General features: G+C 35.9%; 1 protein-coding gene across 4 annotated transcripts; it reads left to right on the forward strand.

Annotated features, from left to right (window-relative positions):
- Positions 1 to 18,768: 18,768 nt before the first annotated feature.
- On the forward strand, positions 18,769 to 89,423 carry ABCA5 (ATP binding cassette subfamily A member 5). Of its 4 annotated transcripts, none has more exons than XM_032870750.1 (39): positions 18,769 to 18,869; positions 31,299 to 31,417; positions 32,462 to 32,666; positions 34,563 to 34,724; positions 35,692 to 35,780; positions 37,546 to 37,775; positions 39,431 to 39,572; positions 40,515 to 40,703; positions 42,162 to 42,309; positions 44,656 to 44,824; positions 45,942 to 46,000; positions 52,269 to 52,379; positions 53,593 to 53,768; positions 54,309 to 54,428; positions 55,528 to 55,666; positions 56,680 to 56,770; positions 56,955 to 57,094; positions 58,014 to 58,133; positions 61,983 to 62,184; positions 64,403 to 64,572; positions 66,866 to 66,993; positions 67,414 to 67,551; positions 68,847 to 68,960; positions 71,647 to 71,817; positions 72,771 to 72,884; positions 73,264 to 73,398; positions 74,943 to 75,017; positions 75,518 to 75,609; positions 77,656 to 77,782; positions 78,076 to 78,193; positions 78,289 to 78,380; positions 82,771 to 82,946; positions 83,318 to 83,393; positions 83,516 to 83,610; positions 84,520 to 84,639; positions 85,959 to 86,108; positions 86,518 to 86,597; positions 87,699 to 87,754; positions 88,452 to 89,423. In XM_032870750.1, exons 2-39 carry the CDS (start codon positions 31,316 to 31,318, stop codon positions 88,557 to 88,559), a joined length of 4,929 nt encoding a protein of 1,642 aa, XP_032726641.1. In that variant the 5' UTR covers positions 18,769 to 18,869; positions 31,299 to 31,315; the 3' UTR covers positions 88,560 to 89,423. The 4 variants fall into 4 exon arrangements, with proteins under 4 accessions (XP_032726641.1, XP_032726644.1, XP_032726642.1 ...); XM_032870751.1 differs by lacking the exon at positions 18,769 to 18,869 and adding an exon at positions 29,296 to 29,402 and having other exon boundaries at positions 31,301 to 31,417; XM_032870752.1 differs by lacking the exons at positions 18,769 to 18,869; positions 31,299 to 31,417; positions 32,462 to 32,666 and adding an exon at positions 33,649 to 33,670.
- The last annotated feature ends 13,312 nt before the right edge of the window (positions 89,424 to 102,735 follow it).

A 102,735-nucleotide genomic window follows, 5' to 3' on the forward strand; every position in this document is an offset into this window, starting at 1 on the left:
TGTTATCATGTCTGAATGACCCTGGGCCAAGTCATCATCACCCTAATTAATTACTGTAACAAATAATATTAGAATGGAGGATACTGATTTTTTTTTAAATCAAGAAACATTAAATAACAACTTCATAAGAATTTTGATTATCTGTATTCACCCTGAGTATAAATCATTATGGTCAGCAAAGGCCTTAACAAATCTCCGGGGATTTTTTAAATAGCATCTGATTTCTGAAATATTTATATTGATAACAGTTTACTTATATATATTTAACTTAGGCCAGACTCTATATACTTTCTTACTTGACAGATATTCCAGTGTGACTCTTTCTACTGTAACACATCAAACAAATTTAACCTAATTATTTCTAACATCTCTCTTTTTATAAAGTAAAAGAACAAACCTCTGTGCTTTTCCAAAAGCCCTCTACAAAAATCTCTCAGATAGTTTTAATATACAAAAATTTTTTTAAAAATGTTTTTATATGTAATATCTAGTTGTAGGAAAGGAATTAAAAATGTCATTAAAGGAAATGTGGAGACTTGATTAAGATAAGATAATGGGAGCCTGTGAAACTGTTTAACCAAATTGACAATGTAACATTTAATAATCATCACAGAAACAAAGATGGCCATCTCTGAACGAGGAAGCGGACCCTCACGAAGCCAAATCTGCCAGCACTTTGATCTTGGACTTCATCCTCAAGTCTCCAGAACTGTGAGAAATACATGTCTGGGTTTTTATTTAAAAATAAATATATGAAAAAATAAGCACGGAAAATAGCATTATTTTAAAGACCCTCTTAGTTCTTTCAAAGGTGGGAATCTTTGTTTTTCTTTTTCCTGAATAATCAAGGATATAATAATGTTAAGATAAAGCAAAGAAAATCATTCTGATATGACACAGACTCTTTGCTCTGTAGGCAGATTACACATAAGGGAAACAATAAACTTTGATATTATGGGTAAAGCCACTGATCAGTAAGGCCAGGAAGCAAGACCATCAGAATTGAGAAATTTTTGTTATAAATTTTAATATTTTATAGCTTTTATTGAGACTCGAGTAATATAAATCAAAGCAAATAAATTCGTTTTCAAAGTTTTGCGTTTAATTATGCTCTTTCATATTCTGGAACAAACCAAAATTTTAGGAGAGTGGTTCTCTCAGGGTCTCTGTGATGTAAAAATCATACTAATGTAATAATAATACTAGGATGACATTAATGTTAATATACAATGTGTTCACCATTGCTGTCTTCAAATCAACAAAATAACTTTTCAATTTTTCAATCTTCAATACTTTACGTATGGATAATCCTAACCCACATAAAACTCTTTGGGAACCTCAGTAGGTCCTAAAAGTGTAACATAGCCCAGAGATGAAAAACCCTAAAGCTTGTTGTTCTAGAACAAAACTACTCTTCTTGAAAAAAGGACTATTACTCCTGGCAGAGTCTCCAACCCTTGGAAGTAAGTTTTTTTTTTTTTCTTTTAAAGATTTTATTATTTATTTGAAAGAAAGAGAGACTACAAGTAGGCAGAGAGGCAGGCAGAGAGAGAGAAGCAGTCTTGGGGCTTGATCCCAGAACCCTGAGATCATGACCTAAGCCAAAGGCAGAGGCGTAGACCACTGAGCCACCCAGGCACCCTTAGCCCTTGGCTATAACTTTTAAAGAAGTGTCTGCTTTCTGCTTCACAGAGGAAGGCAGGGGATGGACAATGAGAACTGTATCATACAAAAGGCTTTTCTCACAGACTAGCAACCCTGTTGAACACACGTGCCAGAACTCAGCAACCCACGTTGTTATGGACCCAACGGCTGTGTCCCCTTCAATTTGTATATCAAAATCCTAACCTCCAGCGCGGTGACATTTGGAGGCGAGGCTGTCTGGAGGTGATTAGTCTGTGAAGGTGAAGCTCTAATGAATGGGATTAGCACCTTATAAAAGAGACAGTTACAGAGCTCTCCCACTCCAAAAGCCAGGTGAGAAACGGAGAAAATGGCCAGGATGCGGGCTCTCACCAGATACCAAATCTGCTGGTGCCTTGATCTCAGACTTCTCAAAAACTGTCAGAAATGGATGGGATCCTCACATTTTTATCTACGGTATTTGGTATTTTTATTATGGCAGCCTGAATAGTCCAAAACACAAATACATCTCGTACATGTTCCTAAAGTGACAAAAAAAAAAAAAAAATACATTGATCAGTATGACCTCAAACTATGGCCTTGCTGTGGAATAAAAAGTAAAATAAAATAAAATAAAATAAAATAAAATAAAATAAAATAAAATAAAAGCAAAAGTATGTAAAACCCATTAATCAACTCAGTTTAGTATTTGTCCAAGACTGGGTGGGAAATGTGAACTAGAAGAGGATGGTAAGACTGAAGAATTAAAGTTAGCTTTGAGGTTCCTCATGGGTGGGAATGTTGTAAAGAGAGATGAAGATCACAAAGTGTAGGCACAAATTCCCAGCAGGTGATGATTTCTGCTTGAAAGGTCAAACAATCAGAGGAAGGTGGGCAGCCAGCATCTGGCCACATGTTACTATATTTGGAAGACGTGTCCCCCTTTATCAGAGGAGGCCACGTTCCAACACCCCCTAGCAGAGGCCCAAAACAGTGGATAGGACAGAACCCTGTAACATACTATGTTGTAGGCTCTACATACCTACCTAGGATAAAGCTTAATTTATAATTTAGGCACAGTAAGATATTAACAATACAATTTAATTACAAAATAGAACCATTATTACACTATACGGTATTAAAAGTTATGTGAATGTGGCCACTCTCTCAAAATATCTTTTGGTTCTGTACTTACTCTTCTTGTGGTGATGTGAAATGAGAAAATACCAACACTGTGATGATGTGAAGTGAGCTGAATGACACAGGTATGAGGACCTAGTGAGGCTACTATTGACCTGAGAGTGTGTCAAAGTGAGGGCTGTCAGCTTCTGGACCATGGTTGACCATGGTTGACCATGGGTAACTGAAACCACAGATAGGGTGACATTATTTGGGCTGGGTCTTGAAGTTAAGAGATTTGTTGGGTACCTGGGTGGCTCAATCAGTTGAGTACCTGCCTCTTGGTTTCGGCTCAGGTCATGATCTCAAGGTACTGGAATTGAGCCCCATGTCAGGCTCTGTGTTCAGTGGGGAGTCTGCTTGAGGATTCTCTCTCTCTCTCTCTCAAATAAATAAATCTTGTTTTTTTTTTTCCTTAAAGGTAGCAGATTTGTGATTTGTTTTTTTTGAGGTGATACTAAGGCCATGCAAATAGACGAAATGGCAAAGAGAAGTTTAAGAATAACAGATTTTTTTTTTCAGAATGTAATTGTTATTCTGTGTGTAGGTATAACTTCATTCACTTCTGAAATAGTGTTGCTTATAACTGTTTCTGAAAGTGTAAAAGCTAAGGGGCTCGGTTGGTTGAGAGCCTGACTCTTAATTTCAGCTCAGGTCATGATCTCTGGGTCATGAGATGGAGCCCTGCATTGGGCTCCATGCTGGTTGTTTGCGACACTTTCTCCCTCTCCCTCTGTCCCTCCTGCCCATCCCCTGCTTGCACTCATGTGCTTTCTCTCTCTTAAAAAAAAAGTTCAAAAGCCAAAAGAGGTGATCACCATGGCATGTTCAGGCTTGAGGTTACTGACACAATTTAAAAAAACAAAAACAAATAAAAAAAAACCCCAAAACACATTTTAATGAATACTTAAACCAGGCTCTGACAATTTCGCCAGTTTTTACCTTCCTTCTCTCTACATGGAGCTTCTTTTGCATTGGTTCCCCTACAGTTTGTGACTTACTTCATTTTTTAGCTCATTTATTTCTTGTTGCACCTGCCTTGGGTTTCTAACACTGTTCTGATTTACCTGGATGCCACCCTGGAAAGCAAATGGGATTCTGCTTTTGTAACTTAGTTCATGGTTTTACTCAGGCGATGATATGCACACCTTGCCTGTGTGTGTTTTCCTAGCCTAAAATAGTAAATAATATGATGAATATTTTTAAGCATTCATTTAGGGCCACATTCTGGTTACCTCTCCCCACTCCAAACCCCTACCTCGATACCACACAAAAGGATGGGTTCCTGGAAACTGAATTATTAGGTCAAAGGTTATACACATTGCTATGGACAGAGTTTTGTTCCCCCTAAAATTCATAAATTGAAGCTCTTACCTCCAGCATCCTGGTATCTGGGGATAAGGCTTTTAGGAGGTAATTAAAGTTAAATGTCATCCTAACAGTGGGGTCTAATCCTATAGGACTATGGCCTTTTAAGCAAAGGAGGTGAGAGCAGTCTCTCTCTCATTATCTCTCTGTGGCCCCCTCCACCACGTGAACACACAGAGAGATGACAGTGCTCTACAAGCCAGGAAGAGAGTTCTCCCCAGAAATTCAGCCATGCCAACACCTTGGCCTTGGACTGCCAGGCTCCAGACCTGTGAGAAATAAATTTCCATTCTTTAAGTCCCCCAATCTGTGGTATTTTGTTAAGGCAGCCTGAGCAAGTATAAACATTTTAGAAGTTATTGATACATATTGATAAATTACTTTTTAGAAAGGTATTACCAAATTACCCCTTATGACTCTATATCCTCAACAGTACATTCAAATTTTTTAATGCCTAACTTTATTCTTTTAATATAAATAGATAGCCTTTCAAAGTGTTTAGAAGCTCATTCTTTTAAAGGGCTACTTCATCCAAATAGACTGAGTTTCCACGGCATTGCCTCATGGATATTTTGAAGTTCTCAGTGTTAGCAATATTTCACAGAGATAAAAACGTCCACTTGGGAATCCCAAAACAAAGCAAACAAACGCATAAGAAAGAAACTTAAAATTTTCCATCATTTTATCATCTCCATTTTTATATTTATTGAAAGGAAATCTACGAACTAAGAACTTGAGATGGTCTCAAGGCCATGTATTAATAGAATTGACAAAGACCTATCATATAGACTCTCTTCATTTTAAAGCCCACACCTATTTTGCAAAAAAAAAAAGCCATTTTTGTAAGAAAAGAATAATACAGAAAGATTGCTTTAGATAGAAACATAAAAAAATACTTCTTTAGTAACTTTTTATTATGCCTTGAAATAAAGTGCTTACTAGCAGAACACCCTCTTTTCCCCATTTTGTACCCTTAACTGTTCTGTTTCACATTCCATACTTTTCTCTCCTTCAGCTTCCAATAGAAATCAGTGACTTAAGAGGTAGAATGGAATTAAGAACTAAATTCCACTTTCTGATCTACTTTCCTGCTGTGAACATTGTGCCATGCTGTCCACAGAATGCAAATATTTATAGCACAAAATCATGTACTATTAAATAGTAGCAGAAGTTTGCCCATGACAGCCACTGGTGATTATCTTGAGGATAAATTCATGATGCCGTGACTTTATGTCTGACTCTGACTCACTTTTCCATTCTTAACTCCATTCTTAACTCACCTGTTCCATTCAGGATTACTTTACAGCACATAGCGCACTCTTCTCCTAACTTTGTCCTTAGTTGGCACCAAGTGAGTGGAGATGAAAATATCTTTCACGTCAGTCTGTCTTGCCTCATAACATTCTCAAGCTGTTTTCCCCATTTTAGCATTTCAAGGACAGTTCTGCCCTCCTGAGTCCTCTTGAGGTTGAATGGATTTCCACGGAAGAGGGGCCTGCAGAGTTGATAATTGAAGAAAGCAAAGAGAAAATGAAATTATCCTATCCTGACCAAGTGGGCAAACGAGGGCAATCCAATGTCAAATCAAGGATGTTTCCCAAGTCCGTCTTCGCGGACTTCTGTTTGATGGGAAACCTGGCCAGAAAGGCCCTCAACCCAGAAAGGTTTTCTTATGGGCTTTCAGTTTGCATCTTAGTGTTATTTTTATAGCATCTGTATTGGTTTTCATCTACCATAAATAGAAAAAACAGAAACAAAAACAAAACCAAACCAAAAAAACCACGGAGTTGAGGAACTGGAAAGATAATTTGAGCAGAGTGATGAGTAGGTACCGTATGGAATAAAAATGCCAGTGTTTCATATAGAAAAATGTTCTATTTCAGAAAAGAAAAGAAAAAAAACTTCTGGCTCTAAAAAAAAAAGTCATTTCAGCGATTCTTGTTTTGTTCAATGTAGAAGTGCATAGAGCAATTCTAATTTTTTAAATGACTAATGCTCTTTAAGTTGAACAGAAAAGATGTAATTTAGTGTGTATAATTTACTTGAAATGAAATTAGGTTCAAATTTAATTCTTCCTCTGTGCTCATTGTAGTGTGGAAAATGCCAGATTTTTAATAATCTTTCAGAAAAAAATGCTATTTCCTTATATTAGGATCTAAAACGATTGGAAAATAATATTCATGTGGCTTCAGTGGAGACATTAAGAAAGGGGTTGTGTCTAAGTCAAAGAACATTTTGTGCAGTCAAAAATCCACATATAAATTTTGACTTCCCCAAAATTTAACTAATAACCTACTGTTGACCTAAAGCCTTACCAGTAACATGAACAGTCAGCACATAGTTTGTATGTTGTATGTGTTACACACTGTATTCTTACATGAAATAAGCTAGAGAAGTAAATAATAAGGTTAGAGAAAAGAAAACACGTTTACGGTACTGTGCTGTTTTTGAAAAACAGCATATACGCGGACCTGCACCATTCAAACCCATATTGTTCAACTGAGTATGCTGAGGAGAATATTTTGTTCTTAGGTAACAGACACCATAGTGTTTAGGCGGAAAGGGCTATAGTGTATGCTACTTATTCCCAGATGGTTCAGACAATAAAAACAATCTGTGTGTCCACAAAGTTTTAAGGGGAAAGGGTGTTAATGCAAGAATTCTGTGTTCTGCTAAAGTGTGATTCATGCATCAAGGTAACAATATTGGAGGGGCGCCTGGCTGGCTCAGTCATTAAGTGTCTGCCTTCGGCTCAGGTCATGATCCCAGGGTGCTGGGATCGAGCCCCACATCGGGCTCCCTGCTCAGCAGAAAGCCTCCTTCTCCCTCTCCCACTCCCCCTGCTTGTGTTCCCTCTCTCTCTCTCTTTGTCAAATAAATAAATAAAATCTTAAAAAAAAAAAAAAAACTAAACTAAAAAACCGAAGCAACCAAATTGGAGTATAAACATCCAACTTGCTAAGAGACTAGATCTTAATTATTCCCACCACAAAAAATAAATGACAATTATGTGAAGAGATACAGGTGCTCGGGAATGATTTCAGTGTATTGAAATCAACGCGCTGGACACCTTAGCCTTATACAATGTTCTCTGTCAAGTGTACTTCAGTTTTTTAAGAAAGTTCCTCAGATGAACCTGATGCCCAGCTAGATTTAGGATCTGCTGACATCATACTCTGTCTTACAGTTGTATACATGGCTTTCTCCTTCACTGCTGTTCAAGTTTCTTAAGGACAGGAACTCTGTTTTTCAGTATTGCTTTCTCTTGCAGAGTGCCTTGCACATTCACAGTAAGAAATCAGTGGCTGGGGGCGCCTGGGTGGCTCAGTGGGTTAAAGCCTCTGCCTTTGGCTCAGGTCATGATCCCAGGGTCCTGGGATTGGGCCCTGCATCAGGCTCTCTGCTAGGTGGGGAGCCTGCTTCCCCCTCCCTCTCTCAGTAGCCGTTTGTAGAATTCAGTTGCATAATGGCTGAAAGTTCTTACCAATTAAAGGCATATCATTATACCTTTTTTTCTTTATAGTAGCAATAGCTATATTATGTATTTATGTATATAATATATATAAAACTTTATGATTTTAATGCAATTGTAGATATTATAAATATTCTTATTTGAGTTAGTAGCATACACATTCAGTTTTGTCTTTGTAAAATGATCAAGTGTTAAGAGCACTAATTGGAAAAAAAAAAAAAAACCCTAAAAGATAATATAATCAAGTTGTTGAAAGCTCTGGGAATTGGTAGTGATTTTTAAAGCTTAGAAAACCTGGATCACGGAAGGCAAATATATGCCTCACATTCTTTCTTCTTATTGCCAGTGCCTCTTAGGAGACATTGCTATAGATGAGGGTATCGCTTCCTTCACTTCACTTTCACTTCAGTGAGGCGTGGCTTTAGAATTCTTCTTTTCTTTTCTTTTCCTAAAAAAAAAAAATTTAAGTAATCTTTACGCCCTTTGTGGGACTTGAACTCATGACACCCAAATCAAGTGCAGCATGCACTTTCCAACTGAGCCGGCCAGATGCCCCTAGAACACTCCTTAACCCGCATTTCACACAGCCACTAACAAATTATGTGGAGAAGCATGTGAATAAAAAAAACTGGCCATCCATTCTTAAAATAAAGAAAAAGGTAATCAAGTTTGGTTTTTTTAATGTAACTTCTTGAGTTCTTTCGGTACTTTTCTCCCTCCACTTGAGTGATTTTTTTCGTCCTCTTTCTCCCCCTTCTTTGCTTACGAGTTATATGTTCATCTCCACTTTTTCGTTGGTGTGTCAGCGGGAAATTACCTTGATGCAACGATGGCCTCCAAGTCCCACTACCAAAGGGCTGACCAGAAAGACTGACAGAACAAATTAAGATGCTGAAATCACATTATTTGTTGACTCCATTTAAAGCATCTGGCAAGAGGCAAAGGGAAGGAGATGCAGGAGATTAATAGTGTTGAGAAGGACCAAATTACCTGAATCTGGTGTTATGAAATAGTCATGTGTCCTACCTCCCATTTTTCCACAACGGCTTTCCCTATTAACGTTGTGGCTACGAGGACCAGAGTTGAGAGTGAGGTAAGAAGACTCGGCAATCAAAGGTACCTGGAGCCAACTTATGTTTTCTCTACCAGCCCCAAGGACTGATATGCCTGGCTACCATTGTTACTCAGCACTGATGACTTGCTGAGCTCCTATGGATTTGATCTACCTGGCTTGAGCAGAGGACACATGGGGCCAAAGGGGCATCCTTACGAATATCTGGTGTTTCACGGGTCTCATGAATATTTAGTGCTTATGAGGCAACATTGGTAATAACTGTAGCCTCCTCTCAAAAGCCTTCCAGAATTTAGAAACACAAAATATTTCAACCCAACTTCTTTCATGGGACACTGTTTACATTTTGGTGGTTAGAATGTATTATTATTATTATAGTCAATACTTATTTCCTTTCCCCCAAACTTTGAGATGTTTTCTTTATTCAGTCTTTCTTCCTGCTGTTGTTTTGTCCTTTTGGATTCATGCTTCATCCTTTTGGATTCAACTTTTTGTCTCACTGAAATACATCTGTTAGTAACCCAGGTCTGTAAATGGTAAACTCTATTGATTTTTTTTTTTTTTTCTGAAACTGTCTTTTTTCATCCCCACTTTGAATGATAGTTTAGCTGAGAATAAAATTTCCAGCATTTTAAAATTTTTATTTCAATCTTATTTTACAATGAGTTGCTGGATTTTTTTTTTTTTTTTTTGGCATTCTAGACACTTTGTAGATGTTCTTTCTTTGTTTCTTTATTTTTTTTTTTTCCTGTTACAGTTTTCCTCTTGTTTTTAGTGTTCTTCAATTTTAAATAGAAGCTTTTGGATACAGTATTAACTTTTTCTTTTTAAAGAAGCTATTTTTTTCTTTTCTTTCTTTTTTTTTTTTAAAGATTTTATTTACTTACTTGACACAGGGAGAGAAAGAGAGAGAGAGCACAAGCAGGGGGAACGTGGCAGGCAGAGGAAGAAGGAGGAGTAGGCTTCCCACTGAGCAGGGAGACTGACATGGGACTCCATCCCAGGATCCTGGGATCATGATCTGAGCTGAAGGCACACATTTAACCCACTGAGCCACCCAGGTACCCCCAGTATTGACTTCTTGAAAATTTATGCAGTTGAGGACTCACTGTATTATTCCATGGGTCATGCCTTTCTTTCTTTCTGAGAAATTCTTTGCCATTTTCTCTTTGAATAGTGCCTCTTCTCCATGATCTCTTTGCTCTCTTTTTGGGACGTCTATTAGATGTGCATTGGATCTTCTTATTGTTTCTCTACCTCTTTCTCTTTCTTTTTTAAAAGATTATTTATTTTAGAGAGAGGGAGTGAGTGCACAAGCAGGAGGGACAGAGGGAGAAGGAGAGAGAACCTCCAACTGGCTCCTCAGTGAGTGTAGAGCCCGAGGTGGGGCCCAATCTTAGGAAGAGATTGGAACCACAAGATCACGATCTGAGCTGAAACCAAGAGTTGGACATTCAAACAATTGAGCCACCCAGGCATCCCTATTCTCTGTATCTCTTAACTTCACTTTCATAGTCACCATTTTGTTTTAATCCTCTGTGCTGTGCTATGGGTAATTTTCTAAGGTTTATTTCTAGTTGAATAATCATCTCTTCTGCGGTTTCTGTTAAACCCATCTGTTGAGTGTTTTATTCTCAATAGAATACAAGCTCTTTGGTAGTAGGGAATCTGTATATCTTGGTCACCATTTTATCTCCAGCACCTCAAAGAATGACTTGTCGATAAATAGTTGTTGAAAGAACTAATGATTCAATGAAGTCCACCTTTTTCAAATATTTCTTTGTTCAAATATTTCTATTTTTTAATCTCGTTCTTTCACTTTATTTTTATTTTACATTCTTTCTTTTACATTTTTAATCATTTTATTCTTTGGTAGTCATGTTAAAGTTGCTTTATTAACAAGTTAAATGGGCACAGATTTTTTTTTTTTTTTCCCAATTTGGTATATCTGCTGATTCTCTCTTGTGGTGGATCATTCCCTTGTGTATAAGGACATTGTGTACACAATTTACTGAGAACTTATCTTCAGTGAAGGTAGTTTATTCTGTGGGATTCTTCTGTGCCCTGAGTTGTGCAAGTGTCCTTACTACACATTTTTATACTTGTTTCTCTAGTGCGTTGGCAGTTTCTCTGTTTCTAAGCTTGGGCTTCTGTTTTCAAATGTAAAACTGGATTTCCATAGACGAGGACTTTCCATTTTCATGGGAACTGTGTCCCCCTCACCTCTATCCAACCTAGGCTACTGGGCAGAAGTTAAGCTTCTTGGCACTTTCCTTAGGCTTTGAAAAATGAGAAGCTTTAGGGTCCTAACTTATGCAGGACTTTTAGTTCCAGCCTCATTAAGTGACTCTAGGGCCTCACCTCTTGGCCCTGCAAGAAATTAAACCTTAACTCTTGGCTCTGATTACTATGACTTTGAATTTCTTCTTCATTTCTGGTATCTGAAGTTTTGAGTACTCTCAATTTTGAACTCAGCTTTATAGTTTAAAATAGGTATATTCTATCCATTATTTCTATAAATTTAGAGGAGGTGAGTTGCATACCATGGCTGTGATTTCTACTTGGAAAGATGATTTAGTTCCCCCCATCTTGCTAATGAATTTCATCCAAATTATCCTAGAGACTATCACTAAGAGTCATCATCTCTCTTTTTTTTTTTTTTAAAGATTTTTATTTATTTGACAGAGATCATAAGTAGGCAGAGAGGCAGGCAGAGAGAGAGAGGAGGAAACAGCCTCCCTGCCGAGCAGAGAGCCTGATGTGGGGCTTGATCCCAGGACCCTGGGATCATGACCTGAGCCAGAGGCAGAGGCTTTAACCCACGGAGCTGCCGAGGTGCTCCCATCATCTCATTTTTGATTCATAGAGTTTTTGGTAGCAATCTTATAGAGATTCAAATCAACTCAATAAATAATATTGTGCTAAATGCTTCAGGACATATAAAGATGACTAAGGTGGTTTCTGTGCTCAAAACGCAAACATTATATAGCAGGGAGATTATGAAATGTTCATAAATAATCGTGAGACAGGAAGTCTTTAAGTGCTACAGAGATGCGTACAGCTTTAGAACCAGGCATGCTATATTTATTATTAAACAAAATACAAAGCTTGTTTATACAAGGGAAAGAGAACTGAAAGGTATTTTCTAGTGGTAGTAACAGAAAAAATGTCATGGTAGAGGTGGTAGTTGAAAGGTGTCTTGAAGAACGAGTGGGATTTCTAAAGGGAATAATAATGGAGGCAGAAGTATTTGACCAGTGAGAGTGGCTCTTTCAAACAGAGGGAAATTCAGAAGCTTGGATTAGGAGATGGGGCAGTAGAGAGCATGTAATAGGGAACAGGTAGTCTAATTTGACAGGTTAGGATGCTGGAATGATAGTATTATTAGAAAGTAAAAATTTTAAAAAATAAAAATTTTAAAAAGAAAAATATTTTTAAAAAGTAAGTAAAAATAAAAGAAATGGAAATAAAGCATGAGTAGGTGTGGGGATGGAGGTACAGGTAATTAAATTTTAAATTTATCCAAAAGGAAAGAAAGATGTTGAGTTTATTTTGTTGAGGATACATGTAAGAACCAGGATCACTTAAAAATTTAGTTTGGGTAATTTCTTCTTCCCCACGTCCCAATCTTCTAATTGGTTAGTTTCTCTAGTTCCCAGGAAAAGAGGGAAACTGAATCAGCATATTTGTCTCTCAGGCATACGTGCGCCATCTAGCGTGCACAGCGAGTAATCACAGGGAATCACAATTCCTCTCTATAGAAATGTTTATTTTTCACTTGTTATTTATAGTATGATTAGCTAATTAAAGGGGGCCAAGTCTGACTGGATAAGGAAATAAAGTGGCCTAAAACAGTATTGCTTGATCATTGGATTAAGAGAATATGGAATCAGATACAAATGGATTAGTCACCAAAGCCTTACTCGGTATGAAACGTGAACATTTCCTATCTGAGACTTAACATCAAATTGTATTTTGGGATGAACCTTAAAGCAGGATCTATCCGAGTTTGTAGAGAGAGCTGAGAATAAGAAAGTCAGTAAGTGAGGAAGGACCTGAGCGACTGCAGGTTACAGTACTCTCCCAAAGTTTTCTGTCCTTCTCCTTTGCCTAACTCTATTCAGCCTTCAGACCCTAATATGACTTCTGTGAACCATGTTCCTTCACCTTTCAGGTGTGTATTAGGTGAATCGCTTACCTCCTCCTACTGACAACTATACCCATCATGCTACTGACCACACTGTTATGTCACTCCCATTTTTTTTTTAAAGATTTTATTTATTTATTTGACAGACAGAGATCACAAGTAGGCAGAGAGGCAGAGAGAGAGAGGGAGGAGGAAACAGGCTCCCCGCTGAGCAGGGAGCCCGATGCGATGCGGGGTTCGATCCCAGGACTCTGGGATCATGACCTGAGCCTAAGGCAGACACTTAACGACTGAGCCATCCAGGCACCCCAAATAACAGTAAAGTTTAAATGAAAAAAACATTTTTGAGGAATATTACTAGTAGGAAAAAGCTTTTTTTTTTTCATTGTATACCGATTCCCTCCATGATGTCCATTTATTTGTAATCTCTGGCATTTTATAACTTTCAAAATATTTTTCTCTGCCTTGGTGGGGGAAACATAGTAGTCTATAGCTCACATTGTCCTTGTAGAGATTAAATAAAAGACTACATGTGAGGCATATACAGCAGCGTGGAGCACTTATTACGTGCTTAATAATTGGCTTTTATGATTTCACTCACTTCCTCTCAAAAACTCCCTGAAGCAACCCAGAGACTCAAAGATGGTAGATATGTTCTATCCTCCTTTATAAGTTGGAAAACTAGTGATCATACGGGCTAATGATGCATCTATGATGATGGAGTCACATGAGTTATTAAGTTTATGAATCCACAATATCTAAGTAATAATTCATTGTCCTTTCTTTGGCATTATGTTGCTCACTTAGACGGAGAGAAGGAAAGAAAGGACATTTGGATGCTAAATAATAAAAAGACTATAAGGCAGAGAATGAAAGCGAGTTGTAAGAGGTTTATTATTTTTCTAATGCTGCTCTAAGAAATAACCACAGCCTTAGTGACTTCAACACCACAAATTTATTATCTGATTGTTCTGTGGCTTAGAACACAGGATTAGCTCTGCAATAAAAATCAAGGGGTTGGAAGGGTTGCATTTCTTTCTGGAGGTTCTCAGGAGAGTGTGCCTCACTTTTTCCAGCTCCTAGAGGCCACTTGCATTCTTTCATCCAGCTTCAAAGCCAGTGGTAGGTTGAGTCCTTACTCTCTCTCATGCTGACCTATTCCTCTGTTTCCTTCTACTTTTAAAGACCCTTGTGATTACACAGGGTCCCCCTGGATAATCCAGGATGATCTCCCTATTTTAAGGTCAGCTGATTAACAAACCTAATCTTCTTTTTCCCTGTAAAGTAACATATTCTCAGTTTCCAGGGATCGGGATGTGGATATCTTGGGGCAGATTAAAGGCCATATTCTGCCTATCCCAAAGGGATAGGGAATCCTAAGGCGAATACTGGGAAAGGGATCCCCCAAGGATGAAAGGAAGGGGCAAGTGCTTTGTGGGCACAGTGTTTTCAAATGGAAATGTTAGAGGCATCGCTGCAAGCTATCGGACATATATTATTAACTCACATTGATTTTGGCAGACAAGGAAACTTCTTGATGATTTTCACAGGGCTAAACCAGAATCTTGTTTTGTACTTCCTTTGTGCTTTTATTTTTCTATTTAAACCGATGTAGGGACTTTCATATATTCCTGTTAAATTTTATCTTTATATTTCAGCGCAGGGTTCAAGTGTTTTTTTTTTTCCCCAAAGATTTTATTTATTTATTTGACAGAGAGAGATCACAAGTGGGCAGAGAGGCAGGCAGAGAGAGAGGGGGGAAGCAGGTTCCCTGCTGAGCAGAGAGCCCGATGCGGGGCTCGATCCCAGGACCCTGAGATCATAACCTGAGCCGAAGGCAGAAGCTTTAACCCACTGAGCCACCCAGGTGCCCCAGGGTTCAAGTTGTTAATCTAATTTTGTTTCCTGGTCCTGTCTTCAGAACAGAACTTTGGCTTTTATTATTATTATCCAACTTATTTTATTAAATTATATAAAAATTTATTAAATTTAATAAAATAATAATTTTATTAAATTATCCAACTTACTTCGAGTTTATCTAATTATAATTATAATTGATTATAATTATATTATAATTATGTTGATTATAATCAAGCCATTATTTAGGAGTCTCATCCACAAGTATCATGGAAGACTGGATTAAATGCTTTGTTGAAATTAATTTCTATCATGACTATACAATTCCCATTTTAACTCAAAGATCAATTAAAAAAAAGAAGTATAGGATGACTTCTCTTTAGGTAGTCTGGCTCTCAGTAACCAGCAAACCCTCTTCTAAATGTTCGCAAATCTATGAATTCTGGAATGTTACTTTTTTGTTCTAAAGCTTTTAGTGTCTGTTTTTAAGCCAGTTTTTTGAAAGCAGGTGATTTGTCATCTTTTTTTTTTTTTTCATTTTTTACAGTTTCTCTGAACTTCCCAGTCACAGGTCTTAGGTTATCCGTGAATAGCTGTGGGATGTAATTTGTGCCTGGAAACATGAACTTATTTGAAACAGATAGGTGTGATCGCTATCCCCTCACCTCTCTCGAGTTTCACTTCTTTCTCTACTTAGTTTCACCTTTACCACCTTCAAGTCCATTTTCCTTACAGAAGAAAAAATTCACAGATCGAGTCAGCTCTCCAGTTTAGCCTCTACGTTATTCTCTTCTGTAAACTGATAATTCTGTGTTTATGAAAATCTAGGCAGATATAATTATTTCTTTGAGCCCTCTATTATACTCCATGCTACTTTAAACCCATCTTTCCACCTTTTCTTCTCAAAGGTACCAGGTAACTCCAGCCCTCAATGTTTTCTTCATGGCCCTTTATAGTTTATATAACATCGTTTAATGGTGGAAAAAGTATCACCTTCCATTTGAGGCTCTTTAATTATTTATTTTGTTGTCTCTCAGAATAACTGTTGATTTCTTTGCCTTTTTTTAATTTACCTGCAAAGCTGGGGTTCTTTCTAAGCAAGAATGCCAGGTACTGAATATATATTGTAGGTTAGTTGAGTTTCTTAAATATCAAATTTGGATAGATATTCTTCACATATTAATCTCTTTGACTGATTTTCTTGCAATAAAAGCCAAACAAAACTACCTTTAGAAGTGGTTCTCATCTCCAACCTTCTACCGATTACTAATTAATCATGTCTTTAAGCTATTTAATAACAATCTCAGCTACATTTGAGATGGCAGTTTGGAATTCTATTGCTAAAGAGGCAAGACTCTCTTTCTGCTTTGCCAGTCAAGGCTGTGTTTCTTTATTTGTCTGGCCTTATTCTAGAAAAAGATTCTAATTTGAAACTTCTAAATTATACCTAATTTAAACCCTGAATTTAGAAACCACATCCCTTCTCTTGGCACTATTTTTTAGCTTGGAGAATTGGTAAATGTTTAAAAACAAGAAATTATAAAGAGTGCTTAATAGTACTAATTTAAAAATGTTATATATAATTTTCAGTACATTGATAATCATGCAGAATAAGCTACTGATGTAACATCAGGAAAAGGGTAGCAAGTTTAATTCTTTTCTACATTAAATACTGTCAAAATTCTGGTTCACCATTTATTTCGTTCAGCTAGGCAGCTTGTTAAATCTCAGTCTATGACTTCTATGATCTATGTATTCCCATGTGATTTATTTGTCTAAAAATCTATTAATGAGATATGGGGATTTGGGTTGCCGTCATGACAACCACGCAGTACAGCTTGTTTGCAATTTCCTAGATACAGAAGCTCAGAAAGGAATATCCTCCCTGCAGATGCTTATTTAGTACTGGGACCTGGTAACTATGGAAATTTAGTTTGAGATTATGTAGCTAAATTGTTTACAAGGTACACGAAAACAGATAAAAGAGAGAGTAAAATATGTTATGGTCAATATATTTTTTGGTGGCAGTTTTATTATGTAAAGGTCTTGGTGTTCTCTCTCTATAATTCCCCAAACCATATTATCATCCTAATTTTGTGATCCATTGTATAAGAAGAATTTAATATCTTCCCTTTCTTTTATTAGGTAGATTTTGTTGAGTGACTAGTTCTATTTTGTGGGGATAATAATGACAATAATATTCACATCCTGTTGCACACGTGCTTTTTTCATCCCTAGGTACCTCACACTATGATGTGTAAGACCTGGAAATCCGGATTGATGTAAGAAAAAAATCTTAATCCCAGACCACTTATAATTTAAAGAGACAGTACATATGTAAAATGATGGTGAACGAGACAGGAGCATGTGTGCTGTTGAGAGGACAGTGGGATCATTTTGCCTGAGGTGAGAAGAGTTTCAGAGAACTGGGTTTTGGTCTTGAAACAAGAGTAGAAACACCAGCAGGCAGAATGGATGACAGAGAACCTTATAAAAACAAGAAGCTCAGGAAATAAATTCCCCCTATAGCTCCATAAAAGAGGAGAACTCTGAAGTTAGAGCAGATTGAGACTACTAGTGAGAAGTATAATTGCTGAGTTGATATGAATATGTGTTTCAGTAACCCATTTTTACCAAGTTGATTTATGTTTGACCTCCATCGACATACTTGCCCACAAATCCTAGGCCATCAGGAATTCACTCCTCTGAATTTGTAGCTAATGTGTCTTACATATTTCAAAAGCGAAAAAAAAAATACATGGTTGAATAGTTTTTATTACCTGCCTTCTTCAGTTTCCTGCATCGTTTCTAGGACATTCTATTTCCCCTCCTGCACTCCCACTGCCAGATTTTTAAGCATCATGGATTCTGCCAACCCTCTTTAAATTTCTCATTTAATCCATGTTGGGTAGGAGAAACAACGCGATTCCTTGTATTTTTGGGGGGATAGGATTTGGCAGTGACATTTGGAGAGATTTGGTTTAAATTTGAGAAATTTGGTGTATACAGGATTAACAATTTTCTAAAGAGGTTTTAAATAGTTAAATCCCCCCAAGTAAAGAACTGTGCGAGAAATGTGACCATACAGAAGTCTGGAGAGGAAAGTCTGTAACGCTGGGCGTTGAGCTTTTCTTTCCTTTACAGTAACTTTTGACAACCATCTGGGTCACTTTGGGCAATAAAACTCAAAACATCGGTTTATATTTCTAGCAAAAATAAGTGCGGTTTAGAATCTCCCACAGATGCCTGTGCATCAGGCCATTTGGAAAATTCAGGATTCGCCCCATTCCCAGACTCTCCTGAGGACACTTAGAAACTAAAAGCATCCTCAGTGTCCAGATGTCTCAGGTCTGATGGGGGAACGAGGCAGAAGGTAGGAGACAATGAGGACACTGCAACCCAGACACTGCAGCTGGGAGGACAAGGGGCAGCGAAGTGAATCGAAATGCAGTCCTGGGAGAGGGCCCCTCAAAAGCCGGGAAACATATAAGAAAGGGATCCTAAAACTAGATGCCACCGGGGAGGCAGATGGAAGGGCTGCAGGTCAAGGTCAAACGCTAGGAGGCGGCAGCGTCTGGAGTCAAACGCAAGCGGCTGGCTTCAGGCCGGTTGTTTTGCCTGTGCCTCGAGGGAGAGCGTGCCGAGGTCTCCGCGGACCAAACAGAACCCAAGCTCCACGGCTGGCGCCAGAGACACTCCAGCTCTGCGGCTGGGCGCGCGCGCGCGCATGCCCCGACCTCAGCGCGCCTGGTTCGCCCCGCTCGCCCCGCTCGCCCCGCTCGCCCCGCCCCCTCGGAGCCCCGCCCCCAGGTGCGCAGGCCTCGCACGCGCGTCAGCCTCACAGCCCGCGACGGGACGCGCGGGGCCAAGCGCCGGGAGCGCGCGTGTCCGCAGATCCCGGTCCTTCGGGAACCCCGCCCCCAGGTGCGTTCGGCAGGAGGCCGAGCGAGGCTTCCCGCGCTGCGCGCTCCCCCGGCAGGCGCGCTGCCGACCCTGCGGCTCTGGGGCGCACGGGGCCGAGCGGCAGGGGCGCGCGCGCGGGGCCGCTCTCTCTCCTCACACACACTCCCATTTCCGAGCTCCGTCACCCGCGCGGAGTGTCTCCCCAGGCGGAGCTTGTCCCTGCCTGACCGCGCTGCGGCTCGGCCCTGCAGTGAGGCGGGCTTGGAGGGCCGCGGCGCCGGCGGCTCGCCCCGGGAGGACGCCGCCTCTTCGGAAGTGAGAGAGGTGAGGCAAGGGAGAGGGGTGGCGCTGAGGGGGTCGAGGGGCGGGGTGCAGCGGGCCTCGGTGGCGGCCCAGCCCGCGAGCTGAGGGGGTCGGGAGGAGCCCCCAGGTGGGAGGAAGCGCGGTTTGCGGGGGTCGCGGTGGCCGCTGCCCGGGTGTCGCGCGCGGGTGCGGGGGCCGCCGCGGGCGCGACGGGGTCGGTTTCCTCGCGACGAGAGGGGCGACGAGAGAGGCGACGAGAGAGAGAAAATGTTGTGCGAGTCCGTTTCCCTCCAAGCGCCTGAGGCGCCGAGCGCCGGTCACTCCCGGGGACTCTCGCGCCGCTGCTCGCCCTGGGTGTTAGGAGGAGAGTTTGGGTGAGAGGAGAACGCGCAGGTCTGCTGACAGGACTTGGGGGGAAATGCCCTGATTCCTGAGACGCAGGGCAGGGCTCGGGCACCGAAAGATTTGCGCGTCCCCAAAAGCTGGGTCGGCGGGAGGCATCCATGTATGGGGTTGAGGCGCTCGCGGCTCGGAGCGGGGGTTGGGGTTGGGGTTTCTCCTGTGCTCCTGGGGCTGACCTGCGCCTTTTTGGACAAATAAGTCAGAAGGACTATAGATGATCGTGTGCTTTCTGTCGAGGACGTTCTGAGGGAACAGAAGGGCGGGGGGTGGAGAGATGTGTTGGGCTCCCAACCGTGAGGCAGGCTCCGTGTTAATCTCGTTGCATCCCGACAGCATCCCATGGAGCTTGGGCTCAGGTGGAAAAATGGGTCCCAAAGAGGTTAAGTCACTTAGGGAGGTCTCCGCGAGCCAGAAAGGTGGAGCGAAGATTCTAACCCAGGGATGCGGGGTTAGATCCAAATTCTGGTGCTTTCTGTACCCACCATGTTTTGTGTCTGCCCAAGAGACGTGATGGGTATCTCCGGGGAAGACTCCGCGCAAGAGAACGCTGTTAGGGCAGTTAAGGCTTTTGGGATGTTCGAGGAGAAATCAAACTAACGAGGCAATCAGCTTTGACTGTGTGCTGTTCGAGTCCGTTTCCCTCTAAACAGGGTTTGGTCTAAGAAATCTTGCAGTCCGGGTCGAAGCAAATTTATGAGTATTATCCATAATTTATTTGAGTGTCTTTCGTATTCCAGATACTATGTGGGGAGAGTACCAAGATGAATAGGGTTTTTATAATCTCTGCCCTTGGGTTGAGAGGATGATCCTGTAAAATAACTTTGCAATATTCTTATAAATAATCATAAATTATAAATAATCATAAATAATTAAGATACATAATCATGAATTACAAATAAATCCTAATCTTTACCAGCATGCAAATTAATTGGATTAAAATAGTCATGAGCTCAAACTTTTAGGAACCTATTATATGTAAGAAGGGGCGGGAGGGACCTCTGGGTGGCTCAGTCCTTTAGGGTCTGCCTTCCGCTCAGGTCATGATCCCAGGGTGCTGGAATCCAGCCCCTGGTCAGGCTCCCCGCTCAGTGGGGAGATTGCTTCTCCCTCTCCCTCTCCCTCTCCCTGCTATTCTGCCTGCTTGTGCTCTCTCTGTCAAATAAAGAAATACATCTTAAATAATTAAATACATCTTTTAAAAAAAAAGGATGGGAAAGCTGGTTATGTGGGCACCATTGCATTGTTGTTTTCTGGTTCAACAAAAAAATAGTCATAAAATTAAATCATGTTGTCAGTATTTTGTTTTATTATTACATTACCTTCAGTAAATCTTAAAACATGAGAAAAGAGTATTTATGACACCCCCCCCCCCCCGTTAAGTTAAATTTTATGGTGCTTTTATTAGTTGAGAAACCCGTGATGTAATTTGGCAGGAATTTCTTTCATCTGCCTGATATATTCTTAACCTCTTCTTCCAAAATATAAACCTTAACTACCAGATTCTGTTGAAGCTTTTATGGTTCAGATTTTTAACAAAAACAGTTATCATGTTAGCCAGAAACGGAATATTGTTTAAATATTTATTTATTTATTTGACAGACAGAGATCAAAGTAGGCAGAGAGGCAGGCAGGGAGAGAGAGGAGGAAGCAGGCTCTCTGTGGAGCAGAGAGCCCTATGTGGGGCTCTATCCCAGGACCTGAGATCATGACCTGAGCCAAAGACAGAGGCTTAACCCACTGAGTCACCCAGGCGCCCCTTGTTTAAATATTTAGCGTTACCATGGGCATAGTGGTAGGTGGAAGGATAGCGGGACATTCGGAAGTATCTTCTGATTGCTTCAGTTTTTTCAGTGAAATAGGAATCAAGTTTTAATCGGAGTGTGATAGAAGTAGAAGTAAGTGGAGGTCTGGGGTTTGGGAGAATGAATGGACTAGTGAAATACATGATTGCTGGGCAATTAAACAATTATTCTTAGGTATGAAAAACAAAGTAGAGGAAAAAGAGAGTGCTATATATGGGTGCACATGGTAAAGGTGTCTAATCTAATTTTGCATACTGGGTGTTTCACCATCCATCTCCAGGGCCTGTCTTTTCAGTGTCATCTAGAGCAATACACCTGCACCCTTGGCCCTAGTTCACTTTGTCCATGCTTCGGCCATGCCGCAGGAATCCCTGTTCCTTATATAAGTCAAGCCCTTTTGGGATTATAGCTTTCCCCTTCTTTTCTCTTTGCCTGAAATTTCCATTCCATTCTTTCCCCAATTGGACTTACTACATTATATTAAATTTTATCTATCTGCAAAGTCATCGACAGTGTCTGTTTTTTCCCATTATGTCTGATGCATAAATTTCTTAGTAAGTGTTAAATGAGTGTGCCATTTTTCTTCTTTCTCTCTCCTTCAGTCTGTAAGAGTGGTCAGCAAACTTTCTGTAAAGAGCCAGATAGTAAATATCTTAGGTTTTGTGGACTATATGATCTCTGTATCAATTAACTCTGCCATTGTAGCACAAAAGCAATCATAAACAATGCAGAAACGAGTGAGGATGGCTGTGTTAGGATAACACATGTGAAAAACACTCTTAGTTCATGGGCTGTACAAAATAGAATTTAGCTCCTACCTCCTTCATTGTAGTTGGCGGACCTATAAGGTTGATCTATAAGGACTCTTAACAAGCCCTGATAAAGGAATTTGCAGTAAGAAGTTATTGGTTATAAGATTACCATTGGTGGTGGAGAAGCAAAAATAAAGCAGTCTTTTTGGTCAAGAATCTCATGGTCAGGTTCAAGATTAAGACATGTAAACAAATAATGATGAGGACACAGTATGGTAATGGCAGTTAGTTTATTTATTGGATATGGAAGTGGAAGACAGTAGTGATAATCATTTTTGCTTGGACTAGGAGTAACCTCTGACAGTTATCTGTTGGGGATGGGGAACATTTTCAGCAAAGAGCCTTTCCAAAAATCTTTGAAGCTTGCTAAAAAGGTGACTGATCACATCTTCAGGAAAACTCAATTTCTTTATTTTACAGGATATAATCTTGATTCATTTCTCTCAGAAGTAAAACTAATACATTCTAATAATTCATAACAATTTTTTCTAATAGTTCTGCATGTTTTTTATTGCTTTGAGAAAGGTAGAATATATTTCACAGCAGGTGTAATGTAGTAACCAATATTTCTTTAATAAATGAATAAATGAATATTTAATATTGAATACTGGATTATATTACATCTAGTCTTAAGTCATTTATCAATACATTAGAAAAGGAAGATGAGCTTTAGTGGGCTTTGAATTTTCTTGCAATTTATAGATTTGGTGCGAATCGTTTTATCTAGGAAAGTTAAATATTTGATTGAAACTTTAGTGATACTAGGTGTTTCAAACTTACCTAATTATTTAAAAGCTCTACAACAAACTTAATGCATTCCCCAGGTATGCTGTGGAGAAATGGAAAGTAACTTAAAATGTTTAGAATCATTGTGTACTCTTATTTCTGTGTGTCGGTCATTGCTTTTAGCATTGTTTTAAGAATTGGTTAGACAGTTTTAAGGATGCTGGTCTGGTACAACTTTGTGCTAGAACTATGTCAGGTATTATAAGTTTTCTAAAAAGTATGATTTGTTAAAAATGAGACATTAGAAGTTTTATTGTATTTCAGTTGTTAGCCTATGCTTTCAAGGATTCTCTTCCAGTATATGCTGCAAAAGAGAAGGTCTTAGGTGTTGTCTCCTCAGAAAGCTCCTTTTGGTGTTGTGTAGTCCTCTCTACCGTTCACAGCTCTGCCGTGGTTTTCATGAACTCCATCACTACTGAATGAACTCCTGAATGTGAGAACTTGTTCCCACTTACAAAGTCAAATGTGGGGCTGGCTAAGCATCTTTTCTTGCCTTTTCCTTTTGTTCTTTTGAATGCCTTTACAAAGCCATAAAGTTTGAGATAATTAAAGAGAATTAAAGTGCAAAAGACGACATTTAGAGCCCTGTGCTAAATATGGCTTTTCTTATGGTTTAGGGGAAAGGCACCTGGCAACTTAAACTCTTCACAGATGTCCCCTCGCTGGCCACACCTCATTTCTAACTTTGCAGCCTTGTTTCAGTTCCGTCTGTCAGAAGCACCACTTTCATGTCACCTCTGTTGATGGATCTCCTCCACCTTTCTTTCAGGAAAACTCATTCACCCACCCATAGGAGTTGGTCTCATCTCAGCTATCATCTCTTTATCTTTGATTCATTATAGAAAACACTGCCTTCCCACATCTTTCCTCCACTCTAATTTCCCATTGCAAACCCTGCAGAAGAGTGTGAGGGATGAGGGTGAGAAGGGACTTTTGTGATTACCCTACCAGTATGAGTCGCAGATACCCTTCTTTTATTTTTCTGTCTTCTTCCCAAGGGGCAAACATTCTCAGAGCCAATATGGTCTGGATACTGGAAGAGGAAGCAAAATATTTTCCCAAACACCCATAATTTGCAGGGAACCTTTTACAGTAGAGTCAGTGCTTCACATTATTGTGCAGAGCAGACGTTGCCTGTTTATCCCCATGGCCCCTTTCTTTCGGGCCTGCTTAGGCACTGTGGGTCGTGAGGGTGAGGACATGCAGGTCCATTGTTGTGTCTGTTTACAAAAACCTGACTATAGCTTTAAAATTACTGTTTAGGTAGACATTAAACTAAAAAGTTTGTGAAGATTCGATGTTAAGAATGTTTCAGTTTTTTTTTTAAACAGCCAAACCAGATGTTACATGACAAGCAGCCAATTGGATTTTCTTCTTAAAACATCATTAAGATGTTTTACTAATTTGAATAGATAGAAGTTCAAGGTTATTGAAATTTAACATTTTCACATGATTAGACTAGAGCTTGTGAGTAGAAGAAACATTACTTTGTAGAAGAAACATTACTTTGTTTAGGCCACTGTCATGAGCACACTATGAAGGCGTACATACTAAGTTGTGTCTTTCCACAATGTCAGCTTTATTCAGTCATAAAATGAGGTTAACATTATTATAAAGCAGTTACAGGATTCCAAACTCAATGACATTTTATCATGTGATTAACTTGGCTTCTTACTCAGCACACAAAGCAGAAACATAGGACAAGTCACACAGCAAACAGGATAACACAGAGATTAGGAAGTTAATGAACCAAACATGAAGTCAGTAGGTAGGCTCACAGTTGAGATAAGGCATCGGTGGTCCTGGTCAGCTCTCAGCACTTACTGCCTACCATGTTTGAGCAGTGAAGAATCTCAGTTCCTGTCAGAGATAGTTGGACAGAGCCTTTGGTGGCAGCTTTAAGTGGTCATAGAGGAGTCAAGTCTGAAGAGTCTGACGATTTGCTGCAAAAATCCTCCCTTCTTAAAGGGATTTAATCAGTCTAGGGCCCTGCAGACCTCCTCTGCTTCTGGTACATTACCCTTAATTGATTGTGTCTTGTTTGACACAGGCCCGGCATGACATAGGTGACTCCATCTTGCTCTCTACAGTCAATCATACAGATCCATCTTTATAATTTTATAACAGATTTCATAATCATTTTTGGCTCTTTGCATGTTTACCATCCATTCTGGAAGATTTCCTTACTCAAGGTTCTTTCTAACTCACTGATTTGCTTCAGATGGAGAGTGCGATGCAGGGCTTGATCCTAGGACCCTGAAATCATGACCTGAGCCAAAGACAGAGGCTTTGACCCACTGAGCCACCCAGGTGCCCCTTCAACATGTATTTCAACTTGCCATGGACCAGACATCATTTTCATGTTTTTAATACATGTATTTATTCTTTTAGTCATTCTAATAAGTCAATGAAGTGGATACTATTATTATTTCACTTACAAATGAGAAGACTTAAACACAGAAAAGTTAAATAACTTGCCCAAAGTCTCAAGGCTAGTAAGTGGCAGAGGCTGGGTTCATATTTTTATTGGTTTGCCTCCAGAGGTCACACTCTTATGCTGCATTATTAATTGTTGGGATTGTAGACTTTGTTGTCTCCTCTTGTTGGTATTGTTTTTATGTAAATGCTTACTGATTCCAGTTTATTTCAGCATGTCTGAAGATTCTGCTTAGATTTACTGTGGCCTGTTGTTTTTTCATTGTGTGTGTGCTGGGGCAGAGGAGAATAGTAGCAGCCTGCTGAAAGTTAGCAGCCACCTAAGTAAGGCCTTCACTGCCTCTCAATTTAAATAGAAAAATAGACTCTTCCAAAGGGAAATAGATGAAGAGGTAAGATTGGGATTTTTACCTGATAAGTTAACCTCTTCTTAAAAAGGTATTATTTTAATTCAAAATAGAAATCTTTTTAAAGTGTTGAAGTCAAATGTAGATGGAGTATTTCCTTTCTGTAAATATTAAAACAGCAGTTAGCGCCGTTTATGTTTGCGTTGATTTTTAATCTTTTTTGGTGGAGAGGGAGGACAGATGATAAATGAATCAACTCAGCCTCATATTGATGAGATTATCTAGGCAATAAGTAGGAAGTATTCCCTGAGAGACCTGAGTACAACGAAATGCAGGACGATTTGACTAAGGAAAAGGACAAGGACCCAAAAATCTACCTGAAGGAATAGAGAGATCAGGAGCAGAAGGGAAACAGCATGAAAGCACATTTTGCTTATAGGGATTTTGTGCTTTGGAGGAAAGGACATAAAACCGAGAGTTGGACAGATACCAAATTACTGTGTGTTCTCTTCTATAGAAACATTACCCTGTTAATATTATTTTAAAGTAACTTGAAGAACTCTACATCATTCAGTGGTTCTCAACTTTTTATCTGCCCTTAGGCACTCCCAGTAGTATCAGTGGAATTCTTTACTTAATAGGGAGGGGAGGTAGACAGGTTTTTAACATTCCCCTTACCATGCTCACTTTGAAAATCACTCTTGACATTATGAATATTCCAACTATGGAGTTAAGGACTTTATAACATTATAAATTTATAACATTATACTGTTATATTAGTTAAGTGGCTTTGGTTGTGAGGAACGGAACCTGATGCTTTTTTTTTTTTTTTTAAAGATTTTATTTATTTAATTGACAGACAGAGGTCACAAGTAGGCAGAGAGGCAGGCAGAGAGAGAGGAAGGGAAGCAGGCTCCATCCCAGGATCCTGGGATCATGACCTGAGCTGAAGGCAGAGGTTTTAACCCACTGAGCCACCCAGGCGCCCCCAGAATCTGATTCTTGCTAGCTTATGTGAAAATAAAATATATTGGGTAGATAATAGGGCATTTCACATACCGTAAGAAAGAAAAACCAAGTTTTGGCACAGGAGGTATCATACTTTAATAGAAAACATAGTACCAAGAGTGCATGAACTTTCTTTTCTTTTTTTCCCCTTTTAAGTAAGCTCTGTGCCTAACATGGGGCTCATCCCGCTGAGCAACCAGGCGCCCCTGAATTTTCTTTCTTATATGTTTCCATTAATGTAACTGTGTTTACATGACTCTCAGTCTCCGGATCTTAGTTAAAAATTCCATACTTCCAGGAGAAAATTGATTACAGATCAGGGGTAGCCGTAGAGGTGGTAGTGGTGGGGATGGCCATGGTTTGTGTGTCTCTTGGCATGGTGGGAAGGTAGAGGGGGATATGTTTTTGGAGTAGTGTTGGGGTCCAGAGCTGATGGCCAAGAAAGAATTCTTGAGATCTCTTCAATGCAAAAGGTGGTTCTGTTAAGGCATGGGGACAGGACCTGTGGGGGGGACCTGCAGCCCTGGGATCATAAGGGACAACTGATTATATACTTTGGGGTTGAGGGAAGTAAAGACAGAGGGAAGTTTCAAAAGGATTTTCCGGTGCTAAAGAAGATTCTCAGGATAGTGGAGGCGTGGCTTGTTAATCTGAGGTAGTTTTTCCCTCTAGCAAGGCATTGATGTTAAGATAGTTGGGAGCTTTCTGGAGGAACATTATGCTCTGCTTGCCTCAAGTTGTTTGTCAGTGGGCTGCAGGTTATAAGGGCATTTAATTTTGTCTACATTTCCTTCTGCCTTTTTTTCCCCACATAGAGGGTAGAAGTAAGTTTTGCTGTAAAAAGCCCTGATTAGTGGTGGGGTAGGTCCAAGTGTTCACAAACTTCAGACAAGCCTGTTAAAGACAAAACCCTGAGTTCAGGGAGAAGTTCTCAAGGAAGAAAAATATTTGTGAGTCCATCAGCAACTTTATGAGTAGCCTGTTTTCTAAAAATGAAGACTTACTTAAGCATGCAGCATTCACTTTGAATGAATAATTCATTGGTGCTCACTAAATCAATGTGTTTTGGCAGATAATGAGAATGTTCTTGCTGTACTGGTTAATGTTTCTGTTTGTGTTGTAGTAAATCATCCTTGAATGAGTGTATTTTTTCTTTTTTTGTTTGTTTCTTCTTTTTGGCCTAGAGATGATTATCAGTTCTTTACAGAATCTAATATAACATTGAGAGTGTTGGAAGAATTTATTTTTAACGTATCTTCCATTCTTGACTGCTTTACTAGTTCTGTTTTTAATTTACTTATTTAATATTTTTTACATTATGTCTAATTGTACAATTTTTTAAGACTTTTTATTTATTTTTAAGTAATGTCTACACTGAGGGTAGGGCTTAGACTACCAACCTTGAGATCAAAAGTTGCATGTTTTTCTGACTGAGCCAGCCAGGCACCGCTGTAATTTTTTTAGTATGTGAGTAACACATATTAATAGGAAAATTGAGAAAATGGAAAAAAAGCACAAAGAAAGTAAAAGTTGTCTATAATTCCATTGTTTAAAAAATCTCTCTTTGTGCACATAAAGAGGATACTTACTTAATCAAAACTTAATTTATATTTACCTTTTTGAGTAAGATGAACTGTCTCTAAAAAGTTGCCTGCTTTTTTTATCTAGGTGGAGATGGTCAGCCAACTTGGAATGGATTGTTCTTGTTTTAGAGGGAAATCACACCAGTGGCCCCCATCAAATAGGTTTTAGATACAATAAGGCAACAATTAACGTTCTAGAAGATGGCCTAACAGGACTTTTTTGTTGTGGCTTTCAAGCTGCCCTCTCAGTACCCTTTGTGTGTAGAAATTTTAGGTTATTGGAGTAAGCAAATGAGACCACAGAGATTGCGGTTGAGACTCTGGCCACTTCTCTTGAGTTCAGCTTTAATATAACCTCTTTGAAAAATTGAGATAGCTCCAACAGAGGTCCACTTGCAGAAGGAGCTCCAAGGACCTTCAAAGGGTACAGTTAGTCTGGAAGAGGGATACTGGATCTGTGACAGTGATTTAGGTCATACTATTTTTCTTTTTGCTTTTAAAGATTTTATTTATTTGAGGGAGAGCATGAGCTGGGGAAGGGGCAGAGGGACAAGCACACTGTGCATTGAGCAAGGAGCCAACCTTGGGGCTCAGTCCTAGGACCCTGAGGTCATGACTGGAGCTGAAGTCAGACACTTAACTGGCTGAGCCACTCAGGTACCCTTTAGTCATACTGTTTAAAAAAAAAAAAAAATAAGGCGAAATTTGTTCCCATCACTTCAAAGTAAAACCCCTTACTCAGTAAGCAGTTTCTCTTTATTCTCTCCCCAGCCTCTGGCAACCACTAATCTCCATTTGATTTCATTTCTATGGCTTTATACATTCTAGAAATTCCAAATAAACGGAATCATATAATACTTGATCTTTGTGTCTGGCTTCTTTCACTTAGCATAATGTTTTGGAGGTTCATCCTTGTTGTAGCATATGTCAGTATTTAATTCCTTTTTATGACTGGATATTTAATTGTGTGTATATATCACAATTTGTTTATCCATTCATCTGTTTATGGACATTTGGGCTGTTTCTATCTTTGGCAAATATGAATAGGGCTGTTATGAACCATTGTGAACATGCACTTGTTTGATTCCCTGTTTTCCGTATTTTGAGGTTCTTTTGGGTTTATATCTAGAAATGGAGTAGTGGGGAGATATGGTAATTCTATGTTTAACTTTCTGGGGAGCTGACAAACTATTTTCCTCAGCAGTTGAACCAGCACTCCACCAGCAGTGTAAGAGTTTCCAGTTTAACCACTGAGTTTCTTATGAGAAATCTGCTCTCCTTCAAGTCATTATTCCACTGTAGGTAATGCATGGTTCTGTGACTGCTTTCAAGATTTTTTACTGTCTTTAATTTTTAATGGTTTGATTATGGTGTGTATGGATATGGATTTCCTTTGATTTATACTCTTTGGGATTCACTTCTTGGATCTTGTAGATTTTTATTTCTTGCCCAAAATATTTTTCATCATTAACACTCTTCTCTCCTTTCTGGAACTCTGATAATTTGAATGTCAGACCTTTGTTAATGTCCATGGTTCTCTAAGGCACTGTTAATTTTTTGAAAAACCCATCTTCTTTCTGTGGTTCAGACTGGATGGATAGCACCTTTTAGTCTGTGAAGTTCACTGACTTTTTCTATTATCTCTGTTCTACAGTTGAGCCCATCCCATGGGTTTTAGTTTTTTGTCATTGTGTTTTCCTGTTCAAAAGTTCCTTTTTTTTTTTTTTTAAAGATTTCTTTCTTTACTTGAGTGAGTGAGAGAGAGAGAGAGAGAATGAGCAGGCAGAGCAGCAGAGGGAAAAGGAGAAGCAGACTCCCTGCTGAGCAGGGAGCCCTGTGTAGGGCTAGCTAGATCCCCGGACCCTGGGATCATGACGTGAGCTAAAGGCAGATGCTTAACTGACTGAGGTGCCCAAGAACCCCTGTTCTAAAGTTTCTCTTTCGTGCTACTTTATGTCTTATTTCTTTGCTGAGGTTTTTTAATTTTTCATTGTTTTCAAGAATGCTTGCTGTTGTTTGCTGGAACACTTTTTAAATATCTACTTTAAAGTTTTTGTTTGAATATTCCAAAATTTGTCATCTTGGCATTGGCATCTGCTGATTTTTCTTTTCTTAATAGAGTTGCTATTTTCCACCCACTACTTCTGCTGAGTTGTTTTGGATTGTATGAGACTGGGTTTTGTTTTGATTGTATGGAAAGTATTGATACTTAATTCTAGCATGCTGTCAACCTGGTTAGGTTCAGGTCACAGGTTTCATCTGCATTCTTTGAGTTGTGTTTCTAATTTTGGTTTACTTCTCAAAAGCCCTTGTAGTGCCATTTGGATCTGTCCTATGTATGCCACCTTATAATCAGTCTGGATCTGGGCAGTAGGCTGTCTTTTAGTTCAGTTCCTCAGGTCTTTGGTACACAGGATAGGATTAAATCCATGTGTGCCTGGCTTTGGGGTTAGTTAGTCTAGGAGTTAATAAACATCTTTATTATGTTGCTTTCCTAAGCTCTTCTTTTTATTTGCACTCCCTACTACTTTCGAATTCCCTATGGCTTTTCATTTCCATCATACAGCCAGAATGCTAGAGTTTATTTGCCCCATTGAGCTACGCACTCATGCAACTGCATCCACCACATCCAGAGCCCAGGGGCAGGAGAAGAACACCTTGGGATTTGGCCGCACCCTATTTGAGGTATAGCTCCGCTTACTGGTGAGGAAGGTTTCCTTGCTTCAGAGTTGGGGCTGCATTAAACTTTGATTACTGCAGTCTGACACTGCTATCATGTGATTGCTTGGAGAAAAGGGCATAAGAGAATGTAGGAAAGAAAGAAAGCTGGGTAGTTTTGCATTCTCTGTGAACAAACTTTCCTTTCTGAGTTCTCAAGCCAGAACTAGAGAGCTTTCGGGCCTTGGTTTCTCTGCCCCAGTGCCTACTTCCAGTGCATTTAGTTTGGGGATATGAAAAAAGAAAAAGTGGTGAGCTCACTGTTGTGGGGATTTTGAATTCTAGTTCCCTCTTGTTTCACATGCTGCTGTTTAGTTTTCAGGGTCTTCAAATTGATGTTGCATGGTTTCTGTCCAGATAGGAGAGACAGGTCGGAGTATGCTTAATTCCATCTAACCTGAGACTGAAAAAGCTATGTTTTGCTATTAAATCACATGCGCTTAATGTGTGGTTCCAGTTTTTTTCATCTACTCTTTTAACAGACTGATTCAGAAAACATGGCTACTGCAATTAGGGAGGTGGGAGTTTGGAGACAGACCAGAACACTCCTACTGAAGAATTACCTAATCAAATGCAGGACTAAAAAAAGTAGTGTTCAGGTAAATTAAATAACTTTCTTATGCCTTATTGCCATTTTTGTACTGACATATTTCATCTTTAAGAGGATTTATTTTTCTGGGTACATTTTTATTATATTTTGATATCATTAGGTCTCTCTAATATGCTTAAGAAATAAAACTTGTGTCAGCACAGTGAAGTACCTACATTACCTAAAGCTTTCTGAATGTTAAAAATTTTAATAATGATTTCTAAATTTAGTTAATTTCTGATATCAGTGCTTAAGTTTGAACTTTAGACATGCATTTCCCAGGTTTCATGGAATTAAAAAATAATTCCACAGGAAACTTTGGAACTTTTCCACAGTTTATTCCCAGTGACTTCCCATCATTTGAACTCTGGATTGAATTACCCAAGATTACTAAAATTATGTCATGTATTTGTTTTCAACAATTTATATTACTTTAAAAGAATAAAAGAAAGTAATAACTCTGGCTAACCAGTTAATAATTCTAAAGGCTGAAAATATATTGTTCCTTTTCTGCCACCAGTAAAACAGTTAAACAGGTGAAACAGTAAATAGTTCATCCCTATTAAAACTGATTATTCATCTTAACAGAATATAGTTTTAATAGTAGACATTTAGGTATAATTAAAGCATGAGTTTTAAATTAGATTTGAATAAAGATATTTTTATGGTGAGCCCTACTAGGGCTGTTTGGTAAGTTAATTTAAATAATGTTATATGTAAGTAAAAATATTATTATATTTTACATTTAGTAATCTGAGAACTTTAAATATTAGTGTCTATGTCATTTTAATTTATTATGTGACTTGAATTTTAAAGTATTACAGTGAAACTGAATATAAAGGAAAAATTGTCTAATATTGCTGTTGGGCTAGGTGAGATGCTCAATGTAATATTTCTTTAAGGATAGAATTGCTTTTACTTTTTGTGCTTAAGAAAGAATACCCAGATTCCTCCTGTTTTGTCCTTGGTATTGCATTGTTTGCATAGATATCTTGATGATATTTGCTGCCAGTGGTATATTTTGTAACCATCTTGTTTGTCTCCTTTATTATAGGAAATTATTTTTCCATTATTTTTTTTATTTTGGTTAATATTAATTAGTATGATGCATCCAAATAAGAAATATGAAGAAGTGCCTGACATAGAACTTAACCCTATGGACAAATCTATTCTGTCTAACCTAATTCTGGGATATACTCCAGTGACTAATATTACAAGAAACATCATGCAAAAAGTTTCTACTGACCACCTTCCTGAGGGTATTGTGAACTTATATATGGATTCTATCTGTAACAGTATTTTTCTGCTTGCTTTACTGAGTAAATTACACTCCTAACACTTAAAGATATGTCCCCTCACCAAAATGTAGTTTAATAAAAATTATTAAATCATTCAATCCTGCTGAAGCACGTTTTATAGGTCTTAATATTTTATATTTCTCAGACCATTTATAAAATAAGCATATTTATACAGGATAAAAGATTTGAAGGCATATTTTCTTTTGATTCTGACCCATATAATAAGCTGGAGGTATAAAGATTACAAAGCAGTAATCATTTCAGACTGTCATGCTTATTTATGGAGGTATATGGTGTAAACAGAAGTGGTGCTTACCTTTGGAGACGATGACTGTGGCTAAGTTCCTAAGTCTATTTCTCTCAGTTTGTACTTCTCACAAGAGATAGATTGGAAAACAGTGTAAATGATGTGATACTAATGAGCCTAAAGTTGGCTGTGAGAGAATCCAAGACAAGAACTAGAGGAAGTGACAGTTTATACTATGATGATGAATTTAATGAAATACTAAATTGTTGAAAATAACAGATTAACATGTCTTATATAATCAGATAGTTATAATTAACTTCTAGTATGTATCGTCATAGTTCTGGATAATGCATCACTGAATAGACAATGCTTATACAATCAGGAGCCAGATAACTTTCTCCTATTGGTTTCTTCTTGACTTATTACTATTTAATATCTTATTGGTATGTTTGTTGGTTTACCTGAGCATAAGTAGCATGGATAGCCATAAGCATTTAGAATGCCAACTCAAAAAACTGATCAGAAATGTTGAGAACAAAATTATTTGATAGTTCTGACTTAGAGGAAAGCATATACACCAGAGAAACCCAAGTCAGTGTGTATTAACTTAGATGCTAAAATAATAGAAATATATATAGATACTTTTAAAAAGTTCTGTCTTTTTAACAACAGAACTGTGTGAAAGTGGTACACGCATCCATATATGGCAACATGACTGGTAAGATGTTGAACTAACACCCTCTTTAGTCAGATCAATCTGTGTTCACCTTCAAGGTCCAGAAAATCATGATGATTAACACTGAGGTAATACTTTATAATTTACAGAGCATTTTTATGTTTGTAATTGCATTCGTTCTTAACAACCAGTGTAATCAGCTAGGTATTAAGGATGAGGATGCTGGAGTTCGGAGAATTCATTTGCTTATCTCTGCTCACACAGTTAGTAAGTAACATAGTTAAGCACATAATCCTGTGTTCTTCCATTTCACCACATGTCCTGATGCTTCTGTAGTGAACACTAGTTGCTTGTAAATAAAACTCTAAGAAAATATTTAAAAATTGGGATTATTTGATGTGAAAGGAATCTCAGTAGAGATTATTTTCTCCATACATCTTCTAGGAAAGGAACAAGCAATAATGGGGTTGAAATGGCAATTTTTTATTCAAAGGAGAGTTGTGTCTTAGTTACCAGAGTACATATTTGGTTTCTGAGAAGGATAATGGAATTTTCTTCTTCAGAAGAAATATTTGAAAATAAAATATCCATTCACTTACCAAGGAGTTATCTGTATGGTTTACTTTGAAATAGATAAGTGAACTGCATATACTGCATAAAAAGTATATGCTGGACTTCATCATATTAATAACTTTTATGTGTTACACAGACATAAAATTTATGTACTCAGATGACAGCTGAGAAATAGTGTCTGAACTTGTACTGTTATTATCATGTATATTTTTAGAATGGCTCTATTTTCTTGAAAGTTAGAGAATAAAACAGAAGTGCTTATAAAATACTATATTCACCAAATATTATGCTAAATTTGGCCTGTTGTATGATAGTAAACTTTTAATTTGTGAGTTAACTTTATTGTTATAATATCTTACAGTCATAATTACTGAAGAATATGCAAATGAAAAAGAATTGTTAGTATCCAGTCTTTCTAAACCCAACAACTTTGTGGGTGTGGTTTTCAAAGACTTCATGTCCTATGAACTTCGTTTTTTTCCTGATATGATCCCAGTGTCTTCTATTTATATGGATTCAAGAGGTAAATAGCCCTAAACGATCTTGTAAGTCAAGTAAATGCATGTCTTTCTGGTTTTAGTTCATATGCAAAATTTGATGGGGTCCAACATTGGCATTTTCAACTGTACTTTCTTGTTCAGAGAAGAAAATAGTCAAGTGTAGCATAAATATATATGTATAAACAAATATCTGTCTACATCTACATGTATTATGAAATATAATTTATATAACATCCATTTTAATGTTAATACATTTATATATATCATCATTTATATAATACATACATAGTGTAGTATATAGTATATATAATACATATAATACATTTAAATATATCTTCATTACAGTAACAGCAAAATTTTATCTTGAATTATATGACTTTCTGAATCAGCATTTTTTTCTCCATGTAATTGTTTTTCACATGTGGTGTGCTACATATCTTCAAAATTTCAAGGTCTTGGACCAATGAACTTTATTAGTTTTATGTTTATATCATGGAAAACAACCTTCAGTGCTTAAACCTCCATGGAAAACAACCTTCAGTGCTTAAACCTCTAAAGAGATACTATCAACCACAAACATTTATTGAACAATGTTGAAGTCCCTTATGCTGAGTGTTGAATTTGTGACTTGATTCCAAAAGGCACTTAGAAAAAAATTTTTTTTCCTGTCCTCTTAACCTGGACTTGTCCTGGCATCTGGATGTGCTTTGAATCTGATTAAGTCATTGTAGAATGACTTACCTTGAAACAGAAAAGTGACTTATTTTAAATAACCATGGTTACAGTTGATTTCTTTCTACGTAACCCTTTTATTTCAAAACTTTCAAATAAATAATAAAGAATGTGCTATTCTCTGCCTTCAAAGGACAGCTCCTTATTTTCTTTGGTCCTATGGAGATTAATTAATTATATTGCTTTAGCAACCCTCCATATAAAAGAAAGCACTTGAATGTTGTACAGATATTTCTGTCTCACATTTTGTCCCCATAGCTGGCTGTTCAACATCGTGTGAGGCTGCTCAGTACTGGACCTCAGGGTTCACAGTTTTACAAGCATCCATAGATGCAGCCATTATACAGGTAACTATGATGAAGGAAGTAAAATAAAGCCAAGCCATATATATATATTTTAAAGATTTTATTTATTTGAGAGAGAAAGCCAAACCATATTTTGACAGTTATGCCCTAAGTCTTTATAGTTAGGAATTTGTCTACTGTCATATGGACAGAATACATATTACAGCTTCTTTAAGAAAAAAAGGTAAGGAAGAAGTCATGTTTTCTGATTAAATATTTTCAGACCCCCACTTTTATTTGATGGTTTCTAAGCACGTGAACTTAGCATTCCATATATCTGTATTGTTGTATCTGTGTTGACCATAGGTAATACTTATGAAAGATGTATATTTGCAGACTTTTCCCTTGAATAAAAACAAATTAAAGAAAGTGAGTATTTTTATTATGTTAATCATAGTAGTAGACTTCATTTTTTTATGTAATAAAAATTTATCACTTATTTGCCAAGCATCATTTCTTTTTCTTTTTGTTTTTAAATATTTTCTTTTTTTTTTTTTAAGATTTTATTTATTTATTCATGAAAGACAGAGAGAGGCTGTAGCAGAGGGAGAAGCACGCTCCCTGTGGAGCAGGGAGCCTGATGTGGGGCCTGATTTCAGGACACTGGGATCATGACCTAAGCTGAAGGCAGACACTTAACTGACTAAGGCGCCCAGGCGCCTGCCAAGCATTGCTTCTAAGTGATATACTAATATGAATCCATTTAATCTGTAGCAACCATATGAGATTTGTGCCATTGCTCTCTCCATTTTAAAAATGAAACTGAAGCACAGGGAGATTAAGTGACTTTCCAAAATTCAGTTAATTAGTGGCAAAGCTAATTCAAACTCTGGCTTTTTGCCTCCCAACTTTGTGTTTGAATACTGTACTGCCACCAGGACTAGGATTGTGTATAGCTGTTACAATTATAATCTAAAGACATTTAGACATTATCGAGTGTCTCACATTTTAGTATAAAAGAACAGGAGACCTTGAATAGGACACCTATCTCTGTTAGTTGTTAGACTGCTATATAGTAAACGGACTACAATCATAATACTTCATTTGACAGGGTTGTTGTAAGAACCAACTGATAGGTATAGGATTGTCTTATAAACTCTTACAAGATGGTATAATGTATTAATATTACCCAAATTCAATAATATAGAAGTTTAAGGTAAAGACAGTGAAATATAGGATCTATCGCATAAAAGTAGTATAACACTTTTATACTACTTTTTTGTGTTTTGGCCAAAGACCTTAGCCATTCACAGCCTAGACCACACTGGATGGATAAGCAGAGCACATATTATTTTAGACAAGGTAGAAGTATCATATGGCATAAAATTTTATAATTCTGTCTATACATGCTGTGTATATAGATCTTAAAACAATAGAACATATAATTTAACAAATTTTTTTAAAGACAGTCTTTCATGGTACTATAATCATTCCTTAATTCTCAATTTTATAAATGTGTATTTTTGTTAAGATGTATATAATTGTCTGGTTAAGAAGATAATTGTTAAATTTTATTTTCTTTGACAAGTTATTTCATCAAAATTTATAGACTTAACTACAGACTTTATGGTATACTTCCAGAATGGATAAAATCAATAATGTATGCTATATCATGATATTGTAGTCAGTTACTTTATTTCAGGTGTGGTTTTTGAGAATTGTATTTGTAATAGGTTTGTACCAAATTTGGGAGTGTAATTGTCACATTTTATTGGGGGCCACTACCTGCATTAAATTCACTGATTATATTTTTATTTTCCAATTCTAGCTGAAGACCAATGTTTCCTTTTGGAAGGAACTGGAGTCAACTAGAGCTGTCATTATGGGAGAAACTTCTGTGGTTGAGATAGATACCTTTCCCCGAGGAGTAATTTTAATATACCTAGTTATAGCATTTTCACCTTTTGGATACTTTTTGGCAATTCATATCGTAGCAGAAAAAGAGAAAAAGTTAAAGGAGTTTTTAAAGATAATGGGACTTCATGACACTGCCTTTTGGTATGTTATTACAAGTTTATTGTTTAGTGTGATTAATAATTAATTGTAAAGATCGTCACGTTGTAATTTTGTTTTACTCTCAAGTTGAGGTGCTGATTGTAGATTGTAGATCGTCAGATTGTAATTTTTTTTTTTCACTCAAGTTGAGGTGCTGATCCTTTTTACTTGCAATGATTGCCTTTGTCTTGGAATATGAGACTAAAGCAATAATAAGTTTTAACAATGTATTGGCTTCTTCTTTTTTTTTAAACCATAAGGGAAATGGGATTTGAAAAACTGATGTTGATATAACTTTAAATTTTATTTCACATTTTGTCTTAATTGATGAGGTGTGTTCTTTGTATTTCAGTATCTAGAACATGAAGGATTTTGGAAAGTTAGAAATTAATTGTGTTATAGTCTTCCCCCAATATCATAGCATATGCATTTATTAAAAATTTAATTAAAATGATTGAAGTTTGCATATGTGGTATGTGGGATTTTGCCCCTGGGAAAAAAGTTATTTGCATGAATTAAGATGAAAATATACAAGATATTTTATAGAGAAGCAAATTTGAAAAGTGTTTTCGCAAGTGAACTTTTATGGGTCAGCAATTTTATGTAATGATGATGTTATAGAGGCATGACTTTTTATAAATAATTCTGAGTGAATTTTCCTTACTTTTCCCACTGTGTAGTAGGAAAATTTATTTTGACCTCACTTTGGGGTAAAGTTAATACTGTGCATGTGAGTTGCTATTATAGTCCATTTTATAAAATTTTATTCCATTTAGCCCAATGCAGCAATTAATTATAACACTTTAATAATATCACTTTACATAATGGGGTCATTGTGTATAGTGTATTTTCTTTGCATTTTTTTTCCCTGTTATTTGAGTAGTGATTGGTTTTTAAGATGCATTAAATTATTAAAGTGATTTGTGAGGAAGCGGTAGTAGAAAGCATTTAGGCAAATCAATTTCTTAGTGCCTCCGTTTTGCCTCTGTAAAATGATGGGAAGTCAGTTTTGGTAATGTAGGTATCTTTTAGTCCTATATCATTGCTTTTATGGTAGCACACATAGATTATGATCTGCTTACATTAAAAAAACAAACCCAAATACTGTAGCAGTTCCATTGAACTCTGATTTGGGAAGAAATTTTGAGTAAATATAGCGAGTCCATTGATGATCTTTATCTTACACTGTATAAATGTAGTAAGTATGTTGTTTATTAGTGATTGTGTTGATTAGTTGATTAGTGTTCTTTTAAAGTACCAAACGCTGTCAGAAGTTTAATTATATCCCAGGGCATAAGAAAATTGTCATTAGACTCTTCTGTATTTTAAGAAAATCAGAAATGTTGTACATTATTGAACTTTTGAGAATATTAGATTTAAATTAGTCATAAATTGCTATTAATTTGTGAAGTTTTTTTGACTCAAAAGATAATCACTATTCTACCTCTATATCAGGTTGTACTTTTATCTTTAACTTAACTAATGTATTTTTAATTAGTTGTAAGAGCATAAATTTTTAGTAAATGAACATACATAGGAGAGAATAAACAATTTTAAGAATAAAATTGCTAAAATGAAGCTGAAGTTTTGTTTGAAATGGTTTTTAATTGTTAAAGCCTATGCATGTAACCATAAATATGTTTATATTCTCATTATAGGCTTTCCTGGGTTCTTCTGTATACAAGTTTGATTTTTCTTATGTCCCTTCTTATGGCAGTCATTGCAACAGCTTCTTCGTTATTCCCTCAAAGTAGCTGTGTTGTGATATTTCTACTTTTTTTCCTGTATGGGTTATCGTCTGTGAGTATTTTAACTTGAAATGGGAATAAAGAACTGTCAAAGTAGTTGATTAATATAGCGAATTATTATTCTTTGGTTAACTTATATTTGATTTGTTACTAGGTTACTGATAAATGAATTGTGTATAGCATCATTTTACCTCCAGATTTTTAGGAAAGGTACAAAATAGTCTCAAATTTAACTTGTTTTCATATAATGTATTTCACATACAAATTTCTGAGTCTTTTACTGTCTTCATATAATCAAATTATGTGTATAGTTAAGATTGTCTAGTACTAGAGTTTTTTCAGACCCTTTATTTTCATGAAATCCTGACTATTTCAAGTTAATTTATGTTATAGGGTGATGATTTATAAAGGTATGCCTTTGTAAATATAGCTCTTTGGCAGTGTTGATATTCATTTGGTATATTGGCTGAATGCAGCTGTTGTTTCCAGTAGTTCCAGTTTCCATTTTGATTGGCTTATGTGCCTATGCCGTACTGGTTAGATTTTTTGATGATCAACCTTGCTTTTTAACATGATGATTTACAGACAACTCAGACTTCTATATACAGTTAACTGATTTTGCTTCTTATTAACACATTGAGTTTAAAAGATAGGTTCTCTGTTTAAAAGCTGGTTGGTTTATTGTTTTGGTCACATATATATATATATCTAACTGCAGAAACATGTGACAGTTTATGGTTTCTGTCGTGTAGAAGTAACCATGTTTGCCTTATGTAGGTAAATTGTAGTTTTTAACGTCTGTCATCTTGTTTTGTTATGTATTTATCATGATTTACACGAAAATAAAATATTTTACCATAGATAGCATTTAGAAAGTATTTCAGTGAATGTATTTTCCAATGAAAATAACTTGTTCTTTTACAAGCAAAATTAATTTTATTTTCATACCTATGTATATGAACAATGCATTAATCTTAATATTTATATTTTACAGATATTTTTTGCTTTAATGCTGACACCTCTTTTTAAAAAATCAAAACACGTGGGAATAGTTGAATTTTTAGTCACCGTGGCTTTCGGATTTGTTGGCCTTTTGATAGTCTTCATGGAAAGTTTTCCCAAATCATTAGTGTGGCTTTTCAGCCCTTTCTGTCAGTGTACTTTTTTGATTGGTATCGCACAGGTACGTAATATAGTCATCTTGCTTTCAATAAATATTTTTTTCTTCCAATTCCATGCAGCCTGTTATACTACAGTGCATACTACCCTGGATTTGCGAAGAAATTATTTTAAAATGTCCACATGAGAAAGTAATCCTATTTGAAACTAGAGTACATTTTACTGGATTTTATTTACATTTTCTTCATTTCTAAGTTTTTCATTTACATGATCTGTTTATAAGTTTTCTACTCCATGTGTTAGTGTGTCTCAATAATCTATTTCACTGCAATAATTCAGTTTGTTAGATGTCATTGTTTTAAGCATTAGGTAATCTGGATTGCTCTGTGGCCTGGTTCCATTGCTCCTTTTGTGAATTTATCTCAGATGTGTGCCTGGCAGAAAATTGTGTGTAAGCAAAACAAATTTTCATGACTGTATTAATGAAATAAGTAGACCTGGTGGATTTTACTGTGTTAGGGTTCATGGGATTGTCATTCACCTAAATAATATTTATATTCATTTATTTTTAAAGTATTTATTTGATTTTTATTAGTCTTTACAGGGGCAGTCAGGTTCTAAGGGAAAAATTCTTATGAGAAATTGCTTTATATAATAAAACAAATTTGTTTAATGTATAAAGAGAAAATATAATTACTAATATAAAAGATGATTCATGTTGACTAGATAGAATATTCTGATTTGTGAGATCTAAGATAGATTGTTTATGAGCATTGCATTAAATGAGTTTTAATTACATTGGACCTAAGAACTGTTGTTTATACATTTTAAGAGTCCATTGAGTTCTCCTTCAACTTAGAGAGGTAGAATTAGAGATTCATATGTTTTGTTCATTGTGGAATGGACTTTTGATGTTTATTTAACCCATCTTCCATTTCACGGAGGAGGAGACTAAGATCCAGAGTGGTGTGATTAAAGTTTATTCACTTAATGGCAGATCTAGGACCTAAATGAGGCCTCAGCCTCTAGTATATTTCTTTCTGCTCTCGTATTTATCTACTATGAACAATGTAATAGTTGTGTTAATCAAATCAGAATATCTTCCTATTTTCAGCATTGAAAGGATGCTGATCATGATTTTATCCTCTAATACTTAATTTGCTTGACTGCAACATGGACCATTTGTTTGCATCAGTTAGTGTTAATTGGATATTTTATTGTTATTTCATTTGATAGTCATTGCATCAGAATTAAAAGCCCCAAGAGTGGATGTATACTCCTTTTAACAAGTTTTAGAAACATAACATTAAAAAGGATTGAAATAGATTGTTGTGATAAATTTATATTTTAGTGAAGTTTCTGTTGTTTTCCTTGTAAATTCATACTAATTTGGTAGATTGTTTAGTCTGTTAAAAGGCCCAGTTTGGTTACCACCAATCTGAATATAATGAGTAACTCTGGTGTTAGCTTTCAGTTATTTTTATCATTTCTATATAATAAAGTTTGTGTTTCTGTTTTTCAGGTCATGCACTTAGAAGATTTTAATGAAGGTGCTTTATTTTCTAATTTGGCTGAAGGCCCATATCCTCTAATTATTACTATTGTCATTCTAGCACTTAATAGTGTATTCTATGTCCTCTTGGCTATCTATCTTGATCAAGTCATTCCAGGTATGCAGGTAGTTATTAGATTTTGCTTTAAAGATTTTTAGTTTTTTTGCTCACATAGCATCAATTTAATTTAAATTTTTTTTCTAGCCAGAGTACCCCATCATATTTGTTGTCCAGGCTTTTAACTTAATTTTAAATAAATATATTTTGTACCTGTGTCTTAACTACTAGTGAACATAAGGAGATTCTGTTGAGGAGTTTGCTTTTTTTTTTTTTTTTAAAGATTTTATTTATTTATTTGACAGACAGAGATCACAAGTAGGCAGAGGAGCAGGCTGAGAGAGAGGAGGAAGCAGGCTCCCCGCTGAGCAGAGAGCCCGATGCGGGGCTCGATCCCAGAACCCTGGAATCATGACCCGAGCCGAAGGCAGAGGCTTTAACCCACTGAGCCACCCAGGAGCCCCGAGGAGTTTGCTTTTGAAAACATTAAGTCCTTAACTGAATTTATCTCTGTCCTTCCCTGTGTCAGTCTTCCTTGGCTAAAGTATTTGACTCTTTTACCCTCTAAGGTACAAAACTGTGAAGTAATCTTGTAACTTCATAGTTTTCACCTTATGTAGTTCATTTAATTCTCCTTATCTATCTTGTATCTCTAGCCAACTCCTATAGATTCAAAATATTATTAAAACATCTAACACTCCCTTGACTTTCCCCTTTGAGTTCCTCATTATACTTTTGTCTGTGTTCTAGACCTGCACTTACATGATAACCACTAGACACGAGTGGCTTTTAAAATTAAAATGAATTAAATTAACAGTCTATTTCCTCCATAGCACAAGTCACCTTCCGACTGCTCAGTAGCTGTTACCATATTGTACAGATAGAGGACAGTTCCATCCCAGCAGAAGGATAGGCTGGGCAGCACTAGTCTACAGCATTGTAATATCTCTTATCTCATTACCTGCCTTCAGTCTGTCTAAAACTTCACCATTCCCTTTAATCAAGTTAATCATCTGCTCCTAAATCACCTCTCTGGGCATATCCTAGTGAATTAAATAGAAACTCCTTATGTATTAATGTTCTTCACAATACTTTTATATATTTAATCCCTTTTTACTCTCTCCCTCCTTACTGTTTTCTATACTCATCCTATTTACCTATTTAAACACAGCTCCAGTATATCAGTTAGATTGTTTTTAGTTAGAAAACCATTTTGGTTGACTTAAACAAGAAGGAAATTGGCTGTTTCACTTAAAAGGAAGTCCAGAGAGATAGGATAGACTCCGAGTTGGTTGTCTTGCTCAACTGTGTCAGCAGGGACCCTCTCTCTCCATGCTTTGGCCACCTGTATCTGAGTCTGGCACATTTGCTCTCTTCATGGGTGCCGTGGAATGCTTCTTTGTTCATGTCCAGGGGAAGAGGGAGAGTGAATCTTTCCCCTACCTACCTAAAACCTTTGCTTTTGTCTAATTGGTTACATGCCTATGGTTGGAGCAGTAACAGTCACCAGAGCGTGCCACATGCTGATTAGATCAGTTAGGATCTTCTCTGTAGTTGGGATCAGATCAGGTGTGGTCATCTACAGGAGGAGTGGATATTTTAAAAAATGAGAAGTATCAGTTTTTGTGAGGAAAGAGGTGAAAATGGGTATATACTGTGTGAACAATCATTACTGTCTACCGTGTCTAAGTCTTCTGTGCCTCTCCTGTTGCTACATTAGTCTCCTGATTTTAAAAAGGCTTCTCCATGATGGAGCACCTGGGTGGCTTAGTTGGTTAAGTGGCTGCTTCAGCTCAGGTCATGATCCCTGGATCCTGGGATCGAGCCCTGCATCGGGCTCCCTGCTCAGTGGGGAGCCTGCTTCTCCCTCTCCCTCTGCGTGTGGCTCTGCCTACTTATGCTCTCTATCTCTCTGTCAAATAAATAAATAGAATCTTTAAAAAAAAAAAAAAAGGTCTTCTCCATGAACTACATCCACTTTTCTAAGTATTAAATATTAGCTGTTTTCATTGACTCTCTAAGATGAGACACATTTAAGCCTTCAGGATATGTTCACTATCTAGTTATAAACTTTTCCTCTTTTGAGCTCTTATTAGTACCATGCATGACATGCTTCATGTTCTGCATTGTGTTCTAGCAACTTGTTATAGTGTACCCATAAAGACACAAGTTCCTTTAGAATAGAAAATGCATTTCATGCATCTTTATATTCTCATGCACTGTAAGTACCTCAAACTGTTTATGGACTAGAATTATTTGTCAGTAAAACATTTCTCACACAATGATGATTTAATATTTTATATGTAAACTTTAGATCTAGGTCTTATGTTTCACATACCGCTTTTATGATTTAAAACATGGTTTTTAGAAATAATTTGTTATGATAAAGTTTTTTTTATTTTTCAGGGGAATTTGGCTTACGGAGATCATCTTTTTATTTTCTAAAGCCATCATATTGGTCAAAGAGCAAAAGAAATTATAAGGAGTTATCAGAAGGCAATGTTAATGGGAATATTAGTTTTAGTGAAATTGTTGAGCCTGTTTCTTCAGAATTTATGGGAAAAGAAGCCATAAGGTATCATTTAATCATTGGCAATTTAGGTATAAGAAGTATTGATGAAAAAAAAAAAAGAAGTATTGATGGAAACTGCTACATTTAAATCCTGTTTTTTAAAAAAAAGTATGTAAGTATTATATCTTAAGAGAGTTGGTACAGATCTCATGATTTTTAAAACACAGTATTAATGTGGGCTACTTCTCTTTTAAGTTCTTATTTTCTTTGTAATCATTTAGAGTAATGTGCTAGGTTTGAGATTTTATGTTTCAATGGAAATTTTTAAAAGTAATGAAACCTAGTATTTCACAATTAAGCTGTTTTCAGATTTGCTCCATTATGTAGATTTAAACAGAATAAATATTAACTTTATAATTTTATTCAGGCTACATTGTATATTGTCCTTTGTTAATTTCATAGATCTTTGGGTATTACAAGGTAATTATGAACCAAAGAAATTTCTATGAACCAAAGAAATTCACTACTGTACCTTGCTAGATGAATCAAAACCAAATTTAGAAAATAACAGGAAGAAGAAAGAGAAAAGAAATAAAAAGAAAAATGGAAGAAACTGTTTTTCAAATTTGAGAAAGATAAAAGCAAGGAAGAACCAAATACTTAGGATATAAAAGTGGGCTAATGGTCTGCTTTCTCAAGGGCAGATTTTGAACTGGTTAACGAAACAATTCATTCTTTAAAAAGTGATTTAAGACGTTTAAAGTAGAGTGAGAGAACCACTTCACATTACAGATAATTTGACATGTGTGCTGTTGTGAAATATAGCATTTGGTTTTTAATCTCCCTTAACTGATGTAACAAGTAGTTGATAAATTATAAATAGGAAAGTATCAAAAATGAAAAGAAATCTATAAATTCCTTCAGCGAAGTGCTTTATTTTTAGAAGTTGGCTTGTTAAGAAAAATGAATGAATAACACTTAGAATGGAGAGGAGTATATACTTCTGTGGTTTCTTTAAAGTGATTTTATAATTATTGTCAGCTCTCTTAGGTTTATTGTTTTAGTAGAAAGGTACTTTATTATAATTCCTATTAAATACGACAGCTTTGATAAAAATACTATGTATGGAAACACACATCCTTATGCTTTAAATACTTAAGTAGAAAATGGTGTTTTTCAGAATCAGTGGTATTCAGAAGACATACAGAAAGAAAGGTGAAAATGTGGAGGCTTTGAGAAGTAAGTAGCTTTTCTTTATTCAGTCCATAATTGTAAAGTACAAATCGGAAAATAATTTGCATAGTTTTTTTTAGTTTGTGGGAAATTTAAACTTCTTTACCACAATTTTCTCTTTCTTTTAGGGCTACTTTCATTTATTTATGATTAATATTCATAATAAAATTAACAGCATCAAAGTGGTAAAAGGAAAAAGTACTGTCTATTAAAGATGAAAAATATTCACCTGTTGGGATGCCTGAGTGGCTCAGTTGGTTAAGCATCTGCCTTCAACTCAGGTTGTAATCCTAGTGTCCTAGGATCCAGTCCCACATCAGGCTCCCTGCTCGGCAGGCAGCCTACTTTCCACTCTCCCTCTTCCAGTCTCTTTGCTTGTGTTCGCTCGCTCTCTCTCTCATGACTAAAATCTTAAAAAAAATAAAAAAATAAAAACCACACAGAAAAAAGAAAGAACAGTGTTCAACTATCTGAACAAGTATATGTCCTTTTTTGTTTTATTATTATGCATGTACATATGTGTTATTTTTTTTTCCCTTTTGACCTAGCACAGGGTTTCTCAGTGTCAGTACAGTACTACTTAAATTTTGAGTCTGAAAATTACTTGCTGTGGAAACTATCCTGAGATTTGTAGAATGTTTAAAAATGTGTCAGGATTCTTCAGAAGGAATAGAACTTATACACACACAGACACAGGAACATATACATACAGAGAGCAGGTGACCTGGAGGGATAGGGGAAGGAGGGAATGAAGAAGTTATTTTTACGAAATTGGTTCACGTGATTGTGGGACCCTGCAGGTCGGAAATCTGTAGGGCAGAATGGCAGCTTGGAAACTGAGGCAAGAGCTGAAGTTGCAGTCTTGAGTCCAAAATTCATAGGATAGGCTGTCAGGCTGGAGACTTAGGAAGTCTATGCTGCACTCTTGAGGAAGAATTCTGTCTTTTTAGGGAAACCTGTTTTTGCTCTGTAGGCCTTCAGCTGAGAAAATATGGCTCACCAGTATTATGGAGACATCCAAATTGGAAAGGAAGCAAGGAAACTATTTGTAGTTGGTATGAGTGTCCATTTAAGAAATCTGAGTAGATCTACAAAAAAGTCAGTGGAACTAAAAAAAGTGAATTTAGCAAGGGTGACAAGATATAAGATAAATATGGAAAAATCAATTATATTTCTATATACTATTAAAAAAATTAAAAATAGTATATATCTTAATATCAGAAAATGTATCTGTAGTTAAATCTGACAAAGATGTAACAGATTTGTACCCTAAAAAAACATTGCTGAAAGAAATTTAATATGTAAATAAGTGGAGAGAGATACCGTGTTCACGGGTGAGAAGACTCAATGTTAGATGCAACTTTACTCAAATTTAAGTACAGTCAGACATAATTAAAAATCCTATTAGACTCTTTCTTGTATATTTTGACAAACTGACTCTAAAATTTACATGAAAATGCAAATGAGCTTGAATACTCAAAACCTCTTTGAAAAAGAACAAAGTTGGAGAACTCGTATTACCTTGTTTCAAGACTTCATATAAATGTTCCAGTTATCAAGGCAGTGTAATTTTGGTATAAAATGACAGAAAAATAGATCAGTGAAATAGAGAGCACAGAAACAGGCCCATATAGCTGATTTTCAGCAGAGGTACAAAGAGAACTTCCTAGAGAAAAGATGGACTTGTAACCAAATTGCTGTTGAAATAGTTAGGTAAAGTGAGCATTGGTCTGTGCTGGGCACCATGTACAAAAACTAACAAAAAACGGTCATACACCTAACTGTAAAGGAGCACTGGGTGTGGTACAAAAACAATGAATACTGTTATGCTGAAAATAAATTAAAAAAAATGATTAAAAAAAAAAACCTGAAACAATAAAACTGAAAAAGAGCAAACATTGGAGAAATGCTTTAGAACCTTGAGTTCGACGAAAATTTCTCAGATACGGCATCAGAAGTATAAACTGTAAAATAACCAATTGATAAACTGAACTATAAAAAGTAAAGAGAGTTTTGTTCTTTGTAAGACCCTGGTAAGGGAATGAAAAGACAAAATACAGACCTGGGAGAAATAGTTGTAAATCATGTATCTGATCAAAGACTTCGATCCAGAATATATAAAGATTTCTCAAAACTCGGTAATAAGGAAACAACCCAATTAATGGGTAGAATATTTGAATAGGCTCTTTGCCAAAGAAGACATAAGAATAGAAAATAAGCACATGAAAAGATGTCCAACATTATTACTTATTAGGGAAATTCAAATGAAAACTGTTAAGATACCACTACATATTTAGTACAATGATTAAAATTACTATTTTCTATATGTTATGCTATGCTTACTGCAAGTGTAGCTACCATCTGTCCCCACACAGCACTGTAGAATGATTAAAATTGAATCATACCAAGTGTTGGTGCAGATGTGCATCTAGAACTCATGCACTGCTGGAGGGAACGTGAGATGGCACAGCTATTTTGGAAAATAGTTTGACAGCTTTTGAAAAAGTTAGATATACACCTATAATGTGATCTCGCCATTTTACTTTTAGGTATTTGCCCAGGAACATAACTTTATAGAAAGACTTAGGAATATTTACCATACCTTATTTATTAGACAAAAACTGAGAACAACCTAAATGCCTATCAGTAGGTGAATACACAAACCAACAGTGGTATACCCTTACAAGGGAATGCTATTCAGCAAAAAAAAAGGAATGAAATCTTAATACATGCTGTAACATGGATGAATCTCAAAATAAAAATAATAATGTTACATGAAAAAAGAAGCCAGAAATAAAATAGAAATAGTGTATAATTAAATTTGTATAAAATTATAGAAGAGGCAGAACTAGTCTTTAGTGAAAAAAAGCAGATCAGTGATTATCTGGAGATGGGTGGAGGTGGGTAGAACAGGCAAAAGGGAGAGACATTTAAAGTATCACTTTTTGTGGAGATAGATATGTTCATTATCTTGATAGTGGTAATGCTTTTATGGTTATATACACATGTCAAATTTAGAAGATTTAGAGGATTGTTTGATATAGGTACAGTTTATTACTTGTCAACCATATCTCAGTAGTGTTATTTTAAAAATTAAATCAAGTGACTCTGAGTTGTAAGATTGAGCCCCGCTTTGGGCTCTGCTCTGGGTGTGGAGCCTGCTTTAGATGGTCTCCCTCTGCCCACCACCCTCTCCTAAAAAAAAAAAAAAAAAATGAAATCAATTGATTATAAATGTGTGGTTTAACTTCTGAACTCTTTTGTTCCCCAGTCTATTTATCTATGCTTGGTTCTGTTTTAACTATTGTAGCTTTATAGTTAGTCTTGATAACTTTAAATATTATATTTTGGGCACTTTGCATTCTCATGTAAAGAATTACATGGAAATACATTAGAATCAGTTTATAAGTTTTCAGCATGTGTCTGTTTTGGTGAGTTATTTTCAGGGGATTTGTTCATTTCATTTAAATTGACAAATTGATTGTTACAGGCTGTTCATAATAATCTCTTATCTTTTTAATGTGTGTAGAGTCTATAATGATGTTCCCTCTTCATTTAGTAATTTGTGATTATTTCATTTGCTTTACAGTGGGTTTGTCAATTTTATTAATCTTTCAAGGAATCAACTTTTGACTTTTTTAAGTTTTTCTTTTTTTTAAGATTTTAGTTATTATTTATTTGAGAGAGTGAGAGAGAGCGAGTGAGAGAAAGAACATGAATGGTGGCTAGAGGGGGAGAGGGAGAGAATCCACACAGACTCTGTACTAAGCACAGAGCCCATCATGGGGCTTGATATCACATCCCTGAGCCAAAACCAGGAGTCAGACAATTAAATGACTGAGCTACCAAGGTGCACCTGATTTTGTTAGTTTTCTGTATCATATATTTGCTTTGTAGTTTACTGAGTTGTGTCATTGTCTTTGTTATTTCTCTATTACTACTTTCTTTGGGTTTAATTTATTCTACTTCTCCTAGCTTCTTGTTATGGAATCCGTTACCTATTTCTGCTCTAATCCTAATGCTCAGTGGCTGAAGGCAACCATTATTTTACTATGGCTAAGTAATCTCCAGTTCTTCATTCAGTTCATGGATTATCTGAGATTGGATGGTGATCTGGGCACATAATTGGCTAATAGGCTGGTTGGTCTAGTGGACTGTAGGTGACATAGTTTGCTTTGCCTTTTTTTTATGGTCTCTCATCCTTCTAGTTGAACTGGAAGCAATTGAGTGTTTTTTTATTGTGTCATTTCTCATTTTCCCTCTGTGGTCTTCTTAGTTATACATGCCTTTTTTTAGAAATTACTCTTGATATTCTGATATATATTCTTATAAATTAGTGCTTTACTTATTTATAGTATTTGTAGAATAGTAAAGCAAGAATAGGAAGTCCAGACCTTACTTTTATCCTTACTTATCCCTATTATCCCTATTCCAACTTATATGCTGTTGTTTTCATGTATTTTAATTCTATGTACATTTTAAACCAGAGATAATGTTATTATTAGCATTGTTTTTAAAAGACTGTTCCATTTATATTTACCTGTATATTTAGCACATCATTTATCTTTGTTACTTCCTGCATTTCTGATCTTCTATCTAGGATAATTTTCTGTGTGTATGAAAAAGATGTTTTTGCGTTTTCCTTTAATGCAGGTCTGCTGATGATACATTTTCACAGTTTTTGTTTGCAAATATCTTTCTTTCACCTTTAGTTTTGAAGGCTGTTTCTCTAAATGCATAATTTTAGTTTGACGGTTATTCTTTTTCAGCAGTTTAAGATGTAATCTCTTGTCTTCTTATTTCCGCTGTTGGGCTGCAGAGACAGCTGTTAGTTTTATTATTTCTTTGTTGTTGGTATATATGTTTACCCTGGCTGTTTTTAAAGATCTTTTTTTTTTTAGTTTTCAAGAGTTTTACTACCGCTTGCCTTGATGGTGTTTATTTGTTTTACATTTATTCCACTTTGGGTTTATAAATGCTTCTTGTCTCTCTGGCTTGATGTCTTTCTTCTGTTTAAAAATATTCTCAGCCATTTCTTTAATTCAGTATTGCTTCTGTCCTGTTTTCTCTTTTCTCTCCCTTTAGGTTTATTATTACAGGTTTATGACTTTTCATTTTATTCCAGTTGCCTTTTATTCTCTTTTCTGAATTTTTTATTGTTTTGTCTCTCTCTGTGTGTTAATCTAGGTATTTTCTTGTGACATTTCTTGTCATTTACTAATTTTCTGTAGTTCCGCCTAACCTGATTAAATGCGTATGGAAATATTTTTCACTTACTCTTTCCAGTTTTTGTCTTGTCACTTGGTTCTTTTATATAGTTTTTAGTTCTTTGCCAACATTCTCTTGAGAGCATGATAGCATGGTTGTTTTAGAATCTTATGGTGTCAATATTTAAATCTCCTCTGGGTCTGTTTCTGTCACTGCTTTTTCTGTTGGGTTTTGATCTTGCTATTTCCTATCTTGTTGTTTTTGACTGAGTGCTGTGTATCACATATGAGAATTCTAGAGATTATTTGATGCTCTGGATGATGTGATCTTCTTCCAGAGAGGATTTATTTTTGCTTCTGGCCTGAAGCTCTAGGGATAACTCAGAATCCCAAGTCATCATCAAAGCAGGGTCTACAAAAAAAACAAAAACGAAAACAAAAATAGCAGGATCTACAGTGATTTAAAGCTGGGATTTCAGATCCTGCTCTTTTATCCTTTAATCTTTGACACATCCATCTAGTGATATTTCTTCATTTTATTTATTTCATTTCTTTAGAGGAGAGAGTGAGAAGTGGGTGAGGGGCAGAGGAAGAGAGAGAAAATCTCAAGCAGGCTCCCCACAGAGTATAGAGCGGGATGTGGGGCTCTGTCTTACAACCCTAAGATCATGACCTGAGCCAAAATCAAGTCAGATGCTCAACCAACCGAACCACCCAGGTTCCCCATGTTTCTTTTATTTAAATTGAATTTCTCAAGCACTTACTCAGCTATTCCCATTCTGTTGGTTAGTTTCTAGGTTTTTGCAATGTTTAACCTTGTTAATACCCTTGGGAACAAATTTTTGTTTGTCCCTTATTTAATTATCTTAGAAAGTCTCAAGAGTGGGTTTATAGAAACCCTCCCCAATGTTTTGTGTATTCAAGTATATGCTGTTAAATATGCTAATAACTTTAAATCTATCACTAAACTTACTGATTACTTCAAGATTATTCAAGTATTTTGTATTATTTTGTGTAGCTCAGTAGAAATAAAAATCACATTTGAGTCTTCTTATTTTCTGAATTAGATTTGTCATTTGACATATATGAGGGTCAGATTACTGCATTACTTGGCCACAGTGGAACAGGAAAGAGTACATTGATGAATATTCTTTGTGGACTATGCCCGCCTTCTGATGGTGAGAGTTTTCCGACTTAAAAAATCTCTTGCTTCGGTTTATTAGTGTTATTAACCAAGGTACCACAAAATAATTATTTATCCTTGACTTATATAAATATATGTCATTTATTATTTATCCTTGATTTATCTAAACATGTGCTGATCTTTTTCAATGAATTGAGACCAACCTTAGTGTCTGTAAATGTGTTTTATTATTTTTTTATTTTACACATTTTTCAGTAGAAAATAACAATGATTTAAATGTTTAATAAAGTAAAAGGATCTGATTTTGATACCTATTTTATCAGATATTTGTGTGTATTTTTCATTTTCAAAGAAGGATAAGTCACTGATTAATTGGAAATTAAATGAGACCTATAGATATTTTAGATTGTAGGTATAGATTTCTAAATATGCAGCAACAGTTCAAAAGGAAAGAATGATAAATATCAACACCATCTCCTAAAATAGAATTATAAGAACAATACTGTAACATATAATTGTTGTATGTGATTGCCCCATAGGTGAGAATTTAATATGGCAACTCTGTATTTCCACAGTAACCTAATAGAGTGGCAGTACAGTAAATACTGTACTTTAAGAAAGGCTGAATTTCTGTGTATTGAAACTGCATTTCTTAAAATGTAGTTTAACTTCTGTAATTAGTTTTGTTTTGTTGCTTATCCCTAATTGTGTCACTTTAGTGATGGTAGTAATAGCTTACATTTAATACGAATTTTTGATTTTGTTATAATTCTCCATATATTATCATATTGGTTTAATAGTTCTTAAATTTAAGTAGGATATATTGGTATTTAGGTTATAGAAGAGAAAAGCTGGAATTCAGATTGATTTTCTCAGGACCACACACTTGTTAGGGGAAACTTCTTAGTTTCTTTCCTCTTTCCACTATTGAATAATGCCTGGAAATGAAGGCAAATTGCTACTGGAATATAAGTGTAAATAATGTACCAGTACAAAATTATGTTTAGTGTTAAGCTCTGATTCCTTGTTCTTTTCACTGTGTGATATCACCTGAAAATGAAGGAAAATGAGGTTGGAAATAAGGTGGAAGCAGATCACCAATCATATGGAAATGAGGGTTTGTTGTAGCTCATACCTTATATATTTACTACTTACAAGTAACTAAATTATTAGTGTATAATAAGGCATATATACTTTGTAATACTTAATATAGTTAGTATAAATTTAAATATATATCTTGCTTTTAGGATTTGCATCTATATATGGACACAGAGTCTCAGAAATAGATGAGATGTTCGAAGCAAGAAAAATGATTGGCATTTGTCCACAGTTAGATATACATTTTGATGTTTTGACAGTAGAAGAAAACTTATCCATTTTGGCTTCAATCAAAGGAATACCAGCCAATAATGTAATACAAGAGGTATGTCATTCATATAGAAATATTTCTTTGTTCCTTATGAATTACTAATTTTTTGTAATAACTGTTGTAAAAAATGCATGAAAATCTAAATAAAAACCTGTTCTGAGCCAATAAACAGAAATTTATTATAAAGAATTGGATGGAATTTGAAGTAAATATTTTAGCACATATAAAATTGTCCTTGTTTCATCTGGAGGATTCTAGCTTCTCAATTTAGGTTTTTCTTTTCTTCCAAACTTTCCTTGCCTTTCACATCTGCCTCCTTTCCTCCACCACCATCCCCCCGCCCACCCACCACCATATAGAGCTTTCGAACTGATCCCTTCACCACTACCTAGGAAGTCACAAAAGTAAAACAGACCTATCAATCAGGAATCTTTTTATCTATTATTTCAAAATTATATATGAGTACATGTCAAAATTAAAATCTATACTAAAAGAACATTTTTAGTTGATATTAAAATCAGGACACTTAAAAATTAATATTGATAATTATGTAAATTATATAATTTAAAAAATAACATTGTTCTCACTTTATAGGTGCAGAAGGTTTTACTGGATTTAGACATGCAGGCTATCAAAGATAATCAAGCTAAAAAGTTAAGTGGTGGTCAAAAAAGAAAACTATCTTTAGGAATTGCTATTCTTGGGAATCCAAAGGTAAATAAATATTAATGTATTATACACAAATATAATATGTATTTATGTACAACAATACATTATGTAAAGTTTCAGTATACATAAAATGCTATACATTATTATGGGTGTGATTTATAGTAATAAGGTTTGAAACGTGACTTACAAAGATAAAACATAATTATGATAGTGGTTACTTCTAGAAAGGGTAATGGAAGGATGGATTTTAGTTATATTTGCAATGTTTTATTTCTTTAAAAAGAGATCTGCAGAAAATATGGCCTAAAAAAATGGCATTTGTTCATTTCACTGGTGTGGTGGCTTTAACGTATTGTTCTAATTCTCTCTTTAGTTTTCTGTATGTTTGTAATAGTTCAGAATAAAATTTAAAAACAGACAAAACCAAAGGAATAGTTCAGTTTTTCACTGTTCTGCTGATTTTATTTTGTATGTGCCTGTTCTGTGCTCTTCTCTGTCCTGTGTAAACAGAACCGTCTGTTACAGTGCTTTGCATTGGGCTGGGAAGCTGCAGCCTGAGCCCTCTTGGTGCCTGCCATCCTGCTACATTTCTCCTTGCTGCTATAGCTTGGGATGACTCTGGGTTCTGGCTTTATGTTTTTTTGTTTTGCTTTTAAAGATTTTATTTATTTATTTTTGACAGAGAGAGACAGCGAAAGAGGGAATACAAGCGGGGAGGTGGGAGAGGGAGAAGCAGGCTCCCCACGGAGCCCGATGCGGGGGCTCTATCCCAGGACCCTGGGATCATGACCTGAGCCGAAGGCAGACACTTAATGACTGAGCCACACAGATGCCCCTGGCTTTATGTTAATTTATCTTTCTCTCAACCCCCATCAGTGTTTTATTTTTTATTTTATGTATCTGATTATTATTGCATTTATGTCTTGTGTGTATTAGTCTTTTAAAATTGAAACAAGGAAAATATTCACTTGCCAAACAGTTTAAAAAATTTATGTTAGCTCATATAAGAATAAAAAGCCCAGATTTAGTATACTTCTTGTTAGAAATAACAATTAGAAATGGGAAAGTTTCCCAGTGTCCAGAAATTTTATGTATTTTATATTTTTTGAGGATTCTCTGCCGTTCCCTACTCTTTTTCATGTAGATATTATTGCTGGATGAACCAACAGCTGGAATGGACCCCTGTTCTCGTCATATTGTTTGGAATCTTCTGAAATATGGAAAATCTAATCGGGTAACAGTATTTAGTACTCATTTCATGGATGAAGCTGATATTCTTGCTGGTGAGATTTTAACTTTATTTTTGAAAGATAAGGTCATGGGGCCAAATAGGAGATGGACATAGCCATACTAAATCCTGAGGAATAAAGAAACTGTGATTTTCACAGCTGCGTGTTTTAAACTTTTTAAAAATCACCTATTTTTGTGTTTGGGAGTCCTACCTATCTCAGATTCAGTAATTTGCTAGGAGAAGTAATAGGACTCGGCATTTAGTTGTACTTACAGGTTCTTACCACAAGACTGAAAGGATGCAAAGCAAAATCAGCAAAATGAAAAAGGCGTATAGGACATGGAGGAAACCAGACACAAACTTCCAAAAATCTGCTCCCAATAGAGTCACACAGAATATGCTTAATTTCTCTAGCAAGGAGTTGTTAACAACATATGTGAAATGTTGTCTAGGAAAGCTCATTAGAGACTCTGTGCCCAAGGTTTTTACTGGGTGCTGGTCATAGAGGCACCTCCTGACTACCATGTATGAAAACTCCACCTTCCAGAAGGAAGCAAATGTTCAGTACAATCTACATTGTAGATTCATTTTTTCAGTAGTACCTTTGTTTTCTTTGTTTTTTATTTTTATGTATTTTGAAAACCCAACAAACTGACTTTTTTTTTGGTTTCTTTTTGTTGTTTTTACATTTGATTATAAAGGAAATTGTGAACATGCTTGTAATAGCGAGCCTTTTAGGAAGAGTCTGAGATATTCGGAACAGTGTTAAGGAAGTAGACTCCAGAGTTGGACCTGTGTGGGTACAATGTCTGGGTTTATCACTTAATAGCTATGTGAAATGTGGCCAAATGATGTTTTCTTATTGCCTCAGTGTTCTCATTTAAAAACCAGGAAGTGATAATCTGGTTTCTTTCTAATAAAGTTTTGAGTATTTAATGATATTTAATGATGATATTGGTGTCTTACATGGTAATTCACAAAATACAAATGCCAACTGACTTAAAAACTTTGAAATGCAGATGCTGTTACTAACCTAAAAATTGAAATGTAAATTTCTGTTTGCAGATAGGAAAGCTGTCATATCACAAGGAATGTTGAAATGTGTTGGTTCTTCAATTTTTCTCAAAAGTAAATGGGGGATTGGCTACCGCCTAAGGTATCGTTGATTTTTGATTGACTTTATTCTTTATAGTATTCTTGATCTACTGATACTATATTTCAGATTTGCTATAATGTACTTTGGCCAATTTTTATGGCACTAACTTTACTTCCAGCATTTAGAATTTACTTTTGGTTGTTCATTAATTATTTAAAAAACAATGACTTTTGGTTTTCTCTAGCATGTACATAGACCGATACTGTGCCACTGAATCTCTTTCTTCCCTGGTTAAACAACATATACCTGAAGCTACCTTATTACAACAGAATGACCAACAACTTGTATATAGTTTGCCTTTTAAGGACATGGACAAATTTGCAGGTATTACTTTCAGTTTCCTTGCATTAGGAATAGGTTTTCTTGATTTACTTTGTTGTATATTTTTGTGTAATATTTACATGTTCCCGGGTGGCTTTACTTTACTCTTACATTTCTACTTTACTTTACTTTTGAAAACTACAAGCTAATGTGTTCCCCACCCCCCATTTTTTACAAACCCTATGCAGGAAACTAATAAGTAAAGGTATTTGCTTTGTTGTCAAGAAAGATTGCTCCATTTGCTCAGAAGCCTTCTGGGAATATGTATACACACACAAACACACACACCACACACACACACACACACACACACACACACACACACAGAGTTGTTTGTATATGTTCTCAAGTTCTTTTCTCGTTTCATGATTCCATAATGAAGGACATAATAATATGGTAAACCCTTGAATTACTTTAATTCTGGCATTATTTTTCTGCTTTGTAACGAGGAACTCATACTTAGTCTCCTTATCTATTCAGGGAATCTCTCAATAACTGAAAGGATATTATTGATGCAGATATGTTGTGTGGAATTCCCATAACACTTATCTCATTTAGATAGAGATTTTCTATTTAATTTAATTGATTTTTTTTCCTAGGGGAAAAAAGAATCCTTCATTAACTAGAGTGACCTACATAAGCCAACCTTAATGTACCCTGCCTATCATTCTGTCTGTAAAAATACTTCTGAGGTTTAATTTATAATATGATAAATATCTATTAGATATATCTCTATAAGCAAACATTCCTTAGGGTCCTTAGCAATTTTTAGGAATGTTAATGGGGTTCTGAGATCAAAATGTTTGAGAACTAGTGTGGTAGCAGAGTAAATTTAGTCCTATCCTATTTTAGAAGAGTATTTTAGAGAAATTCATGACGATATGCTTAACAACACAACAGTCTTTCATTTTTTTTCTTTTAGGTTTATTTTCTGCTCTAGACACTCATTCAAATTTGGGTGTAATTTCTTACGGTGTTTCAATGACGACTTTGGAAGATGTGTTCTTAAAGCTGGAAGTTGAAGCAGAAATTGACCAAGCAGGTAAAAACGAAACTAACAAGAAATCTTGGGCAATTAACCAGAGAGATGGTAAGCGAGATGAATAATTACATAAACATGTGAAATGTGTTTTTAGAGGAAGAAACAGTAGATGGAAACAGGTAAATAAGTAGTTGAGATATTTACTGACAGCGGTAGGAGTTATGAAGGAGATAATGGGGCGCTCTTGGGAGGCAGGTAACTTAGATTGCATCTTTAGGGAGGACTGTGTTGAGATGATAAACGAAGACTTGGATGGCAAGAAAAATCTAAATATGGGAGGATTTTGTTTCAAAGCTTTTCAGATAAAGGGAAGTGCTACTGCAAACTTTTTTTTTTTTTGAAGATTTTATTTATTTATTTGACAGAGAGAAAGAGTGTGCACAAGGGGGAGCAGCAGGCAGAGGGAAAGGGAGAAGCAGGCTCCCCACTGAGTAGGAAGCCCGATGTGAGCCCTGATCCCAGCACCCCGGGATCATGATCTGAGCCAAAGCCAGATGCTTAACTAACTGAACCACCTGGGTGCTCCTGCAAACTGTCAATTAAGGAATGAGTTGGATGTGTTTGATGACAGAGAACAGACCACTGTGGATTGAGTTTAAAGAGCCAAAGAGAGATTAGAGGGAGGGCCAGGGGCCAGATCATGTCTAGTCTTTGAATATCTGGAAAAGAATTTGGTTTGTTTTCTTAGTGCAGTGTGAAGCTATTGAGATATCTAAGCAAAAGAGTAACACGATCTGATTTGCATGTTTAAAAAATGCATTCTGGGGCGCCTGGGTGGCTCAGTTTGTTAAACGTCTGCCTCTTATTGCAGCTCAGGTCATGATCTCAGGGTCATGAGATTGAGCCCCTTGTCTGGCTCTGCACTGGATGTAGAGGCTGCTTAAGATTCTCTTTCTCCCTTTTCCTTTGCCTCTCCCCCCTCCTTAAAAAATTAATTAATTAATAATAAATTAAAAATGCATTCTGATTGTTAAATGATGAGAAGATTGTAAAGGAAGTGGAAGCAGGAGGACCATTAGGAAACTATTACACTTAATCTTGGCTTGAGCTAGGGTGGTTGTGAAAATAGGAAAACAGAGTACGGTTATATCCCTGGTACTGGTGATGACTTGCTGGTGGATTGTCAGTTGTTGGGGAAAGTGAGGACTCAAGAATAATTCCTAAGGGGGCGCCTGGGTGGCTCAGTCATTAAGCGTCTGCCTTCGGCTCAGTTCATGATCCTAGGGTCCTGGGATTAAGCCTGCATTGGGCTCCCTGCTGAGTGGGAAGCCTGCTTCTCTCCCACTCCCCCTGCTTGTGTTCCCTCTCTAGCTATCTCTTTCTCTCTCTCTCTGTCAAAAATAAATAAATAAAATCTTAAAAAAAAAATTCCTAAGCTTTTTGCTTGAGAACTGGAAATGGCATTTCCTGAGAGTAGGGGAGGAGCAAGTCTGTGGAAAGGAGGAATCCTGGCACAAATTTTGGGTATATTGTTTGAGATGCTTATTGGACCTCTAAGTGGAGGTGTACAGTGTGGGCAGTTGGATTAACACATTTGGAGCTGAGTGAAGATGTTAGGGTTGACGATTTAAGTTCTGAAATTACTCACAGATAGGTGGTGCCATGGGTTTGGATGAAATCACTCAGGGAAACCGTACAGATAAAGAGTGGACAGACAAGCCCTGAGTTTGAGTAATGAGGGGCCAGAAAGAAGTACCCATCATTGCATTTTCTGTCTTTGCAAAAGGAGATGTAAAAACCCAGAGAAAACAACATTTTAGGAAAGAGGAAGTGATGATCACTTATTTGCTGATTGCTATGAAGAATAAGATAAGAACAAAAAAAGATGGTTTTGGTAACAGGGAAGACGGTAAGGGCTTTGGTAGTGTGGAAGTCAGTGGTGACCTTGACAGTAGCCATTTCAGTGGTGTGGTAAAGGTTAGAGTTAGTTCTGTGAGGTTTAAGGTGAGAATGCGAATTGAGGATACTTTTCTTATGATTGAAAGTTAGCAAGATGGTGGTGGTGGTAGTGGGGCAGGAGGGTGAAGGAAACAGGAGGTTTCTCTCGAACATGGAGAAAGGACGAAAGTCAGACTTATAATAAGGTTGTGATATCAGACTGTAGTCAGAGAAAATTCAACTAAAAGTTTTAGATCTTACGTAATTGGAGAGAGAACAAGATGTCAGATTTGGACATGTGTTCAGTTTGATGAAATTGAGTAGATAAAGGTGAGGAAATGGGAGAAATAGAGGAAGTTAGGGGTTAGAATGTAGGACACATTATCAGTGAGTATGTTTATAGTACTTCAGGTGATGAAAGAGAATTAGATGGAGAAGATGCTTATATCTGTGATGCTAAATACTTTGAGGTATTTAATGAGTAGTCTGTAGAGTTGGATGGTGGGATAAAGATGAGAAGGCTATGTGCAGTGTAGGTATTACTAGCTTTATTTTGTATATCTTTAAGTTCACCATGCAGAATAAATATACCTCTAACATCGGCTTGCTTTCAGTTGGCTGATTTTAAATGTTTTATTTTTCAAAGGTTAAAAATATCAAATTCCGTAGAAAGTAGATTGGTGCTCACTGAATACCGTGATTGTAATATAAAATATTTTAGCTCTAATATTTAGTTTGATTTAGTCCATTGTATCAGGGAAAGAGAGGGTTTAGATTGGTTCATCTTACGAAGTAAGTCATTCATCTAAACAGTTGAGTTGCTAAGGTCCCAGGATAACCAGGCTGTGGTTCATTATTATTTTATGCATTGTTCCATTCCACTCTTAAATTTTTAGTGTTTACTCATTTTTTTAAATTTAACATAAGTCAGAGAAGTCCTTCTTTGTGGCTCTCCTCATACGGAAACCAATTTTCATCTCTTCATTATTTTTCAGTTTTTAAAAATCGAATCACCTATTAAAATAACCTGTCCTTTTTCCTATTCTCATTGATTAATTTTATCTGTGTTTGGTCTAATGGAATAAATCATATTGTATGGGGGCGCCTGGATGGCTTAGTCGGTTACACATCTGCCTTCAGGTCAGGTTATGATCCCGGGGTCCTGGGATGGAACCCTGCTTGGGCTCCAAGCTCAGCAGGGAGCCTGCTTCTCCCTCTCCCCCTCCTCCCCACTCTTGCTCTCTCTCAACCTCTCTTTGTCAAATAAATAAATAAAATCTTTTAAAAAATCATATACTATGTCTTTTACGTCTTGTTTCCTTTACCTAATATATGTTTGTAGGGTTTAAACTTACTGTTTAAACTTACTGTATAGTAGTTTATTCAGTTTCATTGTTTTAAACTATTCTCTTACAGAATTATTTCACTACTTATGTGTTCACCTGTTGGTAGGCATTTGGATTCTTCATAGTTAATGGCTATTCTTTTTTTTTTTTTTAAAGATTTTATTTGTTTATTTGACAGACAGAGATCACAGGTAGGCAGAGAGGCAGGCAGAGAGAGAGAGAAAGCAGGCTCCCTGCTGAGCAGAGAGCCCGATGTGGGGCTCGATCCCAGGACCCTGGGATCATGACCTGAGCCGAAGGCAGAGGCTTTAACCCACTGAGCCACCCAGGCGCCCCAGTTAATGGTTATTCTTGACAGGTCACTAGCTAAGAATTTTCTTGTATATGTGTTTTGGTGGACCTATGTATGTAACTTCCTTTCATTTATACTTAGTGGAGAATTTTCTGGGTCATAAGGTATGCATGTGTTCAGTTTTAAGAATATTGCCAAAGTATATGAGAGTTCTGTTTGTCCTACCTCACTACCAGATGTGTGCTTCTTTAAAATTTATATGCCTCAGGAAGGTTTTCATTCTTTTAAGGAATATCCCATAATTTTCTGTCTTTATTTTGTTTTGGCAAATAGATTATAGTGTATTTACTCAGCAGCCACCAGAGGAAGAAGTGGATTCAAAATCTTTTGATGAAATGGAGCAGAGCTTACTTATTCTTTCTGAAACCAAGGCTTCTCTTGTGAGCACCATGAGCCTTTGGAAACAACAGGTGTATACAATAGCAAAGTTTCATTTGCTTACCTTGAAAAGGGAAAGTAAATCAGTAAGATCAGTGTAAGTATGATCACTTTCCTGACTGATGAGTTGTTTTTTAAGGCTACAAATCAATTTGTCATCTTAATTTTTTAAAATGTAGTTGTATGTAAATCTATGTAGTTTTGTAAGATTAAGACTATAACTTCACAATGTCAGAGAAAAGAATTATGCATTTAGCGATTTCTTTGAATACCACTAGAGCTTTCACTCTTTTTTTAAACTAGCATTTTTTTGTCTCATCTAAATGAGGGACTGTCATAATATTCTTTAATTGTGTAATTTTTGAATTATTGCCACTAAATTTTATTTTGCGATTATATTTTACGCAATTGTTTTGTATGTATTACTATTATGTATAACCGCTTTTGTAAACAGCAGGAAGAGTAAGTTTTATCTCTGTGTATTGGTTAAAGAAATGGAAATATAAAGAAGGCTTTATAGCTTGTAGAACTGGGATCAAAATGATATCTTTTCAACTTTGCTTTACCTCTTTCAGGTTCCCATGGGTGCTAGACTTTCATTTTTTGGGACATAACATTAATTATTTTCATAACGCACTCCGATCTTGTTTGATCCAAAACAGCAGTAGAAAAAAATTTAATAAGCGAGAATATTGTTATGTGCTTGAGATATGCTGAATTCATTTTTTTTTGCCCTAGGTTAGTCAGTATCAAAGAAATGTCAGTCAACTGTCTTATATATTCCAGTCTCAGCATTACTAAAAGAAAAATATTTACTTAAATCAGCATGTTTCAGTTTATTGAACATTACTCTCCTAAAATATTCCCTGAAAAACAATAAAAGTCTTAGTTCAGACTGTGATAACAAAATAACATAGACTCGGTTGCTTGAACAACGAAATTTATTTTATCATGGTTTTAGAGAGCAGAAATCAGATTAGGGTACAAAATTGGTCCTGAGGGCACTCTTTCTGGCTTGCAGAGATGGGCCATTATCTTGTTGTGTGCTCATATGACTTTCTTTGTTGATGCACAGGAGACAGAGAGCAAGCTCTCTGATGTCTCTTAGAAGGGCACTATTCCTATCTTAAGGGCCCGATGCCCATGACCTCATCTAATCCTGATTACCTCCCAAGGGCCTTATTCCTAATACTATCACACTGGGGATTAGGGCTTCAGAGTATGAATTTGCGGGGAGGATGACACAAATATTCAATTCCTAACAAAAAAAGTATTCCAAATATGCATTTGACCATCTGTGCATTTAGGAAATACTGTATCCTGTATTTCCTGTCTTAAAGACTTGTTTATTAGCATATGAAAACACATGAGAGGTTCTATGGTAAAGAAATTGCTTCAATTTTGTTAAATCCAGAGTTTCCAAATACTGTTTAGTCATGAATTTTTTAACGTAAAACACCTATTAACTGATAGGATTTAATGCAGTATGCTTTTGGAAATGCTGATTCAGGTATACTTACAGCAATTTATAAGAATGATTTTTTAAAAATTAGAGGGTTTCTGAAAATTATAAAATGCTAAACTGATAATCTAAGCTTTCTCTGCCCACTTGCTATGATACCTATTATATAAAATGTAGCAAATATTTGTAGGACAAGACAGAAAGGCATTTTGAATAGGTAATAGAATTATGTACTTGACAAATAACAAATAATGATCCTTATAACTCACCATAGTATGTTTTGCTTTGCCTCTCTCTAGAGGAACAATGGAAATTAATATGGTGTGGATGACATTTCAAAGATACCAGTCATTCAAAGTTTCACTATATTTAAAAACAAAAGACAGGCTCCCTGTATTTTTGTTTCCTTCTCTATATCAAAAATATATATATTTTTGTATTATATCTTTTCTAAAGCATAGGAGAGTAAATAGTTAAGACATAGGGCAGGAAATAAAAGTTCCCTCAGGACAGTGTATGTGTAAATGTGGCATAATGTCTGGTTCTTAAAAAGCTATAAGCACAAGTTTATATACCCATAAAAGTTTCAGGCTGACTTGATCTTAGTTTCCTAAGTTTTAATTTTGTCATTGAGTACTGGCTTTCTGTCCAGTTGTGTCATGAGATCATTTTGGAGAATAGAAATTCTATTCCCGAACACTATTTTTTTCAGGTTTTTCTTTTCTCACTCTCTCTGTCTCTCTCTCTCTCTCTCTTTTAACATGTGTACTTTTAACTGTTATTTGAAGGAGGATTTTTAAAAATAGATTTACATATTAATGTACCCTGTGCTGTTTTATTTTTTTCCTTTCAGGTTGCTTCTGCTTTTAATTTTTTTTGCAGTTCAGATTTTTATGTTTTTGGTGCACCGCTCTTTTAAAAATGCTGTGGTTCCCATCAAACTTGTTCCAGACTTATATTTCCTAAAAACTGGAGATAAACCTCATAAATACAAAACAAGTCTGCTTCTTCAAAATTCTACTGGTGAGAGTGTGTGAAGGTCTGTGAATGTGTGTTGGTTGGGGCATGGGGTCTGGGATATAGGTTAGAGGTTGGGATTTTAGAAATAGATCCAAGGTAAAGTCATGGTTTGTGTATACAAATTTAAGTTTTAAGGAACTATTTACTGATGCTGAGTAATAATATTACAGAAATGAAATTTTGGTTAAGTGTAGATTATAATTTTTAAAAGTAACATTGTACTGTTTATGATATTAAGATTCCGTTTTTTTAATGGTAGCAACATATTCTGAGTTGTGTGTTTCATATTAAAGTTTATTACAAGCAAAATAAACTTCGGAAGTTGAAACACCTTTAGAAAGAGTTACAGTATATAATATTTATGCAGTTATATATCTCAATAGAAATGTTTAAATAATTTTTCAAGGACTGTAAAAATAAGAATTAAGAAAAACTCATTAGATATTAATATAATCAAATATATTAAATTGGTAATGAATATTTTTGATTTTGCTGTTGCTTATTTTAATTACATAGTTGTCAAATATGAAAAAAAATTAAGAACCATGGTCTTGAGCAAGGCTCAGAACAAGTAAAAAAAAAAAAACTGACATCGGTTTCTGCTTTTCAAAAATAATAAAACCTAATACAGAGTTTTGAATAGTTTGTTCCTACAAAATCTCTCATCTGCATAGATATAGTCCTAAGGTTCTTGAAGAGTAAATCAAAGTTAGCTAACTGGCAGATTTACAGAAGAACAGAGGCAATTTTATTTGCTTGTCTTGCTGAAATAAGTTAGAAAATTGCATTTAATATAATCATTTATATAACTCACAAAATCTTCAGAGTTTAGTATTTTTCAACACTTACACATATTCTAGTATCTTTCCTTTTTGATTCATTATTAACTGAAGAGTTTTGACCAGTGTTAGATAATAATCATAGTTAGGGATGATTATAAATTACTCTTAAAATCATCACTTTTAAAATGTGACTCTTAGTTTATTATATAATCTTTATTCTTTTGGAGAAAGAATATATTTCATGATAGAAAACTACTCTTGAATAGAAAATTGATGCTTTATAATGTATTTCTTTGATTAGAATTTTTGTTTTGATTTTAATACACTTTTCATGTTGTTAAAATATAGTGCTACATAAAGCCTTATACTTTTATAGGGGCATTTTTTGTGTGTTTGGGAAATTGTATATGTATCTGAAATCATTTTGGTTTGAGTTCACTCTCACTGATCTGCAGAAATACTAATATTTTCAAAGTTTTGTCCCATTTGTTATTTTTTAGTATTTCTAGAATTGCTTACTTATGTACCCTATATCTTCGTAGGCCTTTTTGGTCCCAAGTAAAGCCATGTTTCCTTTGGAAATTACTGGCCTCTGTATGTCTGTATTGGATTGTATCTGATCCTCCTTGGAAAGCTTTTTGTATCAAGGGTGATATAGTTCTTTCAGTTACAATGTAGCTCTCTTCTGTGGCAAACTAGAGAAAAGAGGTCATTTGAGGTACTAGATAAGGAGTAAATGTAGGATCTAAAAAACTCCAGCAAGAGCTAAAAGCACCATTCCCTCTGATACTCAGGTTTGCTACAGAGTCTGATCTACCTGCCATACTATTTTTAATTACTGATAGTGGTTTCCTTTGCTTGGTTTTGATTTCTCTCAAAGTCACATTTGTTCTTTCTGGCTTTTGTGAAGATGGAAGGGGAGCAGTTTCCATTCATCATACTTACTGGTATAGACTTGAACCTAAGACAGGATCCATCATCTTTCCGTTGGCTCCAGGCAATTTAAGGAATGTAGATGGAGACCTGATTATGTGGTTTAATATTTTAAGGCAGTTGAGGCAATTGACATTGATAAAATTTGTCTGTTCCAAGCATACAGAAACCCTCTAAGGAGTGATGTTACCTGACTTCACATCCTGCTTGTTTCTACCTTTCCGAGCCTAGCAGGTTCTCTTATTCCATAAAATTGTCAGATTTTTTATTCTCACAATTTAGTTAAATTTCCTGTGAGTATTATAGGTAAACTTTCAGTGTAACAATAGTAGCAGCAGCAGGAGCTAACATTTGTGCAGTTACTGTGCAGGTTCTGTTTTTAAAGTCAGTTTCTGTTTTTAAAGCCTGTGTGTATTGACTTGGATTTGAATCCAGGCTGACCGCCTCCACTGCCAGTGTTCTTACTGATGTCTTGTCTAACAAAGATAATCTTTCTTAAAAAAAGTTCTTCCCAATGTTATTAAAAGTCTGGGTCTGTTTCTTAGCTGATTCTTTATTATTTGCTTATTTTCTCATACCAGACTCTGATATCAGTGATCTTACGAGCTTTTTCACAAGCCAGAACATAATGGTGACAATGTTTAATGACAGTGACTATGTGTCTGCTGCTCCCCATAGTGCAGCTTTAAATGTGATGTATTCTGAAAAGGTAAGAGTAACAAATGTGAGTGAATACCTATTGGAAAGTTAATAGAACATTAAGATATTTTCTCTAAAGTTAATCGTTTGCTGAATTGACCTCATTAGTTGGAAATTAGAATTTGCTTTTGGATATTTCTAGCGTTTATAATGTATTTTATGACTTGGTGGATGACCAATATAAAAAACTGTAAGGAATTTAATTTAATCTTTGTGTTCTATTTTTGCTTAAAATACCAAAATATGTATAGACTCCACACCAGGTTATGTTTATCCATCTGTCTTTATCTATTGAATATTATTTCTATAATTTGTTCAATCAATTTTTAGTTAGTGAAGATTCCCTTAGTCTGGGAGAAAAGCTTAGTACATAGTAGCAATGTATTTATATATGGTATGTAATAACACTCTCTTTTTTTTTAAATCATAGGACTATGTTTTTACAGCTGTTTTCAACAGTACTATGGTTTGTTCTTTACCTGTATTGATGAATATTATCAGTAATTATTATCTTTATCATTTAAATGTGACTGAAAGCATCCAGGTCTGGAATACCCCATTCTTTCAAGTAAGCAAACTTTAAAAAGTGTGTGTGTAAAAAAAAGAAAAAAGTGTGTCTGTACACATGTGTGTAATAAAAGCTAAGACCTAATACAAAGGAAATCTGTAGATGTTTTTAGTCTTACTAAAACTTGAGTTGAGGATGCTTTACGTCTGGGTTTAGGAGTGCCCAGTATTAGTTTGCTTCAGGATCAAAGAAGTTCTCTCTTGGTACTGATATTTTTATAAAGCATAAGTATTTTTTGTATTAATCATACAAGAAAAATTAAGATAATTTAAAAATAATTTATCTAAGATATCTTACTGGGGTATTGAAAGAAATTTGAGAAGTTGCTCATACAGTCATTTTTCCTCTAGATAGGACTATTGGATTATAAATGTGAAAGTAAGTCTTCAGAAAAATTATCAACATTTTTCTCTCACCCTTATGTTTTATTTTTCACATATGAAAAATAAATGGACAAATATTTTTCTGTAATAGCATTTTTTACTTTCTATTGCTATACTTTTTTAACAGTTTTTTTGAGATCTACTTCATACGCTATTAACTCATTTCAATTGAATGGTTTTTATTATGTTCATAGAGTTCTGCATCCATCACTACATCAGTTCTAGATTTCATTATCTCTCCCACCTTCCAGAAGACACTTGCACCTGTTGAGGGCAGCGGTAATACAATGCACTTGGTTCTGGGTAGTTTGTATTTGGAGCACCAGCTGTTTACTTTAGTTTTCTGGAAGTTTCCTTCTGTACTTGAGTCTTTGGGGCAGCTAGGGACCATTGAGGTCTATGGGAGTTATAGCGCCCCCCTGCTAGGGAGAAGAAACTCCTGTTCCCATAGGAGGCTGAGCTTGTTCCAAAGTACAGCTTTTTCAAAAGGGAATCGGGCCCCGAGATCCAAATGGCTCACAGTCCCAGCAACCAACGAATGTATCAATCTGACATGGTCCTGTTCATTGCATAGGACTACTGGTGGACATGTTACCTGCTTTTTCATGTACATTATTATTTTTAATTAAATGGTAAAGCTTAATTTAAATGTCCTATTATTCTATGTTGTAGATAAGAAAAGGAAATATGATGATCTGCTCAGGATTGTGTAGCTACTTATTAAGTGGCAGAGCTGGTCCTGTAACTCACTGCCTGTTAACTCTGCCACCTGTTTTTTCATACAGACTGTATGCCTAAAATAGATATCCTAATGTGTTTCTTCAGAGGTTTTGATAGTCTTTTATTGAGAAAGTACTAAGATGATATAAAGCGATTCTCAGTTTCATTTCTTACTCTGTGATTGTCTTTCAGGAAATTACAGATATAGTTTTTAAAATTGAGCTGTATTTTCAAGCAGCTCTTCTGGGAATCATTGTTACTGCAATGCCACCTTACTTTGCCATGGAAAATGCAGAGAATCATAAGGTAATAATGATTGAGTTAAAATTACAGGTAAAGTTTATACAAAACAATTACCTGCTTTGCATGAGTGCAAGACATATTTTAAGAGTCAGTAAATGGAGAATAAACATATTTAATATAGTAATAACAATAGCTATCATTTATTACTTGAGTCCCTGTCACATGCTTCAAATGTTACATCCTTTAATCTTTACAACACTGTGATGTAAGTTTTATGTTACCGACTTTATTTATAGGTCAGGAAGTGGGGATAGGAGTGGTCATATCATGTGCCGGTGTTGTCTCATCTTGTTTAAGTAGTGGATCCTTATGTTTTTAATAGGTACACTAACCTTTCTCTCTCCCTTAACCCTTAATGGGATGTGTTGAATGTACAAGATACTTAATTTTTGTGAAATGAAAAAGCAGGTAGATAATGATTGTGACCACCAGAGCCCAGGACAAATTGCTGTGTGTACAGAGCTGTTCAGTATCCTTCACTTTCTTTTTTGCTCCTTTCTCTTCTGTCCTCAGGCACGTGATGCTCTTGCAAGGTCTCTTGACTGTTCAAAGCCTTCCACTCTCCTATCCTGCAGACGTTGTCCCTCTCTTACTCCTCTAATCAAAATTCTCATTCTCTGTTTGTCTTCTTAGTTCAGTGTAAGCAGATAGTCTAAATTAATTTACCCATGTAACAAATAATGAAGTCTCAGAGCAGACAATTATATATTTTAATAATTTTCTCTAGTCTAAAGTGATACATGAGTCTCAGGAGGTATTTTAAAAATATATTCATTTTTTCTGTTATAAATACATATATTCATTGTTCTAATTTAGAAAATGTAGGAAAGGGGTGCCTGGGTGGCTTAGTCAGTTAAGCATCTGCCTTCAGCTCAGGTTATGATCTCAGGGTCCTGGAATCAAGCCCTGGGTAGCACTCCCTGCTGAGCAGGGAGTCTGCTTCTCCCTCTGCCTCTGCTCCTCCCCACCCCCACTCGTGCGCTTGCTCTCTCTCAAATAAATAAATAAAATTTTCAAAAAAAATGTAGGAAAGCATAAGAAAATTAAGAAATGCCCATAACACCCACCACTCACAGTAAAACTTACTAGACAATTGCATTTTTCTCTTTTGTTTCAACTTAAATGTTTTTAATTCAAATTTTTATTTAGAGATAATTGTAGATTCATATTAGGTGTTAAGAAACAATACAGTGAAATCCTCTGTATCCTGCTCAGTTCACCTCAATAGTAGCTTATAAAGTTGTGGTATAATGGTAAAATCCCGGGATATTGACATTGATACAGTCCGGATAGAGCGGCTTCAGGACAGAGATTCCTCCTATTGCCCTTTTCAAGTCCACACACCCACCCCCTCCCTGACCTCTGGCAACCACTAATCTCTTCTCTATTTCTTAATTTTGATATTTCAAGAGTACATATATGGAATCATTACGTATTTTTGGGAGGGGCTAGATTTTTTTCACTTAGGATAATTCCCTGGAGTTTCATCCGCGTTGTTGATATGTATCCGTGTCTCCTGCTTTCTATTGTTGCGTCGCGGTCCGTGCTGTGGGTCTGCGTTGTTTCCAGTTTTTGACTGTTATGAATCAAGCTGCTGTGAACATTTGTGTAGAGGTTTTTGTGTGAATGTAAGTTTTCACTTCTCTGTGATAAATGCCCAAGAATACAATTGCTGTGTCACATGGTGATTCCGTGTTTAGTTTTGTAAGACATTTGTCAAACAGTTTTCCAGGGTGGATATTCTGTTTTACGTTCCCACCAGCATTGTATGAATGACAAAAGTGCGGATGAGCCAGAATAACTCTATTTGACTTGGCTTATGTTTTCATACTTATATTGTTTATATTTTTGTTCTTATAATTCACTGAACAGAAAAGTTGTACATTTTTTTTTATCACCTCTCCTCTTCTTAACTAATCTTTATATTCCATGCATCTGTTATCTCCGTGGCTAGCTCCTTCATATAATATATTTAATTATTAAGAGTATGTTTTTAAAGATGCCAAAAATCAACTGAGTAAAATTGTTAGGTATTTGGATTTATAAAATATTTTTTGAAATTTCAAATTATGAGAAGATGAGAGAGGAAAACTCAGATCATTTAAGTTTACTGTTTGTATACATGAAAATGCTAATTACTTATAGTAATAACAACTTACATTTTTGTACTACAAAGGAGGATATAAAGGGCTAAAATGAATTATCAGTACAGAGTTTCTCTCTTTAGCTGAAAACCTTATGTAAATCCCGAAGACACTTGGCAGTTTATAGTTTTTCATGAAAGCTTAATTTTTAAAAAATGAGAATGTCTTTTCTGTTTAAACATATCTTTAATCTACTTCCACAGAGTTGTAAAAGTGACATTGTTTTGGCTACTTATTGTTTGCACAGCTGTAATCCCCATGACATCTTTTGCTTCATTTTAGTTTTGTGTTTCTTAACTCTACTATATTCTGATTCTGAAAAATTTTGTCAAAATTGTTACATCTCAGGACTGAGCCAAATTAAAGACTATATGGAATTTATATTTAATTGTAGGAGGGTTTTTATTACCTAGAGACCTGGAATGTGACCTGTCTTGTTCTGTTGATGTAAAATTAAGAGTTCCACAATAATTTGCTAATTTTTTGTGTGTAAAATGTTTACAGTTATAATCAGTTTTCCCTCCTCCCTCTTTTTTGTTTTGTAGATCAAAGCTTATACCCAGCTTAAACTTTCAGGACTTTTGCCATCTGCATATTGGATTGGACAAGCTATTGTTGATATCCCCTTATTTTTTCTTGTTCTTATTTTGATGCTAGGAAGTTTATTTGCGTTTCATTATGGATTATATTTTTATGCTATAAAATTCCTTTCTGTGGTAAGTTAATATTACTTGTACTTATGTTATTTATAAATGAAATGTTATTTAAAAAAACTAAGTATTTATAAACATGACAAGTGGTTTGTCAAGTAATTTGGATATTAATTTTTTTAATAGAAAGTAGAGCCGGTATCTATTTTAATCATTGTATATGATACTTATAATGCAACTTATATTACTATAAGTGATTTTTAAAAAAACAGCAACTAGCCATCATTATAAAATAATTCCTTGAGACTGAGGTGGTCTTTCTGCAGACTACAATACTTGTGTATAATCAGGAATAATTAAGCAGTCCTTCCTTAAAATGTCTTCCTTGTCCCTATGCCTGAAAATAATTTCAAAAGAAGCTCTTTTATTCCATAATTTAAAATATTGCTGAAAATACTAAGGAAGAGTATGGCTTACATTCATGTTCATGTGTATATCACCCTTCATGTGAATAATTTGTATTAGGAAAAAGGGAAAATAGAACTAGGTGAGGTTGAGGTTTCTGAAAGTAATTTTATCATTTTGCCAGAGATAATACTGACTTTACATATGAATTTCTGGTTTATAAATTAATAATTTTTTTCTTAAATATTTGCCAAATGTATTGAATGCTGTATATTGAAATAGTAGCTAATAGTTGATTGAGAAGGGTAAAACAGCTAGTATACTTGTTCTTATAACATGGGTAGAGATAGCATTTTGGTTGGCATAAAAAAGAACTTGAAACAGTGTTCAGTGTAGATTATTTATTCAGGATTGTGTTGACAGGTAGAAGTATGAGTTTTACTGTGCATGGTAATTTCTCAAGTAACTACAATTTCAGTTTTGGAGTGATTGCTTGAGACATAAAATTTGAAAAATAATCATTCCTTAATATTTTGATACAACTGGTGTTTTATGTCATATGTATTGTTAGCTATTCATACTTTTACATAAAAGTGCACATTTCTGTTTTATAGGTTTTTTGCCTTATTGGTTACGTTCCATCAGTCATTCTGTTTACCTATGTTATCTCCTTCACTTTTAAAAAAATTTTGAATACCAAAGAGTTTTGGTCATTTATCTATTCTGTGGTAAGTCATGTTTTGTATTATTTCACCCCAGCTTTTCATAGTAGCTTACTTGTATGTCATAAACTCTTGCAGGCTTATGTTCAAAATGTTATTGTCTTTTTTCTGAGTACAGAACTTAGGTAGCTAGCTGACAGCATCTCTGTGTCTAATGCATCACCCATTCCACCAAGGGGTGGTACTGAAGGCATGTAAGAATTACATGGCAAGGATACCGGGGGCAAACGGCGGGGCCTGGCCCCTCCTGGCTAAGTATCACCTCTGGTTCAGTGTTTCATTAGAGGATTGAAAACATAGTAAATACCAAGGCACAGACTTAGAAGTGGGTTTGTATAAAATTGCTAAACACTTTTTCACTTGTTTTCTCATTTTTTCTCTTTAGACAGCTTTGGCTTGCATTGCAATCACCGAAATAACGTTCTTTATGGGATACACAGTTACGGCTGTTCTTCATTATACCTTTTCCATAGTCATTCCAATCTATCCACTTCTAGGTTGTCTGATTTGTTTCATAAAGGTAGGTCTTTTATATGCTTTAATATTTGTAAAGCATAAATACTGCCTAATCTTTGAGATCTTAGTTCTTATACCCAATATAGTTAAAAAAAAAAAAAAGAGCTTAGCTGCTCTTTACTTGATTTGAATATTATTAAGCAGCAGTTTAAGATTACTGTGAAATCTTTTCAAGGATGTCGTTAAGCCGTAAAATCTCAGAGGAGTACATCCATTAACTAACTGTTCTTTGATTCCCAAAAGGATGCACATAAATTCCAAGTATGATCTGACTTTGGTCAGTGTTTGTTTTAGGGGAGGTTTTCAGGGATGAAATAATGTATTGATTGTACTACAGAGGGATGAGAGAAAATAAAGTGTAAGAGACTTTTTTTCAAAGAAAAAATAAAACAATACATAAAACCTATATAAAAGTTTTATATAAAAATATATATAAAACTTTAGTTTTATTAAGCCTGGATAACTGAAAAAATTTGGATGTGATTAGAAAAAAATTAAATAATGAATTAGTGATTTAGAATGATGCTGACTTAATTGTACGCGCTGGCCCTCCCTTTTCCCCTCCCCCACTTTCTTTTTTGCTTCAGTTTAATATGTTTAATTTATACATCCCCAGATAGAAATATTTTGGTGTGGGGAAGATTTTAATCTAAGTAGAAATAGCTATTAATACTAATAGCTAACTTATGTATAGAGAATACATCTTTGCTGAACAAAATGCATTTTAATCGAAATATTCCTGCACATTGCAGCTCTAAGAAAACTACTACTCGCAACACTTCTGACACCAAATGTGTATGGGTTTTTCACTCACATAAAGCAGTTCTACACCTAACTACCTGGAGTTAATGCAGACTCAGGGCTACGTTCTGGGTTATTAAGCATGCAGTCCCACAAGACTGCCCCCTTCATTTCAGATGCCGGATCCAAGTAGTGGGTCTGCAGGTAACCCATGCTTGTTGTGTCTGAGGTGGCTACAAATCCACGGTACCTATGACCTCTTGACATGGTCACTAATTTGTTATAATGGCTTACAGAATTTAGGGAAACACTTTATGTACTTTTACAAGTTTATTATATTGGATATGCAAGTAAGTAGATTCAGAGATAGGGAAGGCAAAGTCCAGAAGAGTCCCAAGTACTGGAGCTTTTGACCCTGTGGAGTTTTGAGCGTGCCACCCTCCCAGCATGTGGATGTGTTCACCGTCCTGGAAACTCACCAAACCCTGTGCTTAACACAGAGGATTTTATGGAGGTTTCCTTACTGAGGCATAATGAGATAAGCAGTCCCTCTCCCCTTTTGATCAGTGGATGGGGCTGGTAGTTCCCACCTTCTAATCACTTGGTTGGTTCCCTTGTCAAACAGCACCTTCCTCCAAGAGTCGCCTCTGTAGAATGAACTGTTTTGGTTGATTGGGGCTTATTTTAAATAACAAAAGATGTTCCTTTCACCTCTGTGCCTGTGTCCTGGGGACTGGGTCAAAGACCAAATACCATTATATCATCTTATCACAGCAGCATGTCAATTTAAAAAAATTTTTGTCTTAGATTTCTTGGAAGAATATTCGAAAAAATGAAGACACCTATAATCCATGGGATAGGCTTTTGGTGGCTGTTGTATCGGTAAGAAATAACAAAAATTTTGGCCTTAGCATGCTACCTTCAGAGCAGTTTGGTTGTATGATTTTTACTCTCTTTTTAGTTTTTACCGTGTTGCATAAGAATGAAGATGCCTCAAAAAGTCAAGTGGGTTAGTTAGTGCCATCCAATATGCATTTTGTTGGTAATGCCTTTATTGACTATGTCCATTTTAAATATATTTGGCTCTCTTATGTTATTCTGTTTGTAATCCTGGCTTCCTCAGAAGCACAAATGACTTTTCCTGTGATTATATTTTATGAAGCTGACAACCAATGAATTTTATGGAGGTAGAAAAATATGTGAAGGATTATTTTACTAAAAATCTACATTGGTTTGCATTAACAATCTTAACACATATGACATGTGAAGAAAGTAATGATTATTTTGATATGATGGTAAGGAACCTGATGTATGTGGTCTTTGTTCTATTGATATGGGGGAAAAAGGATTGAGTCATGAGCTCTTATGTGTTCTTCTTGTAGCCTTACCTGCAGTGCGTACTCTGGGTTTTCCTCTTACAGTACTATGAGAAAAAATATGGAGGCAGGTCAATAAGAAAGGACCCTTTTTTCAGGTCAGTTAATTTTTTTAAAAGTTTTAATTTTTTTTTTAAGTATACTTACATAGTATATTATCTACTTTTAGGTAATTTCCTTCACTCTCAAAAAAACCCCTTAGAGTCATCAGTGCCCCCCGCCTTGTGCATGCGCCCAGCCCTGTATAACCACTAATTTACTAATCTCGTTGCTATAGATCTGCCAATTCTAAACATATATATGAATGGAATTATATAATATATAGTCTTTTTGTGTCTGGCTGCTTTTACTTACCATAACGTTTTGAAGGTTCATGATGTAGCAATGCTTCATTACTTTTTTCTTTTCTTACTAATATTACACTGCAGATAAGTCATGTGGTAACACTTGACTTATCTGTTCATCAGTTGTTGGACATTTGAGTTGTTTCTATTTTTGGCCATTATATATAATGCTGCTGTGAACATATTTGTTATCCACTGAGGACTTAGCATCTGGCTCTCCTTCTTTCTCCTGCAGTCATCTTGGGGGAGAATCAGCGTCCACTGAGATAATCTTCTTAACACCCTATCCCTCAGTGTCTGATTTTCTCTGCACTCATGTGTTGATTTGGGTCAGAGCCGGGCCATCTCTGCTCTTCACTTCATCTGTGTCCCTGCTACCAGTCACATATCATCTTTCCAGCTTTCTTATTTTATTAGTCTTATTGGACTTTCCTCCTGTGGTTTCTACCCCTGAGTTTGTTCCTCAGATGTATCTACTAGTCACTGTTTTCACCTTTTCTCTGTTCAGCTTCACTCACGTGATTCATCACTTTCACCCCTTTCAGCAGCCTGTATTTAACTTCGGTATTTCTTTCACTTGTCTGCTAAAAGTCACAGTTTTTGGTAGGTCTAATTACAGGGTAGAGAAAACCAACCTAACAGTGCACTTTGCTAATACAATGGATTTATCCTGTATAAATTCACCTTTGTGTTAACACTTGTTACCCCATTTTCTTCCTGTCTCTTTTCAATAGTTATCCCAGGCCTTCGTTGTGTTCCTCAACTGCTCCAGGCCACCTCCCCTCATTTTCTGCTTCTCAGTAGAAGATCTTGCCATCTCTGAAAACAGAAGCACTTAACTAGAAATCTTTACACACTTATCCACCTCTTTCATCATTTATGCCTTTTCCTAGTTCCAGAGGGAGAGGCACCCCGCCTGTTATCCATGTCTTCATTTATTCTGTCTACTTAAGGACGTTGCTCTGTTACTTTTATTTTCTCTTTCTGTATCTTTCCCTTTTGGATCTAAATAGGATATTTTTCTCTGGGGAGGGAGTTACCTTTCTTACATAAAACAAATTAATAGAAATCAGAACTCCTAAATCTCATTTAAACTTGAATCCCTCTAGCTCTTGTCCTGTATGTCTTTTCTTTCATAGCAAGAAGCTTCTACTTCCACTTCCTCACCTCCCATTCACTCCTTAACTCCCTGCAATCTGGTTTCTGCACTTGCTTCTCTGCTGATGCTATTTTCAGTAAGGTGACTAATGATTTCCTGTCGCTCATCAAGTAGGCTCTGCTTACTCATCTCAACTGCTACTTTCCTATGATTGACTTCTTCCTCCTTATTTATACTTTTCTCTTGTTCTTTTTTTGTCCATAATGTCAACTCCTGTTTTATCCCTTTACCTCTCTTGTACTTCAAAATTTCCTTTTGAAGCTCTTTTTTTTTCTCTGCCTACTTTTCTAGTGTTCCTGTGAGTTCTGAGTTCAGCCCTCTATATCCACTTGGCCCAGGACAATGTCCTGTATACCCACACAGTGAATTCTTTGAGGGATGGCTAAATGCTTTTTTAAATCTTTTTATGTTTGTATGAAATAGTACATGACACATACCAGTCATATATGATGTTGAAAAATGAATGAATTTTGATAACATCATCCAAATGGATTCATAAGTGAAAAATAGCTCTGTAATTCCACCTTTCAGAAAGAAGATCACAGATCTCAGATTGGTGTATTTTTTTGGTCTTTTCCCCATGAAGTGCTGAATTTCTTACTCTATTAATTATTTGAAAATCCATTATCTTTAATATATAGGACTCTTTCAAGAAAGTCCAAAAATAGGAAGTATCCAGAACCACCAAGCAATGAGGATGAAGATGAAGATGTCAAAGCTGAAAGACTAAAGGTCAAAGAGCTAATGAGTTGCCAGTGTTGTGAGGAGGTAATTTAGTCTTTATCATAAGTCTTATTAAATGTGCAGTCATCGTGTATAGGAATTAATCTGAAAAATACTTTTCATAGGAATCAAAAAGTCTTTTTTCTTTGAAAAAATGTATTTGTCTACTTTTGAATAAGACATTATTTCAGTCATAAATGGATCTTTATTTACATAATATTTCTTATTAGTGAATATAGTTCTTATGATATATGGACATGAATTGTGGGCAGCCTGTCATTTCATGATGGGTATATCTGATTTATTATTCTCTTTTTAAATCCTATTTCCCTTATTAGAAGCCAGCCATTATGGTCAGCAATTTGCATAAAGAATATGATGACAAGAAAGATTTTCTTCTTACAAGAAAAGTAAAGAAAGTGGCAACTAAATATGTCTCTTTTTGTGTGAAAAAAGGCTGGTATTTGTTTTTTCTTAAATAATTTTTCCAGAAGAGTAATTTCCATTTTAATTTTATTTACATATGATGATTTTTCTTTCAACTTTTTTAGGAGAGATCTTGGGGCTACTGGGTCCAAATGGTGCAGGCAAAAGCACAATTATCAATATTCTGGTTGGTGATATTGAACCAACTTCAGGCCAGGTATGATATATAAGGGTGTGGAAGATGCTGATTATGATTTACATTTTTAGTTAAAATAAATTTCTTAACAGCAGATTAGGATTTTATGTTCATAGTATTCATTTTTTAGTATAGCTTAATCAAATTATCTTTTTGGTTATCTTTGAAAATAATGTACACAATAAAATTTACACACATGCAGATGCACACATAGACAATGTTTTTGCTTTTATAATTATTACATTCATGGGTGATTTGTCTACCTACTTAATGGAAGACACTCTCTCTTTTTTTTTTTAAATTTTGTTAGTTAACATACAGTGCATATTAGTTTCTGGAGTAGAATTCAGTGATTCATCACATACATATAACTCCTGGAGCTCATCACAAGTGCTCTCTTTAATATCCATCCCCTGTCTAGCCCATCCCCCACCGGCTTCCCTCCATTAACCCTCAGTTTGTTCTCTATCATTAAGCTTGTTTCCCTGTCTCCTTTTTTTCTTTTTCCCCTTTACCATATGTTCATCTGTTTTCCTGAATTCCACATATGAGTGAGATCATCCAGTATTTGTCTTTCTCTGACTTATTTCACTTAGCATAATATGCTCTAGCTCCGTCTACATCATTGCAAATGGCAAGATTTCATTCTTTTTTGATGGCTGAGTAATACTCCAGTGTGTGTGTGTGTGTGTGTGTGTGTGTGTGTGTGTGTGTATCATTTATCCATTCATCAGTCAATGGACATTTGGGCTCTCTCCTTTGTTTGGCTATTGTTGATGATGCTGCTATAAACATCAGGGTGCATGCACACCTTTGAATCTGTATTTTTGTATCCTTTGGGTAAATACTTAGTAGTACAATTGCTGGATTATAGGGTAGTTCTGTTTTTTACTCTTTGAGGAACCTCCAGACTGTTCCCCAGAGTGGCTGCAATGGTTTGCATTCCCACCAACAGTACAAGAGGGTTCCCCTTTCTCAGCATCCTTGCGAACACCTGTTGTTTCTCGTTATGAATTTCAGCCATTCTTACAGGTGTGAGGTGGCATCTCATTGTGGTTTTGATTTGTGTTTCCCTGATGGTGAGTGATAAGTTCAACATCTTCCATAGTTTTCAGAGTACAGACCATTTACATCTTTAGCTATGTTTATTCCTAGGTATTTTAACTGTTATTGGTCTGATTGCAAATGGGATCGATTTTTTGATTTATTTTTCTGCTGCTTCGTTATGGGTGTATAGAAATGCAACAGATTTTTGCACATTGATTTTATATCCTGCAACTTTGCTAAATTCATGTATGAGTTCTTGCAATGTTTTGGTTGAGTCTTCCAGGTTTTCTACATAAAGTATCATGTCATTTGCAAAAAGTGAAAGTTTGAATTCTTCCTTGCCAATTTGGATACCTTTGATTTCTTTTTGTTGTCTGATTGCTAAGATAAGGCTTTTGTTAAATAGTAACGGTGAGACTGGACATCCTAGTCTTGTTCCCCATCAAGGGTGAGCTGTGAGTCTTTTGTATATGGTCAAAGGCCATATGGAGGTATGTTCCATCTATCCCTACCTTTTGAGGGTTTTTATTAAGAAAAGATCTGTATTTTTGTCAAATGCTTTTTCTTCATCTATTGACAGGATCATATGGTTCTTATCCTTTTATTAATGTGGTGTATCACATTGATTGGTTTGCGAATGTTCAACCACCCCAGCAACCTAGGAATAAACCCAACTTGATCATGGTGAATAATTCTTTTAATGTACTGTTGAATTTGATTCACTGGTATTTTATTGAGAATTTTTGCATCCATGTTCATCAAGGATATTGGCTTGGAATTCTCCTTTTTAGTGGTGTCTTTGGTTTTGGAATCAAGGTAATGCTGATTTCATAGCATGAGTTTGAAAGTTTTCCTTCCATTTCTATATTTTGGAATAGTATGAGGAGACTAGGCATTAACTCTTCTTAAAATGTCTGGGAATCCATCCAACCCTGGACTTTTGTTTGTTGAGAGATTTTTGATTACTGATTCAGTTTCTTTGCTAGTTTTGGGTCTGTTCAAAATTTCTCTTTCTTACTGTTTCAGTTTTGGCTTTGTTAGTTTGTAGGTATCTAGGAATTTGTCCATTTCTTCCAGGTTGCCCAGTTTGTTGGCATATAATTTTTCATAGCATTGTCTGGTAATTATTTGTATTTCTGTGGTTTTGGTTGTGATCTCTCTTCTTTCATTCATGATTTTATCTATTTGGGTCCTTTCTCTTTTCTTTTTGATAAGTCTGGCTAGAGGTTTATCAATTTTACTAATTCTTTCAAAGAACCAGCTCTTAGTATTGTTAATCTGTTCTACTGTTTTTGTTTGTTTGTTTGTTTCTATATTGTGTATTTATGCTCTAATCTTTATTATTTATATTCTGCTGGCTTTAGGCTTTATTTGCTGTTCCTTTTCTAGCTCCCTTAGGTATGAGGTTAGCTTGTGTATTTGAGACTTTTCTTGCTTCTTGAGGTGGACCTGTATTGCAGTATATTTCCCTCTTTGCTGTATCCCAAAGGTTTTGGACTGTCCTGTTTTCATTTTCATTTTCTTCTGTGTATTTTTTTTTTTCTCTTAATTTCCTGGTTAACTTAGGATGTTCTTTAACCTCCATGTATTTGTGGTCTTACCAAATTTTTTCTTGTGGTTGACTTCAAGTTTCATAGCACTGTGGTCTAAAAATACACATAGTGTGATCTCAGTCTTTTTGTACTTGTTGAGGGTTGATTTGTGACCCAGTATGTGATCTGTTCTGGAGACTATTCCATGTGTACTTGAAAAGAATGCATATTCTTCTGCTTTAGGATGAAATGTTCGAAATATATCTGTTAAGTCCATCTGGTCCAGTGTATCACTGAAAGCCATTGTTTCCTTACTGATTTTCTGCTTACATGATCTGTCCATTGCTGTAAGTGGGGTTTTAAAGTCCCCTTATTGTATTATATTATTATCATTGAGTTTTTAATGTTTATTAATTGAATTGTATATTTGGGTGTACCAAGTTAGAGACATAAGTATTTACAATTGTTGGATCTTCTTGATGGATAGACCCCTTAATTAAGATATAATGCCCTTCTTCATCTCTTTTTACAGTCTTTGTTTTAAAATGTAGTTTGTCTGACGGAAGTATGACTACTTCAGCTTTAGGTCTAAAATGAATCTCTTATAGGCAGCATATAGATGGGTCTTGTTTTTTAATCCATTCTGGTACCCTGTGTCTTACAATTGGAGCATTTAGTCTATTTACATTCAGAGTGATTACTGAAAGATAGGAATTTAGTGCCATTGTGTTACCTGTAAAATTGGTATTTCTGGTGATGTTCTCTAGTTCTTTCTAGCCTTGATGCTTTTGGCCTTTATTTTTCCTTTGCTCGAAGAGTTCACCTTAAAATTTCTCGCAGGGCTGCTTTAGTGGTCATGAACTAATAAAAATAGTTTTTGTTTGTCTGGGAAACTCCTTTTTTTTTTTAAGATTTATTTATTTACTTCAGAGAGAGACAGAGACAGAGATAGAGTGAGTCAGGGAGAGGTAGAGGGAGAGAACCACCAAGCAGTCTCCCCACCACATGTGGAGCCCCATTTGGAGGTGGAGCTTGATAACATGACCCACGAGATTATGACCTAAGCCAAAAACAAGAGTCAGACACTCAACTGACTGAGTCACCCAGGCACCCCTGTCTGGGAGACTCTTTATCTGTCCTTCTATTCTGAATGACAACCTGGAAAAAGAATTCTTGGCTGTATATTTTTCCCATTCAGCACGTTGAATATTTCCTTCCACTCCTTTCTGGCCTGCCAGGTTTCCGTGGACAGACCTGCTGCCAGCCTGATCTGTGGAAGACAGTCTTATTAACTTAAGGAGATACAGGAACTAATATTGACCCTGTCATTAATTACCCTTTGATTGTAAGCATATCACCACTTTGTGGAAACTTCACAGAACTGCTCTGATCCTGTCTTCTGCTCCTCTCCCCCTTTCTTACTTTACACCAACCACACTGGTCCATTGATTTCCTAGAAAATGCCAGGCATACTCTTCTGGGTTTTTGCCTTAACTAATCCTTATATTTAGTGTTCCTTACCATGTAGAAATCTAAATGATTTAATTTGTTTTACCTCCATGGCACAATTAACACCTTCCAGTGAGGTCCCTTGATCATCCTAGTTAAAATTGGAGTTTATATTTTCAGTCAACCTACATTCCTTATCGCCCTTTTGGACCATGTCACTGAACTCTGACTTAGCTATGTATGTCCTTTCTTCATCAAAAGGAATAAAATTTTGACTTAATGTTACCCTGGTTCTAGAGAAGAGTTTGAATTAATTCACTTACCACTTCTTCACAGTGTAAATTAAGCCAAAAGTTATTTAAAATTGGTTTGGTTTTCTGTAGGTATTTCTTGGAGATTATTCTTCAGAGCCACCTGATGGTGATGATTCCGTTAAGTATATGGGATACTGTCCTCAGATAAACCCACTGTGGCCGGATATTACCTTGCAGGAACATTTTGAAATTTATGGAGCTGTGAAAGGAATGAGCTCAAGTGACATGAAAGAAGTCATAACTCGGTAAAATTAAAACTTTTTGTTACCCAGAGAAAGGTTTACATTTCACATTTATAAGTTTAATTTTTAAAAACAATTTTTGTGGATCATACTGTTCATAGAAAATGGTCATTACTTTTTCATATATTCTTTACATAATTATAATAGTTATAAAAATAAAATAATAATTTTTCTATTTTTAATTACAGAATAAATATACCTGTAAATGTCAAACTTAAAGTAGACCTTTTTGTCAAGATAGTGATTTGTTTAAGATTATGTAGATTGGAGGTCTAATTTATAGTAAGCTCCAACTGAGTGTTCTGGAAAGAAGACTGTCAATGATTACAAACAGTGAGTGATCATATAGTCATTTTGTATTACCTATTTTGCAGGATAACAAATGCACTTGATTTAAAAGAACACCTTCAGAAAACTATAAAGAAACTACCTGCAGGAATCAAGCGAAAGGTACTTTTTTTTTTTTAAACAACAGATGTGTGTTTGGCTTATTTATAGTTTAGAGCCTAATACTGTCTTGATAAAATTTCTTATGCAAATATTAGTCCCCTCCCCATTTTCTTTCTATCTAGTTGTGTTTTGCCCTGAGTATGCTGGGGAATCCTCACATTACCCTGTTAGATGAACCATCTACTGGTATGGATCCTAAAGCGAAACAGCACATGTGGTGAGTATGACGTGGAAGATGCTTGAGACACATTATATTGTTTTATTATAACAAATGGTTTTATATTAGTTATATATGCATATTGATTTAAAATCTTACACAAATGACAAAATAGTAATTAAAAATTAAATATTTTGATTTCTAGAGAACACCATAAACTTTTATTTATTTGTTTTTAAGCTTTTATTTATTTGAGAGAGAGAGCACGAGCAGTGGGGAGAAGCAGAGGGAAAGGGAGAAATGGGCTCCCCACTGAGCAGGGAGCCAGACATAGGGTTTGATTCCAGGACCTGAAGATCATGACCTGAGCCAAAGGCAGATGCTTAACCGAGCCACCCAGGAACCCCTGCCATAAACTTTTAAACTTTATCAGGCTTTATACTTTCATAAAATATTAATAATATTTATTCGAGAATAAAAATAAATATATGGTTAATTATTACGATAAAGAGTACTGCTGTCTGAATAGCTTTTAAAAGATTTTTTTCCAAGTCATTTAACTTAAGTTCTAATTCTCATAATAATATTGGCTTGAGTTTATGTTGGAATGCCGAGGAATTCATGGTGCTAGTTGGTTGACCAACTCTTTGAACCTACATTTCCATGTCTGTAAAGCGTGAGGTGTAGGATAGAAACATTACATTTTCCCTATGATTTTATGGCTATTTTAGTTACAACATGAAAAAGCATCAAATTTTATCATTTATTTTTAATGCATAAAACATTTGAAATCATGGAATTTCTGTTTATTTGACGAACTTTCAAAAATAAAGGAAAAGAAATTAGAAGAATCATAGTTGGGCAATAGATATATAGCAATAGATACTAATAAATTTTAGTTAACCAAATAGTTGGATTTTCATTAACATTGAGATGCTTTACTCTGTTTATTTTACTTACCTTTTATAGGCGAGCAATTCGAACTGCATTTAAAAATAAAAAGCGGGCTGCTATTCTGACCACTCATTATATGGAAGAAGCAGAGGCTGTCTGTGACCGGGTGGCCATCATGGTATCTGGGCAGTTAAGGTAAATGTCTGAAAGGCATGCTGTTTGGTGGTGGCGGGAGTTGGGGGGTGCTGAGTAATCATTTCAAAAACTTACAGTAATAAATTTAAATGCCAAAAAAAGTGTCCTTACTTGAATTTTTGGCTATTAGTTTTCTGTAGAATTACTTGGAAATATAGTTTATTTCTAAGAAATTTTGCTAGCTACTTTGCATTTGTATATTAGTTTAATGGTTCAATAACTTGGAATGTTGTTTTTCATGCATGATATTTGTTATTTTTTTTAAAGATTTTATTTTTTTGAAGATTTTTTAAAGATTTTATTTATTTATTTATTTATTACAGACAGAGATCACAAGTAGGCAGAGAGGCAGGCAGAGAGAGAGGAGGAAGCAAGCTCCCTCCTGAGCAGAGAGCCCTATGCGGGCTCAATTCCAGGACCCTGGGATCATGACCTGAGCCGAAGGCAGAGGCTTTAACCCACTGAGCCACCCAGGCGCCTGATATTTGTTATTTAAAAAAATTGCTAGGCATTTTATTGGGTTATAATCCAAAATATAAAATAAATATATTCATAATTCAAGTTCATACTCTTGTAAATAAATGGTTGAATAAATAAAATAAATGTGGGAGGAGAGCAGATTTTCCTTATGGGAAAGATTCCAAACAGTATATGTAGATACTGCTCCCTCTGGGAGGGGAAGGTAATCCTCCACCTCCTAAGTGTAGTCTGAATTTAGCCAGTCTCTTCTAATGTATGGAAAGAGGGCAATAGTAAGTTCACAGAAGAGCAATTTTGTGTGGACATCATGTACCCCTGATAGGAAAGGTACTTCAGCTCTGTGGCATTTCCTCCAAAATTTCTAACCCCAGTCTAAAGAGAAAAATGTCAGACTGTTCCACATTGAGAGACATTCTACCAAAACACTTGACCAATTCCTAAAACTGTCAAAGGCCAAAAAAAAGGAGGAAAGAGTGAGAAACTGTCACAGACCTGTGGGGACTAAGTGCAGTGTGTATCCTGGATAGATCCTGGAACAGAAAAAGGACTTTAGTGAAAAAATGGTGAAATCCAAATAAAGTCCAATATAAAGTTAATAGTTATATATCAGTGTTGGTTTCTTAATTTTGACAAATGTACCATGGTTATATGAGATCATAATGATAGGGAAACTGAAACTGGGTGAGGGGTATATAGAGATGCTCTGTATTATATTTGCAACTTCTCTATATATTTAAAAATATCCCATCATACATGTAATTTAATTCATCCTTTGAGAAATCATTCTTTGAAACTGTCAAGTCGTTTTATATCTGAGCTTTCTTTTAAAATCACTACAGATGTATTGGGACTGTCCAGCATCTGAAGAGTAAATTTGGAAAAGGCTACTTTTTGGAAATAAAGTTAAAGGACTGGATAGAAAACCTAGAAGTAGACCGCCTTCAAAGAGAAATACAGTATATTTTCCCAAATGCAAGCCGTCAAGAGAGGTAAAGATTTTAAAAATGTAGTTTTTTTTGTTTGTTTGGTTGGTTTTTTGTTTTTTTTTTTTGTAGAGCAATAGTAGTAAAAGTGGTTATTGCTTTAAGGATTAGAAAAAAAAAGTTCTGCTTGTATCACCAGTATTGGACTAATATAGTCTGATAACTGGGGTTTTATATCCAACTTAGTATTAGATCTTGCAATATTCCATAGTATTTAAATTTTAAAAAGTTCTCATACCAGTAGTAATGAGAGAATTTCACATGGAAATATTTTAAGATTTAAAACAATTTTTTTTCTAAGTATGTATCAAAATAAGTTGTTGGAGTTTAATTTTGAACCTTAAAATTTGAACTTTAGCTTTAGAACATATTAGTAGTCATTTTTAAATTTTTCTAATATTTTATCTGTTTCCAGTTTTTCTTCTATTTTGGCTTATAAGATTCCTAAGGAAGATGTTCCATCCCTTTCACAATCTTTTTCTAAGCTGGAAGAAGGTAAGATTTGAAAAAGATTGTAAGATAGCTTTCAATTTATGAAAGAATTTTATTTAAAAATTTAGAAATTGGGACTGTTTATTGTGGAAGCTATTGTAAATAAAAAGATAACCTTTTATTAATTTAATGTAAGATATAGGTTAAACACTAACATTGTAGAGGTTTGGTAGGTCAGGTATATTGTAGTGTAAACCTTTTACTATTTTAGTTGACATCACCGTGGTTTTTCACATTGCATCTGCGAGAAAGTTCAGTTTACTTAGCACACAGTGGTTCATTCCAGAAGTGAGAGCATTGAGTTTCCAGAGTCCTCACTTTGTATCAGGCCCTAGAAGTAGCAGTGGTAGCAAAACCAGTGGCAGCATAAGGGAGGAGAGGAAAATCCATAGTGTAGGGATATGGACATTCCTGGAAGCTTAAAGAAGTTTATTGAAATGTGATGTTTTTTTTAAAATAAATGGTTGGTAGGATAAAGATACCCTGCCGGCAAGTGGTAAGAGATAAACTCCTGGATGGAACAGGTATTCTCACACAGGTTGTTTTATGGAATTTGTAAACTATGCAACAACCTAATAAAGCTCGGGGAGAATTTCACTCCAGGAATAAATAGAAAGCCAGAAAATTTAATGTTAGATTAGATTGCAACAGGATCTGAAATAAATACAAAAAAGTATACGGCCATAGGAACTGTATCCAGAATCTAGTTCAAGAAATTCAGAACAGGCTGTAATGGAAATTGGGGAATGGGAGATAGGGAACAGGGAGCCAAAGAAGTCCTGAGAAAAGCCACAGTAAGGAAGACAGAGGAGGATAAAGGGGCGAGGTGAGGCAAGTAACGTTGCTGGTAGGGTGCCTCAGGGAACCAAGATAGAGGAAAGTAACATTTTTTGGCAGTTTCAAATTTAAGTGAATTGATTACAGAATTTTTTTTAAAACAGGTTTTTAACCACTTAGTAGTTATTTTTTTTATTCTTTAGAAATGAAGAATTTTTATTCTTTAGAAATTTTTATTTCTTAGAAATATTTTTTATTTATTTTTATTCTGCCATTTTTTTCTTTAGAAATATTAATAAGTAAAATATTGTTTTCATATTTTAATAGCTAAACATACTTTTGCCATTGAAGAATACAGCTTTTCTCAAGCAACATTGGAACAGGTACTTTAAAGTTAAATTTTAAAAAATTCTTTTATATAAGTAAGTGTTGTCTAATTGTTTAGATTTATTTATAGGTTTTTAAAGATTTATTTATTTGAGAGAGAGAATGTGTGTAAGGGGAGGTGCAGAGGGAGAGGGAAAGCAGACTCTCCAGTAAGTGTGGAGCCACATGGGGCTTGATCTCACGACGCTGGGACCATGACCTGAGCTGAAACCAAGAGTTGGAAGCTTAACCGACTGAGCCACCCAGGTGCCCCTAATCATTTAGATTTATATTGGAGAGGGATGGTGTTTATGAACCAGAGACAAATTGTTACACAAGATGCCTAAACTTTGCATAATCTTAAACAACTTTAGGCTCTCCATCTGCTTATTTTGAAAGGCTCAATATTATTCTTTAGTAAATAAAATGGGTGTTGTTATTTCATATATCTGAAGTTACATTGCTGAAATATTTATAAATCTTTTTATGACTGCTACTTATATGTTTATCAAGAAACAATCTGTTAATCCTCATAGCATTCAACTTTGTGATTAAAGGAGGTTATTCTGTTTAAGTAATATTAATGCCAACGTATCTCTTGATAGTTGAATGGTTAATGTATTTAGATAGAGTCTTACACTCTTTCTGAATTAAACATTCTTTGAAATAATTGCCATACTGGAATACTGTATTAATTTATTTACTTTCATTTAGGTTTTTGTAGAACTCACTAAAGAACAAGAGGAAGAAGATAACAGTTGTGGAACCTTAAACAGCACGCTTTGGTGGGAAAGAACGCAGGAAGACAGGGTAGTGTTCTGAAGCAGTTCAGTCTGCTTACTGAATTTAACTCTGGTTTAAAAGGTGTATTATTTGGATGGTGACTGAAGAACCATGAAAGCACTTGGGATTTTCCTAATTTCCTTGACTGAAATGCTGTGGTTTTGTGTTTTGCTTTTCTTTAAATAAAACTTGTGTATAAATCATTGAAACTGCATGTTTGTACATGAAGTATATTGAACTTCAGTCTGTATGTGAGGTCGAATACTTACTTTTTTACTTCTCAAAAACAGTGCTTTTAAAAATTTATGATTTAAAGAAATAGTGATTGAATAATTTTATCTTTAATGGTTATCTTTATTTTTTAAATTTATACTATCTTAACGTAAGTATGTGATATCCCAGTCTAAATAAAAAGAACTAAAACATAAATAATATATAGAAAAGAAATATAAAGCAAAACTTCCTTGCTTCTCCTTTTTAATTTCCAAAGAAACTGAGTGGAAGTTGGCATCCCAGAAAGCAATAAAGACCAGATAATCTCTGTGCAGGTAGAGATTTGCAGGCAGCGACATCCGCGAGGCGGCACTCACTCATCATGATAAATGAAACGAGACCTTATTCTATCAGGTGATGTTAGACATAGATGATTTAGGTCTTTGAAAAAACATTTCTTTTGCTTACACTAAAATTCACAGGCTTTTAAATTATAATACAACTAAAGGAAGACTTTGTGTAGAGTCTTGTTATGTAATAGCCTGATTGCGGTTAGAATGACATCATCTACACAATTGGAAGACTCGCCGTACCTTTTCCTGTACCCTCATGGAATATATAAATTTTTTTATCGTCTTTCTCCCAAAGGCACATTATATTTTGTTACAGAATAAAATAATTTGGTAATCATTTTTGTTGGTAAACTTTATTATTTAAATCTCTCCTTTATAAAATTGAAAGTTTATCTGTGTAGATTTACTTAGTAACTCACCTCAGATTCACTTTGGAACATAGTGGGAGATAAATAAACCTTTGGGGGTTAAGTTAAGGATTAGAAGTAAACTATACATAATTCACTTTAATGAGAAACAGAATTTTACTGTCAGAATTGAAGTAAGGTTATGGTTAATGTAATCTTGGAAGTACTTTCTTGTAGAACCCATGTGTGGACTATAGGTATAATGTAATACAAATAGTACCAGCTGACATTCTGTTTCCACCAGGTGAATGAAAGTTATTAACTTGCAAAGACAAATATTTTGGGAGTGTAATTATTGCATTGTAAGAGTCAAAAAAAACAAACAAAAAAACCAACAGCAACAACGGAAGAATTTGGTATTGAGTTAACTTTAAATAGCCATATCCTTTACTGAAATACTGTTAACTCTTTAACTTAGGTAAACTTAATGAACTTTTAACACTACTGTGTAATAAAACATCTGTGGTTTTAGGCTCTAGCAGCTGATATAAAATAGCATTCCTTTCTGAGTCCACAGCCCATGACTGATATGTCCCCCATTGTTTTGGCAACTGCTGTACATATTCCTAAAGATACCTACTTTTCCAGCTACCTCTGATAGATTGTCAGTCAGAGACAATCTGATCTAATCTGTCACTCATCTAAATGAGCTGTTTTATGGTCTGCTTTGATTTTACAACCCACAGCTAATAAGTTATTTCTCCTTGTAGGCTTTACTTGGCACAGTTTTTAATGTTCTGTCAACAACTAACAGCCACTTGCCTCATAATATCAAGTTTTTGGATTTTTCACCTGAGAATCTCACTTTTTCATCTTTAGTAAAAGTTGTAACTTTTACTGAACTTTAGTATTGCATAATGAGTACAACTCAATGCATTTGAAAGGAAATCTTTACCTTTGTAGATAATTAAATAGCACATTGCATTTTCTAAAGCAAGTTACAGCTAAATGGTGCCGTAAATTTAAGGAGATACCTTTCAGTATCTAGTATTCATATAAATACCCAGGGGCTTCTTTTGGGGGGTATGTTTTCATAGCCGTATATTGCCTGGAGCACTTAAACTTTATAAGAGACAAAGCAATCTTTAGTTATGCTAGGACAGTCACTGAAAAGGTAGTTTCTTAGGACCTGACCACATTGAGGAAAATGTGTTAATTTAAATAGAGCGTGGCTAATCGAGAACATTACCTGCTTCCGCACATTGATTCACTGTACATCTGTGAAAGTGTAACCAACGTAAAGGGAAGTGAAAGTTGAGGTTGTGCTGAGTAGTTGTAATCATGTTCTTATCCATTATGTTTCTTCAGTTACTTGATTATTGTGCTCTTGTAAGCAATTAAAAAAAAAAAGACACTTGAATTTTTTTTTTTAGTTTTTACGTAGAGTGACTATATTTTGATCATGAGTTAAATTATATGTAGGAATAGTCCCTTTTTCACAGTAGTAAAATCTTTCCTATCCCAAAGTTTAAGTTATTAGAGTTCTTATTTAAATTCCAGAAGTATAATTTAACTAATACTTAGGAGAGCAAGGGTAAATTGAAGTGAAGAAAAGGAAACAGTCAAATAGGAAGTTTATCTCTATTTACAGTGGACGGTTCATGTTTTTGGACACATTTTATTTCAAAATGTCTTGAATTACTGATCTTAAATTTTCTACACCGATAATAAATATAAACACATATATTAGGCAAAAGTTGGAAAAAGTAGCACCACCTCGTTTATACTTTCTGTGTATGATCAAATTTTTCTAAAAGTAAAGCTTGGATTACTACGTGACTCTGGTTACTGACTGATAAGGTGAACCTATTTCTGCAGCTGTTAGGAACCAAGCAGATGGTAGCAATGAAGACGCTCTGTGAGGGTACTTTACACTTCACGTTGTGGGCTCTTAATTTTTTTTTTCAAGTTCGTTTTCAGTAGAGAACAACAAAAGGCTGTAGGTTTTCTTTAAAAACATTTTTCTTTTAAATTGACAGAAACTACCTTAAATCAATATTTTGATTTTAATCATTAAAATATTTTTAGAGTAATTTAATTTTACAGACTGTTTTAGTGACAATCTTTTAAGCAGTGGGTTCTTTGGGTAGAAAGAGGACTATCCATTTTGGCTCTGTAAGATCTTACAATCTAGTAGGAGAAAGATCAATACTTATGTAACTATAATAGTATAAATGCTTTGCTGGTGGCACTAACACTTTTACTGGAGCACAATTAATTCTACTTAGGGTAGATGTGTCCTTGTTTTCATCGTTCTATTGGTCATACATTTCATTCTGATTGTACTATGAGTTTGATGAAATACCATTCTGTATTTTCATATAACATATAAATAGGCATTATTTTTTTGAAAAATAAGAATGCTTATCCTTAATGTATTTTTAATATTGCTAACATCCATTTTTTATTTTCTCTCCTGAAAGAACATATTACATACAATGAAAGAATTATTTCTCAGGTGAATAATTTTTATATCACTATTCTTCTAAGGTAAAAGTTTACTTATTTTTTAATCATATACGTAATCATATACGTAAGTAATTCTCAATGCTACTCTTTAAGAAAAATAAATATTATTAGTAGTAAGTTTTAAGAACTAAACATTTAAGATAGCGTTTCATTTTATATACTAAAATGGATTTGTTTGTTATTTAGTGTTGATAAATGAATAATGAGTGACTCATTAAAAATGAAGAAAAAAACCTGGCACTAAAATTGTTAGTAATTTTTTTTTTTAGTATCTGTTGGGAATTTCCAAGTACAGAGGGAATATTGATAGTACTTGTGTTTTAATTCATATTTATAATTTAAGCTTAAACAGGGTATTCTTTTTTTTTTTTTTTAAGATTTTATTTATTTGTGAGAGAGAAAAAGAGCACCAGCAGGGGGAGCAGCAGGCAGAGGGAGAGGGAGAAGCAGGCTCCCTGCCGAGCAAGGAGCCTGATTGTAGGACTCGATCCCAGGACCCTGGATCATGACCTGATCCAAAGACAGATGCCCAACTGAGCCACCCACATGCTCCAAACAGGGTATTCTTGTAGATCTCTTTATCTCAATTCTATTTTGTGAAAATATAAAACAATCACTTCCATGTACATTTTATTACATTTAAGAGATTAAATTATTCCCAAATGTTTAACACTACTTATATATTTATCAGTTTCCTTAGAATTTTTGAATAACTTTGATTGTCCCAAACACTTGGACAAGATTTTTAAATTTAACGGACAACTTCTTCCCAAGAACCTAAGACACGTTTGCAAATCTCATCACCTTTTTAAATTAAGCAAATAAACTTAATTTTAAACATGCACAAAACTACATGATTTAAAGGTTTGTTCCACACATGCATAAATGCAGGATTCAAAAAAAGTGTCAAATATAATAATTTGAAGTAATTTTTTTTTCACCATCTCTACATACAATATTTGCCCAGGGTTACACATTTACTAATAAAAGGGCTATCTCAGGTCACCAAAGTTTACCTCTTGATAACTGGAAATTGAGACCTGGATGGTGGTTAGTTTGCTCAATTAATGATTGAAATGGATCAGGAACTATCTATGAAGTAAACTAAATGCTAATATGAGCATAAATCCTGGATTATGAGTTAACTGGCAGCTGTCCAGGTGGCCCTTCTTTTATATTTAAGCTTTGACTCTGAGCTCTCAGTTGTGCCTTAACTAAGTTTCAGGTTTTTGCAACCCAATATTTTTCTCTAAGATAAGATAGCACTTAAGTTTTGTGTTAGTTTTCATTGAAATTTTTGATAATACGGTTTCAAGTTCAATGTTGTAACTATAGCATACCTTTCTCAATTGAAGACTAGCTAAATGAATCCCTCACTTGGGTTGCAATTTTGTTTTCCTTTCTGTTTCATAGTTCTTATATGTGCATTAACTAGAATACTGTGGCATTTTGCTGACAGAATGACATCATTGCTTTGGACCAGTTTATCTAATTGTTATCTATTAATATAAAGTCTGTCACATGGTTGTAGGAGAAGATACTTAGAAAGCTGATTTTCTTGTTTATGTTTTGGCTGGTAGTTTTTTTCACCACATTATTCTTATTGTGTAATTATTACATAGTTTGATATATGTTTTTTGTTCCCTCGTCCAACAAGGGTTAAGTCATAAAACAACTTGGCCAAAGTTATGTGGGGTTTGCTGAGGGAAGAAAGGGGCTGTCCCTTGCAGGAGCTGCAGGACCTCACCACATCTACCCATAGGAGCTAGGGCAGTATACACAGGATTGGATTCTGAGGGTACTTGGTGAAGTGGGGCCAAACATGAAGTTAGATAAGAAAGAATATTCGGTAGCACTCTTTGGGAATACAGGATTTTTAATACCCTGGTAAGAATCCCAAGAGATGTGAACATGCTGCTAAGATAGCTGCTAGAAGCATGCAAAAGCAGCAGCCCATACATTGTCACAAAGGCCAAAAAAGCCATGGTACATGATGTAAAAGGAGTGAAAAGATTCAGAAAATTAGGCATGTATGAGGTTTACTGTGAGACTGGAGAACACGATAAAGTTTAAAGGCAATAAGGAATATGCTAGTGAGGGGCACACCAACATCACCAACATGTCCTTTGAGCTGATGGTCTGCAGTCATTACATTAGTAGGCACACAAATAGCAATATCGTGGCAGGTGTACATGGTATCTATCCCCACAGACCTCCTCCAGAGGGATCTCTGGCCATTAACCCAGGTAATTACACAGCGGGAAAAGGGGAATGCCCAAACATTTTAAGGTCTGTTGGACACAGGATAGAAGTTGATACAGAGACCTAAAGCATCATCATGGCCCCTGTATCACAGCTGGGGCATTTGAGGGCCAGGTAATAAATAGGATCTTGGCCTAGATCCAGTTCATTGTCTACTAGTCTGTAGATCCATATGGTGTTCATGTCTAGTCTCTGAATATATACTTGGAATAGACTTGAGAGTTGGCATAACTTGCATGTATTTCCTTGGCTTGGATAAGAACTATTAAGATAGGTGTATTTGCTTCCTAAGGCTGCCATAACAAAGTGCCACAAATTGAGTGGCTTAAGATAACAAATTTTATTCTCAGAGTTCTGGAGGCCAGAAGTCCACATTCAAGGTGTTGGCAGGGTTGGATCCTTCTTGGGGTCTCAGAGGGAGAGTCAGTTCCATGCCTCTTTTCTAGCTTATGGTAGTTGCCCAAAGTCCTTGGAGTTCCCTAGCTAACAGTTGCAAAACTCCAGTCTTGTCACATGGCCATCTTCCTTATGAATCTGTCTTGGTGTGTGTTCCCCTCTAAGGGCACCAGTCATTTCAGATTGAAGGCTCAGCCTGCTCCAATATGACCTCACCTTAACTGGTTGCATCTGCAAAGAACCTATTGAGCAATAGATGTCAGGAAAGAGGAATTTTGAGGGGAAGGGGACATTATTCAACCTAGTTCAGTGGGGAAGACCAAATGGAAGCCTCTAAAAGTGTCTTCTTCTCAGCCAGCATAGGAAATAAAAACTATTTCATTCTGGAAGTGGGGAATGAAGAGAGAACGGAAGAAACTAGAGATGCAGGTAGAAGTGGACTTTACTACATCTCCGTTTTAATATACTAATCTTTTTGCACAAAGATGATTTATGATTGTTTAATGCCAAGTATCTTAACCTTGGCCGTATTGATTTGGGCTGGATCCTTCTCTGTTGTGTGTGTTGGGGGTAGGGTGAGAGGCCGCCCTGTCCTTTGTAGGATGTTGAGCAGCATCCCTGACCTCTTCCTGTTAGATGCCAGTAGCACAATAAAAAAATGCTTCTATTTTGTCAAATGTCCCCTTAAAGGCAAGACCTTCCTCTTTGAGAACATTGATTTAAAGCATAGAGTTGGTTGAAAGTAGATTCAATTCATTTACCCCAAATTTTCATTGGAAAAGTTGTATTTAACACTATCCTGTGTTTTTTCCCTACACAGGAAATGTATGTTCATGAAATGAAGCACGCAGTGTTTCATACTCTATGCTCAAGAGTGGTGGGTTCCCGGTTCTGGTTCACTCAGATCGAGTTAATAGACACAGCTTTTCAATTCTAATTTTTTTCTCTTCTTCTAGTTGACGTGCAATGTGATATTATTTTCAGGTGTTAAAGTCTAGTTTTTAAAATAAACATTCACAGTTTGATAGACTATAAACTTACTCTGAAGGTTTTTGTGTGCATAATGAAGTTTTCACTGCTATTTTGAGTTACTCTTAGATTTTGATTATTTTGTGATTTTTCTTATTACATGTTGTTTTTTCTGCTATTCTTAACCCATTTCTTAATGAGTTCCCAGTTTAGGACTGTTTCTTTTGGGGGGGAGGCAAACCTATTTTCAAGCCTGCATCATGAATATTAGAAATGAGTTCCTGAGATGAACATAAATATGAAAACAGTATGGCAGATCCACATGTTGGTATAGGTTTGCTTATATTTTGAAGTTCAAGGTAAGAACCTTTAAAGAAATTCTACAGATGCTATCTGATTTATGGCTCTTACACTCATATACATTGTTATTACAGGATGTAAACCCAGATTCTTGTCTTGGCCCTCATGGGTGTTCCCATGCAGTTGGAGATACAAATCCTATCCAACAGATCACTGAGGAAAAAAAGATGAGAACTGAGTTGCATAAAAAAGCCACTGGAAGTTTCTTGGTCATTTTAGTCTAACTGAAAGTCAAGAAAATTTAGAGTAACAATTTACAATTTAAATGCAGAGTTCTATGCTGGGGGAGAATGAATCTCACATTGCAGGTTTTTTATCCCAAAACATTTTATCTCAGATTTTACAATTAAGGTTCGGTCTTCCAGCCCCCTTCTCACTCCCTGCTTCACTTCAGAGATCATGACAATCCTGCCAGGTGACAAGCCGCACGGTTAACATGCTGCAGATGCCTGGGAAAGACCCAGTAAAATGTGAGCCCCTTTGACCACCAGATGGCAGCAGAGGGCTATGTTTAAAGGGCATTTTCTCAGGACCAGAGGGGGGTGGAGTAGGGCCCTCTGAGCAAGGGCCAGAGAAGAGCCTAAGTTGGACCCAGCAAGGCAGCCTGGGAAGCCTGAGGCTGAACTCTACGGAGTCAAATGTCGTCCTTGTGGCAGTTCATTTGGGAAGTAGTGAGGAGACCGCAGGGTTCACGATGTCTGGACAAAGAATAAGAAACGAAGGATGAGCCAGAAGACAGTTGTGATTATCCTACTAAGGATAGAATAGCCAGAGGTTAGAAAGGACAGGAAGTGTGTGGTAGACAGAGATTCAGGGTGGATTTTTAAATCTCTCCTTCTGTTCATTTTGTGGATTTTTAAATCTCTCCTTCTGTTCATTTTAAGGAGCCACAAAATCCAAAACTTTTCAGGTACTCTCTAAAAGATGGACAGGGAATCCTATGTTATCTCTTATCTGGGAAGTAAATTTTATTGATAACTGAGGTAATTGGGAGGGAGATGGGCAGAGATGGTAAAAAGAAACTGCCAGAAAAGATGTTTTAGGGTAACAAGGTTAATAAAGATTACTACAGTCTCTAATCTGATTTTTACTTCTTACTTTGTTTTAAATAGTAATACCAGTGACACAGTTGAGAAAATTCAGGGCTCCCCCCACCATGTAAGCAATTACTTACGGATTTTCATGATGGTTCTCAGGTGGGCAAAAGTATCAAGATGAGTTAAAAAAAAAACAACAACTGTCATTTCATTGGAGTATCTTAAAGGTAAGTCAATTCCCCCCGAAAGAGATTTGATATATTGAGAACTAAGCTTTAGAAAGAGTAGTTGCTAACATTTATTGAGGGCTTACCCTGTTCAGGGGATCACTCTGCATTTTTTATAGATGGTTTTATAGTGGTTCTCTGACCAGCCTCATCAGAATCTGCTGGGGATTGTTACGGTGTAAACCAGAGCCACCGAATCAGGCCACCCCAGTGCTACCGAATCAGAAACTCCAGGAGTGGGGTCCAGCCACCTGCGTAATTACAGTAAACTCTCCAGGTGATCCTGATTCTTGCTAACGTTGTAGCATGTATTCCCCGGTGTTGAGTATTGTATTTAATCCTTACAACAACCCTAAGAAATAAGGATCTTTATTGTCACCCTCCATTTGATAGCTGGAAAATCTGAGGTCAGAGAAGTTAAATGATTTGCCTAGTGACACTGAGTCCCTAAGTAGCACAGCTGGGGTTTGACTTCAGAACTAATGTTCTGGAGGTCTTCCTTTTAGAGGGAGTGCCACTAAGCCTTTCATGGGATTGGCTTCTGTCCTATGGCTCTTACAACATATGGAATTCACTCATTTAAAGCAATGTGTGTGATAGGTTAGATCCCTCTGGGTGTGCACACACCTCCACACACATATGAGAGTGTGTGTTGCTCAAGGTGGCTGGTAGTGACCGAAATTTTATTTGTCTTGTCTTCCTGCAATGTCACTTGAGGATAATCAGTCAAAAGTAGGTCAGTTGTGAAAAGCCTAGAGAAATGAGAATTTGCATTAGCTGAACAGTGGTTTTCAAACTTCAGTGGATATCTGAATCGCCTGCTTTGAGAAATCCTGAATACAGTGAAACCTGAGGAGTCTGGACAAAAGTTGTGGATGGTCTAAAGAAGGAGACAGTTCAGGAGAAGACCAGAGGGTTTAGCATCTTTCCCTGAGGGTCTTCTGAAAATTAACCCTACCTGATTTTCACTCTAAAGTTATTAAGTCATTTAGATTAAAAAAGATAAATCTCTGAAGAGAGCATAATTGGCAGACTGACTTTTTATGGCACAGGAGTTTTGTATTCTGAGATGTGTGTGTGTGTGTGTGTGTGTGTGTGTGTGTTGGGAAAGGGGGCCTAGGGCATAGCAAGCCACCCCCAGACTGGACTGACTTTGGTCACACACGTAGTATTCAGTGATTCAATTCAACGTCTTCTGTTTTTAAATTCTTGCAGTGGCCCAAGCACTAGGTTAGGAGCTCCAGATACGAGGTAAGCAATACAGTCCTGACTTTAAAGGGCTTCTGGTCTATGAGGAGATACAAAGAAATAGATGTGTATGTTAGTTATCTATTGCTGTGTAACAAATCACCCTAAAACTTAGCATCTTAAAATATAACATTCATCAACTCACAGTGTCTGGAGGTCAGGAACCTGAGTGTAGCTTAGTTGTGTGCTTTTAAAATTAATGACCAAATAAACAGGACAAAAGGCAGTTTGGAGAGAGGCTATATAAGGAAATATGAGCTATGAGAGATTTAATGCAGCACCATAAAAAGAAGCAGGGTTCTATAAAAAAGAAAAGTCAGAGGATGAGACTACATTAGGAATAAGTGGGTTTTATGCTGGGAATTCAACTTCAGAGAATTTTAAGAATTGTAAGAAAACAGATATTTTAAACTCATTTTTTGCAGATGCATTTATTGTTTGGAAAATTTTAAAAGTTTACAATTAGAATAAATAAGAGTTCAGCAAAGTTTAAGTTAACATACAAAGTTAATAGTGCTTCTATATGCAGCAAAAATTAAGTTGAAAATATATTTAAAAATAGATCCTATTAAGTTGTAATGGAAATTCTTTGCTATGGCAAAAAACCTTGCAAAAGACATGGAAGACTATTAAAGTAAAACATACAGAGTTTATTAAAGGATGTAGAAGTGACCCAAATAAGCAGAGTTTCATCATGTTGTAGGGGAGGGAAAATCAACATTATGAAGAAGTGAACTCTCTTCAACTATAAATGCAAAAATATTTTGAGAGATAACAAATTTAGAATTCTTTTGTTTTAAAAATGTTAATTTAAATTCAATATAGTTATGGCACTTGGGTGGCTCAGTCGTTAAGTGTTTGCCTTCTGCTCAGGTCATGATCCCAGAGTCCTGTGATCAAGCCCCACGTCAGGCTCCCTGCTCATCGGGGAAGCCTGCTTCTCCCTCTCCCACTCCCCCTGTTATGTTCCTATTCTCGTTACCTCTCTCTCTCTCAAATAAATAAATAAAATCTTAAAAAAATGAATTCAATATAGTTAAAATATAGTATATTATTGGATTCAGGGATGGAATGTAGTGTTATAGGCAATATAACATCCAGTGCTCATTCCATCATGGGCCCTCCATAACGTCCATCACCCAGTTACCACTTCTCCCCACCCCATCCCCTCCAGCAACTCTCAGTTTGTTTCCTAGAGTTAAGAGTTTCTTATGGTTTACCCCCATCTCTGTTTTCATCTTATTTTATTTTTCCTTCCCTTCCCTAATGTCCATCTGTTTTGTTTCTTGAATCCACCTATGAGTGAAGTCATACAGTATTTGTCTTTCTCTGACTTCCATCGTTCAGTCTAACACCTTCTGATTCCATCCATGTCATTGCAAATGGCAAGATTTCATTCTTTCTGATGGCTGAGTCATATTCCATTGTGTATTTACAGCACCTCTTTATCCAATTCAACAAGCGCTAACATTCTGAACTGGGTATCTAGTAAGAGAAATGAAAAGAAAGAGTGGGCCAAGTGTATTAAGAAGATAAGTCATCAACTTGGGTTTTGACATGTTGAAATGAGGTAGATAGATCCAGTATAGGGAGGTCATGGCTAGAAACATACGTCTAGGATAAAGCTGAAAGGGTGGATATATTTATTAAAGGGAAGGTCAGTACTTGAAATAAAAAGTGCCAAGGGACATAAATAAATTGAGAATTTTAGAAAAAGAAAAGTCAGGAAAGAAAAGAGTAGATTGTAACACAGAGTTCCTAGCCAGTGGGTCAGTTGCTGCAGAAAGGCTAAAAAAAAGGTAAAAGAATGCTACTGAAGATGTCGGAAGCTGTTGGCAGGCTTTGAGAGCTTAGTTTCATCTTCATGGGTACAAGGGTAAGGAACACTGTCGAATGACCATCAGATGTAAAAATTGAGGTGTTGACTATGTATTGCCTTCTGTGTTTGTTATGGGTTAAATTGTATGCCTCAAAAAGATCTGTAGAAGCCCCAACCCCATACCTGTAAATGATTTTACTTGGAAAATAGGGTCTTCAGTAGACATAATCTCATAGTGGAGTAGGATGGGCCCTTAATCCAATATGACTAGTCTCCTTGTGTAAGAAGAGGGGACAACAGAGACTCAGAGGGGACCACCACGTGATGATGGGGGCAGAGCAAAGACAAGGCATATGAAGGATGATTGGCAAGCTCTGGGAGCCAGGAGAGAGCATGGCCCCGAGGTTGACACCTTGATTTCAGACTTCCAGCCTCTGAAACTGTGAAAGAATACATTTCTGTTTGTTTTAATATACGCTGCTTGTGGCAGCTTGTTATAGCGCTGCTGAAAATCTAATACCGTGGGGGTTTGTGCAGCGAATGTGAGATGAGCGAGTATATGAAGTTTATAGGATTAAGTAGCTTAAGGAAGGGGACAGCAGCCAGTGGAAAATATTTCCCCACGTTTAATGATTAGGCATGTCTGAGAAAAGTGGGGAAGAGAGAAGATACTATATTAGAAATCATAAAGAGGAAGCTGGATTTTAGAGTAGGTTGTAAGACTGGGTGGAGAGATTGAGTAGTGGGATTGAGTTTAGTGAAGACCGGCCCAGTTTCTTCTGGGAAGTTCACACAGAGTAGAGATGGTGGGAGGGAACCCTCCAACCAGTGGTCTCTGAGATTTCAGTAAAACAGTACATTCATGCACTGAAGCAGAAGTTCAGCAGAAGTAGGGCGGAGGACCCAGGGAGAGTAGGAAGACAAAGGAGTACATTACAAGATCTGTGAAGTGTGCTGAGGAGGCCTGGCTTGATGCGACATGAGCCCCCACAAATCCAAGTTTGGAGGAGTTCAGCATTGGGACCCAGAAGCAGTAATACCCAGGTGTCAGTGTGCAGAGGCTCAGAACAGAAAAGGTCCAGCACCTCCTAATCCATGTGGAACAGAGGTCTGGGAATTCTGCCAATGAGTGAAAGGATTGGAATGTAGGTCTCAGACTTCTAACCTTGTATCTTGTAAGTACTTCCCTGCACCCTCTAGGATAGTAAAATCCCCAAAATGACAAAAATAAATTTGCTTTTAAATTCAGTCACTAAGAAAGGTGTGTGTATGTATTACAATATTTTTTTTTTAAAAAGATTTTATTTATTTGACAGACACTGAGAGAGGGAACACAATCAGAGGGAGTAGGAGAGGGAGAAGCAGGCTTCCTGCAGAGCAGGGAGCCGGATGCGGGGCTCGATCCCAGGACCCTGGGATCATGACCTGAGCCAAAGGCAGACGCTTAATGACTGAGCCACCCAGGCATCCCTACAATATGATTTTTATTGTTTTTTTTTTCCCATCCATATAAAATAAATCTCATCATTAATGTCTGGGTTTGGAACCAGGTTAAATATTTGGTGTTGTTTGGTTCGTGGACTTTTACTTCGAGTAGTGACTGGCAAAACAAGAGGAGAAATGTGAGCACTAACAAAGAAAGGATACAATTAGAGTCAACGACTATGTTTATATCCATTTTCTTGATAAAAATGGTAGTCCAACTGTTTTCAAGATATGTCTCCAAAGGCAAAGGAAACAAAAGCGAAAATGAACTTTTGGGACTTCATCAAAATCAAAAGCTTCTGCACAGCAAAGGAAACAGTCAACAAAACAAAGAGGCAACCCACGGAATGGGAGAAGATATTTGCAAATGACAGTACAGACAAAAGGTTGATATCCAGGATCTATAAAGAACTCCTCAAACTCAACACACACAAAACAGATAATCATATCAAAAAATGGGCAGAAGATATGAACAGACACTTCTCCAATGAAGACATACAAATGGCTATCAGACACATGAAAAAATGCTCATCATCACTAGCCATCAGGGAGATTCAAATTAAAACCACATTGAGATATCACCTACACCAGTTAGAATGGCCAAAATTAGCAAGACAGGAAACAACATGTGTTGGAGGGGATGTAGAGAAAGGGGAACCCTCTTACACTGTTGGTGGGAATGCAAGTCGGTGCAGCCACTTTGGAGAACAGTGTAGAGATTCCTCAAGAAATTAAAAATAGAGCTTTCCTATGACCCTGCAATTGCACTACTGGGTATTTACCCCAAAGATACAGATGTAGTGAAAAGAAGGGCCATCTGTACCCCAATGTTTATAGCAGCAATGGCCATGGTCACCAAACTGTGGGAAGAACCAAGATGCCCTTCAACGGACGAATGGATAAGGAAGATGTGGTCCATATACACTATGGAGTATGATGCCTCCATCAGAAAGGATGAATACCCAACTTT

This window comes from Lontra canadensis, unplaced genomic scaffold (genome assembly GCF_010015895.1).
Source record: "Lontra canadensis isolate GAN:19392208 unplaced genomic scaffold, GSC_riverotter_1.0 scaffold41, whole genome shotgun sequence".
Taxonomy (NCBI): domain Eukaryota; kingdom Metazoa; phylum Chordata; class Mammalia; order Carnivora; family Mustelidae; genus Lontra; species Lontra canadensis.

Coding starts and splice junctions, on each gene's coding strand:
- ABCA5 (XM_032870750.1), top strand. CDS start 31,316: ATGGCTACTGCAATTAGGGAGGTGGGAGTTTGGAGACAGACCAGAACA. Junction 62,185..64,402: donor AGTAAATCAGTAAGATCAGT/GTAAGTATGATC, acceptor TTTTCCTTTCAG/GTTGCTTCTGCTTTTAATTT. Junction 78,194..78,288: donor CTCTTTTTGTGTGAAAAAAG/GCTGGTATTTGT, acceptor CAACTTTTTTAG/GAGAGATCTTGGGGCTACTG.